At 39.3% G+C, this 130,871-nt stretch overlaps 1 protein-coding gene across 11 annotated transcripts; it reads left to right on the forward strand.

The window, feature by feature from the left end:
* The first annotated feature begins 1,141 nt into the window (after window positions 1-1,141).
* On the forward strand, window positions 1,142-121,108 carry elavl2 (ELAV like neuron-specific RNA binding protein 2). 11 transcript variants are annotated; one of them, XM_061912567.1, is made up of 9 exons: window positions 1,142-1,677; window positions 33,503-33,651; window positions 55,094-55,184; window positions 56,722-56,965; window positions 77,883-77,986; window positions 93,322-93,475; window positions 110,804-111,026; window positions 111,206-111,244; window positions 119,497-121,108. In XM_061912567.1, the coding sequence occupies exons 3-9, from the start codon at window positions 55,113-55,115 to the stop codon at window positions 119,825-119,827; spliced, it is 1,167 nt and encodes a 388-aa protein (XP_061768551.1). In that variant the 5' UTR covers window positions 1,142-1,677; window positions 33,503-33,651; window positions 55,094-55,112; the 3' UTR covers window positions 119,828-121,108. The 11 variants fall into 11 exon arrangements, with proteins under 11 accessions (XP_061768551.1, XP_061768557.1, XP_061768550.1 ...); XM_061912573.1 differs by having other exon boundaries at window positions 56,725-56,965; XM_061912568.1 differs by lacking the exon at window positions 1,142-1,677 and adding an exon at window positions 1,724-2,336.
* Window positions 121,109-130,871: the final 9,763 nt, after the last annotated feature.

Below are 130,871 nucleotides of genomic sequence, written 5' to 3' on the forward strand. Positions count from 1 at the left end.
CGGACTATTAGAAAAAAAAAAGTAAAAAAAAAAAAACGTGATTGCATTGGGACGGATTCCGATGTTTTTAGACACATTTACTAAGAATAATTCTGGGAAATCCCTTATCTTTCTATTGTGTTGCTAGTGTTTTATTGAGTTTAATAGTACCTGATGGTCGGAAGGGTGTCTCCATAGGTGTCTTGACGCATAGTGTCTCAGGGGAGTCGATGGCAGCTATGGACGGCACAAGCTCAGGTTTTCTCCGGTAAGAACTGACTTTTCTAACCACAATTTTCTCACCGAAACCTGCTGGTTGACATGAGAACCAGCAGGTTCTCATGTCAACCAGCATGAGAACCTTTCCTATGGATCAGACCGCGCTCTGATCCATAGGAAAGTTTCACCTCCAGGAATTTTAAACAAGGAATCACCGTGTGTTTGTGTGGCTAAAGGCTAAAGCTTCCCAACTCCATCTTTATACTATGACTTCTCCAATATTAATTGAACAAATTGCAAAAGATTCAGCAATACAGATGTCCAAAAAACTGTAAAATGATGCCGCTAAAGCAGACGACATTTAGCTGTGTGTGTGCGCAGCGCTCATACTTCCTAAAAACCCGTGACGTCTTGCGTACACGTCATCATTACATGATGTTTCGAAGACGAAACTCCCGGGAAATTTAAAATTGTGATTTAGTAAACTAAAAAGGCCTTATTGGCATGTGTTGCAATGTTAATATTTCATCATTGATATATAAACTATCAGACTGCGTGGTGGGTAGTAGTGGGTTTCAGTAGGCCTTTAATAATATGATTTAGGTCAATCATAGTGTCAGTCAATCCAATAGGTATGTCTCAAATTGAAGAAAAAGGCATCGTTAAACGTATTAGGATTTTTTTTTTTAAATAGGTGCTGCAAGAACAAAAAACAAAAACAGAAAAAGGAGCACCTTTGCTGAAGTATCTGTCAGCATTACTGAAATCTTTTGTGGCAGCACTCCTTTTTATGACTGAATCCCCTCTCTTTTCATTTTTGTCACAACACACTGCTCTTCTGAAAAATGTTTTTAAAAAAATACTTACAAAAAAAATCCCCGGTTGTAAAAAAAAAAGAGGCGTTTCCAAACACATGGGCGGGACTTAATTCTTGCTTGAAGGACCGTGGCGTGAGGAGTCGTCTTCTGGAGCGCCTTTGTTGTATACATCCGCGTTATGGCTGGAAGGGGACTGAAAGAGGCTGTGATTCGGCTCCGTTTATATTCGCCGGCTGGAACTATATTCCTTTTTAAAAACCAAGGCTCCTTCAGTGCGTCGCTTTTCTTTTCCGCTTTGCACTCAGTGATGTCGCCTGTTTTTGTGGCCCGCCTGTAAAGCGCGAGACAGGCAACAACCGAGGGCGTCTTCCTTTTTTTTTTTTTAATTATACATTATTTGGTTCCTTTTTTTATTTTTTTTTTTAAATATATTTCTTCTGTTGTCCCCACCTTGTACCCTTATCTCCCCTTTACTCCTAGCCATTTCTCCTTCTTTTGTTCCATACTGAAAGGAAGTGTGTGTTGTTTGATTTAATAAATATTTCAGTTCCTTCTCATTTTCTATCGTTTTGCGTTTTATGTTGACCAAAAAAAAAAAAAAAAAGCAGATCTTTTGACTTATTTTCATTGCAAGATCTAAGGAGTTGAATTAAAAAGAACGGTAAGATGTTTTTTTGTTTTGTTCGTTTTTAAACATTTGTCACATTGTCGCTAGTGAAGTTGATGATGGTGCATGTAATGAGGCGTTCACGTTCCCTCCGACGTGATTGTTTTGCTGCAAGTTGAGTGGACCCTTTTCCAAATTATTTGCATGGTTTGTGTAGTTTGCAAGCGTTTTGAGTAATGCCACTAAATTTGAGAGAATATTATCAGGATATAATGCTTTGCTTTTAATATATTCCAGTGAAATGTTAGGTTTCGTATTATCTTCTAGTGTTGCGTTTTTTGTGTCTTCTTGTGATGCCCTCTGTCGCTTTTACCCAAGTGTATGATTTTGTACATTGCCCTGCCTGTTTAATTTCAATGACACATTCATATGCAGCAACTTGGCGCATTGCATTCTAGAAAAATAGTGTTGTATGGTGGCTTCATGTCGCCATGTTGAGCCCATTGCGTTCATGGACGACACCTGCAGCCAATCGGATAATTAATTCATTTCCTGGATTAGCCGCAGCGCGCTCTCTGATTGGCAGAGACCTCTGATTAGTTTACATGAGCTCGCCTGCGACCACGCCGACGCCCCCCTAAACCACCCCCTTTCATTTACGAAGAAGTTTGACGTGAGCAGACTCTAAACCACCTGCTTAAACACCTCAAAAGGTAAGACGCCATTAAGTGTAATGTCCAATTGTTTTTTTTTCAAAGGATAAAACACGGCGGAGTGAGGCTACACCCAAAAGTTCGCCTCACTTCCACATGCCGCTTGCTAGCTTGGAAATGTGCGCTGCAATTTCCGTAACCACTGTCTTAATTAATCCACTAAATATTTATTCCACCCAACATATGTTTGGCGTGCATGTAATACATGAGCCCGCCACGTCTTCGTGGAGGTTTGAAACACAACTCTGCTTACGATCATTTTGGCTAGTGTCCCCAACAGCGCATGCGCAAGGAGCACACACGAGGCTGTAAATGGTGGTAGTTTGCAAATACCGTATTTCCCTGAATTGCCGCCCGGGCGCTAATTAATTTAAAACCTCTTCTCACTCCTGCGCTTACCAAAGGCTTGCGGTAAAAGTAAGCATGTGCTAATTATTTTAAAACCTCTTCTCACTCCGGCACTTAACAAAGGTATGCAGTAAAAAATTGAGTTTAATGTAAGCTTGGACCTTAAATCCTACTGAATAGCTCTTAATCTTCTTCCCTTTGTGATTTCAAATTACCGGTATTGAAATCAGCCTCCTCCATTTTGAAAATGATTACAGGGGATTGATTGATTGATACTTGTATTAGTAGATTGCACAGTTCAGTACATATTCCGTACAGTTGACCACTAAATGGTAACACCAGAATAAGTTTTTGAACTTGTTTAAGTCCGGGTCCACGTTAATCAATTCATAAGTGTCACGAGTGACGTCACGAGTTTGACCAGGCGGGAATGCTAAGCATGCACTAATTATTTTGGGAAGCGAGTTTGACCCAGCAGTAATTCAAGGCAGGCACATACTATATGCCCTGCGGCAATTCAAAGAAACACGGTAAATGCTTTGATTTGTTTAAGTTACTGTGTTCATGCATACTTCTGTACGACACTGATGTTGCTCGTTGGTTAATTCACTGGAATCACCCTTTGAAGTTGTTTTCAAAGCATTACTCTTTTTAACAAACTGTGTTGAATGTGTATATCTGGTCTTAGTATTACCTTTATATATTACACCTGCTCAGTGGCCTTGTGGAGCGGTAGGTCGTGAGTTCAAACCCCGGCTGAGTCATACCAAAAACTATAAAAACGGGACCCATTACCTCCCTCGAGGGTTGGAATTTGGGGGGTTAAATCAGCAAAATGATTACTGGGCGCGGCCACCGCTGTTGCTCACTGCTCCCCTCACCTCCCTTGGGTTGGCCAAGGGGATGGGGCAAATGCAGGGGTTCATTTCACCGCACTTAGTGTGTGTGTGTGTGTGTGTGTGTGTGTGTGTGTGTGAGAGTCATTGGTACTCTAACTTTAAATTGTTGGCTAGCTTTTGTTAATGTTGTAAGCACAATACCAATGGCTCGCAAAATGCGCAACCGCATTTTGCAAATTTAATGTCAAATCAAATCAAATCAAATGTTTATTGGATTCATCACTATACAGTGTACATCCACGACTAAACTACTGACTAAACTACTACCAAGTGTGGTTTCAGGCCGGGTGGCCTATTTCAAGTTCCAGGTAACCTTACATTATTATATTTTATAAATACAGTAGTAAACCAAGTTGTGGTAGTATAGTCAGTAGTTCTGTCGTGGATGTACACTGTAGAGTGATGAATCCAATAAACATTTGATTTGCTTTGATTTGAAATTAAATTAGCAAAATGCGATTGCGCATTTTGCAAATTGCGCACCATTGGAATTGTGCTTACAACATTAATACACAATTGTAATGAAATATGTTGTGCACAACGTATTGGCATTTAGAAAGTGTGGGGCACTCTGTGGCTTGACAATTTAATATTTTAGTTTTTTTGCAGTATTATTTTAAATACCTTTTGGGTGAAAAATAAATCACTTGCAATGTGCCAGAATCATATTCAATTCCCCTAAACAACGCTTAGGTTTGCAAATAAAAGTTCTGCTGTGTATAAAGATGTTTGCTCTTTCAATGCATTTTTGTCACTGATTGCTTGTTTGGTGTGAAACAGATGTTGCTCATTAAGCTAACGACAGTCCCCACATTCGTTCTATTGATGTTCAGTATTGCTGTCTGTAAACACACCATAAATATTACGATCGAATGTTTGTTTGTTTTATGTAGACGTTTTTTGTGTGTGATTTTTTTCCTACATGGTTTTGCAAGTTGACCCACTAGGCATTTATGTATGTTAATATTCATATTTATGTGCGCAAGTTAGGTGTATTTAAAGAGTGGTGTGTACATTATGGCTTATTTGTAGAAATGTAATGTTCTCACTAATTTAGAATTGTTTTTATTTTGTTTAATATAATTAATTCACTTCAGATGCACAAGTGTTTTTAAACTAAATTAGTTTCACAAAATTGTCCTAGTGTTTTAAAATAAACATGGAGTTGATTGTGTTTTTGCTGTATTTTCTTGTCACAAATGCAGATGTTTCTGTTTAGTCAAGCGAACCGATTGATTTGGAATTTGAGTTTAAAGTGGATTATATTCATTACTGCCTATAAAGAAGGAATGGTTATTCTGTTTTGTTTTTTAATTTTAGCAGCCTTTTCCAGTATTGTAGTGTTGGGTAGAAATTTGAGTTGAATTGATGCAGAGTTGTACATACTCTCAAAGCTACCAATAGCACTACAGTTATCCCCCTTGGGTAAAAGTAGGGCTGTAAACCTTGTCTATTGGTTACCTGTTTAATGTGACCACTTACTTAACGTCCCAGAATTTGTTTTAATTTTTTTTTTTTTTTTTACTACGTAGTGTGGCCGCTTATCAAAATTTGCTGCAATGATGAGTTGGTAGATGTAGTCAAACTTGCCATTTGTTTACTCTTTTTAGGATAAACTTTCTATATGAAGTGTTATCTATTTATGAATTGCTTTCTTCCATAGTATTAAAGTTTAACCATTCTGAATACCAGCAATTATCGATTACACTCTTGAAGTCTATGTAAACTTATTACGGATGTTCACATATAGTGTGGGCATTGGCCAACATATTACACTTAGGTTGGCGTGTATATTTATATCGTACTGCACCAACGAGCACTCTCCCTTGCTGTCTCAACCACGCATCGCCATTAAGAACATCTCATCCCTTGTGCTTCCTGTTGGATTAAGTTGCTCCTATCCTTTATATAGTGGGCACTTTAGCAGTTTCCTTTGAGTGGTCACTATACAGGGTTTGGCTGTGCAGTAGTATATATTTCATTGATGGGGCGGCGATTATGGTAAATATCAAAATCATGATTAATTTAACCATCTACCTCGATTTCAGTTACTCCATCATAGGAATGTAACAATATAAAAATGTCATATCACAGTTATCGTGACCCTTATATTAATCTTCATTATAGCAGTGTTGTTGAATGTGCTAAAGTACTTATACACACAAATCTTTTGACAGTCTTTTTTTTTTTTTTTTTTAAACAATAACTAAAATAGACGCACTGTAGATAAACACACCATTTTCTGTTGTTTCTTATGCTTTACTTGATAATGTTTTAGGGTAAGTATTATCTTTTGTTATAACAAACTTTATTTTAAATATTGGTTAACATTTATTTAAATAAAAAGTGCGTAACAAATAAAATCTATCTGGCAGCTGTTGTGTCCTACTCGTTTCAGCGGTCCTTGAAAGCATCGTAAAAATACCTCCGTTGAAGACTCAAACACCGTTCGTAGGTTCAATTTGCACAATTGAATAACTTAGTTGTTCAGAAAGTACTGTATATTTTTTTTAATACAAGTTTGGATTGGGGAATGTTGTTTCTTAATGGATAATGATTTATTTTATTCTCGTGTTAGCAGTTATGTTAGCGAGTTGGTGCCTGTCAATCTGTTTGTTTTTCAAAGTTCAGTTTATCATCATGGTTTTACCATTATTTGCATTTAAAACAGTAATACTAATTGTCGCTATTTATACCGCATTTATTACCGTTTATCGTTACATTTCTATTCATTATTTTTTTTATTTTTATCATTAAAGCAAACAACAAAGTAAATCATGAATTGGAAAGGAGCAGCAAGTATAATTTTAACATCTGCCCCCTACTCACACGACTTAAGTTTTTTTTTCAATTTAAAAGGCTACACTTCACGATATGCAACAAAATAAAATTGTCCTCAAAATCATCTTTTCATCATGATTTTCACATTTATTTAAATACAGACTGTTTCACATTTTGTTTCCACAGTTAAGTTTGTTCCTTTTGAAATGCATAGTTTAGTTTAAAACTACATCTCAGTTTCTCTTAGACTATAATTACTTTATTTTTACAAATCATTTTTAAATGTTACGTAGAAATGTTCGACAGTATGTGCTTTATATGTGATTTTTAGGATATTGTACTCGACTATCTCTACTCCTAAATCCCTAATGCATGATTATCCCATTCTTTATTTTTCTGGCAGCAGTTACGTGATGCCACAACTCTCTTCCTGTCATGTACCTGTAACTATGTATTAGTCGAGAAATAACGGACACCGCATTGTCACGTCGGTTATACGCTCTAAATGTCGGGATTACATTTTTTTTCCCTAATTGATTTACCAGCCCTATCTATTAGTTGGGACGGTGTGGCTCGGTTGGTGAAGTGGCCATGCCAGCGACCTGAGGTTTCCTGGCTTGTTCCCTGGCTTTCACCATCCTAGTCATGTCTGTTGTGTCCTTGAGCAGGACACTTCTCCCTTGCTCCTGACAGGTCATGGTTAGGGCCTTGCATGGCAGCTCCCACCGTCAATGTGTGTGGGAATGGGGCCAAAGTGCTTTAAGTACCTTGAAGGTAGAAAAGCGCTACACAAGTATAACCTATATACCATTAGTGTTAAAGTTTGCTATTGTTTTTGTGCTTAATTTTGTGACAGTTAAGGTGAAGTTAGCATTTTGTGGCTTGGATATTTATTAAGCAGTTACTCTAGGTTAACAATACATGAATGTTAGCCTCGCCCAGGGCAGCTGTGGCTACACATTTAGCTTACCACCACCAAGTGTAAATGTGGACTGAATGAATTATAGGTTCTCAGTGTCACGTGCTATGAGTCACCGGAAATAACCCCATATACATTTAATCCATTATTATTTTTTTTAAAGGCCTACTGAAATGAGATTTTCTTATTTAAACGGGGGTAAGAAGGTCCATTCTATGTGTCATACTTGATCATTTCGCGATATTGCCATATTTTTGCTAAAAGGATTTAGTAGAGAACATCGACGATAACGTTTGCAACTTTTGGTCGCTAATAAAAAAGCCTAGCCTGTACCGGAAGTAGCAGACGATGTGCACGGGACGTCACGGGTTGTAGGGCTCCTCACATCCTCACATTGTTTATAATCATAGCCACCAGCAGCAAGAGCAATTCGGACCGAGAAAGCGACGATTTCCCCATTAATTTGAGCAAGGATGAAAGATTCGTGGATGAGGAAAGTTAGAGTGAAGCACAAAAAAAACCGGCGAATGCTCCAGGCGGCGGCAGTCGGAGCGATTCAGATGTTGTTAGACACATTTACTAGGATAATTCTGGAAAATCCCTTATCTGCTTATTGTGTTAATAGTGTTTTAGTGAGATTACAAAGTCATACCTGAAAGTCGGAGGGCTGCAGTAAACGCCAGTGTCTCTGACAGAAGTCAATGGAGGAGCCAAGATCACAGCTGCCTTTTTGACAGCTGCAGGAGGAGGTCGCATAATCCACTCAAGTCTCCGGTAAGAGCCGACTTAATATCACAATTGGTTGACATGTGGTAGAGAAACCTGTTCGCTTGACCGCTCTCTGTTAAAGCTTCACAACAAACAAAGACACACCGGCTGTGTTTCGGTTGCTAAAGGCAGCTGCAATCCACCGCTTTCAACTAAGAGCATTTTTCTTTATAGTCTCCATTATTAATTGAACAAATTGCAAAACATTCAGCAACACAGATGTCTAAAATACTGTGTAATTATGCGATGAAAAGACGACTTTTAGCCGTGAGTGGTGCTGGGCTGAAATGTCCACTCCAACCAATAATGTCACAAGAACACGTCAACGTAAGCGTCAACATAAGCGTCATCATTCTGCGACGTTTTCAACAGGATACCTCGCGGGAAATTTAAAATTGCAATTTAGTAAACTAAAAAGGCCGTATTGGCATATGTTGCAATGTTAATATTTCATCATTGATAAATAAACTATCAGACTGCATGGTGGGTAGTAGTGGGTTTCAGTAGGCCTTTAATGGTAACAATTTTGTGAGTCAATTTATTCACATTCAATGTGCCAGTAGGAATGGGCAATATGTTCTCAAATCTATATCGCAATATACAGTATGTTGCAGCCTTCAGTGTACCACAGTAAATCACAATATCCATCCATCCAAATTTCTACCGCTTGTCCCTTTTGGGGTTGCAGGGGGTCGCTTGAGCCTATCTCAGCTGCATTCGGGCGGCCGGCGGGGTACACCCTGGCCAAGTCGCCACCTCATCGCAGATAATCACAATATATTATTTGTAAATAAATTGTGCCATTCCAAAACGGGTTTCATATATGATCACAATATAATGTTTGTATATAAATAGAACTATTTCAAAATGGGTTACAAAGGCAAAAATGTACTTCCGGGTAAATTTGTTATAAGCTCCACTCACAGGCGCCCGCCCCTCACGCTAAAACACTGCCATTATTTTCATACCGTAAAAAAAATAAACTGAATATACTGTCTAAAATACATTGGAAAGTTGGCGCCCTCTCGACATCTGTGGAAATGTAGCCCCTTTAATTTAAGTGAAGTGATTTATATTTATATAGCGCTTTTTCTCTAGTGACTCAAAGCGCTTTACATAGTGAAACCCAATATCTAAGTTACATTTAAGTTACTGGGAGCAGGTGGGTAAAGTGTCTTGCCCAAGGACACAACGGCAGTGACTAAGATGGCTGAAGCGGGGATCGAACCTGCAACCCTCACGTTGCTGGCACAGCCACTCAATCAACCGAGATATACCACCCCAATTTAAAGTCATTTTTATTTTTCAACATGTTAAACATTTTTACATTATTTGAATGTTTTCCATGGTTATTACCTGTTTGCTTTGATAGCAAAGGGCATTATAATCAGAAGGGTACATTTTAAATGTTTACATTGAGTATATTTTTCTCTTAGTCTTATTTGTGATACTTGTTTTGTTGGCCAATTTTGCTCTTCAAAGCTAAGAGTGTTTGTCTTTACAGTATATATTATTGAGCCCACACTCTTCTAAATAAAGCCTGCCGACAAATGCAGGACAGTGACTGAATGCACCAAGGCCACTTAGTGCGGCAAAGTGTGTCCCCGAGAGGCTTCTGATTTTTTTGTTGTTGTCCTCCTTGCCCTGATGCGGTCATTAGATCATTGCTGTCTTTCAATTATCTGTAGTGTACAGGAGGAGGTTGGTCATGTGTGAGTCATTACCAGAATGCGACAATGTAGCTTTCCTTGAACTCTCAGTATAGCTTCTCCTCTTCTCGTGTTATGTAGCATTAGCTCTTGTACACATGTCAATAGAGGAGTGTAGTATGCTTTATTGTATCTCAATATTATCTGTAGCTTTACAGTTGACTGACAAGTAAGGATGAGAATTGATCAGATTTTTCCGATTTTGTTTTATTTTGCTTAACGATTGATTTTTAAAAAAAACTATTTTCATTTGAAAAAAAGGTTAAGGGTCGATTATCATCAACTTTGTGTAGTTAAGCAGTGCAAACAGTACAAACCCAACTACGAGGGCACAGCCCATGGTTGCATGATCCTACATTAGTTGCAAGTGGGTTCCCAGAAAATAAAAAAATGTGTGCTAATAAAAAGTGTGTTGTCAAAATGAAGTAAAATGTATCCATTCATCCATCCATCATCTTCCGCTTATCCGAGGTCGGGTCGCGGGGGCAGCAGCCTAAGCAGGGAAGCCTATACTTCCCTCTCCTCAGCCACTTCGTCTAGCTTTTCCCGGGGAATCCCTAGGCGTTCCCAGGCCAGCCGGGAGACATAGTCTTCCCAACGTGTCCTGGGTCTTCCCCGTGGCCTCCTACCGGTTGGACGTGCCCTAAACACCTCCCTAAGGAGGCGTTCGGGTGGCATCCTGACCAGATGCCCGAGCAACCTCATCTGGCTCCTCTCAATGTGGAGGAGCAGGGGCTTTACTTTGAGTTCCTCCCGGATGGCAGAGCTTCTCACCCTATCTCTAAGGGAGAGCCCCGGCAGAGGAAACTCATTTCGGCCGCTTGTACCCGTGATCTTATCCTTTTGGTCATGACCCAAAGCTCATGACCATAGGTGAGGATGGGAACGTAGATCCACCAGTAAATTGAGAGCTTTGCCTTCCGGCTCAGCTCCTTCTTCCCCACAACGGATCGATACAACGTCCGCATTACTGAAGACGCCGCACCAATCCGCCTGTTGATCTCACGATCCACTCTTCCCCCACTTGTGAACAAGACTCCTAGGTACTTGAACTCCTCCACTTGAGGCAGGGTCTCCTCCTTAACCCGGAAATGGCACTCCTCCCTTTTCCGGGCGAGAACCATGGACTCGGACTTGGAGGTGCTGATTCTCATTCCGGTCGCTTCACACTCGGCTGCAAACCGATCCTGTGAGAGCCGAAGTTTCCGGCCAGATGAAGCCATCAGGACCACATCATCTGCAAAAGCAGAGACCTAATCCCGTGGCCACCAAACCGGAACCCCTCAACGCCTTGACTGCGCCTAGAAATTCTGTCCATAAAAGTTATGAACAGAATCGGTTACTAAGGACAGCCTTGGTAATCTAAAATGTATGTCACATTCAAATAGCTTGTGTGTAATAACTACAATACAAACACCTTGTAGGGCTCAACATATGACAAAACTGCCACATTCAACTTAATGCTAATGTACCGAGTCATACCAAAAAACTATAAATATGGGACTCATCACCTACCTGCTTGACACTCAGCATCAAGGGTCGGATTTGGGAGTTAAATCACCAAAAATGTTTCCCGGGGGTTGAACGAGGGAATGGGTCAAATGCAGAGGACACATTTCACAACACCTAGTGTGTGTGAGACAATCATCGGTACTTTAACTTAACACAATTATCAGCTCAGTGTTAAATGTTAAACTAAATAAATACATCTACATTTATTACCAGATGGGCGCACACAAAAGTACCGAAAACCTGTACCTTTTGAGTATCTGTATCGATTCCGAGGCATCTGGAAATGTTACTGTATCGGTTCAAATGTGAAAGTCACACATCCCTAGACACATTTGCTATGGCAAATAGCTGTCACCCTTGTGGGGTGGGTACTACACAGAACGATACCAGACAAAGAGCCACAAAGTGCACCCCAGTGTCCATTAGCGGGCTGTGGCTCAACTGTCACACTAAAGAAACAAAATTTAAACCAAAAAACAGAGCATCCATCCATCCATTTTCTACAACTTGTCCCTTTTGGGGTTGCGGGGGTTGCTGGAGCATATCTCAGCTGCATTTGGCCGGAAGGCGGGGTACACCCTGGGCAAGTCGACACCTCATCACAGGGCCAATACCCATTAATAACACAAAACTTTGTCGTGAATAGGTATCACCTTTTAAACCTATCTACAAAATTAAAGAAAATGTACAAGTATATAAAATCAGTAAGGGTGTAAAGATTAATTTTAACAATTTAATTGAAATCATAAGTTGTGGTTGCCGGTACGATTCAATTACTTTTTTAAGAACGACACACTCTGTAACAATTCTTTAAGTTGAAATCGATTCAGTAACCTTTTAGCAAAAAGATTCAACGACTGCGAATGTCAAAAATTACTACTGGATATTTGACACTGCAGGTGAAGTTTCCTATATTCCTTCTGTAAGGGATTTAGGTATAAATGAATGATTGATACAAACAAGTAAGAAAACAAAATTTAAAAGCCAATGCATTCACATCTTATTTTCACAAGAGGAAATGTTTTCTGCCCTCATTTCAAACATTCAAGAAATGTTCAATAAAAGTACAGTAACCAATATTTTAACAGATGTACCTGTGACCTTTTGCTGTTGCTTTTCAACATAAAAATAATTCAATAATTAAAAAAAAAGTGCAACAAACGTCTCTTTAGGTTGAATTAACAGTAGGTTTACCTGAGAAATTAAGTGAAACCAAATCTTTTCAGGCTAAATGAGCAGTGGTTTGATTTTCTACTACTTTTCTAATAAACAGCTGCGGAGGCCGATAAGTCACATCAAATGCAAACGCCACACCCACATAAAGTCGCAACACAGCTTTCAGCTATAGCATGATAGAAAAAGCCACAACAAATGCAAACATCTCAAATAGGGATGTCACGGTATGAACATTTCTTATCATGGTTATTGTGACCAAAATTATCGCCGTTATTATTGAGGTATTTTTAAATGTGCACACATTTCTTAGAAAGTACTTATTTGAATCTTTTAACAAAGTTGTGTTAAAAAAAACATGTTCAAAATTATTTGTTTTGTAGAAGAAACATTGTAAACAAGAACGCTGTGTTTCACTTACCTCCAAGAATAAATTGAATGTGCAAATGAAAACTACAAGCATAAACAAAGTAATATGGTAGACACAAAATAACAAATATAAACATTGTGCAATATGGAACCTTATGTACATAAGAAATTAGGGTTGTCTAGATACCAATATTTTGGTACCGGTAACAAAATGTACTTTGATACTTTTTGATACTTTTCTAAACAAATCTTAGAATACATTAAACATCCGTTTCTTATTGCAATCGAAAAACAATTGCCTCCTTATTTAAAATAGTGAACATACGAGACAACTTGTCTATTAGTAGTGAGTAAACAAACTAAGGCACCTAATTTGTTTGCTGATATGCAGTAACAGATTGTGTCATAACCCATTCTATTATTTTGTCAAAATTATGAGGGACAAGCTGTAAAAAAATATTATTAATCTACTTGTTCATTTACTGTTAATATCTGGTTATTTTCTGTTTAAATATGTTCTATCTACACTTCTATTAAAATGTAATAAACACTTTCTTCCGTTGTTTGGATACTTTACCTTCGTTTTAGATGATACCACAAATTTAGGTATCAATCTGATACCAAGTAGTTACAGGGTCATACATTGGTCATCATTTTAGTTCTCATGTCCCCAGGGACATATTTCCTGAGTTTGTGAATATAATATGAATTTAAAAACAAAATATTTTGTGACGATAAATATTGATGTAATCATAGTGGTATCAACTAGATACGCTCTTGTATTTGGTATGATTACAGTGGATTTCAGGTGTAGACCTCCCCTCCCCCCTACCATTTGTTTAGATTTAGGAGCACTATCTTTTGTTAGCGGTGACGCCTATGAGCTATCGTATCCTCCTACAGTGTGTAGTGAAGCATGTTTAGCTATTCCTCGTCCTGCAGGGATGATACTTGTAAGAAACTCACTCTATTCGTCACCATGAAGGCAAGGATTAGTGATTTAGAAGTAGCTAAAACACTGTCGATTGCGGATGGGCATTAGCCGCTATCTAGCTAGCCATGTTATAAAGCACCTCTTCCTGTGGGCGTTTCAGTGTTATAGCTTCACCTTTATTGTTACTTTTTAAGCCAAAATGTGTCCATTCTCCCCTTTCTGTCAACACACCGTCTGCTTGTTAGTACTCTGTGATTGTGTGCTGCTGAACATGCTCCTCTGCTTGTAAAACAGCAATGTCGTGACAACGCACCGTCGTGCCTGTAAAAAAAAAAAAAAAAGGGCAAACCATTTGTTTTCAGAGTATAGTACCTTAATTGATTCATTAGTACCGCGATACTATACTAGTACTGGTATACCATACAACCCTATGAGAATTAAATAAATAAAAAATGTAGGAATTTTGCAAGATGGCACCTGATGGCCATAAGACATAAAATGTTCATATATGAGACCTAGTTTTACACATATAAATGCACTATTATGGCCAAAATAATCACAATTAGGTATTATACACAATATTGAAAACACGGTTATTCATTATGTTGGGTCAAACAAGTCTTGGCGTAGGGTGTGAATGCGATGCTATCATGCAATTATCATGTCAAATAAAAAGGCTATAGTTAAACGTCATCCATATATTTAAAGACAAATATTTTTTGTTCATTAATAGTACCATCGTGTCAGCATTTTCTCATCACATGATGCATTTATCTCTATTTTTACATTTTTAATAGATAAGTCTTTTTTTAAGTTATGTATACTTTGTGTACAATGACATGTACTAAATATATGTACATTTACATGCTGCATCGGGACAGATCCAATAAGAGTTGGAGCAGAAAAATGTCTTATAGGATTTAACTATACACCATTAAACATTAACAAAATGCTATCTCACATGAATGGTTTTTAAAGTTTTAACTTTGTGAAATGAAAACAAAATCCATAAGTAATATAAAAAACATGGATTTTACATTTTGATATCAATATAAAACACACAACTGTTTGGCAGACAAAGATAAAGTTCAATCATCAAGCTTTGTTTGTCTTCAACAACACCATGTGGTTTAGTACAACAGTTTGGCTACAAAAATGCACAGGAATGATACCTCTCACACCTAATACACAATCTTCACACCTCACCGACAACTTAGCATGTTGACACTTCACAACTTCTGTTCAATTATGACAATTATTGGAACACTGAAAAAGTTAGTAGTTAAATAAAGGACAAGTGGCCATCCCATTAAACAAACGGCAAGACTTTATAAGCAAATGTGCTGCATGTTAATTTTCAGTCACAGCAACTAAATGAAGGACCCTGTGAAACAGCAAAATAAAATGTTTTTCTCCTCAGCTGTATACTTTGTGTGTCGGACAAATGTGTTCGTCTCCAAAATTGTCCTCACCTGTCGTCATCTAATAACAGCATTGCACTCTTAAATGCATGCCAAGACTCCACGAAAGTGAAAGCGAGTGAAATTAAGTAAAACGAAGCGATTGGCTCTGTTTACTCAGAGGGAAAATCAATGGAGCAAGGTCGTATAGTTGCCGCCATGTTTTTCTAAAGCGCTAGTGCTGCTGCGAGTCAGTTTCCAGGAGGGGTGTTTCCTACAATCCATTAATAAATGACTTTTTTTTGGTAATTAAAAATTTAAAGGCCTGTCTGGTATTTTTCTGCCGTTTAGGATTTTATCATAAAAAGCCAAACACAACAAAACAAAACCAAAGGCGTAACGAAAATGACAGCGGACAAGTTGGTGAACGACCAAGTGGCTGAGGCGGGAGGTTGAAAACGGTGTAATGAACAAAGTGGCAAAAGTTAAGTGTGATGACTTTTTCAGTCATAAATGCTTATTTTTATTTTTTGTTTTACTTTTGTGTTCATGTTTCTTCAGTGTTTCCACTCTTTGGCCGTTGGCAAAATTTGGTTCGCTGTCAGTTTTGTTTCGTGTCTTTCACATTCTTTGTAGCTTCAAGTTGTGTTGTGGCCTTTTTATTCGCTGTGACTTTTGCAATCAGGCTTTAGCTAAAAGTTGTGTTGTGGTTTTCTTATTGTCTTGTGGCGTTGCATTTGTTTTGATCTTGTTGGACCACTGTAAGTATCCGCCATTTTATGTCTTAAAGGTGCGTGGCAAAGAGACGTTTAACTACAGCTGTACGCTTGGCTTTTTCACGAGGAGCACAGGTGCTATTATATGAAAAAATGTAGTAGCACAGAAAAATTTTAGGAACAAACAAAAAACATCAATAATTATGAGATGTTCTAAATAACAATATTTTTTTTTACCAAAACTCCAAAAATGTGCATAGTAACAAATGTGCACAGTAACACGCGCATTCAAACATAGTGTGTCAACACGGTGCTATCATAAGGCTTAATGCAACCCTCAAACGATGCATGGTCTATTTTTAGTTGCAATTGCGACTGAATTTGTCGCACCGTACATACAGCCCTGGTTTAACATTCTCATCATTGAAGGGGAACTCCACTTTTTTGGGAATTTTGCTTATCGTTCACAATCATTATTAACCGTAATGTGGTGTTGAGTTTTAAGTAATCACATTGCATGTTTAGTTTAAAATACGGTTTCATACCGTATATTGCCATTCGGCCTAAAAATACCAGAATATCAGTTTTGGTCTATATTGCCCAGCCCTAATGTGTGCGTCTGGTTGCGCGCGAATGATGATGTTTGACTATCGATTTTAAAGTACAGTCAAAACCTGTGATAACAGCGACCTGCTCATAGCAGCCACAAACATTTCCCCCTTAAAGAAAAGTAATGTGAAACTAAGGATGGGACGATTTATAAAAAAACAATATGAAATGTTGGGTTAACCTGATGATATATTTCTCAATATTTTGCATTAGCCTTGAATGAACACTTGATGCATATAATCACAGCAGTATAATGATTCTATGTAGCTACATTAAAACGTTCTTGTTCATTCTGCATTAATATATGCTCATTTGAAACTTTAATGCAGAGAAGGAAATCGCAACTAACTCAATTGACCAAAACTGTATTTATTAAACAGTTGTTAAGCAGCAGCACAAACATCGTGTCATTTCAAAACAGAAAATGCAAGATGGTCAGAAACATTTTAAAACTAGCTATGAGTGCACTTTTGTGCATTATGTCAGTAAGATGACATATCAAAACAACACTAAATTAAAGTGCACCTTTTGTACAGAACACCACTACAATAGTTTAAAACAAATAAAGTGCACTTTTGTGCATGATGTCACACAAGACATTTCAATAACTGTCAGATAAAAATTAGCTGCATAATAGGGATTAAAATAGTGTATGTCCTTCGCTATGTGTTAGGTTCCTGCGGATGTTATCTCCTTCTGTTATTTCTTTCATAAAGTGTTGATGTGGAAATGGTTGCCTCGGCATTTTGTTGGTGTGGCACCGAAAGGAGATGTTTACATGCGGAGTTTCAAGCACTCTTCATTCTCTAGCGGGTGACTTTTCAAATGATGCTACATATTAGTAGTCATGCTACTTTTTGTAGCAACGCTTTTGCCCCACACTTGACCAATTACGGTTGTCTGTTCGACATATTCCCACTTGAAGCCAAACCACCGCCAGACAATGGACCCCCTGCATTTTTTCTTGGGAATTAATTCTTCCTTCATTTGTTACCAAATTCGCACCTTCTTTCTCTCGTACTACCACTCGCACCACAGGTAACGTTACCATGCCGCTGCATTACATACGTATGTGATGTATGTAATAAGGTGCGCTTGTTTATGTCTCTGTGAGAAGGAGAGACGACAAAGAGTGAGAAGAGCCTGTAGCGTAATGCCCGCAGCTAAAAGCAACTGCGTGAGAACGAATACTCGAATATCACGACAGTCATTTTTTATATTACAGAGACAAACCCGCGATATATTGATGTATTGCCCAGCCCTACTGTGCAGGATCGCCATTAATGTCGCAATTTTTTTGTCAAACACTTTTTTCATACCATTCATATATTATCCATCTAGAGTTCTCACATCCATACTTTTTAACATATGACTCCATCTGCCGAGCCTGCCACTACGGCACCTTTTGTGTCTTCTTCTGAGACTTCCGCCCAATTTCCTGTCATATACTGTATCGGTGTCATTGATTTTGCTGCTGTTTTTGTTTTATGAGTGTGCGGCAGTGGTATGAGAGCATCTTTAGCTCTGCTAGCATGCTTTTGCATCTGACTTGGCTTTGGATGTCCCATCTGTCATCCACACTCTTTTTGTGGGTATTTTGAACTCGTGGGCTTTTATTTTTTCAAGGACACGTCACGGAGCTTCCTTCGCTCGACGGCTTGTCACGCACACCCGCGTGGCGGATTGAATCCTCGGAGGAGTCAGCATAGTAAGGATTCGTGCCTCCTCGCTTTAAAGGGCTCAGTCACATCAGTGCACGCTGATCTTGCCATTGCCTTGAGGTGCGGCTGTGCTAGTTAGTCACCAAACAGTTTCACGCTCCAGTGTAGTGTGATGCTCGTATGTTTTCAAACACTACATATAAAATTTAACCTACTTTAAAGGTATGACAGTCTTCTATTAAGATGTTTTTTCAATCCTTCCTGTTTGAAGAATTACATGCTGTAATTAATCCTCTGATGGGCCGAATATGACCCCTGGGCTGAAGCAGGGGTGTCCAAACTTTAACTCGGGGGGCCACATTGGCCTTAAAAAAATGTTTCCGAATGCCGACTGCATGTAAAGCCGCGATACATAGACATACACACACATATATAGCCTATACATATACTGTAAATGTGTACATGTGTCAATATATACATATGTGATATATTCATTTGTGTCCGCGTGTGTGCTTGCGCGTACTAGGGTTGTCTGTACCAAATACATTGTGATACTTTCCCATGATTTTTAAAATAAAGGGGACCACAAAAAATGTCAATTGTTGGCTTAATTTTACTAAAAAATCTCACAATACACTAAACTAATGGTTCTTATTGCACTCAAACAACCATTTTAGAAGACTAAAGTTAAAATTAAGACATAACACATTATGCTTTTCTTGTTGCACTCAAAGAACAATTTACAATTTTATATATTACACGTCGCCTACCATAATCTAGAATGGAAAGCTTTGTCATGTATTAAATGATTATTGTTGTCTAAGACAAATACAATTATTTGTAAATACAAAAATATATACTATAGCTAAAAGTACAGAGGACATGTAACATGTCAAACACACATTGTTAAAGAAAACCCAAATTATAGCAATGTTACAAAATTTCATAATTTCACTTGCATTAGTTTGCGCTACTTGGGCGATTTGGACGCCACTAATATTTGGCATCAAGCCAACCAGCTGATTGCGCGTCTACCTATCTATGTGCCCAGCAGGAGAGGGAGGTAACTACATGAGCTTTGTGCAGGGCCTGGGTTATTGTTATTTCAATGTTTACCTAAGTTTGAAGCGCAGGTGGTCTTGCCACCTTTTGTCGAGGCATGGTTTAAAGCACTGCTTGCAGCGTGGCGCTTCCGTGTTTAAGGCGTCAACTTGATTGATAGTTTTGTAGCCCAAATACCTCAATGTTGAACTTCAAGTACCCATTATACTAACCATCCATCCATTTCCTACCGCTTATTCCCTTTTGGGGTCGCGGGGGACGCTGGCGCCTATCTCAGCTACAATCGGGCGGAAGGGGGGGTACACCCTGGACAAGTCGCCACCTCATCGCAGGGCCAACACAGATAGACAGACAACATTCACATTCACACACTAGGGCTAATTTAGTGTGAATTCAAGATGTTCCTTGGCTTAGCTTAGTCATTGCAATGCGACATCAAGCATAATTTTAAAAAAGTACCTGTATTTTTCAAAGGCAGTACAGTACCATTTTCAATTAATTGGTACTGCGGTACTTTATTCGTACTGATATACCATACACCGCTAATATGTATTGTATATGTACTCTGTGTATGTGTATTAGAGCTGGACAATACAGCCTTTTATTAATATCTCGATATTTTTAGGCCATGTCACGATACACGGTATATCTATATTTTGCCTTAGCTTTGAATTAACACTTAATGTGTATAATCACACTAGTATGATGATTGTATGAGTCTACATTAAAACATTTGTGTTCATCCTGCATTATATGCTAATTTTTAACTTTCATGCTGAGAGGAAAATAAGTCAATTTACCAAAACTGTATTTATTAAACAGTTATTAAGCAGTGGCACTGATATTTCTAAAACAAAAAGTGCAAGATTGTCAGACATTTTTTAAAACAAGCTATTAGTGCACTTTTGTGAATGATGTCACCAGGATGACATATAAAAAACACTAAATTAAAGTGTATTTTTGTACAGAACGCCACTACAATAGTTAAAAACAAATAAAGTGCACTTTTGTGCATGATGTCACAAGATATTTCAATAACTGTCAAAGAAAAATGAGCTGCATTATAGCTTCTTGCGGACATTATCTCCTTCTGTTGTTGACTTTTGTTTCCATACAGTGTTGATCTGGAAATAGTTGCTTCGGCATTTTGTTGGTGTGGCACCGGCCGGAGGTGTTGACATGCAGAGTTTCAAGCACTCCTCATTCTCTAGCGGGTTACTATTCAAATGATGCTACATTAGCAGTGCTTGTAGCAACGCTATAGCCGCATAGATGTTGGAACATATTTCCGCTTGAAGCCAAACCACCCCCGGACAATAAATCCTGTGATGTTTTTCTTTGTAATAACTCTTCCTCCATTTTTTACCAGATTCGCACCTTCTCTCTCTCGTATTACCACTCTTACCTCACCGCTAGCATCACAGCTAACGTTACCATGTCACTACCTCTCTGCTCCGCGGGAGCGTGTGACATTTTCAAACAAGCTATGAGTGCACTTCTGTGCATGTCACTAAAATGACATATCAAAACAACACTAGATAAAGTGCACTTTTTTTTACAGAATCCACTACAATATTTTAAAACCAATAGTGCACTTTTGTGCATGATGTCACACAAGATATTTCAAAAACTGAAGAAAAAAATGAGCTGCATAATAATAGGAAATCAAATTGTGTATGTCCTTCGCTATGTGGTAGGTTTTAGGGCTGCAAATAACGATTAATTTGATAATCGATTAATCTGTCGATTACTTCGATGAATCGATTCATAATCGGATACAAAAGACGAACTACATTTGTATCGTTTCCAATACTTTATTTTAAAAAACCGCATACTGGCACCATGTCCTTTCGACTTGCCAAACATAACAATAACAAGGCAAGTGTTAGAAAAATGTTGTTTTTTATAAAGTGCACCATTGTCATGCACATAAGCAATAATTTTGCTTAGGGGAATTTCAAACTTGCCTTCTACCTATTCTAACCATTCTGCAGTGTTGGATGCTGAAATATCTTTTCGCTAGTAGTATGGTCGTAAGGCAGATTGACTTCATGTTTCATTCGTCTCCAATGTAGTGGCATGTATTGCCAAGCTGGCTACACTTGTCCACACATCAGTGGTCAGAACATTTTTGCTCTGGGTGGCTTTAGTGTTGCTTGAAATGTCTGCTCATACTTCTTCTCCATCAGTTTGGTAAAATGGGTCCTCGAGGGAAGAGTGTAACCAGGACATAAATCATTTTTCTGAAACCGTCATCCTCCACCATTGGTAGTGGCCTCATGTCAGTTACCAACATATTTAGGACACTATCACCTTCCTTTGTACCAAGTCTCTAATGCTGGCTTGTTTCTTTCTAAAATGAGAGAAACCATATCATGAACGTACATAGTAGCAACACTTACATGTAACTCAATACATACTTAGTTGATTTATTTAATAAATTCTGATGTAAAAGGCACATTTTTTTCAAATCATGGTCACTGCTGCCTGGTTTTTCTTGTTATATTGTTATTTTTACTGTTATTTTTATTCTTATGTTGCTTTTTTATTTTTATTCTTACTGTAATATTTAATATTTTCTTCTTTTTTTTTTTTCCGTTCAAACCCCCGTTATTTACTTTTTAAATTTGATCTCAATTCTGTACACTGCTGCTGGAATTTAAATGTTCCTCAGGAAACTCCCTAAAGGAATCAATAAAAGTTTATCTATCTATCTATCTATCTATCTATCTATCCATCCATCCATCCATCTATATATCTATCTATCTATCTATCTATCTATCTATCTATCTATCTATCTATCTATCTATCTATCTATCTATCTATCTATCTATCTATCTATCTATCTATCTATCTATCTATCTATCTATCTATCTATCTATCTATCTATCTACACCACCACATTAAAAAAAAGCTAAATGAAATAAATGGACATTGGGGATGCAGCATGCAACAATAATAACACAGACGTAACTCATCAGATCAGAACTGAATCAGATATTGTACACGTTTCTGTTGTGAATAATAAAGGATTCATTTTAGGCTGCCTGTGAATAATAGCATGAAATATTCCAGCACCTTCATAACGTTTAGTTATACTAAAGCGTCACTCAAATATTATATAGCTTAATTGTGTCCGGCTACATTGATCCATTATGAAACCAACCTGAGATATTTCTGTCCGTTTATTGCCTTAAAAAAAATCGCCTCGTTAACAACATATTAAAAACACACAAAGACGGACAACGGCTCAATGTACTCGGACTATGGACTTAAAAAGTTACGTACCGAGAGTTTTTTTTCTTCATCCATGGATCCAACATGCTTCCACTTAAGGTGCTCCCGAAGCGATATGTGCCACGCAAGGTCGATGCTGCACGTTTTGGAGGAAACGGTCTTCTTTGCAGTGTTAAGGGTGAAGAATTCCCACACTTTTGATGACTTAGGTCTTAGACTTTTCTCCATTGCACTTACACTATCGCTCCTGCTTTCCTCCGCCATTTTTCAAATGTTTCCAGACAAAGAATACAGCTTGGTCACGTGAGCTGCACATGACACATCATTGGCTGGCTTACTGCCACCGCCCTGGCGCTGTTTTGTACTTATTTGCACTTATTTGCACTGATTATTGTTTCTCAGCTTTTTGTAAATGTTGCAGTTCCTAAATAAAGGTTTAGGAAAGAACGAAAGGAAAAAAAAAAAGAGCCTCAGCGCATGTGCACTGCATACATCCAACAAATCGATGACTAAATTAATCGCCAACTATTTTTATAATTGATTTTAATTTATTTAATCTATTAGTTGTTGCAGCCCTAGTAAGTTTCATACAGTGTTCATCTGGAAATGGAAGACGCCAGCCTCAATTGGGTCATTGCTGCTTGCTTCGGAGATGTTGACATGCGTAGTTTTAAACACTCCTTATTCTCTAGCGGGTGACTTTTCAAATGATGCTACAAGTTAGTAGTGCTGCTACTTTTTGTAGCAACGCTTTTCCCCGCATACTTAACATATTACGGTTGTCTGTTCGACATCTTCCCGCTTGAAGCCAATCCTCCGCCAGACGATGGACCCCCTGCTGTTTTTCTTGGGAATGAATTATTCCTCCATTTGTTACAAGATTGGCATCTTCTCTCTCTCTCTCTCTCTCTCTCTCTCTCTCTCTCTCTCTCTCTCTCTCTGTCTGTCTGTCTGTCCCTCTTGTATTACCACTCCACAAGCATCACAGCTACGTTACCATTCCGCTACTTCTCTGCTCCGCGAGGGCGTATGACGTATGTTAGAAGGTGCGCTTGTTTTAACTCTGTGAGAAGGAGAGACAAGAAAGAGTGATAAAAGCCTGTAGTGTAATGCCCGCAGCTAAAATCAACTGCGTGTCAACGTATACTCGAATATCACGATATAGTCATTTTCTATATCGCACAGAGACAAACCCGCGATATATCAAGTATATTTGATATATTGCCCAGCCCTAGTGTGTATGTGTGTGTGTGTGTGTGTGTGTGTGTGTGTGTGTATATGTATATAATTAGGGGCGCAACAATACACATATTCGTCTTGAACCGTTCGATACAATGGTCTTGGTTCGGTTTATCAACTTCTGACTGTGCAGTCCGCGCTGAAACATCAGTGGATCTGCAGCGGCGGCGATGACCAAGAAGAACGCGGAGTTGGAATATAATTACAACTCTTTATGTACATATTTATTTACAGATTATAACAATTAGTTATTCACTGAAATGTTATTAATTGCTACTGATCACAGTTGAAATCTTGAAATGAAGGGCTTTTAATGACTAAAACATTAACCTGGACAACATTTTAACAGCTGGTTGGCTCAGATTTTATTATTTTCATTGCATTCACATGCTGCAGTGGACAGTGCACAATTTATCTTTCGGTATTAATGCAGTATCTGAAGCACCGTCTCTGGTCGATGTGCAAATATTGACATTAAATAAATGCTTAATCCAACAAAATGTGCAAAGTATTGTAATTAAGAAATTAGTAGTGTACAACTCAGGTTTTAAAGCCATATTAGTAACAATACATGCAAATAAATTACAGTCACATTAAGCAAGCAGAAACAAACATGTCTTACAGAATATTGTAAACATCGGAATAAACTTGCGTCTGGACATCTGTGACAAAACAAACCTGTTACCCTCTTCAGTCATTTATGGAAAAATCTAACCAACTTCAGCATATAAAAAAAAATAACTCAAGCAACTACTCAACCATTGCTTCACTGGCTGCAACAACTCAAACACTGCTTCACTGCAAGTTACTCAAAGTGCTTTCGGCCAGGTAGAACATAACGGGGGTCAAGCACGTGTATGAGATTCTTGTACCCAGATTTCTCAACTATGCTGAGCGGTAGCATGTCCTTCGCTAATTGATACACCACTGCATCCGTTATTTCTTTATAACGTTTTGAATTTTTGTCGTATGGCACTGCTGCCGAGTACCTCTCGATGGTGGTCTGTTGTTGCCGCTTCGTTGCTGTTCCACTTGCACCGGCTGATGTAGATGGTTGTGGCTGTTTGATACTGCTGTACTCCAGCGGGTGAGAGCGGCTCAGGTGGTAAAATAAGTTTGTCGTGTTCCCAGACTTGGTCGGGACGACGACCTTGCAAAGTTTGCAGACAGTATTACTCTGATTCGTATCGGACTTAAAAAATCCAAAATACTGCCAAACTAGTGACGTGACGTGTCCTTTTTTGTTTACAATTTCCTCCCGCGCTGCCGCACTCATATTCCCGTTTCGTTTCACTCCTCGTCGACAGCTAGCTGTTGTTGCTTTTTTTTTTCTTCCTCCTGTTAGCATTTTCCAGAATGCCTTGGGGTTCAGACTCAGCCATGATAGGTCGAGAAGCCAAAGCCCTTACTCTGCCTACACCCCCCAGAATGCCGTGCGGTTCCGCCTCGGCCTTAAGTGTAATTGGCGGAATTACAATGCATAGTAGGCTACCGCCACCTACTGCACCGGAGTTGTAACTACAAGCTCCATTCACAAACAGAGTCCCATTGCTTTTATGAGCGGTCGAGCGAGTCAAAAGCCGAAAAATCTATTTGTGGCTGCCGTAATTCTTTCGTGGCGTGCCGCCACAAATAAATTAATGTGTGGGAAACCCTGGAAGGTCACATTCATTCAATGTTGTTTTTCTCCAGATTCTCGGAACCTTGTGATGATATTACGGACCGCAGATAGAGAAAACCCAAATTTTTTTGCAATGGCTCGTTGAGAAATTTTTTTCTTAAACTATTGGACAATTTTCTCATGCATTTGTTCACAAAGTGGTGACACTCGCAATATCCTTGTTTGTGAATGACTGAGCATTTCATGGAAGCTGCTTTTATACCCAATCATGGCACCCACATGTTCCCAAATAACCTGTTTACCTGTGGGATGTTCCACATAAGTTTTGGATGAGCATTCCTCAACTTTCTCAGTCTTTTTTGCCACTTGCGCCAGCTTTTTTGAAACATGTTGCAGGCATCCAATTCCTTTTGAGCTAATATTTGCAAAAAATAACAGTTTACCAGTTCGAACGTTAAGTATCTTTTCTTTGCGGTCTATTCAATTGAACATATGTTGAAAAGGATGAGCCAATCATTGTAGTGGGTTTTTATTCATGATTTACACAATGTGCCAACTTTACTGGTTTTGTAATGTTTAACAAAAATGCTGTAAAACTATTTAGACGAAAATTTTAGTTTTTATTCGTTAATAGGATCAGTGTATCAGATTTTTATAATATGATGCCTTTATCCCTATTTGTACATGTTCATAGATGTATTAACTTATGTACACTTACATGTGCTAATTTGTGTACATGCTGTATCTGGACAGATCCATGGAGAGTTTGAGCTGCAATATGTCATGTAGGTTTAATTTGTACACCATAAAACATTAACAAAATGCTATGTCACCTGAATGGTTATTGAAGTAATTACTTTGGGAATGAAAAAAACACAAGTAGTGTAAAAAACATATTTTACACTACTTGGCGTAGTGGGTAAAGCGGCCGTGCCAGAAATCTGAGGGGTGCAGGTTCGCTTCCCACCTATTGACATCCAAATCGCTGCCGTTGTGTCCTTGGGCAGGACACTTTACGCTTGCCCCCGGTGCCGCTCACACTGGTGAATGAATGATGAATGAATGATAGGTGGTGGTCAGAGGGGCCGTAGGCGCAAACTGGCAGCCACGCTTCCGTCAGTGTACCCCAGGGCAGCTGTGGCTACTGATGTAGCTTACCACCACCAGGTGTGAATGAATGATGGGTTCCCACTTCACTGTGAGCGCTTTGAGTATCTAACAATAGAAAATCGCGATATAAATCTAATCCATTATTATTATTATTATTATTATTATTATTACTTGTAAAAAAATAGATATATAATCGAATCGTGACCTCAAGAATCGATATTGAATCGCAGCCCTAATACATACATACATATATACTAGGGGTGTAACAGTACACAAAAAATTCTGTTCGGTACATACCTCGGTTTGGAGGTCACGGTTCGGTTCTCTTTTGGTACAGTAAGAAAACAAAATATAAATTTTTTTGGTTATTTATTTACCAAATTTGTAAACAATGGCTTCATCCTTTTAACATTGGGAACACTAGAATAATTCTGCACACATTAATTAACATTAAACTGCGTCAACTTGTTGCTCAGATTAAATTAAATGACAAAACTTTTCTTCCACATATAAAAAGTGCAACATTAAACGGTTTTAAGTCAACTCATCATGCTTAATTTATTACAGCATTTGGGAAGCCTGTAGTTGATTTTTATTATGTAAATGCTATATTTTTATCAACATGTGATAGCAGGGACCCTGCCCTTCAAACTAGGCTGCTACATTACTAATGATTAATGTAACTATATCTGAAAAAAATAGTACAACAGCAATCTGAGAGACTATTCATCCCTGAACACCATGGAGTTCATGGAGGCTTTATGATGCACTTACAATATTATATCACTAGCATACGCACGCACGCATGCACACACACACCACACGATGAGCTTATATATATATATATATATATATATATATATATATATATATATATATATATATATATATGTGTATATATATATATATATATATGTGTATATGTATATGTACTGGGGCAAAAAAAGTATTTAGTCAGCTCACTACAACTATACTTGGTTTACTGCAGAATGTTTGTGAGAACAAAATAACTGAGGGAAAAAAAGTAGTTCTATTTACCCCCATAAATTTTATTGAAAAAGCAAAACCGTGGCCCTAAAAACAGGTACAGACCATAGCGTGGGTTACCTGTACTGTTGCACCTCGAGTAAGCACAATTATAAATATGGACAAAATGTTGCCATTCAAACTGTGTTCATTCATAGTTTTGATGCCTTCAGTGACAATCTATAATGTAAAAGTCATGAAAATATAAAGAAAACTCATTGAATGAGGTTTGTTATATATATATATATATATATATATATATATATATATATATATATATATATATATATACACAAACACACACACACACACAGTGGGGCAAAAAAGTATTCAGTCAGCCACCGATTGTGCAAGTTCTCCCACTTAAAATGATGACAGAGGTTATGGTGGAAAATAAGTATTTGGTCATTCAAACAAGGAAGATCTCTGGTTCTCACAGAGCTGTAACTTCTTCTTTAAGAAGCTCTTCTGTCCTTCACTTGTTACCTGTATTAATGGCACTTGTTTAAACTCGTTATCTGTATAAAAGACACCTGTTCTCAGCTTCAGTCAGACTCCAAACTCCACTATGGCCAAGACCAAAAAGCTGTCGAAGGACACCAGGAAAATAATTGTAGACCCGCACCAGACTGGGAAGAGTGAATCTACTATAGGCAAGCAGCTTGGTGTAAAAAAAATCAACTGTGGGAGCAATTATCAGAAAATGGAAGACATACAAGACCACTGATAATTTCCCTCGATCTGGGGCTTCACGAAAGATCCCATCCCGTGGGGTTAAAATGATCATGAGAACGGTGAGCAAAAATCCCAGAACCACACGGGAAGACCTGGTTAATGACCTGCAGAGAGCTGGGACCAAAGTAACAAAGGTTACCATCAGTAAAACACTACGCTGACAGGGAATCAAATCCTGCAGTGCCAGACGTGTCCTCCTGCTTAATTCAGTGCATGTCCAGGCCAGGCTGACGTTTGCCAGAGAGCACATGGATGATACAGGAGAGGATAGGGAGGAAAAAGAATACTGAGTTGCATCCCATTAACACCATACCTAGTGTGAAGCATGGGGGTGGAAACATCTATGCTTTGGGGTTGTTTTTCTGCTAAGGGGACAGGACGACTGATCCGTGTTAAGGAAAGAATGAATGGGGCCATGTATCGTGAGATTTTGAGCCAAAACCTCCTTCCATCAGTGAGAGCTTTGAAGATGAAACGTGGCTTGGTCTTCCAGCATGACAATGATCCCAAACACACCGCCCGGGCAACAAAGGAGTAGCTCCGTAAGAAGCATTTGAAAGTCCTGGAGTGGCCTAGCCAGTCTCCAGACCTTAACCTCATAGAAAATCTCTGGAGGGAGTTGAAAGTCTGTGTTGCTCGGTGACAGCCCCAAAACATCACTGCTCTCGAAAAGATCTGCATAGAGGAATGGGCCAAAATACCAGCTACTGTGTGTGCAAACCTGGTAAAGACTTATAGTACTATTTTGACCTCTGTTATTGGCAACAAAGGTTATAATACAAAGTATTGAGTTGAATTTTTGTTATTGACCAAATACTTCTTTTCCACCATAATTTACAAATAAATTATTTGAAATTTCTACAATGTGAATTCCTGGATTTTTTTTTTTTCACATTCTGTGTCTCACACTTGAAGTGTACCTATGATGAAAATTACAGACCTCTGTCATCATTTTAAGTGGGAGAACTTGCAGAATCGGTGGCTGACTAAATACTTTTTTTGCCCCACTGTGTGTGTGTGTGTGTGTGTGTGTGTGTGTATGTATATATATATATATATATATATATATATATATATATATATATATATATATATATATATATATATATATATATATATATATATAACACACCTTCTCATTCAATGTGTTTTCTTTATATTTTCATGACTTTTACTTTATAGATTGTCCCTGAAGGCATCAAAACTATGAATGAACACAGTTTGAATGGCAACATTTTGTCCATATTTATAATTGTGCTTACTCGAGGTGCAACAGTACAGGTAACCCACGCTATGGTCTGTACCTGTTTTTAGGGCCACGGTTTTGCTTTTTCAATAACATTTATGGGGGTAAATAGAACTACTTTTATTCCCTCAGTTATTTTGTTCTTTTGCTTATCATCACAAACATTCTGCAGTAAACCAAGTATAGTTGTAGTGAATACTACAAGACTTATTTCGTTAACATTTATTAAACAGCATTTTCAAATGGCAAATTATTTGTATTCTTTAGTTACTTGTATACATCAGTGCTTCTCACCAGGGATTTAGCGAACAACAAGCAGTGACCCACACTGGAGCAATTTCTATTAGGGCTGCAACTAACGATTAATTTGATAATCGATTAATCTGTCAATTATTTTTTTCCATAAATCGATTAATAATCGGATAAAAGAGAAAAACTACATTTCTATCCTTTCCAATACTTTATTTAAAAAAAAAAAAAAACGCACACAGGCACCATGTCCTTTCGACTTGCCAAATAAAACAAGGCAAGTGTTACAAAAATGTTTTTTTTTATAACGTGCACCATTGTCATGCACAATAGCAATAATTTTGCTTAGGCGAATTTCAAACCTGGCTACTTACCTATTCCAACCATTTTGCAATGTTTGATGCTGAATGTATATCCTCTAGCGGCGTGGTCGTAAGGCAGGTTAACTTCATGTTCCATTTGTCTCCAATGTAGTGGCATGTATTGCGAAGGTATGCTACACTAAATTGTCCACACATCAGTAGTGAGAGCAAGTTTGCTCTGGGTGGCTTTTATGTCATTTTTCACTGCTTGAAATGTCTGTTCGTACTTCCTCTCCATCAGTTTGGTAAAATGGTTCCTCGAGGAAAGAGTGTAACCAGGGTTGAGGACATAAATCATTTTTCTGAAACAGTCATCCTCCACCATTGATAGTAGCCTCATGTCAGATACCAACATATTCAGGATAGCATCAGTCAATGCAGCCGCTTGCTGTGGTATGCACACCTTCCTTTGTACCAAGTCGCTAATGCTGGCTTGTTTCTTTCTGAAATGAGAGAAACCATATTATGAACTTACATCGTAGCAACATTTTCATGTAACTTAATACACACCTAGTTGATTTATTTAATAATTTCTGATGTAAAAGGCACAATTTTTTATATCTTGGTCACTGCTGCCTAGTTTTTCTTGTTATATGATTTTTACTGTTATATTTTTATTCTTATGTTGCTTTTTTATTTTTATTCTTATTGTAATATTTTCTTTTTCCATTTAAACCCCCATTATTTACTTTTTAAATGCGATCTCAATTCTGTACACTGCTGCTAGAATTTAAATGTTCCTGAGGAAACTCCCTGAGGGAATCAATAAAAGTTCAATCTATCCATGCCACCACATTAAAAAAAAAGCTAAATGAAATAAATGGACATAGGGGATGCAACATACACCAATAATAACAGACATGTAACTCCTCAGATCAGAACTGAATCAGATATTGTACACGTTTCTGTTGTGAATAATAAAGGATTCATTTTAGGCTGCCTCTGAATAATTGCACGAAATATTCCAGCACTTTCATACCGTTTAGTTATACTAAAGCGTCACTCAGATCTAAATATATTTATATAGCTTTATGGGGCCTGGCTACATTGATCCATATGAAACCAACCTGAGATATTTCTGTCCATTACGTTTATTTCCAAATTGGTTAAGCTGCGTTTTCTTTCTCAAAACGGAGTCAAATGTGCCGGAGAAACCTCATCAGCCCCGCATTGCAACAAAGGGATAATGTTAACGTTACTCACAAAAAAGCTGAACCTATGAATGCCTGTTGCCACTCATAACAACACAGAAAATGAAGACGTTGCATTCTCCAAAAAGTTCCTAACACTCTGAAAGTTAATACACAACAGTTGCTGCTGCGCTTCCTGAAAAAAATCTCCTCGTTAACAAAATATTAAAATGACACTGACGGACACAACAGATTAATGTACTCTGACTATGGACTGAAAAAGTTACGTACCGTGAGTTCTTCCCTTCATCCATGGCTCCCACGTGCTTCCTGTTCAGGTGCTCCCGAAGCGATGTAGTACTTCCGTGGCACGCAGGAAACAGTCTTCTTTGCAGTGTTTAAAGTGAAGTATTCCCACACTTTTGACGACTGACGTCGTACACTTTTCTCCATTGCAACATTAACCTCTGGATGTTTCTGCGCCGAACTATCGGTACTGTTAACCGCCATTTTCCCAATGTTTCCAAACAAACGAGACTACGTGGTCATGTGAGCTGCACATGACACATCATTGGCTGGCTTACTTCCACCTCATGAGGCATAGCCTCAGCGCCGCCCTGGCGCTGTTTTGTGCTGTATTTGTACCTTTTTTGATTATTGTTTCTCAGCTGTTTGTAAATGTTGCAGTTTATAAATAAAGGTTTAGGAAAGAAAGGGAAAAAAAAAAAAACCTCAGCGCATGCGCATTGCATACATCCAACGAATCCATGACTAAAATAATCGCCAACTATTTTGATAATCGATTTTAATCGATTAGTTGATGCAGCCCTAATTTCTATATCTTATTTTGAATGCAAATACATTAAAGTACAGTGAGTTTGAGGTGCTGTAAAATAATGTGTACCAACACATAAACCAAGTTTAAAGGCCTACTGAAACCCACTACTATCCACCATGCAGTCTGATAGTTTATATATCAACGATGAAATATTAACATTGCAACACATGCCAATACGGGCTTTTTAGTTTACTAAATTACAATTTTAAATTTCCCGGGAGTTTCATCTTCAAAACGTCGTGTAATGATGACGTGTACCCAAGACGTCACAGGTTTTTAGAAAGTATGAGCGCTACACACACACACAGCTAAATGTTGTGTGCTTTAACGGCATAATTACACAGTATTTTGGACATCTGTGTAGCTGAATCTTTGGCAATTTGTTCAATTAATATTCGAGAAGTCAAAGTAGCATGATTGAGTTGGGAAGCTTTAGCCTTTAGCCACACAAACACACGGTGATTCCTTGTTTAAAATTCCCGGAGGTGAAAATTTACTATGGATCAGAGCGCGGTCAAGAGAACATGAAACACGACGGAATGTCAACCAGCAGGTTTCGGTGAGAAAATTGTGGTTAAAAAGTCAGTTCTTACCGGAGAAAAGCTGAGCTTGTGCCGTCCATAGCTGCCTTCGACTCCCCTGAGACAAAGCGCGTCAAGACACCCGTGGAGACACACTTCCGACTATCAGGTACTATTTAACTCACTAAAACACTAGCAACACAATAGAAAGATAAGGGATTTCCCAGAATTATCCTACTAAGTATGTCTAAAAACATCCCAATGCAATCGCGTGTTTTTTTTTTTTTTATTTATTTTTTTTTTTTTTTTAAGTCCGTTGCTATCAATATCCTCAAACACGAATCTTTCATCCTCGCTCAAATTAATGGGGAAATTGTCGTTTTCTCGGTCCGAATAGCACTTTTTGTGGGAGGCTCCCATTAAAAACAATGTGAATATGTGAGGAGCCCCCACACTTGCGACGTCATCGTCTGCGACTTCCGGTTGAGGCAGGGCTTTTGTCTTACCACCGAAAGTTGCGAACTTTATCGTGGATGTTCTCTACTAAATCCTTTCAGCAAAAATATGGCAATATTGCGAAATGATCAAGTATGACACATAGAATGGACCTGCTATCCCCGTTTAAATAAGAAAATCTCATTTCAGTAGGCCTTTAATGATTGTCAGGAACCAAAATGTTTTATCCACTAAAAAAGAACACAGCGTCTGCAGAGTTTTTTAGAAGAGCAATCTTGCAGACACAAACAGTCTGAATGAATAAATATTCATACATAAAAAGGCTTTTTATGATTGAATTAGTGGGTGTGTTGATTATCCCATTTGGGACCAATACAAATGTTCTCTGAGTGCCTGCAAGTCCGCATTCAGGGCAGGATTACTGGTGAGCTGCAGCAGATAGTAAAACTAAAGTTGCTGTTCCTTTCAAATGTTTTAACTTTTATGCTAGTGTTAGTCACATTTATTTATTTTGCTTTTTTTGGTTGCACTTCCAGCTGTGTAAGGGGAAGAGTCGCAACGCAATTGAACATTGATTACGTCGTGAGGAGACTGACTTTCGCGACAGTGGAACGAGATGGTCGTGCACATGGACACACTTTCACACAAACCCACGCAAATGTACACAAACGGTGTACGTTTGCAGGTGAGAGGCATGATTTATGATCTACAGTGAACTTGCAGGGAGCAAGGAAGCAGCAAACCACTCCATGATGTAAACATAGGCACACAAGCTTAGTTTATTGAATATTTAGAATGCATAAAAAAAAAAAAAATCCAGCCGTCATCTTTGTGAATGATAGGGAAAATTCCAAAAAAGTGCAGTTCCCCTTATTATAGTATATACACACAAAGACTTTAGCCAGAGGCACCAACCTGCCAACTGCTGCATGATGCTGTGTTCTGAAAATTACTTTTAAAAAGTATTTTATTGTAGTTACTCGTTACTTTACCAAAAAAGTTTAGAAATTACTGACTGACTGACTTACTCTTTAGTACATGTAATTAATTACTAGAGAAATTAATTACTTTGTTACTTAAAAAAATACACCTCAAATATCTGGCATAATGCAGTTACGTAGGTTTCAGTGTGTGCATGATCCTTTTAAAAGGGGGTGCCTGTTGTTTAGTGATGTGACGTCTGCTAGTCCACTCTGTAGTCTTGAGACGAGACAAGAACAAACCTGTATTTTTCTTTTGAGGATTTTAAAGATGATAAACGCTCGGAAGATGCAGCTAATGGGAGTTGTTGTAGCCGAAAACAACTTTTTAACCCTCCAATGTTTTAAATAAACGCTGCAAGTTTATATATAAAAAGGCAATAGACATTCATAACAATATGCAGGCAGTTTTAACTTTTTAAGGTCAAGGCAAGTGCTGCCTTTAAAGGAGGGCTCATATTTTAGGGCACCAGGGCAAGTTGGAAGGTCACCAAGGCAAACATTATTTTCTTTCGAGGCAGAGGCTCTAAAGCGTGTGCGTGCGTGCGTGCGTGCGTGCGTGCGTGCGTGCGTGCGTGTGTGTGTGTGTTTTTGTGTATATTAGGGCTGCGAATCTTTGGGTGTCCCACGATTCGATTCAATATCGATTCTTGGGGTCGCGATTCGATTATAAATCGATTTTTTTTTTCGATTCAACCAGATTCTCGATTCAAAAACGATATTTTCCCGATCCAAAACGATTCTGTATTCATTCAGTACATAGGATTTCAGCAGGATCTACCCCAGTCTGGTGACATGCTAGCAATGTAGTAGATTTTTTTTTAAAAGCTTTTATAATTGTAAAGAACAATGTTTTATCAACTGATTGCAATAATGTAAACTTGTTTTAACTATTAAACTAACCAAAAATATGACTTATTTTATCTTTGTAAAAACATTGGACACAGTGTGTTGTCAAGCTTATGAGATGCGATGCAAGTGTAAGCCACTGTGACACTATTGTTGTTTTTTTTTTATTTTTATAAATGTCTAATGATAATGTCAATGGGGGATTTTTAATCACTGCTATGCTGAAATTATAACTAATATTGATACTGTTTTGAATAATAATTTTTGTTTCACTACTTTTGGTTTGTTTTGTGTCGTGTTTGTGTCTCCTCAATTGCTCTGATTATTGCAGTTTTGAGTGTTGCTGGGTCAGGTTTGGTTTTGGAATTGGATTGCATTGTTATGGTATTGCTGTGTATTGTTGGATTGATTAAAAAAAAGAAAGCGATTTAAAAAAAAAAAAAAAAGAGAGAATCTATTCTGAATCGCACAACGTGAGAATCGCGATTCAAATTCGAATCAATTTTTCCCCACACCCCTAATATAGATATCACACACACACACACACACACACACACACACACACACACACACACACACACACACACACACACACGATATACAAATAATCAAATGTCAATCAATTTAAATAGGTCATACACGATATGATACAGTCGAACTTGTTATAAACTAAGTTGTGTATAAACGACTATATAAAATGCCATGTAACTTTCGTTCCATTGTTTAAATCAGCGACTTATGTTCAAAGTTTACAAAAAGTTCTTATACTAAAATCTTTTAACTAAGTTTTATTTTTTTAAAAATTCAAAATGGTATACTTTGTAAAAGAAACATTATTGTAGATAACTGTTACATGTGCCTCAAGTAGAAATTAAATGTGCATATGAAAGTAACTAAAGCATTAATAACAATGTAATATGGCAGAAACTAAATAGCATAAATAAAAAAAATACAGGTAAAAGATGTGAATGATGGCCATAACATTTAACTGCACTTTTTGTATTAGTATATACAACAATACTGTTGATATGAGAGGTCTAGTCTTACACATATCAGAGAACACCTCAACTACAGTACGTACTATATACTGTAACTGTGGCATCCAACTTTCCCACTGCACGCCCACTCTGTATATAAAACAAATGTATTATTTTTATTAGAAGCTGATTATTATAATCCTCTGACAGAAATAGTGACACACACTCTAATGTTACAGTTATAAAAACAAAACACGTTGAAGTGTTTTTGCTAGGATTTGTTTTTAACACTAAGTTTTAAAAGTAAGGTAAAGTAGCAGCGCAAAACACAAACAGAAGTACATTTCGCGTTTGTGCACACACTCCTCGCGCTCACCGATAATGCCCAATAACAAGTAACACTTTATATTATGCATTCAGCTACAAGTTGACGTACCTTTCACTTAACGTGGAATTGTGACTGCTGGTTACAGAGTTGGCTCAACATGTTGAAGTGTTGCCTCCCTTCGCGGGGACTTTCATACCAAAGACTATAAAAATGGGACCCATTACCTCCCTGCTTGGAACTCAGCATTAAGGGTTGGAATTGGGGGTTCAATCACCAAAAATAATTCCCGGGCGCGGCACCGCTGCTTCCCACTGCTCCCCTTACCTCCCAGGGCGTGATCAAGGGTGATGGGTCAAATGCAGAGAGTAATTTCACCACATCTAGTGTGTGTGAGACAATCATTGATACTTTAACTTTAACTTTCCTGCATTTTCTGGTGATGGGCTAACTGTCCTCAATTATTTTACCTACAGCATCCTTTACCAATCCAAAATATGTCCAGACTTCACACGTTGTCCATTTAGTTGGAGGGCACGAGCAAAGTCTGTGTGTTTTCCGCCATTAAAAACAGTGCTGGTGCACGTGCGCTATCATCAGAGGCTTCGGCTGCTGGTGCGTGTCCGGGAAGTCGCTTAGAATGCATTAATAAATTATGTTTTTTCGATAATCAAAGTATTAAACTGTATTACTAACCGTTAGGAATTTTACTGCCCTTTATCATTATATTGTTTACAGTTACATTCTAAGTAACTGTAATTACTTAGGATGTACTTTTTGTCTTGTTTTTTACATTGCCTCTTAGAGTGGTCTTAGGCCATACTGTATATTGCATATTGTGTATATTGTGTTGTCTCTGTATATTGTGTGGTTTCTTTTCTTTTTTTTTTTTTTTTTAATGCAAAGCACCTCAGGGAAGCTATCTAAATTTTGTTGGACCTGTACCTGTACGTGCACAATGACAGTAAAGATCATTCATTCATTCATTGAAGTTCATTAACAAGTAAAAAGTCAAGGGCTGTCACGGCATGTTCTTGCCGTAAATGCTGGTCATTTTTTAGGGCATTACGGCAAATGACAGTGCCGGTCGCGGTAGTTGCTGCGGTTGCCGTGGTTAAATTTGGGCCCTGCAATATGAACTAAATATGTATTTGGTCATTTTAATAATTTACTGGACTAAGTTCTTTCACGCATTGATTTTTTTTTTCCTTAGCGGCACACTTCCGACTTTTGGCAACAACTGTGTGTTCATACTTCCGGAAACAAACGCGAGTGTGTTTCGTAGGGGTGTAACGGTACACAAAACTTTCGGTTCGGTACGTACTTCGGTTCAGAGGTCACGGTTCGGTTAATTTTCGGTACAGTAAGAAAATAACAAAATATAAATGTTTTGTTTATTTAACAAATTTGCTAAATCTTCCACCAAAAATATTTTTCTTAGTGGAATATTTGATGTGAAGTAATCGGAAACTTGGATCGGTCAAAAATTCATAAAACATTGATTTTGATTCTATATTATGTTTTGAGTAATGACCGTTTGAAAGAAAAAAAAACTGCTTTGTTTTTTTCGTCAATGTTGCAACTTTTTCTAAATTACATTTAGCCTTCTAACTTTTTATTTTACTTTTTGTTTTTGTTTTTGTTTATTTTAATAGTATTTTTAGAATGTGCCGTGGGCCTTTTAAAACAGCTGTAGGCCGCAAATGGCCTCCGGGGCACACTTTTGACACTCCTGCTATAGATAATAAAAAATACAATCTGATAAATCTATGGGTAAAAAGCAGAGCCTGGCAGCGCATGCGCGTTTATCATAACTCTCTTGCGCTCTCTGTCTCTGCCCCTCCCTCACGAATGTTGCTGCGCACACAAATTTTTTATTTTTTTGACCCCTTCTTCTTAACCGTGAATGTACATTGAAAATACATGCAACCCTAACTCAAAATGCCGGACATTTGAGGCATTTAAGAAAATGCACTTGGTCAGCTCCACACAAAGAGGACATATCCGGTGAAAAGACAAGGTATGGTCAGTCTATCCTAGCCGGGTAGCTGCTAGCATGCCGTGTGTTGTTTTTTTTTTGACCGTTCAAAACTTTTATTAGTAGATTCCACAGTACAGTACATATTCTGTACAATTGACCACTAAATGGTAATACCCGAATACGTTTTTTAACTTGTTTAAGTTGGGGTCTACGTAAATCAAGTCATGGTGCCTCGGTGTGCTTTGTTTACACAACGTGCGGTGTGCTACTTAATATGTCCGTGTGGAATTCGTTCGGTACACCTCCGAATCGAACCAAAACCCCTGCACCGAAACTGTTCATTACAAATACGCACGGAGAGTGGCCGTGCGCAACCCGAGGGTCCCTGGTTCAATCCCCACCTAGTACCAACCTCGTCACGTCCGTTGTGTCCTGAGCAAGACACTTCACCCTTGCTCCTGATGGGTGCTGGTTAGCGCCTTGCATGTCAGCTCCCTCCATCAGTGTGTGAATGTGTGTGTGAATGGGTAAATGTGGAAGTAGTGTCAAAGCGCTTTGAGTACCTTGAAAAGCGCTATACAAGTACAACCCAATCATCATTTATTTATTTAATAATGGCAGACTTGGTAACAGACAACATAGACGACTCTTTTTGGACAAATGAGCATTCCCAACCTTATCTTTTTAGAGCTAAATATACAGAGGATGAATTGCTGCTGGTAGAAGCCAGGAAGGGTGAGACAGAGCAGGCGAAAGCCGAGAGAGTGAGGTAGGCGTGACTCGCAGCGGCAAAATGCGGAACTTGAAGCCTAGCTTTTTCGACATAAATACTCTAAACGGGAAAAATCGCTGGACGAAACGCACAACTGTAGAACTTTAATATTAATCCTGCTACACCCAGCTTGTGGGTTATTACAACTACTGTGTTTATGCTGTTTGGCTAGTTGTGTACAAACAAAGCATGAAATGTGGGCTAATACTTTACAGATACTGTAATATGATCATGTTTTTAAGTCATTAAGATTCGTGACTTATCGCATGTGTTGTGCATTACAACACAATGTGTGCTGACGCAGAAGCTAGCTTTTACGTCTAATACCGACGCATTTCAATGTGTTACTACGCTGGAAAGAGTTCCACCTTGTTCTCTCTTAGAATAACAATGTCGCTACAGCTTGGTTACCATAAAGGTTTACGGAACATAAATGAAGTATTGACGCTTTTTGGATGCATTTTTAAAGTGATTTCTCAGTACAATTGATTGCTCTAATTAGCTGAATTGCTCGCCACCAAGAAAAATGTGATTTTTACAAGTTAGAATGCAAAGAAATAACATTTTGTCTCCTTGTTTCATGATTGTGAAAGATAGGCAAGATTACAAAAAAGTGCTGTTCCCTTTTAACTAATTTATGCTCCTACAGTCTTGCCATACTGAGCTGCTGTATTGCCTCTGAGCTGGTGAAATTTAATTCTAAATTATTAATCATCTCGCTCCTGTATCGTAGAAGGTTGTAGCCACAAACTGAAGTTGATCAACTTTGACATGCAACATATACCCAGAGATGTTTAGAACGACACTGTTTGCAGCACCTTATTTTAACCTGCATGAGCTTTATGATTAATTAATCAATCTATGATTAATTCTTCATCTAAACAGGAATATGTGAGCATCCCATCAGTTGCCATCACAGAGTAGACACTGTACAGTAATTAGGGATGCGAATTGATAAGATATTTCTTGTTCCGATTCCACTTCCGCTTCTGCTTAACAATTCTGTTAGCAATTCTTATTTGGAAATAAAAAAAATTGGCATCAATTTAGTTTTATAGCGCTAACATGACCTTACTTAGCCAACAGTGAGGTCTTCAGAGGCACACAGCATAGAAAAAAACCTTTTGAAAATAGATTTTTTTTTAAATAAATATGTCCGTGGAATTTAACAAAATAAAGTGTGAAAAATTACCGAAGAATGTATGTTTTAAATTTAAGATTTTTTCATCTACCTACAAAATATAGCATGCAATATATATAATGCAAAGATTTATTTAGATTTACAAGGTGAAAGGCCATGAGATTTTGAACCTTCTTTAGATATGTTTATTGCTTAAAACCTTTGAAAACCTTAAATTCAAAATCTCAAATGTTTTTTTTTTAAGACTTTAAGCCATGATCATCAAAGTTGTATTAATTCCAGATTTGACAAATGTCACTTTGCATGTAATGAGTTAATTTCACATTTGAAGTTGAATTGCTGACATGAATGAAATTATACACAGTATTGTAATTTTCAGAGCCCCATTAGTATGTGTCTGAAAAATGTGGTTGGAGGAAATAATGCAACTTTTTTTTGTTTTACTTAATTTGAACATTCACCTACCGAAGGACCATCTATCTGGCAAATTGTTGTAAGCTTTTGACCACAAACGTATTCATTGCTCGGTGACATTTGTCATTCCTGGCCGAGTAGTACTCTACCCTGCTGCATTGAAAACTTGTGGCAGACGTGATGTGGAGCCATTAGTGCCCGTTGTAGATTAACTACGATCAAGTATTGGACAGGACGTCAAAATGTGTAAATAAAGTTGTACTATATATAAGGAAAAAATGGGGATACAAACTGTACAAAACGATCCTTATATCTTATCTGTCATTCATTCATCACCCGTAGGCTCGTAACGCTCAATCTCATCAACCGCAATGCACCTGCTCCCTCTCCTTTTTTTTTTACATCCGGTTTGCTGCAATGCATTGTGGAACATGCAGTATTTTAGTAAACCCTTTGTTAGGCTATACAATAGAAAATAAATCAATCCATTGTCAGTGTTTCTCAAATAATATGAAATACATGTATAAATCCAATCAATTCACTTTTAACTCTTTAGCTGTAAATAATAATAGATCAATTTATCAGCAATTAAATCTAGCATGCAAATTATGAATGATCATCACACATGAACTATACAACCCATAAGTTACAACACCTGTCTCCAAACTAGTTAGAATGTCTCCTCATGCTTATCTAAATGAGAATGCATTTAATTCGATTTACAGGTAATAGCAATGACATTATCGGCAGTATTAGTACCTGTTTTTTTTCCCGTCAGATGACTGCATCAGCCTGGTATATCGGTGCGGTTCAAAAAAGGGTGCATTCATTCTATGCTCTATGCGCAAATGTTTCACCATATTGCTTGTATGTCCTCCTCTTGAGGAAATATCAACCTTGAATTTATTAGAAGTAGCACTGTTGTGGCTTTTTTTGAGTACAAACCCCGTTTCCATATGAGTTGGGAAATTGTGTTAGATGGAAATATAAACAGAATACAATGATTTGCAAATCATTTTCAACCCATATGCTACAAAGACAACATTAGATGTTCAAACTGATAAACCTTTATTTTTTTGCAAATCATTAACTTTAGAATTTGATGCCAGCAACACGTGACAGAGAAGTTGGGAAAGGTGGCGATAAATACTGATAAAGTTGAGGAATGCTCATCAAACATTTATTTGGAACATCCCACAGGTGTGCAGGCTAATTGCAAACAGGTGGGTGCCATGATTGGGTATAAAAAAAGCTTCCAAAAAAATGCTCAGTGTTTCACAAGAAAGGATGGGGCGAGGTACACCCCTTTGTCCACAACTGCGTGAGCAAATAGTCAAACAGTTTAAGAATGTTTCTCAAAGTGCAATTGCAAAAAATTTAGAGATTTCAACATCTATGGTCCATTATATCATCAAAAGGTTCAGAGAATCTGGAGAAATCACTCCACGTAAGCGGCATGGCCGGAAACCAACATTGAATGACCGTGACCTTCGACACCTCAGACGGCACTGTATCAAAAACCGACATCAATCTCTAAAGGATATCACCACATGGGCTGAAGACCACTTCAGAAAACCTCTGTCACTAAATACAGTTTGTCGCTACATCTGTAAGTGCAAGTTAAATGTTAAATGGGTTATACTTGTATAGCGCTTTTCTACCTTCAAGGTACTCAAAGCGCTTTGACACTATTTCCACATTCACCCATTCACACACACATTCACACACTGATGGCGGGAGCTGCCATGCAAGGCCCTAACCACGAACCATCAGGGGCAAGGGTGAAGTGTCTTGCTCAAGGACACAACAGACGTGATGAGGTTGGTAGAAGGTGGGGATTGAACCAGGAACCCTCAGGTTGCTGCCACGGCCACTCTCCCAACTGCGCCACGCCGTAAAAGTTAAAGCTCTACTATGCAAAGTGAAAGCCGTTTATCAACAACATTCAGAAATGCCACCGGCTTCTCCGGGCCTGAGATCATCTAAGATAGACTGTTGCAAAGTGGAAAAGTGTTCTGTTTTCTGACAAGTCCACATTTCAAATTGTTGTTGGAAATATTCCACATCGTGCCATCCGGACCAAAGGGGAATCGAACCATCCAGACAGTTATTGACACAAAGTTCAAAAGCCAGCATATGTGATTGTATGAGGGTGCATTAGTGCCCAAGGCATGGGTAACTTACACATCTGTGAAGGCACTATTAATGCTGAAAAGTACAGTACATACATGTTTTGGAACAACATATGCTGCCATCTAAGCGCCTTCATCTAAGATAGACTGTTGCAAAGTGGAAAAGTGTTCTGTTTTCTGACAAGTCCACATTTCAAATTGTTGTTGGAAATATTCCACATCGTGTCATCCGGACCAAAGGGGAATCGAACCATCCAGACAGTTATTGACACAAAGTTCAAAAGCCAGCATATGTGATTGTATGAGGGTGCATTAGTGGCCAAGGCATGGGTAACTTACACATCTGTGAAGGCACTATTAATGCTGAAAAGTACAGTACATACATGTTTTGGAACAACATATGCTGCCATCTAAGCGCCTTCATCTAAGATAGACTGTTGCAAAGTGGAAAAGTGTTCTGTTTTCTGACAAGTCCACATTTCAAATTGTTGTTGGAAATATTCCACATCGTGTCATCCGGACCAAAGGGGAATCGAACCATCCAGACAGTTATTGACACAAAGTTCAAAAGCCAGCATCTGTGATTGTATGAGGGTGCATTAGTGCCCAAGGCATGGGTAACTTACACATCTGTGAAGGCACTATTAATGCTGAAAAGTACAGTACATACAGGTTTTGGAACAACATTGGCAACACTAAATTGGCCCTAGTGTGTGAATGTGAGTGTGAATGTTGTCTGTCTATCTGTGTTGGCCCTGCAATGAGGTGGCGACTTGTCCAGGGTGTACCCCGCCTTCCGCCCAATTGTAGCTGAGATAGGCGCCAGCGCCCCCCGTGACCCCGAAAGGGAATAAGCGGTAGAAAATGGATGGATGGATGGATATGCTGCCATCTAAGCGCCTTCTTTTTCATGGACGCCCCTGCTTATTTCAGCAAGGCAATGCTAAGTCACATTAAGCACGTTTTACAACAGCGTGGCTTTGTAAAAAAAGAGTGCGGGTACTTTCCTGGCCCGTCTGCAGTCCAGACCTGTCTCCCATCAAAAATGTGTGGCGCATTATGCAGCGTAAAATACAACAGCGGAGACCCCGGACTGTTGAACGACTGAAGCTCTACTTAAAACAAGAATGGGAAAGAATTCCACTTTCAAAGCTTCAACAATTAATTTCCTCAGTTCCCAAACGTTTATTGAGTGTTGTTAAAAGAAAATGTGATGTAACACAGTGGTGAACATGCCCTTTCCCAACTACTTTGGCACGTGTTGCAGCCATGAAATTGTAAGTTATTTTTTGCAAAAAAAACATAAAGTTTATGAGTTTGAACATCAACTATCTTGTCTTTGTAGTGCATACAGTTGAATATGGGTTGAAAAGGATTTGCAAATCATTGTATTCAGTTTATATATACCTCTAACACAATTTCCCAACTCATATGGAAATGGGGTTTGTAAAATGTCAGCAAACTTAAGTGCGCTTTTTCCGTCCGGGAACACGCCATGTTGCTGAGTGCACATTGCGTATTAAAGTCACCCCCATCGGAAGAACCATTAAGAGAACTGCTGGACGCAGTAGAAAGTGATTCCAAGGGTTTGATACACTGAAAACCGGTTCTAAAAAAGAACCGTTTTTTCGATTCCCATCCTTAACAGTAATTTAATTTTTTTTTGTTCATAGTTTGAATAACTTGTTTAGCAATTAGAAATACTGCTGCATGATGCTTAGTGTTTCATTAGAGTTGGATTTGTTAAGCACTCTGCTTCTAAAACTTGTAGATCATTCTCTGTACATTCAGGCTCAGAAATAGAAGCTTCCGGATCATCATTTATCCCAAAGTAGTAGTCGTCGGCTCTCATGCAGTTTGCCATAAGTAGGATTGTTGTTGTTCAAGGGAAAAACAATTGTGATGCATCTGTACAACAAATAAGCCGCTGTATGCTTAAAATCTGGGTTTCTAATAGTGACTGAGCTGTGACAAACAATTCATTAGTATATTACCATGCCTGCAAGTCTGCGTTCAGGGCAGGATTACTGGAGCACTGCAGCAGATCTTTTAAATGTGGTTTCAACTTCTACGCTAATGTTAGTCATTTATTTTTGTTCTCCTGGGCTGCACTTCCAGCTGTGTAAGGGGAGGAGGCACAATGTGATTGAATATTAATTACGTTGTGAGGAGACCGACTTCTGCGACAGAACGAGATGGTCGCGCACACCGACACACTTTCACACAAACCCACTCAAACGTACACCAATACACATAACTTTCACAGACACAAAGGATCATGAGCAGTAAAGGTGGATTGTGCCGTGCAAGATTTTACCAAGTAGGGCTGGGCGATATGGCCTTTTTTTAATATCTCAATATTTTTAGGCCATATCACGATACACAATATATATCTCAATATTTTGCCTTGGCCTTAAATGAACACTTGATACTAGGGGTGTAACGGTACACAAAAATTTCGGTTTGGTACGTACCTCGGTTTAGAGGTCACGGTTCGGTTCATTTTCAGTACAGTAAGAAAACAAAATTTTTTGGGGTTATTTATTTACCAAATTTGTAAACAATGGCTTTATCCTTTTGACATTGGGAACACTATAATATTTTTGCCCACGTTAATCCACATTAAACTGCCTCAAATTGTTGCTTTGATTAAATAAAATGACAAATCCTTTCTTCAACATATAAAAAGTGCAACATTAAACAGTTTCAAGTCAACTCATCATGCTTAATTTATTACAGCATTTGGGAAACCTGTAGTTGACTTTTATTATGTAAATGTTATATTTTTTTCAACATGTGATAGCAGAGCCCCTGCTTTTCAAATCTAGGCTGCTACATTACTAATGATTAATATAACTATAGCTGAAAAAATAGTACAATAGCAATAGGAGAGACTATTCATCCCTGAACAACATGGAGTTCAATGAAATAACAGACAGACAGGGCTTTGCTGCCCCTAACTTGCTTGCTTGCTTGCTTATGGTTGTCCATCGATTCGATGATGAACATCTTTTTATTTGTGAGTCTGCTGATGTTTGAACAGTCCGATCCTGGATCCACAGATGCGGTTACAGACCGGGCATGTGAAGGAGGTGCTGGGGGGAGCAGGGGTGGCTCGGCGAGCATGCCTCTTCGCACGCTTTGCTGCACGGTGTTGTGTGCGCTGTTCCTCTATATAATCCACTCCCTGTGAGGAGTGGGAGCGCCAGAGGTCTCGGCAGGAAGCAAGTTCCTCCAGTGAAGAGGGGTTGATCTGGCATCTCTTCAGTGTGGTCTTCATTTGGTCTTTGAACCGCTTCTTCTGCCCACCAGCACTGCGTTGGCCTAGGTGTAACTGACCATAGAGGATTTTGCGTGGAAATCTATGGCTGGGCATTCGGATGACATGCCCCAACCACCTGAGTTGATGTCGGGTCATGATGGACTCCACACTGCAGCTGCCTGCCCTCTCCAGCACTTCTGTGTGCGGCACTCTGTCCTTCCATGTGATGCCAAGGATCTTCTGCAGACATCTTACATGGAAAGTCTCCAGGCTTCTCAGATGGCGGCTGTAGATAGTCCATGCCTCACATCCGTACAGTAATGCAGTGATGCATACTGCTCTGTAGACCAGCTCTTTGGTGTGGAGTTTGAGGTTGCTGTTTTGAAAAACCCTTCTCCTTAGACGACCAAAAGATGCTGATGCTTGCTTGAGGCGGTTCTGGATCTCGTCATCCATTGAGCAGGTGTCAGACATTATGCTCCCCAGGTATTTAAAGGTGGGCACCGTGAGCAGCTGTTGCCCTGCTGCTGTGAGGGTTATTGTGGGGTTTTGTGGGAGGTCAGCACTAGACTGACAGAGTACCTCTGTCTTCTGGGTGTTGATCGTCAGTCCCATTCTGGTATATGCAGTTACAACTGCCGAGAGGATGTTTTGCAGAGCCTGTGGTGTATGGGCAACCAGGGCATAGTCATCGGCGTATTGCAGCTCAATGATGGTCTCTGAGGTCAGCTTGGTAGTTGCCTGTAGCCTCCTGATGTTAAACAGGTTACCATCAATCCTGAAGTCTATGGTAACTCCAGCCTGCTCCTCCATCCCCCTACGTAGCAGTGTTGTGACACAGACGAGGAAGATATTGAAGAGAACTGGAGCCAGCACACAGCCCTGCCTCACTCCAGTTTTCACACCAAAGGGATCTGAGCTGTGTCTTCCCACTACCACTCGGGCCACCATCCCAGAATGGAACTGTGCAAGGATGGTGAGAAACTTGGGTGGACACCCAAATCTCTTCAGGACTTCCCACAGTAGGTTCCTGTATACTGTGTCAAATGCCTTTGAAAGGTCGACAAAGGCAATGAACAAGTCCTTGTGCTGCTCCCTGCATTTCTCTTGGAGCTGACGTGTCACAAAGATCATGTCAACTGTCCCCCTGTCTTTCCGAAAACCACACTGCGACTCTGGGGTGACCCGTTCTGATATTGCGGGGATTAGTCTGCGGAGCATGACCTTGGCAAGGACCTTTCCAGCAATGGCCAACAGAGAGATACCCCTACTATTGGAGCAGATGGATTTGTCTCCTTTGTTCTTGTAGATGGTCACAATGTTGGCATCTTTCCACTGTTGCGGGACACACTCTCGTCTCCACACCTCTGAAATGTAGAGATGCAGTGTCCGTGTACAGAGGTAGCCTCCTTCCTTGAGAAGTTCAGCCGGGATGCTGTCAGGTCCAGGGGATTTATTGTTTTTCAGGGTTTTGACTGCATGCATGATTTCTTTGAAGGTTGGGGGGAGGTCGAGATCTGGCAAGCTAGGATGTTCAGGGAGCTCTGCAAGGACAGTTGGGTCCACTGGGGTGGGCTGGTTGAGCACGGTGTTAAAATGCTCAGCCCACCGCTCCACTATCATAGCCTGATCCTTGATTAAAGATGTTCCATCAGCAGATCTAACAGGTGCCAGGGAGCAGTTTCTGGGGCCGTAGACGGTTTTCACTGCATCATAGAAACTGTGGATATCATTTCTATCAGCGTGGGACTGGATTTCATTGGCCTTTGAGATCCACCAATCATCTTTCAGTTTTCTGAGAGTTGTTTGGGCCTCAGAACGAAGGGCTTGCCATTGCTTTTTATGGAATTGGGATTGTGGGTTGTTCAGGGTGGCTCTGTGTGCCTTGTGCATTCTGTACAGGAGGGTGGAGATCTCTCCAGCATTCTGGTCAAACCAGTCCTGGTGTTTCTTAGTTTTGAAACCAATGACTTGGGCTGCAGTGTCAAAGAGGATGGTGGATAGGGAGGTCCACTTCTCATCCATCCCAGACTCTGAGGCTATCAGCGGCTCAATGCCTGCCAGCTTCTCAGCTAGGGAGCGACGGAAGTTGTCACGGGTGTCGCTGCTGGAGAGTCTGGCACAGTTCAGTGTTTTCCTCTTAGGTGCTCCGTGACGTGTTAGGGGCCGAACATGCATTCTGACCTTTGTCAGAATAATGTGGTGGTCTGTCCAGCAGTCTGCCCCTCGCATAGCTCTTGTAATGAGCACGTCCTTGAAGTCAGCTCTCTTCACGATCGCAAAGTCGATCAGGTGCCAGTGTTTGGACCTGGGATGCATCCAGGATGCCTTATATTTGTTCTTTTGTTGGAAGATGGTGTTTGTGATGGTAAGATTGTGTTCCGCACAGAGACTAAGGAGTCTCATGCCATTGGGGTTGACTTTTCCAATGCCGTGGGCGCCTATCACACCATTCCAGTTTTGCGTGTTCTTTCCGACTCTTGCATTGAAATCACCAAGCAGCATGATTTCGTCACTCCTCGGGATGTGACTGAGGATGTCATCGAGTGTCTGGTAGAAGCAATCCTTCTCTTCAACATTGGATGGCAGAGTTGGTGCATAGGCACTTACCAAAGTGACATGTCTGCATTTTGCAAGGGGGATGCGAAGAGTCATGAGCCTTCACTGACACCCACTGGTGATTCTGTGAGCTTGAGCAGAAGGCTGTTCTTGATTGCAAAACCAACTCCGTGAAGGTGTGGTCCGCCCATGGGGCATCCTTTCCAAAAGAATGTATAACCCTCTCCTACTTCATTGAGTGAGCCTTCCTCGAGGAATCGGGTCTCACTGAGTGGTGCCACATCCACGTTGTAGCGCTTTAGCTCGCTGGCAACAAGTGCTGTTCTGCGCTGTGGTCTGTCCGGACTGGCATCCAGGAGTGTCCTTATGTTCCATGCTGCAATTCTAAATGGTATAATCTTTGTATTTCGACCGCGTAATGGAATGTCCCGACAGGTGCGTTTCCTCAATTGTGTTGAGTGGGCAATCTTTAGGCCACCTTTTCTAGGCCTTTCCCCAATTGGGGTGAGTAGTGCGGTCCCTAGATAGGGGCTGCTCAGACGCACAGGAGTCTGCCGGAAACAGCTGCCACTCAATCCCAGCTGCTAACGACCGTTGTCCTGTGCCGCTAACGTGCAGAGTTCCAGCTAAGAGCTTCCAGCTCATTCAAACCTGCCCCCGTTACTGGACGCTCCATCGCCGTCAGACTTTTGAGGTCGGAGACTCCGGTAAAGAAGATACCTGCGCAATGATGGTTTTTAGAGTGGCATGAGGGGTGCGCTTTTCCCAACGCCACTACTTTGATTGTAAGAAGATCATTCCAGTGGCAAGGGAGACCCTAGACGACCGGCATCTTCTTACAGCTGCAGGAAGCTGCCGGAATCCAGGTTTTTGGGAAACCGCCTCAAAGCTTGCCGCCACCAGCTTGCTTTTCTGTCGGAGTGTGCTCCCTTAGCCTTCATCCACTTTTACAGCCATTGTGGTGCTTCTCACTGCTACCATCTTCTGCCTGCTCCACCGTTGAGGTCTTCGGGATCACTCTTAGTCTGGCCTCTACCCTTCGACCTGTTCGGCTTGGGTAACCCTGCCAGGAGTACAAGACTCCAGCCGACATAGCTCTAGGGGTCATGGAGACACACAAAGTGCCCCACCATGATAAGGTGGTGATTCCGTCGGGGCACCCCTAACACACACACACACACACACACACACACACACACACACACACACACACACACACAGCAAAATAGAAAAATTAGCTAACGTTACGCTAAAAGCTAATTAGCCTTCACCTCAAGCCAGAACTGCGAGCGATCTGAGCTGCAGTTTAAGTTTCTAGAAGGTCAACGGGCTCATAGTGATGTTAGTAGTAGTTGACTTGAAAGTGTTTACTATAATTTGGGGAGAATCCGCTGCTCACCTGCTAAACACCTACCTGCTCGACGCTGAAGCGCTGACTAAATGCGCTCTAAATACGCACTGCTGATTGGCTGTTACCGCTATGGTTGTAACTAATCAGATGGTTGTGTGGGTGGGACAATGCTGGGTGCTGTGTTGGAGACGGAGGCAGAAAGCAGAGCAGCTTATTAAGACTTTAGCATTGGCGGCTACTTCATATGTTTGTGTGGAAACTTGTTTGGTATTCCTCCGCACCGAACCAAAACCCCCGTACCGAAACAGTTCAATACAAATACACGTACAGTTACACTCCTAGTAATAACTTATACTCAAATATCACGATATACTAATTTACTATATCGCACAGAAACAAACCCGCGATATATCGTGTATATCGATATATTGCCCAGCCTTAATACCAAGCATTGTTGCTTCCCTACTGTTTACTACTGGGGTGACTTCTAACAAAAAATTTTCACCATAATTGATCAAGGTAATTTGCTAACAGCTGATCACCGTTATTAAACTCAAATTAATCGCGATCAATGATTACGATCAAATAATCGCCCAGCCCTAGTCCAATTCGTCCATCCTCCGCTGAGGAAGAACTGAAGAGGAAAAACAAGACAATGGCGGGGAAACTATTAGGGAAGGAAGAACGTATGTATTTGTAAACGCTCTGAAGTGGGAAAAGGGTAGGATTAAATAAGCTTTGCGTCTTCCTACTCTTTTTCGTACAAGACGTAAAGAGAAATGATATGAAGTTCTGTGATGTATTATACTATAAGTGTGTTCAAGTTTGAAATAAACTAAAAAAAAAAAGAAAGAAAGAAGGTGAATAACAGAACCTAATGTGTCTGTTAATACATTACATATATACTTGTATGAAAAACTATGCTGGACGGTTTTGGGTGTTTTTCAGAGCGCTTTATAGGCGGAAGAGAGCGAATACCATTAGCCCATTTGTTAGCTGGCTTCTGCTAACGTTCATTTTCAAGTTAAAATACATTAAAGAAAAATGTGTTTTTGTGTTAAGGATTCTGAATGATAGGCAAAACAAAATCAAGGTCAGTTCCCCTTTACGTCTTTCTCTATTTAAAACAAATGACATTCCCCAGTCTAAACGTATATGAACACATTACTGTCTGAGCAACTAGTTAATTCCAGTTTATTTAAAACATGCATAAAATACAATTAGAATGTAATGTATTACATATTTCCAGTTTTTTAATTACAGCACATCCGAAATTAAGTTGGAAGAAGCAGAGCTTATTTATTCCTACTCCTTTTCATATCATAGCAGTTGTTTCCCATTTATTTGTTCCCTGTAACAGAACAGTAAATAATTTAATGAGATATACCATAAGTAAACTGGTATTAAATAGATATTAGACATACTAAGTTTTAATTGTGCACATTAAACCTACAGGCTGTGCTTTTAGATCCATATGTGAGACAATATGACAACAGGAAGTGATTTTGTGTGCTACACATAAACCAGACGTGATGCACCTAACCAATTTTTTTCTTTGTTAAATTGCAAATTTTTCAAATGAAACGCGCGTTTAAACACTCAAATAAAAATAATTCGGCTTTTAAGTAGCCAGAACAATATTATAACCTATTTTTTTCTGCCAAGAAAGTATATTCTAAGACCTTTTATTTATTGTATTACATTGTTTAAATAAAACTTGGTTGTAACTGTGTGAGTACTTTTTGAGCACATTCAAATATACTGTGATAATAACCATGATACATTTGATGGCAAACGTGATATGAAATGTTATCGTTAAATCCCTCGTCATAATCACTGTTCACTCTGTGTGCACCTGCACAATTGTACACTGCTCCCATGTTCTCCACGCATGTTAAATATATGCAGCACATAAAATGAAATCCAACTTAAACTCCAAACAAAATAAACACGTATTAATTAATTCTGTGCCATTTTTCTTAGTGACATGCGGTAACGGATGAAACAATGACTAACACTTTTTGACGATTTTATATGATTATACAGTAAATAACTTATTGAGGAGAGAGTTGATCCGTCAACTAGGGCTGGGCGAGATATCGATATATATGATATATCGCGGGTTTGTCTCTGTGCGATATAGAAAATGACTATATCGTAATATTCGGGTATACATTCTCACAAAGTTGCTTTTATTTGGGGGCTTACACTTCAGGCTCTTCTCACTTTTTCCTGTCTTTCTTTCTCACAGAAAGCAGGCGCGCATTCTTACATACGTCACATACTGTCACGTCATACGTCACATATGTATACGCTCTCACAGAGCAGAGAGGTAGCGGACTGGGCTACGTTAGCTGCTAACGTAGCGTACGAGAGAAAGAAGGTGCGGATCTGGTAACAAATGAAGGAAGACTTAATTCCCAATAAAAACAGCAGGGTTTCCATCGTCTGGCAGTAGTTTGGCTTCAAGTGGGAATATGTCGTACAGACAACTGTAATTTGTCAAGTGTGGGACAAAAGCGTTGCTATAAAAAGAAGCATTACTGCTAATATGTAGCATCATTTGAAAAGTCACTCACTGGAGAATGAAGAGAATTTCATAACCTTAGTAACATACCACATAGTGAAGGACGAATACTATTTTATTTCCTATTATGCAGCTCATTTTTATTTTACACTTAAAATGTCTGACAATTTGCACTTTATGTTTTGGAAATGACTTGAATGTTTGTGCCATTGCTTAATAACTTTAATAAATACACTTTTGGTCAATTGACTTAGTTGTGATTTCCCTCTATGCATGAAAGTTTAGAAGTAGCATATATGAATGCAGTATGAAGAAGAATGTTTTAATGTAGACACATAGAATCATCATACTGCTGTGATTATATGCATCAAGTGTTCATTCAAGGCCAGGTCAAAATATCGGATATCGCGATATGGCCTAAAAATATTGCGATATTAAAAAAAGGCAGTATCGCCCAGCCCTACCGTCAAAAATCCCTTTTTATTGAGCAAAGCGGATTACTGTCGGTTGTAACCCCACCAAAACAAAAAATAGTTTTTTACTTTTTCCCTGCAGTGGGGTTTCGGGGATCAACTGGGGGATTTTTTTGTTGCCGCTAACACAGGTTTGACTGTACAAATTCTACGAGACTACTTTTGAATCTGTAGTTGAATAAGTTTGGAATTTATCAGTCATTCGACAGAAAATTACATTTAAGTCATAGAAAGAAATCATAGTGTAATAAAATATTAAAGTTTGAGTCATTGTAGGTAAAGCATTTTTTAGAATAAGTAGTTCCACATGTATATTATTTACTTATTGTTTCCAAAGTCACAAAAGAAAAATAATTTTGTGAGAAGTAAGTTTATCATTTTCGAGAGAAAAGTATTTTCTTCGGGTTGGGAGGGAGACCCTGCCCCAAGTGGAGGAGTTAAAGTACCTAGGAGTCTTGTTCACGAGTGGGGGAAGAGTGGATCGTGAGATCGACAGGCAGATCGGTGCGGCGTCTTCAGTAATGCGGACGTTGTACCGATCCGTTTTGGTGAAGGAGCAAAGCTCTCAATTTACCGGTCGATCTATGTTCCCATCCTCACCTATGGTCATGAGCTTTGGGTCATGACCAAAAGCATAAGCCCCCAGGTACAAGCGGCCGAAATGCGTTTCCTCCGCCGTGTGGCGGGGCTCTCCCTTAGAGATTGGATGAGAAGCCCTGTCATCCGGGAGGAACTCAAAGTAAAGCCGCTGCTCCTCCACATCGAGAGGAGCCAGATGAGGTGGCTCGGGCATCTGGACAGGATGCCATCCGAACGCCTCCCTAGGGAGGTGTTAAGGGCACGTCCAACCGGTAAGAGGCCACATTTAAGTGCAGTCAAGGAACATATGCATTATACAGTCTGATGGCTGTCTGTATGAAGGACCTCCTGTGTCGTTCCGTGTTACATTTTGGGAGTCTGATTCTTCCACTAAACGTGCTCATTCTCTCCGCAAGGTCCGAGTGTAGCGGGTGGGAGGTGTTGTCCATAATGGCTAGGAGTTTTGCTAGACTTCTCCTCTCTGACACCACCGCCAGAGAGTCCAGCTCCACTCCCATCACGTTACTGGCCTTCTCTACCAACTTGTCCAGTCTGTTTGTGTTCCTCACTCTGAGCCCGCTGCCCCAGCAAGCCACTGCGTACAAGAAGGCCCCTGCCACCACCGACTCGTAGAACATCTACAATATCTTTGTACAGACGTTGAAGGATCCTAATCTCCTGAGGAAGTAGAGTGTAGCACATAATAATATGTCGTAGTTGGTGTGGGTGTTGTAGAGAATGAAAGAAAAAATGAATGTGTAATAATACTACTTTCAGGGTTTTCCCCCATATTGTCAATATACTTGTTGCGTTGGGGCCGTGGCTAGGGAGCGTTGTCAAATTTCGTCATAATTTACATAGTCTGTGATAATGCATATATTTTCTTTAAAATCCTAAAAAAGTTATACATACATTTAAAAACAAATCTGTTATTAGTAATAACATACTTTGCCATATTATTTTGTTATCCTCTATTTTAAATTGTTGCTGCTTACTGTATAATGAACTTTGAGAATGTTTTAAGTTTGTAGAGACTTCACCAACACTTACTGATTTGTTTTGTATAAAAAAAACATCCGGCAACAAATCTAGGATATTTTCCTGGTCTTATTGGACACTGTACTCTTGTCTAAAGACTCCTTACCTCTGTCGCTTGAGGAAAACCGCAAGAGCTGTAGCAAGCCTGACGTTACACTTGTGTCGTGCTGCTGCTCCAACTTTTCTTCCCCTTAAAAGTGTTGAGCTGTTTAAAAAAATCTTATTTAAAAAAAACAACATTTCATTAACGCAAACTAATAGTCGAGTCATGGTATTAAACACTTAAATGATCTGTCTAAGGTACACTTATTAATGACGAAAAAAGATATCTATCGGCGATTAATCATGTTTAATTTTGAGTTAACTATGAACAAACTGGTTAACGCAATGAAATATTTGTCGTTTGAAAGCCTTAATATATTTTTATACATTATGTAACTTTTATTTGTTTTTATGTAAAGAAAAAAAAAAAAAAAAAAGTGTTGCAGCTTTTGTTTTGTCGTGGTGGGCCGCCACGATCAAGTACACATTGTGTTATTTCTCTTAAAGGTATTTGTTAGAAATGCATAGATCCAGTAGGCTTGCGGTTTGTCAAGTTTGTGTGCCGCAGGTTGCCCATCACTCAGAGGAAGCGCTGCCTTCTCGACTTTGATGCACTAGCAGCAGACAAGCTGTCTTCCACCTCTTCCCCCTTCCGCCTTTGCATGAAAGGTGTTGCTTCTTGCTGTTTTGATCTAACATGACGTGCTTTGTGTCCACATTTTCAGACGCCATCTCCAAGTTAACATGGCAGTCAGACTGTGCGATGTGGCTTCTCTGCTTAGAAGTGGTTCGTGGGCGCCTGAGCCTTGGACTGGGGTGTGTGCCATTACCTTTTTCCTCTTCTTCTGTCTTGCTTTACCATGGGAACGGGTCGTATCATCTATGCTTGACATTCTTTTCTTTCTTCCCACTTGTCACTTTGAAACCATTTGGGAAAGTTGGTGACCATCACTATTATGTCATAGTTGGTGTGGGTGTTGCTCCTGCACGTGGCAAGTTTGTTTAATAAAGGATGACTCTTGTTTGATTTTACATGTATCCCTCAAGAGAGCCGGGGGATGTTTATTGTATTTCCATGCCATTTTTTTCATGCTGTGTTGAATGAATATTGGATACATTTGTCAGAGGATATTCATCTTTTGAACAGTTCAGAATATCTAGTCTGCACGACAAATATCGGAAGATTCAGACCAATAATTAATAGGCCGATAAAAGTAAGTACAATTTAACACCGTTAAATCTGATATTGGGGAAAAAAAAGTCCAAATAAGTTTTAAAAGTGCAAAGTATACGTCAACTCCACCTTTGAGTCTTTAGGGTTTAACCCTAACCCTGTGCACAAATTACATCAACAAATGACTTGAAACAATATAAATATTGTGCATCCCTAAGAATTTGTCCCTTATATTACAAATGTGTTCCTTCAAACTAAAATTAGGAAAAATGCCTTTGTGAGACCAAATTTTTCTTAACTCTCTGGAAACATTAAATTATTATTTTTCTTTGCCTAAATTTCTCAAAATTCAGTCCTAAACAAAATATAATGTTATAGTTTTTAACCTTTTTAAGATTTTTTAACAAATAATATTGATTGAAAATGCCTTTTAAAGGGTTAAAATAAGGGGGAGGAGAAATGGTTTGGGGTATTTTTGTTTAGGGCTTAAGTTGATTGAGATTTTTGAGCAAAAAGAAGTACATCAAAATAAATATACATCCAAAATGTTTTTGCGGCCTTCAAAAACATAAGGACTAGTTTTTCCGTTTTGGCTTTGTGGAATTGTCGAATAACTGAGTATATGGATTACCTGTGAAATAATTTACCTTTAAACCTTTTTAATTTAACTGATATCCTCCTTGGATGAATCATGTTTAATGGTGTTACACAACACAAATCGTATATAGCTAAAGTTAAAAAATAATATTTTAACGATTTCAGGTAAAATTAGTTTTAAGTGTCTTGTTTAAGTTGGCAAAAAATACAGTAAAGTACACCTTGTACTGAGGGTTCGGTTTTTGCTTCATCCATCACTTGTAACTTGAGTAAAAAACATGGAGAATGCACTACCGACCTGATAAGTCTGAAAGAGATGATATAGCATTATCTGCTCACAAATGCTACCTGGTGGTTGTTTGAGCACACTAAAGCTAGTCATGGATAGTCACACTCCATAATGCTTCAGTCACACGCAGGATTCTAACAAGAATGTGGCAAAAAGACAACCTTACCGACCGTACTTCTATAATATTGACTTGTTAAAACAGGGAAAAATATAAATACAGATTTTTTTTTTAAGATCAAAACCACTTGCATGCTGTTTTTATTGATGACCCTTTGTGTCTTTTGTCTCTTTAGCAGGTAATTGCAGCCATGGAATCGCAACTGTCCAACGGGCCGTCGTGCAACAACACAAGCAACGGCCCATCGACCATGTCCAACAACTGCTCCTCGCCTGTTGAATCGAGCAGCATGGAGGAGAGTAAAACTAACTTGATCGTCAACTACTTGCCTCAGAACATGACCCAGGAGGAGCTGAAGAGCTTGTTTGCCAGCATCGGCGAGATCGAGTCCTGTAAGCTTGTCCGGGACAAAATAGCAGGTAATGTCAGGTTTTCTAAGTTACAATTGCAATTATACGTGGACTAAATGTTTCCTATAAAAACATATTCCACAACATTACATAATTTCCATCAAAATAGGCATTTCTCATGAGCATTTTTTTTCATATTACTACTGTCTGTAAAAAGTCACCTTTAAGTATGGTTGGGCGATATGGCAAAAAAAAACCTGATTACATTTTTTCATATCATCAGATCTTAATATTACAATGTTTTTGTTTTTTTGATGAAAGGAGATTGTCCCCACGCAGGATTATACCTAGTACTGCACGCTTACTCTTTACTACTGCAGTATCTTGTAAAAGACATTTCCCCAATGTTTGATTGTGGCAATATATGCTAACAACCGTCATTTTGTTCGAATGTATTCTTGTGTTTACTAGAGGTGCAGCGGTACAGTAACCTACGCTACGGGCGGTACATGGTTTTAGGACCACGGTTTTGGTTGTTTCTCAGTACATTTTTTGGGGGTAAAGAAAACAACTATTTTCTTCTGTTTTGTTTTTTTGCTTGTCATCACAAACATTCTGCAGGGAACAATGTATAATTGGTGTAATGAATACTATGAGACTTTTATTTCAAGTTAACATTTACTAAACACTTTTAAATGGTTTATTATTTGTATTCTTTAATTACTTGTATACAGTACATCAGTGCTTCTCATCAGTGCTTTGGGAACAGCATGCGGTGATTGACATGGGAGTTTTTACTGCAGCTTATATTTAATAAGAGTATGATAAAATTCAGTTTGAATTCAAGGTACTTTAAATAATGTGGACCAACACATAAAATAAGTGTAATGATTATGTCAGGAACAAAATGTGTTGTTTTTTTATCCACAAACAAGAAGAACACAGTGTCTGTCTCTGCAGAGTTTTTTTTTTGTATACCGGTAGTTTTGTGCTTGTTACTGCAACAGCAGGGACAAGTTTTTTATTTATTTTTTTTAGTACCGATACATGTTCTATCAGATGTGTTGATTTATAAACAGTCACATAGACAACGTCTATGTGACTGTATTGGAAGTCCGCATTCGGGGTAGGATTAGTTGTGAGCTGCAGCAGATAGTGAATCTATAGTCACTGCTCCTTTTAAATGTTGTTTCAATTTATATGCTAGTGTTCATCACATTTTTCAAAAAAAAATTTCTGGGCTGCACTTCCAGCTGTGTAAGGGGACGAGGCACAACGCTGATTGATCATTAATTACGTTGTGAGGAGACTGACTCTTGCGACAGTAGAACGAGATGGTCGTGCACACGGACACACTTTGACACAAGCACATGCAAACATACACAAACACATTCACAAACACACACAGGACAATGGTCAAAAAACGTGGATAGTTCCGTGCAGGATTATACCAAGCATTGTTCTTTCCCTAGTGTTTACTACGGCGGTAACTTCTAACAGACATTTTGGCCATGTTAATAAGAGCTGATCCCCGTGATCGAACTCAAAATGATCGCTATCAACAATCATGTAATTTACCCCATTTTTTGTAAAATTGTGGGAGTTTTTAGTGTCACATTACAACTTTATTGATGTAAAATTAAAAAGATTTTCTGCAGCATTGCAACTAACTTATTGACAGAACTGTTATTTGTAATTTCAAATACATTTATTTATTGGTTTTTGAATTTAAACTTTCACCTTAATTCTCTTGAAATTAAAACTTGTTCGTTTTATGGCATTCTTATAGTATTATAATCTGTGTAATGATACGACTTGATACTTTGGAAAATAACCCAATTGCTTAGCGTATGACGTATTCGCGTAAAATTGGAAATTCTGCCATCTACATCAGTGGTTGGCAACTTTTGTGAGGGGGCGTTCTGAACAGTTTAATGCTGCCGATTCAAAACCAAAAGATCATTTGATACCAATCACATGTATTAACTGTGAATGTTTCAATGCATCTATGGTGAGTGCTCTTGACTATATAAACTTAAAAAGAAACCATAATGTCACCTTAGGTTATATTAGAGTGGCCGCTTACAATATTTTGACTGTAGAGCGTCCTCTCAGTTGCCACAGGGTCTACGTTGGCTTTGCCTAATCACGGTTTCTGTTGAAAGCAAACTGGCACGCACCTTTGCTGCTTGTGTAATGTGTACACTTGCATATTATGCATATCATTAAATTATAATAGAAACATATCGAAACAGGTTCAAGGCTATACAATCTCCTTTCACATTGTAAAGCGCTTTATAAATATAATTGACTTCAATTCACTTTTGGCTCGTTACATACGTACACATACTGTTTTGCATCATTTACGGATTTTCAATTTTCATGATCACTGAATGGTTTTGCACTTTCAAATTTTAATCCCAATTATAATCTAAGAAAAATTAACAGTATTAGGGGCTGTCTTCGGTTTAGGATTCTGATTTGTTAAATTTTGCCTACAGTAATCAATCCAATATATGGCGTTCAAAAAAAAAGAAACGGATTGTGATGTAATCAACGTCACAGGGATGTAGATCTTGCCGCGGTACAGTTTATTTATAAAAATAAAAACTTCTAAAAGTAATCATTAAAGTGAGCAAAGCAGTATCAGGGTTTTCCCTTTTATTTACTACTATATTTGTGGCAGTAGTCGTCCGGATGGGGGTGTGGTTAATGTCATCATATAATTTCTTTGAAACACTTAATGTAATACCGACATTTAAAAACAAATCTGTTTAGTATTAACGAGGGCTGTCAAAGTTAACGCGATAACAGTAATAGCGTGCGACACTTCACATCCAGTTTAATTAACAAAACCACGAAAAATCATCTTACAAAACGATCATGTTCTTTTGTTACTGTTATTTCTACCTAAATAAATGTTTTCTGGCATAGTGAAATTAAGTGTATTTTAAGCAGCGGCAATATGACAGGGGAAGACTGTTTTTGAACAATCTCGTCTTGTTCTTTTCTACCACTGACATTTGATATAATACTGTTGGCATGCCTGCCACTGCCCTCTGCAGCTACAGTTCACTACACAATATTACCATTGCTATGGTATACAGGTGCTGGTCATATTATTAGAATATCATGAAAAAGTTGATGTATTTCATTAATTCCATTTAGAAATGCGGACGTTGTACCGATCCGTTGTGGTGAAGAAGGAGCTGAGCCGGAAGGCAAAGCTCTCAATTTACCGGTCGATCTACGTTCCCATCCTCACCTATGGTCATGAGCTTTGGGTCATGACCGAAAGGATAAGATCACGGGTACAAGCGGCCGAAATGAGTTTCCTCCGCCGTGTGGCGGGGCTCTCCCTTAGAGATAGGGTGAGAAGCTCTGCCATCCGGGAGGAACTCAAAGTAAAGCCGCTGCTCCTCCACATCGAGAGGAGCCAGATGAGGTGGTTCGGGCATCTGGTCAGGATGCCACCCGAACGCCTCCCTAGGGAGGTGTTTAGGGCACGTCCAACCGGTAGGAGGCCACGGGGAAGACCCAGGACACGTTGGGAAGACTATGTCTCCCGGCTGGCCTGGGAACGCCTCGGGATCCCCCGGGAAGAGCTAGACGAAGTGGCTGGGGAGAGGGAAGTCTGGGTTTCCCTGCTTAGGCTGTTGCCCCCGCGACCCGACCTCGGATAAGCGGAAGATGATGGATGGATGGATGGCATTTAGAAAGTCAAACTTGTAGAATGTATACATTCATTCCAAACAGACTGATATATTTCAAGTGTTTTTTGCCAAAAAGGAGATGATTATAGCTGACAACCAATGAAAACCCTAAATTCAACATCTCAGAAAATTAGAATATGGTGAAAAGGTCAGATATTGAAGACACCTGGTGCCACACTCTAATTAGCTAACTAACTCAAAACACCTGGAAAAACCTTTAAATGGTCTCTCGTTTTGATTCTGTATGACACACAATCATGGGGAAGACTGCTGACTTGACAACTGTCCAAAAGATGACCATTGATACTTTAAAGAAGGAGAGCAAGACACAAAAGGTCATTGCCAAAGAGGTTGGATGTTCCCAGAGCTCTGTGTCCAAGCACATTAATAGAGAGGCGAAGGGAAGACAAAGATGTGGTAGAAAAAAAGTGTACAAGCAAGAGGGATAACCGTGCCCTGGAGAGGATTGTCAAACAAAATCGATTCAATATGTGAGGGAGATCCACAAAGAGTGGACGGCAGCTGGAGTCAGTGCTTCAAGAACCACCACGCACCGACGTATGCGAGATATGGGCTTCAACTGTCGCATTCCTTGTGTAAAGCCACTCTTGAATAAGAGACAACGTCTAAAGCGTCTCGCCTGGGCTCAAGACAAAAAGGACTGGACTGCTGCTGATTGGTCCAAAGTTATGTTTTCAGATGAAAGTAAATTTTGTCTCTCCTTTGGAAATCATGATCCCAGAGTAGAGCGAGACAGGAGAGGCACAGAATCCACGTTGCCTGAAGTCCAGTGTCAAATTTCCACAATCGGTAATAGTCTGGGGTGCCACGTCATCTGCTGGTGTTGGTCCACTGTGTTTCCTGAGGTCTAGGGTCAATGCAGCAGTCTACCAGGAAGTTTTAGAACACTTTATGCTGCCTGCCGCGGACCAATTTTATGGAGGTGAAGATTTTATTTTCCAACATCACTTGGCACCTGCACACAGTGCCAAATCTACCAGTACCTGTTTTAAGGACCATGGTATCCCTGTTCTTGATTGGCCTGCAAACTCACCTGACCTTAACCCCATAGAAAACCTATGGGTTATTGTGAAGCGGAAGATGCGAGATGCCAGACCCAACAATGCTGAAGAGCTGAAGGCCACTATTAAAGCAACCTGGACTCTCATAACACCTGAGGAGTGCAACAGACTGCTTGACTCCATGCCACGCCGTATTGCTGCAGCAATTTAGGCAAAAGGAGCTGCAACTAAGTATTGATTGCCGTACATGCTGAAACTTCCCATGTTCATACTTTTCAGTTGGCCCACATTTCTAAAAAATATTTTTGGGTACTAGTCGTAACTAATATTCTAATTTTCTGAGATACTGAATTTGGGATTTTCAGTAATTGTCAGTACTAATCATCAACATTTTAAGAAATAAACATTTCAAATATATCACTGCGTGTAATGAATTGATAAAATATGTAAGTTTCACACTCTGAATATAATTACTGAAATAAATAAACTTTTTCATGATATTCTAATAATATGAACAGCACCTGTATACTTTTATAACTTGTTCTGATTGATAGTCCACAATTTCAAAATGTTTAACAGGCTGAATATTACATTTTATTAATTGGTAGGTAGAGAAGTTTAAAACATTGTTCTACAGAGATATGAATGCCATTAATTCGTACAACATTCAATTACATGCAGGAGTAACCCTTGATCCTATTTTGTGACTTTTTCAAACACAAAGGTTACACCACTTTGATAAACAATATGGAGACTTAAGTTCCTCAGCTCTGGTGAGCGCCAAGAATACATCAAACTTTACTAAATAGAGGAAGTAAAAGTGATAACAACGTGTCTGCCTGTGACCCTGTGGAAGGATAATTTCTGCTTGCCAGAGGAGAGCTACACCTGCATGGCTTTCAGTCCCCCCCGGTGCCAATGCAGGATATGTCAGCCTCAACGTGAACAGTGGTACGACAAGCCCCATGTACCCCATGGCGAAGCGTGCTCGCAACACTATTAATAAAATATTGTGTGCAGACAAATATTTTTTAGAATGTAACAAATTTGGAAGGCAAAAACACAGCCAGCTGTTTTAAAACACATAGGACTCCAGGAAGGAGCGACCGCATTGAGGAAGAAGGCTGAAGTGACAGCCCAAATTGTATTTAAAGGTAAGTGGTATAATGATTATTTGCGGTAAAATTCCAGATCTTTAGTGATAACGTTAACATTTTTAATTACCGAAAAAACATCATTTAATAATGCATTTAAGGCAGTACTTAAAGCTTGCTTCCTGGAAACAAAGTCGTCCGCAGCAGCGGCACATGTGCACTGGCGCTGTTAGGCTCGAGGAAAAAATGGCAGAAACTATACTCAAGAACTTTACTCTGAGAATTTTCCCTCCAAATAAACGGCGCTGATTGCTTTCTCTTCATTTCACTCACTTCTATTTTTGTGGATTTTCAGCATGCGTTTAAGAGCGCAATGACCGGTGTGTACAATATTAAAGAGACTCATTTGTCCCACACTAATAGCATACCTTGGAGTAGAAAAATATTTTGCTGCAGTTCAATTTTGAAAGTTAAACATCGCGTCCTTCCGTCAGCTGCTGGGACTGAGTTACAGCAGGTGATGTGTAGGAAACATTGCCACAACTTGATTATAAAGTTTTGCCGTTCATTTACTGGGATGGTCACTTGTCTATTATTTAACTGTTAAATTTGTTTGATACTTTAATAATGAAATATTTTCTTACTCAGTTGTCACTTTATTCGTTCACTGTGGTTACAGATCAGGTTCAAATAAATATATAGCAATTGGTATGAAACTAAAAGGGGTAGGTTTAAAAAAAACTATGCTGCTTTCTGCTCCTTTTCGGACATGCAATGAGAAACTGGGAACATTTGATGTACAGTGTTGGGTTAGTTACTGAAAACCAGTAACTAGTTAGTTACTACTTACTTTATTTCAAAAGTAATTATATTACTAACTTAGTTACTTACACCAAAAAGTAATGTTACTGTGAAAAGTAACTATTTAGTTCTTTTTTTCTTCTTTTTTTTTTAAGGCTCCTATTAATGCCCTTTTAACCTTCATTTCAGTATTGTTATTGCACTGGAGAATAATACAATATGTTGATTGACATGCATTTGCATTACTGAACCCTGCTAAGCAATGTGGTCTACATACGACACACAAAGACAAAGATATGTTTCAAAGGGCCAATTTATTTCAGGCCAGAAAAAATTGACAAAACTATTTTAAATAGCTACAACATAACATACATAAGTAACAGACAGCATAATAACATGTCACAACATAACTATAAACCTGGCTTCACCCAAGGAAGGCACACATGACATACACAAAGCCTAACCAGGCATGTTTTTCTCTCTCAAGGAATTCGGAAATAAAATCATGTCTTCATGGGATCAACATTGCCCGGAACAATCTAGGCATTTCCCCAATATTAGTTTAGAGAGAAGGAAAGATTGGCCTGGCCCACTAGGATCCCACTTTGTTTGTGAACTTTATAATCTACCGTATATTACCAAATAGTAGCCCGGGCGTTTATTTCACAAAATTATTTTTGGAGACGGGCGTTTAAAAGAAGCAGGCGGTTATTTGCACAAGGCTTTTATTTATTTTTGCACCAGGCCATTATTTGGTTACAATGGTTACTGTCCAGTATTTTTTTTCGTATAAAAAACTTTACATGTAAAAGCTATTGTAAACATACCAACAAAAAAAACAAGACTATCAAAAGACAAGAGATCAACAAGGCCTCAACTTGGCAGTAGTGCAACAATTGTCAAATAGAATACCAATACTGAAAATAAATAGTTTTTAAATAAAGCAGCCTACCGGGAAAAATAAAATGATGGTACCAAGTACTCAAGTATAAAACCCACCATCAAAACAGAACAATAATAGTGTCACTTAAATAAAATAAAGGCTACAGTATTCCAAGTTTTAAATAAAGCAGTATACAGGAAAAATACAATTATGGTACCAAGTACTCTATAAAACCATCAAAACAATAATACTGCAGCAAACGCAACCCCAAATGCAACTCAAACCCACTCATCCTCCTCCTCCTCCTCCTCCCCTTCTTCCTCCTCCCCTTCCTTACCCTCCTCTCCCTTACCCCCTCATCATCATCCTCCTATTCAATCACAAGTTCATTGAGGAACTGCTGTTCCGTATCACTCTCCTCCTCTTCCTGAACCACAGCAGCACCCTGCTGTCTGGCCCTCAACAGCATCTCTCTGCCTGCCTGACAAGGCTGTCCCTCCTTGAGGCAGTAAATGAGCTGGTCCTCACTCCCATCAGCTGCCGCAGTCAGCCCACACACCTTGTAGGATACCAGAAAGCAACAATCAGCTATGGCTACTGTTTGCAACACACACACACACACATATACAGTACACACAGCCAGCCAGCCTACCTTGAATGAGTTTATCAGAGTGTCCCGATCCAGAGCATCCCAGGCTCCCAGGACCCAGTCGACCAGGAGGCAGCGGGAAGGGGCTCTCAGGTTCCCTGACTTGGTGTAGGCCTATTCTTTATCACCAGTCATCTAGTAGTCATCATAGTAGTCACGGAACTGCGCTTTGAAAGGGCCATTCCACACAACATCGGGGGCCTGCAGGTACTTTGTGCAACCTCCAGATATAACAGCCATTGTAAGGTTGTAGCCCCTTATGAGCTCTGCCTTCGTGGCCTCGCTGATATGGCATCGGTACGAGTCCCATGCAAGTAGCCTCGGTCCGAAGTGAAATTTCCCCACTGCCCTATGGAGCCAATCCTTTGTCAGGTCATCATTAAACCAGCCATTCTTGGAGGAAGCTATGTTCACCCCGGGGATGCTCTGCTTAGCCTTTACACCACGGACAGTACTTTTAAACACAATGTAAGGCTTCAGCTTTGTCCCGTCTGCTTTGGCTGCAAAAGCCACCGTGATGCGTGCCTTCTCGTGGCCGGTGGTTTTGAGGCAGATGGAGCGGGCGCCCCTCTAATTGACCAAACTAAAACCAACCATGTCAAACCAGACGGCTGTTTCATCCATGGCGATGATATTCTTGGGCTGGATTTTCTTGGCCTCTACCTGTTTAGTAGAAAAAACGAGAAAGTTGACAATCTTTTCAACGGGAGCGTCCTTCTGTGCAACAGTTGTTCTCCTGGGGGTAAAGTTGTTCCGAAGCAGGAATCGATTAGGCCAGCCAGTCGTTGCACCAAACACCACCCTGGTGTCTCTCGTGTCACTCACGGTGGCATACAACTCCTTGGCCTTAATGTGGATTATTTTGCAGGACACATAGTGGTTCAGTCCATGAACATGATTTATCCACTGACACAAATTAGCATCAAGCTCGTCGCTCACTTTCTTCCTGCCTCCGCCAAATAAGCGAGCCCGTTTTCCATTGATTGCCGACTGAGATAGTAGTTCTCCCTTTTTTTGTTTCCATTCGCGCATACGTTTTGGGTCAACGTTAAACTGCCTGGCCGCTGCCAAACCAGAATTCTGCTCCGCATATTTCACAACCGCTAGCTTGAACTTTATTTTAAACTTTCTGTTCTTCTTCCCCCTTAAAGTATTCCCGTCCATCAGTTGTGGTGTACCGCTATACATGGGCTATTATTAGGAAGAGGCGCTTAATTCACAAAATGGGCTCAGACCCCGGGTGGCTATTAAAACATGGGCGGTTATTTGCCGAAGGGCGTTTACTTGGTAATATACGGTATACATTGTAGCTGAGATAGGCACCAGCGCCCCCTGCACCCCCAAAAGGGAATAAGCGGTAGAAAATGGATGGATGGATGGATGGACATTTAGTTATGTGATAAACAAACCCTCTAGAAGTCTAGAATCAGAATGAAAGAGTATTTAAGATAATTGACAGTGTGCGTACCTTCAGTGCTGAATGATGAGCAGAGGCAGAGTTTTGAGTGTTTTCTTTAGCTTGCTGTCCATGTTTTTGTGCTCACTGTCCACTGTCCAGCTTCCTGAAATCGGGTGTCTCCACTGTAGAAATAGCCTGCATGTCTTCTAGCACATACGCTGCAATGGCTCTATCAATGTTGTCCTGGCTAGCAGTCCCTCCGTTAAAATCCAGCCACTGTTGGAGGTGGAGGTGAAGTGTGTGTCTCTTTACTAGCTTCGTCAAAGCATATTGCTTTTGTAGCTGTTAGAGCATATTTGAATTGCTGTTTTTGGGAGTAAATAGGATCTTTGATCCAAGACACAACTTACATTTAACTAAGATGTTCTTCTCTTTCTGCTCGACAAAATAAAAGTAGTGAAAATATCTCCATGTTAAGAAACTCGACTTCTGGCTCCGCCATGTCTTGTTGGTAAACACAGACACCCCCCAAACCCCTCCCCCACCCACACAAAGCGCACCTCTTCTTTTCCTTGTGAAACACATTAGGACGACACCGCTGCGCTCCAATAAAACACACTCAGATGTTCTGTTTCTAGCTGATACTAAATTAAAAATAACGTATCATAACAGTAACGCATCATGTAGTAACGGTAACTTAGTTACTGAATATAAAAAAATAACGCGTTAGATTACTAGTTACCGCCGAAAATACTGGCGTTACAGTTAGTCCCAACACTGGTGATATGTTGATAATGTAATTATACTCTGTGGTGTGTTTGGTGTTCCTCTGTGGTTCTGGGTTGTGTTTCAAGGTAATGTGTTGGATGGAGAAGACCAAAAACCAGGGATTAATTGTGGTGCTGACAAAATACTTTTTTTATTCCTTCAAACTACAGAGGGAACAAATATTTTCGATACGAAAATATTCACAATGTGAAACTGATACTAACAATATATAAATGTGAGACATAAATAACTTGCTAGATAAATCAAGGATGCACCCTGCCTCATATTTACACTTTTATACACACATATACATGCACCTGGGGTTAGGTTGATTGGCAACACTAAATTGGCCTTAGTGTGTGAATGTGTGAATGTTGTCTGTCTATCTGTGTTGGCCCTGCGATGAGGTGGCAACTTGTCCAGGGTGTACCCTGCCTTCCGCCCGATTGTAGCTGAGATAGGCGCCAGCGCCCCCGAAAGGGAATACGCGGTAGAAAATGGATGGATGGATACATTTTATTCTTACTTGTTTAAGTGTATTATCTGTGTTATTAATATGCTTAAAATGTTTGTAGCGGCGAACAGCTGTCTCATCAGCTGATGCGCGAGCTCGCAATCGCGGAGACTTGGCAACCAGTCAAACCCCATTTAATAAAATTATATTTTATGGTAAAGCCCATCCGCACACCTATTCACCCCGGCAACTCCATGTAAACTATATAATCCGGCATTAGTTCAGCCAGTCTGTTTATATGATCACCTGATCTATTTACGTTCACGCACAGGTACAGTGCAGCGCGCTCCCGTCTTTACTGCTGGTGCGCGAGCCCGGTAATTAGACAGCTGCGTCAAATCAAGGAGTGCATAAGGCCACCGCAGCGCAGAGTGGAAAAAGGTTTACTATCCTCGAAGATAACCCAGAGTTGTGCCAAAAAAGTACCAAAACCAAAAGCTGAACGGACAGCCGGTTTTTCACCTGAAGACTAAAAGACTGCCTAAAATCTAAAAGACTTCCTAAAGACTTCAAAAAGACTGCTAAAAGCTCCTTAAAGACTAGAAGCTACTAAAGGCTCCTAAAACCTAAACGACTGCTAAAAGCTTCCTAAAGACCTAAAAGCTAAAAGACTGCTAAAAGCCACCAAAGGCTCCCTAGAAGCTACAAAAGGCTCCTAAAGGCTGCTCAAAAGGAAGAAGAAGCTGTTTCATTATTTGAAGAAATTGTTGCAAACTAAAGGAAAAAAAATAGCAACTTTCTTCAGATCTATCCCTTTTTCATTCAGCATTTCTGATATTGCTTTATCGATGTCTTCTCCCCTTGTTTGTCCACTGAGGTTTGCCAGGCCCAAAACATCTTCAATAAACTCCCCCTTTTCCTCATCATAATACCTCACAAACACCAACAACTGAGCATTTTCAGTGGTGTCGGTGGACTCATCCACTGCTAGGGCTATGCACTCCGCGTTTTTTATTCCATCACAAAGCTGCTTGGACAAATCACCAGCCAGTATTTCAGTACGTCTGGTAGCTGTGGCATCAGAGAGTGGGATTTGATTTATTTTAGCTGTCATTTCCTCCTTTTCTTTGCCTTCAAACATGGCACCCAACACTTCAGTCAAGCATTCTTTAATTATATCTGCATCAGAGAATGGCTTCTTGTGTTTACCCAAAATCCATGCCACTCTGAGTGAGCACTCTGTTGCTATTTGTTGTTGTGTCATAGATTTAACAAAAATCTTGCTTGATGTTTCATATGACTTTTTCAGCCTTGTGATTTCTTTTTTTCTCAGCTCTGAATCATGAGGAAATGTCTCTTCAAATTCGCGGTGCTCTTTTAGATAGTGACGTTTCAGATTTTCACTTTTCACCAGAGCAACAGTACTGTTGCATATTAGACACATTGTTCTGGTACTTGCAGTAGGTAGGATGAAAACATATTGCTCTGTCCATTCTTCCTTGAAACGTCGGTTTTCCCTGTCCACCTTTCTTTTACCAGCCTGAGCCAACTTGGAGCATGCCATTGTGATTTGATTCACATTCAGTGACTGACGAGTGAAAAGTTAGCGAAGTAGCGATACGAGGCAACTGTGTGGATGCAGCGAAAGGTTCCATGCGCCTGTGGCACGAACTCTGTATGACCCAGGTGGTAACAGCCTATCAGCGCATCGTTGTGATAGAGATGACAACCCATTCCTCGGAATCAGCCAATCAGAGTGGCGCTCTCGCTCTCACTGCGTCTCTCTCTCTAGAGAGAGAGACGTGCGAGTGAGACACGGAGAAGTGTAAACAAACGTGGAGATATTTGACTAAAACAACAAAGAACTTTGACTTGCACTAGCGATAACTCAAAGATAAATACAATTATCTTTTTTACAATAATTATAATTAAATTTTTTTTTTTTTTTTTTTTCTATAATTCTTGTTGGGTCCGAACGGACACGTCGCTGGGTCCGGACATGGACCGCGGTCCGCCTGTTGAGGATCCCTGATATACATGGTATTATATTGTGATGTTATGAGCCTGGGAAATAAAGAACTACCCTACCCAGCATGCAACAGGAGTGACGAGCATGCGCGGTAGCCCGGTATAGGTTGTGTGTCGCCATGACGGCATCTTGTATGTTGTGATATGCACGCTCTGAAAGCAAACGTTAAGAACTCAGCCAACACTCCTCGTCTGCATTATTCATAAATAGACAGACAACACATATACTCCGCTGCTTCACAGGCGGCTGGATGTAGCCGGTAAAGTATTCCCATGCTAGCTAGCTGGTCTAGCAAGCACGCGTCATTCAGTCCAAAACGGCCCGATCTATCCACATCCAGAATTGTCTGGCGGTCGTAAGTGATCCCGGGGTGACCACGCTGTGAGCCAGCCATGAAATTTGCAGAATTGTCCGGTATTTTTGTCAAATGTTACATCTTTACCAAGAGCTCCTCGATGCCGAAGCCCGTCCGGGCTACGCCATCTTGTTAAGAAAAGGCGTTAACAAAATAAAAGCATGTAAACAACATACGCAAATGCGCGTTAAAATAATTGTCGGCGTTAATAGATTGATGAATTAACTCGTAATTAACGCATTAATTTGCCCACCCCTACTTATAACACATACAAGCAATTATTTTGTTGCTACATAAACCCCAAAACTGTTGAATAAAATAGCCATAAATTCTATCTCTAGGAAGGCAGTTACAGGAACACAAATACAACGTGAAGTAAAGGAGGGTCTACAGTGACCCCTGTTGGAATAATTATGCGAGTGGCAACAAATGTTCGAAATAAACTAATCTCATAACCATTACCATAGCTAACGTTGCCAGCTGTAAAACTTTGCATGTTGTCACAAAATAAACTTTCATTGTGAACATGTCTCTTCAGCCGTTTCCTAGCCACAAAAGGGGGCTGAAGAACCTAATATAGGGCTCAGGCAGGACCAGACGGCATCATTCATTACGATTGGGAGTGGATCACTGCGCTTGCGGTGCAATGCAAAAATCGGAAATTAATGCTTGGCTGTTGAAACGCACAATACAGGACGATTTGTCGGGCCACTTCTGCAATTTGTCATCGGTGATGTTTAAAACCGCCTTCATGCTTCACTGGCATCATTTCTTTCTCTGACAATCACATGCTTTACCCTGTATGAAGTGTTTGCTTAAATTACGTAAATACGTTCCTATGTTCAGTGAAGAGGACGCCCAATATCCTTTTGCTGATTGGTCTGTCTTGAAGCCACGCCCCTCGGACCACTTACACGGAAAATGAGGGTCAAAAGTCTGAACCTAAAAAAAAAAAATTAATCTGAAAAATTAAGATATGAAACTTGGGAAAACAATTAAACTGTTCAAAAATACAAATTTAATCTGCAAAATTTGAAAGCTCAAATAAAATGCATGGATAAAAAAATTAAATGTGAATGAAAAATATATTCAACAAAAACAGTTTTCATTTCCTTTTAGTTTGCATACACAAATGTATTTTTCAACACCAGAGCATGAACTGCCAGTTTCAAAGTAAATTTTTTCAGGTACAAAACCTTTGATTTACCTCCATAAAATATTGGTCCGGCGTATTCTAAATGGAGGGCGTTGCATTGCGGGCCAGTCTTTTAACTAACTTTGGATGTGCAAATGGCTGTTTTCCTTCCAAAGAGGTAATCTAATGTTCCATGTTCCTATATTTTGTGTGGCAACTTGTTAGTATTTTTACAGATAGTTGTGCAATTACTATTCTGTCTTTTGTAAGCTGAAACATAGTTTGTGGTTTTTGCATTCAGATTTTTGTTAAATCTTTGTATAATATATGGCAATATTATAGCTTAGCAACATAACTGAGACAAAACACGAACTAGGGGATCTTTTGATGCAACTTCAGACTGTCAACAACCTATACGTGTGCACGTACAGCTCCCGTGCGCTATTTTGTGCAATTCCAATAAGGAAGAGACTGTAAAGAGACTATCAGCAAGATGCACACAGTGGGGGCGGAATTTACAGTTTGATTTCTGCCAGGTGACACAAATTAAAGTACCCCAGCTTTAAGTCTTACATTTGTTAGTAAATGTCCGCTCCAAATAAATAAATAGGAAATGCTGCATCCACTTCATCTTATAGGTGCGTGTGTGATGTAAGCATGTTGGACCACGTTAAAAGTTGACATGCCTTTTAGATTTACCATTAAGTAAAAGATTCCTTTAGGCAGGGAAGATTACATTATTTTTTTTGTAAGTAAGTAATACTTTAAGATTACCGCTAACGTACAGTGGTGGAGATGTCACGATGACTCACCTGCTGATGGCATCATAGCACAAAAAATTACATGTCTACAGTTTCTCCCAAGTGTACGCACAATATGATGTGCATCATGTTAAACCATACATTTCTCTTTTGACTGTGAGAAATCCAACTTCCTTATTTCACTAAGAAAATCATCTGATTGGCTCTCCACACCCCTATTTTCATATGTACACTGTGATTGAATATATTCTGAACTTCCCCACCTATCTACAAGACAAAATTAAATGACTGGATTTTGTTTGTCAACATTTTTGTCTTGTTTTTATTTGACTAAAATAATTCATGTCATTTTCGTCTTAGTCATCATACATTTATTTTGTTAGTGGAAAAATAGGTTGTTGACAATAACTAAGACAAAACTTAGTAGTCAATTACTAGTCATTTATTGTTATTCAAAGCCTCCAAGTCATTTCTAAAGGAACAAATTGCTCTTATTTTAGCGCTTCATAAAATGACGACGCTGCTGCTTTTGTCTGCACTCCCTCCCTTTCTTGCTTCCCCCCCAGGCGATGGATTTAAGCCAGCCTACTTCTTGTGCGCGCTACTGATAGATGAGACGCTAAGTAGTCATCAGAGAAATGCATCCGTCCTCTTTGCTTTTAAAACTTTCCCCCTCTGACGTGCTGCTTGTAGATATTGAATACAGCAAGTTAGTCAACTCATCTCACGGGTGCCGAATGGTCTTTTTTATCGCACAGGATCAATGTAATTCTGAACGTGAAGCTATATTTTATGTAGAGGTTCTTGTGTCTTAAGTCAATAAGGTGTTACAAGGTTAGATGTAGTTGACATACTGGATTGATCTCAACAGAAGGACTGTGGTGATTCATGCCAGTAAGTCCATAATACCTGTGTGAATAAACGTGCATATTAATGACTGCTTTGGATCTTGTCTTGCGCTTTCTAGTAACAGATTGGTCATTACGGTAATCATAAGGACTTCGTATCAGCAGCACCCTAAAGATGGAACTTTGACACAAAGCAGAGTGGGGGTCTCTTTAAGGAGCAGCGTGAGCAAGTGTGATTGAGCGGCACAGAGTTCTGCTAAAACATCTCTTATCAGATATTTTGGTGCGTTTTTTGTTGTTGCTTGAGGTTGAGGGGGTCGTCTGGGAGGTAAACAAGGAGGGATGTTCATTTTTCTGATATTCAGTTTTATTTTGTACATTTTTTAAGACCACCCGGAATTACATGTTTAAGAAACTTATAGAAATAAAGTACTGTAGCCCACGAGTCAAAGTTTTCCCACCCCAATAAGTATAATAGTTTGAAATTGCGTGTTCATTACAGAAATGTGACCAAAAAATAAGGGGGGCAAATGGATAAGGCTTACTTCATTTACCCTCTTTGTGAAACCTCTGTCACCCAATACAACTCAACTCACTCCGCACTAATGCCTTGAAAAAGCCAGTTTGAGGCCCCTCACACCAGAGCACAAAAACAAAATACATCAATCAACGGAATAATAAAAACACCATTTAGTCACAACCAGAATTTAGCAAATAGAAAAATTCATCACACTTACAGGAAGAACAAACTTATCCTTTGCAAGTAAACAGTTTAAAAATCAACAATAATTGGGAGGGGCACAGATTATGAGCGAGACAATTGCGAGCCAGCCATCTAAAGTAACATTGTTATAAAGGTATTATGCTTGTTAACAAAGCTGAATTGACTGAAATTGTTTGACATTTAGCTAGTGTTTATCAAACCGTATAACTCAACACTGTTTGGTTTTAAAAATAATTGTAAGGTTTTAAAGCTTCTTGCTGGTTTTTTTGCTTAATCCCACAATAATTGCGTATATTCTGTTAAACAAGCTGTTAGATAGGCAGCACCGCAGTTTGAATGGCTCAGTATACTCTGTCTGATTGGTCAGCTTTCATTCACATTTAGCTAACGTTTGATAACATTTAACAGCATCACTCAACACAACACAGTTTGATTTTAAAAATGAGTTTTTGCTTTTGGTCTTTTGGTGGCTGCTATTACCCAATATTTGCCTATTTTCTGTTTTAGCAAGTTGTTAGGGACGAGGCACCCCAGTTTGAATGGCCCAGTCTGCTCTGATTGGTCAGCTTCCATGCTCTTTTAACAGGCACTGTCCTCCATCTAGCCTGCTGCTCCAGTGCAGAGCGATGTTTGTGATTGTTGTAACCATGGAAGCTTGCAGCTACTTCAACTACGAGAATCCGCTGTCACTTGTAAAAGAGCTAAAGACAGAAAAACACATAGCCTTCAAGTTTTAGCCAATTTTCGGCCCGGACACCTGAGCGACCAGAGTCAGGGAAAAGCTTCACAGAGCTAATTAATACATTTTTAGGCGCAGTTTGTTGTTACTTTCGCAACAAAAATTTCAAAATCAGTCCACCAGGAATCGGACCAGTACTGTAAAATGTCAGTCATTTTTTCAGGTCATCCCATCAGTCACTACTGGAATGTTCAGTTTGTATTACAATATGTTTCACCTCTCATCTGAGCAGGCTTCATTAGTTCATACTAATAGACTTAGATAAGACTAGTTCTGCTCTAGATAGGCCTAGATATCTCCTATCTAAGACAGAGCTAGTCATCTACGATGAAGCCTGCTCAGATGAGGCCTCATGTCATCTGAGAAACTAAACAGTCGTTTTGCAATTGTTCTAATGTCCTGAGAATATAACCCCTAGCAAAAAAATGGAATCCCCAGTCTAGGAGGACATTCATTCAGTTATTTTTGTAGAAAAAAAAAAAGACATCACACAAAACTAAAATAATTTCAAATTTAACGTTATGGCATTAATAAACACTTAAGAAATCAAGAAAATAAATTGTGGTTGTGATTATCAGTTTCCTTTTTAAATAAAATAAATGATGTAATCTCTCAACTCTAAGGTTATGAAATTATGAAAATAAAAAAACACCATTATTACTTTGTTGCACCACCTCTGGCTTTTATAACGGGTTGCAATCTCTTAGGCATGGACTCTACAAGGTACTTTTTGTCAATCTTGATCCAACTCTCTAAATTGACGTTCTCAGATCAGCTTTGGCTGTTGCCAATTGGTTTAATTTGCAGCACGTATTGGATCGCTCTATCACTGGTAGTAGGGCTGGGCAATATGGACCAAAACTAATATCCCGGTATTTTCAGGCCGAATGGCGCTATGCAATATATATTGGTATTTTAAACAAAACGTGCAAAGTGTTTATTTTAAACTAAACACCCCATTACTGTTCCTACAACTGTTCTGAAAATTAAAAGTATTTATTGTTAAGAAGTACAAATAGTTTATTTAACCAAAAAAATATTTAATTACTAACTGAATTGCTCTTTTATGAATGTAATTTCTAAGGAACATAATTAATGATAAAAAAAACAAAAACATGTCAATTTAGTTTCATTAAGAGCAGTGTGTGTGTGCCTTTTTAAAAGGTGGTGTATGTTGCCAAGTGAACAAGTCTTTCAGCTTAGCTGAGCTGTTAGCTATAGCATTTAGCAGCAGCAGCTTGTCAGCTCTGACGGCTGTTATGTTGAATCTTTTCACCAGGTTGTTACCTTTGTTTAATAAAGAGGGGGAGGCGCCGAAGCTTGGCTGCAGGCACGTCGTTTGTGCGCAAAGGCGAGTATGGCGAGAGGTCTCTGTCAGCAATGCATGGTAGCCACTCTAGACGTGCGGCAGACCCTTAAAATTATTATTAAAACAAAGCATTGCGAAGGTCTGCGGAGGGTGTTGACGCAATGTGATTTTCAGTGAAGAGTGGGTAAAACTGTGGGAGTAACTATTAAAGGCAGCAATTAAAGATATTATATTGGTATGGGGTTATTGTCTTAAATGCATATTTCAGTATACCGCCTAGCCCTAACTGGTAGGGTGTGGAAAGGCTGCCCAGCTTTTTCTTAGTAGATCCAATGGGTCTTGAAATTTCAAGCCGTACATAGGCTCAAAGAGTGGTAATCCAGTAAATGTTTGAAGTTTTTCTTGGTAGGGGGAGAGGATAAACGAAAACAACAAGCTCAGTCCTTTCCAGTTACATCCAACTTTTTTACCCCCTATATGATGGGAATTTGTGTCATTTAGAACAAAATGCTCACTGCCAGATTAGTGTCATCTGAAAATGAAGCAATCTTTTCACAATCGTCGATAATTTAATAAATAAATGATAAATGGGTTGTACTTGTATAGCGCTTTTCTATCTTCAAGGTACTCAAAGCGCTTTGACACTACTTCCACATTTACCCATTCACACACACACATTCACACACTGATGGAGGGAGCTGCCATGCAAGGCGCTAACCAGCACCAAGGGTGAAGTGTCTTGCTCAGGACACAACGGACGTGACGAGGTTGGTACTAGGTGGGGATTGAACCAGGGACCCTCGGGTTGCGCACGGCCACTCTTCCACTGCGCCATGCAATAGATGTCCTCACAAATATTAATATGAATACAAATCATTAGTATGAAGTAAATTTAGTGTGCCTGCCTCAATCTTTTTTCCATCTATCCATCCATCCATTTTCTACGGCTTTTTATATCGTTGAAATCAAAAGTTGTAAAGACAAAGCCTGAGCAACCACCTGTACTTTATGTGTCGGCAAAGTATCCACAACTAGTAGAAATATGCGTACGTGAAGCATGACCCTGGTGTGAGGGACCCCACATTTCCACGTCAGGTTCACTCTTGACACATCTCATCTTTGCCGTGGAAAAGGGCGTGCGCCACATTTTTGCACATTAGCAAGCATTGTAACTGACGCCCATGGTTTTTCGTCTTGATGACAGGGAAAGTTGCTGACCAAGTCTGCTTTATCCTGGTAGGTATGACAATTCTAACAGTTACCGAGGAGCCTGGGAAAACCCTCAGACAGCACTCTTAAGTACAAAGTGCCACTCCAACAAACAAAAAGCGACTTGACAACTGAGCTTACAACGATTGACAAATCTGGTCTCTCAAGGAAGTTCAAAGCCTGGATATACCAGGACATGGTTCTACCAAAATTACTCTGAGCCCTGCAAGTCTACAAAGTAAAAGTGACAACAGCTTAGTTTATCAGCCAGTCTCAGGAGTTGTCTGCGGTTCCCACTCTCCTTGAAATAATGTGGCTGGGTCACAAAACAATGCAGGTGTACTTTGAAGTATTTTATAACTTTGCATGGATGACCCATGCATGAGCTTTTAACTTTTGAACGAACATGTTTCCTCAAATAAAAACAAAATAAACATTTATATACAGTTGAAAAACTATTTAAAATGTCTTTTTGAGAAGCCTTATGGGGTGTTTTTCATCGCCAATATCCCAGCTGTCAAGTGTTTTAGTGATTTGCTGTTTTGTCTGTTTGGGCTGCTATAGCAATCTAGTGTGCTTTTCCGTCAAGTCTTGGCATCCATGATTGACAGTTAATCAGCTAAAATTTAGCTGCTTCTCTCTAGACATGAGCACGTTGTGGTGTTTGAACTCCAATGAGGGGGTGCAGTCTCACATCTCCCACTCCACACGAGCCCCAAGCAGTGTAGTGGCATAGCAAGAGCGGAAACCTCACAGGCTAGCTCGGTTTACTACCTCTCTTTTTTTTTGCGCAAAGCACTTAATGTGTCATTCCAGCCCCTGGAGCACGGCCAGATGAATACGCTTCTGATTGTTTTGAAAAATAAATCTGACTGCATTCTGTTAATGAAATTGCTTTCTCTCATCACACCCCTAGTGCAAACCTTTTTGGTAATTAAATTTGCTTAAGATTTAAGTTTTCAAATTTACTGTTTTTATATGTATTTTTGCTTAGATAAAATATTCTACAGTGTGTACTTAATTAAAAAGTAATCTAGAGTACAATAAGAGTATTGTAGAATAAGAAAGTGTGATGTCTTTCAATGTGGTTGCAGGGCAAAGCCTAGGTTATGGCTTCGTCAACTACGTAGACCCCAAGGACGCAGAGAAAGCCATCAACACCTTAAACGGCTTGAGACTTCAAACAAAAACCATTAAGGTAAGAAGGGCCTTGTTGTCATTCTTGAACAGGGCGCCACACAAATTGGAGATATTTTAGTCGATGGCGTAATGAGAGCCTATTGTTAATCTGGACACACGCCCGAGCCCTCAAGTAGAGCGCAACTGTTACTATGGTTTCATTTGTGCATTTATTAAGAGGTGGTGGTCATTAGTATTCATCAGGTCGACAGTGTTTGCCTCATAAGGTGCAGGCATGTTGTGATATATTTCATCAGTTTTAATCAAACCTGCCACTGTTGTGCACACCCCAATATTGTAGTGCATTACACGTGCACTGGTTGCTTTATCAGAAGTGAATACCCCGCAAAGTAGGCTAATGTGTGAAGGTGAGACTGGGGAAGAAGAGAGCGGGATAAGCAAGAGCGACGTAGCCTTTAGGCTTCCTGGACAAATCCTCAAAGCTTCACAAAGGTCCCTAAAGTAACATGTTTGTCACGCTAATACAAACACTGGTCAGGTTTTATTTTTGGTTCAAATGACTTGCATTGCGGTATTTTTCTATACAAGTGATGTTTATTGCGGTTTGGTTCACCTCAGCTCTAATGTGGGTGCTTGACTATACATACCATCACAGTACTTTATAGTGCGAGCATTTTAGTCACGTTTGCGACAAAAAATAGCTTGTGTGAGTATGAAGAGAAAAAAGGAGCATTTTTCCCCTAAAATAAATCTGTTTAAATTTTATCAAACTACACTAAAATTTTTGCCCGTCCGTGTAGCATGTTTGAAATAAACTTAAACCATAACCAAATAAACAAGTGATTGACGCGGAAGTGTCACTGATCACTCCGTGTGTACTGAAAGCGTTGTGTCCCTCTTCCCCGATGCATAGAGGGGTGTGAGCCTGTAGCCCTGCTCGTCCTAGCCTGCACACTCTTAGTTGGAGGACCTCGTCAGTAAAATAAAATGTTTTCATCATCTTAAATCTTGACAAACTCCACTGCGCGCAAGTAACTGCGATGGTCGGAGAAAATTTGAACAACAAATCGATGATTGAAGTGACAAACTTGTCAAGTTTCCATCTAAGCAATACCCTGTTTGTTGACTAGAAATTACAGTTGTGGTAAAAAGTTTGCATACACTTGTGAAGGACATAATGTCATTGGTGTCTTGAGTTTCCGGAAATTTCTACAACTCTTATTTTTTTGTGATAGAGTGATTGGAACACGTTTGTCACAAAAAACATTCATGAAGTTTGGTTCTTTTATGAATTTATTATGGGTCTACTGCAAATGTAACCAAATCTGCTGGGTCACAAGTATACATACAGCAACATACATTATCAATGTTTGTAAAAAATGTACAATCAAACCAAATTAGCTTCATGGCATGGCCTCTTAACTTTCCTGTGATTGATTATGATTGATGACAACTGTTGATTTCTCTGAGCCCATCTAAATGGGGATCATGTGATGAGGTCGGTAGACTCAGTTACAAACGAGACGATGGGAAAGTCAAAGGAACTCAGCAAAGATCTGAAATAACAAATTATTGTACAAGTCAGGAAAGTCACTTGGAGCCATTTCAACGCAGCTTAAGGTCCCAAGAGCAACGGTGCAGACAATTGTTTGTATGTATAAAGTGCATGGCACAGTTTTGTCACTGCCACGATCAGGAAAGAAACTTAAGCCATCACCTGCTGCTGAGAGAAAATTCGTCAGGATGATCAATAGTCAACTGAGAATCTCCAAAAAGCAGGTCTGCAATGAATTGGAGCTGCTGGAACACAGGCGTCAGTGTCTACAGTAAAGCGTATTTTGCATCGCCATTGATTGAGATTCTACCATGCAAGAAAGAATCCCTTGCTCCAGAAGCGACACCTTAAGGCTCGTCTAAAGTTTGCTGCTGATCCCATGGTCAAAGATGTGACCTTCTGGAAGAAAGTTCTGTTGTCAGATGAAACAAAAATATAGCTATTTGGCCACATTATCCAGCAATATGTTTGGAGGAGAACATGTGAGGCCTTTAATCCCAGGAACACCATCCTACGTCAAGCATGGTAGTGGTAGTATTATGCTCTGGGCCTGTTTTGCTGTCAATGGAACTAGTGCTTTAAAGAGTAATTGGGACAATGAAATAGGATGATTACCTCCAAATTCTTCAGGACAACTTAAAATCATCAGCCCGGAGGTTGGGTCTTGGGCGCAGTTGGGTGTTTCAACAGTACAATCACCCCAAACACACGTCAAAAGTGGTAAAGAAATGGCTAAATCAGGCTAGAATTAAGGTTTTAGAATGGCCTTCCTAAAGTCCATGTCAGAAAACCAACAAATTTAGCTGAACTGCACCAATTATGTCAAGAGGAGTGGTCAAAAATTCAACCAAAAGCTTGTCGATGGCAACCAAAAGTGCTTTATTGCAGTGATACTTGCCAAGGGACATGTAACCAAATATTAACATTGCTGTATGTATACTTTTGACCCAGCAGATTTGGTCACATTTTCACCCATCCATCCATCCATCCATTTCCTACCGCTTATTCCCTCTAGGGTCGCGGGGGGTGCTGGTGCCGTAGACCCATAATAAATTCATCAATCAATAAACTATTATTTATATAGCCCTAAATCACAAGTGTTTCAAAGGGCTGCACAAACCACAACGACATCCTCTGTAGAACCCACATAAGGGCAAGGAAAAACTCATCCCAGTGGGACGTCGGTGACAGTGACAATGATGACTAGTTTAGTTGGGATTCTATTATAAAAACCAATTTTTCTTACTTGTTGGTAATTGTTTTTGTGTATTTGGGATCCCTATCAGTCCTGAAAATAAAAAATAAGGCATGGTGAAGATATTTGGTTAAGTCAACAGATATTTCCATTCGTGGGTCAGTTTTGTCTTAATTGAATGTACAAAAGGTATCATTAGCCATGTGTATATGGACATTAGGTTAATCTGATAATCATTTGGATTAGAATGTTACTGTGTACATGGACCCTGATTATGATGTGCATTTTCATGCATCACACCTTCAATCGCGATACTTTACTTTGACATGCGCAGAACCTAACGTAAACCGGAACATGTTATTGTTTGTGCTGTGGTGCCAATTTTTTTGGACGAGTTTGCTCACTGCACGTGCTGAAGTAGCAATAGACTTCCACTGTAAAACACAGATTTGTGCATTTCTGCTTGTCCAACGTTCTAACGGTATTTGTTATTTTTTCCTTCTGTTCACTGCTTTTGTTTTACCTCTTTTTTTAAATGTGGCTTTTATGTGCTTTTTATATTGTGATTATGTACAGGTTGCTACAAGTCTTCATGTTACCATGTTGTTCTCTGTATGTGTTTGAGGCAAACAGTTAGCACTTTAAGGAGGTGTCGGAGTTGAAAGTCATAAATAAAACAGCTCGTTAAGACAACTGGGTCCCTTCTTTGTTACTTCAGCACATGACACGCCAGACCATATTGTAGTTTTGGCTTGTCTCGTTTTAAAGCAACAAGCTCAACAGCATACAACGCTACTTCTGTATATTTTCAATTGGGGGAGACGGCAGCAAGACAATCACTTCATTGCTCTTATTAAATTTAGTCCCCTATCTACCACCAAAGTATAGATGACATCAAAGACATGTACAGTAAAATGGTAAATGGGTTATACTTGTATAGCGCTTTTCTACCTTCAAGGTATTTCCACAGTCACCCATTTACACACACATTCACACACTGATGGTGGGAGCGACCATGCTAGGCCTTAACCATGGCCTATCAGGAGCAAAGGCGAAGTGTCTTGCTCCAGGACACAACGAACGTGACTAGGATGACGGAACCCTCAGGTAGCTGGCACTGCCACTCTTATCAACCGAGCCACGCCGTCACCTACATGTAAGGATAATTCACACCCACAGTTTGGAAGATGTTTTGATGCGCAACAATTCGACTGACAATCTGTATAGACCACATCGGAATTAAAGTTTGGTCGAAACGTGTGTGATCGACTCAAAATATTCCAAATGGCGTGTTTACATGAAACATTTTATTCTGGTTAGGCTTTTAATCCGATTTAATGTGTCCATGCAGTGCTGTACGGTGCGACAAATTTAATCGCAAATGTTCCTAAAAATAGACCTGTGCGACTTAAACTGTCGCACGTGTGGGGAAAGGAATTTAAACCTTTTCATTGCATTTTGCTCCTAAAAGAAATCCATCCCGATTTGAGTACAAAATAGAGTACATTTTTCACCCATCCGTATAGCATGTTTGAAATAAATTTAAAGCATGATCATGTGGACTGTGATTGACACAGAAGTGTTGCTCACTCGCGCTGAGAGCTGTGTGGTCATCCCCTCCCAGCCCTCCCTCCTGTGCCATGCTCAAACACGTTTGAAACAAGATATTAGTTAAAGGAACTGGTCAGTAAAATAAAACATTTTTTTCCACCACCACTTGACACAGGAGGAGTTCAAGTACCTCGGAGTCTTGTTCAACAGTGAGGGAAGAGTGGATTGCTTCAAAGCAAATTTGTGAATTCTATTTTCGCAATTTTTCCCTTTTTTGAGTGGATTAATATTGGCCTGTGGATTAATGGATCACTAGGAAGGTGGTTGATAAAACGCGTTCGTGACTCGCAAGTAAAATGCATTCACTTCAAACTAGCACAGCGTGCATGTCTTTAAGGAACGTTTGAGGAGGAAATGTTGTTATTATAAACGTTTGTGTAGTGTTGGTTCTTTTGTCATTATTAAAACTGATTTCAATGTGTAGCAGTGGCCGCTTAGGTGAATGTGACAGCGTGTCATAATTACGTCGGTCAGCTGGAACAAAAAATACCGATAGCAGCATCGTTAATCCAGAATCTTCACAGTCCTCATGGGCCGACCTAATTAAAAACTGATGCCAAAAAAAAATGTTATTCTGTGTACATCCCTCGTCATCAACCTCACCAATGGCTTAAAATCGTTAGCTTATCCGATCCACTTACTTTTGGACACATCGAAGATTCAGCCGCAAACTTGGTCTCCCGGCTCTTAAACCACACGTGGTTGAATCTTGAGCAGGTTGTTGAGGTCAGATTGTACTTCACATGTTTGCTTGGTGTACACAGGGGATGTTTGTATACACACCTAGGAATTGGTTCATTGCAATGTTTGTCACAGGTGAAGTATTAATTTGTGATCAACCAAAGCCGGTGTGAAACTGTTAACAAAATCTAAGTTTTGCATCCTATCACAGTTTTGTGGTCACAGTTTTTGATTTGGTTCGTTGTACAGTTGAGTGTTTTTTATACCACTACAATTTATTCCAATAATTCAACATTATCAGTTTGTTGTCATCAATTGTCATGTATTGTTTTTTGCATAGCTGTAATCATTTGGTTTTTGCAATCCTGTAGATCTCCTTCTCTGCACTATTGTCCAAGCTTGATACTTAGCAACAATTTGATTCATGTTTCGGGTAAGGTTGTGTACTGTTGAGAATCATCTTAGATTGCAGGTGTTCATCTATGAGACGAACCAAACCCTCTACGCTGATTTTAAAGATAATATACAGAACGTGTCATTGACTATCTACTATATCACTGTATTGATGAACAGATTCAGTTGTTATGTCTCATGTCTGGGCTGATTTAGCATCAGTTTGTTGCTCGGGGGAAACAATCAACTTTTTCCAGGGGTGCTTTTTGCCATTTTCCATTATATATGTGTACGCACGGTGCAGTGGCTGAACTCTGAAAGGGAGCAGCCGTGTGTGTCCACCCATCCAAGCAGTTGAGAGGCACCACAAGCACGAAAAATGCAGAGGCTATCTCTGTTTGCTAGCTCTGGCTTTGTTGTTTGCGCAAAGCACTAAATGTGTGGTTTGAAGTGTTTGTGCAAAGCCAGACGGATATTTTTCTCATTATTTAAAAAATAAAAAAAACACTGAAAAACACTTGCTACATTCTGACCATGAGACAGTTTTAATCTCGCAAGAAACCTTTGAGCGCTCGCCACACTCTTAGCATTTACTAATTTGATTACAAAAACATTTATTTTGTTTTTTCTTGCTTCAATAATTTGTTTGAGTTTGATTTTTCATCAATTCTATTAATGGAATTTAGTTCATAGAAACCTTCCAGATCAAAATCAGAAGTTCTTTATTAATCCCCGAGGGGAAATTAAGACCTTATATAGTCCTATAGAAATATAGTCCTTTCTTAGAATCGATTCATGTCAGTCATCATTCGATTACTTTATTAGTCCTACAGGGGAAATTCAGATTAATAGCAATCATTTTGAAAGGGTCTTTAAACTATTCCAAAATTTTTTTGTTTTAATTATATTGTTGTAATTTTCATATAGGCTTCTACAGTTAGGATGAATAGTTAGTTGACCATTTGATTTTTGACTTAATGTTGGTAATTTACTGTTCGTTTTTATAGTATAGACCAGGGGTTTTCAACCCGTGGCTCTGGAACCACGTCGGGCTCTTCTTCCTCCTTGTTGTGGCTCCCTCAGATTTTTTTCCAACCCCAAAGTGAGAAAAGTTTGAATTTTTAGAAAGATTTTTAAAATCCCGACTGTATGAGGCCGTAAATGTGCACAGACAGAGTTCTGAGGCACAAAAAGGCAAGTAAAAGAGACTGGAAGCCTGTGTGTTCAGTTCAGTTCAGTGTGCAACCCCTTAGGTAAGCTAAGCATGAATATTTGCTAAAAAAGATATTCTTTTCACATGGACGGATTGATTTTTCTGTAAATAAAAAAATTAAAAAAGATGAAAATATTTTAAAGATTATAAGCGGTGTTACATGTTGCGGCTTTATACTAGTTTTCTTTCACTGAAGAAGCGGTGGCAATATAAATGTCTTGATAGTAAATGTTGCTGACCCCTGGTATAGACAATCATGCTTCGGGTGGGGAAAAATGTGTCTAGGTCTTTGTCAACCTGTAAATCCATACTTTTATGGTTGTTGAAGCTAGATGTTTCTAATTCATTGTCCATTTGAGTCCTGTCTACTTTGAGAACATCCTGACACTTACAGTATATACCATATACCGTATTTTCCGGCCCATAGGGTGCGCTGAATTATAAGGCGCATTGCCGATGAATGGTTTAGTTTTTGATCTTGTTTCATATATTAAAGGAGTCATAGTAGTATTACTTTTTCTAATAGTTTATTGTGGTCTACATAACATGTAATGGTAGTTCTTTGGTCAAAATGTTGCATAGATTATGTTTTACGGATTATCTTCAAGTTACTTTCTGACAGTAGTTTCTAGATTTGCCATTTTGTGGGCGGTCCTATTTACGTGGCTCACCTTCGACAGTGTCTTCTCCCTGTCATCGGAAATGTGTTCCGTGAAAAACCGTCCGGCCGGATCTCTTATAACTAAAGTTCCTTGGGTGAATAATGTAAACTCACTTCGACCTTATGTTTTAGCGCTGTCATGGCAAGTCTACTGACAGATATAAGTGAGTACTTTACACTACTTTATATTAGAAATGGCAACAGCGGAAGATAGAGAAAAATAAGTTTATCAACTACGCCATCGGCGCAGACGCGCAATTTTCCAGAACTTACGTAGATCCCAAAAACAGATCGGCAGGTACCAGAAAATAAGAGAAGTTGCTTTTGCATAATATTGCGAAACCAAACACCAGAGAATATCTTACCTTTTACAGACACCATAATAATACTTGCATGTTTAATGCGCCGATAATTCTTTAAGCGGTGCGGCTTCATAGCTTACCAAAGTCTTAGTAAAACATTTTGATAGAGTTTTGAGCGCTGTGTGTAATGTTCTATATTTTCAGTGGAACATTTAAAATGTTAGTGGTTTTGAGACATACTGCCATCATAGTGGCAATCTACAAAATGTATAAAATAGCTTTGGGGTGGGTAAGCTCAACCAAACTTATTCCTTACATTAGGCGCAAGGGATCATAAGGCGCCCTGTCGAGTTTTGAGAGAAAAAAAGGATTTTAAGTGCGCCTTACAGTCTGGAAAATACGGTACTTTAAAATATTGACTTGTTTCAGCCTGTGTATCTTTTATTTGTATGCTTGTCGGTCTAAAGGCTGGCAATGTTGAGCAGAGGCAAATAGCAGGTGTTAAGTCATCACCTTGTGTTGATGGTAGTTTCATGATTATGCGAGGGTTAGCGGGATAGAAACTACAGATTGTATCATTTGTCCAGAATCTTAAGGTTTGTTCGGTACTGAACCAATTAGAAACCAGTATTAAAAAAATACTAGGTCTCTGAATATGTCCCTAGTAGTGTTGTACAGTATACCTGTGCTAGTATAGTATTGTGGTACTAATTAATCAAAAAAGGTCCTATACTAAATAAAAGTACTGTTTTTTTACGAGCATGAAGGCGCGTCGTCACGTCATGACATTGCTGGTTTTACGAGCAGAAGAGCATGTTCGGCAGCGCACAGTCACAGAGTACTTACAAGCAGACAAGGGGCGTAGACAAAAAAGGGAGAACGGACGAATTTTGGCCTAAAAAGTAAAGATAAAGGTTGAAGTGTCCTTAGGAAGAATTGTTTCAAGACAGGCTAGCTAGCTAGCAGCTAACATCCATCCGCATTCGGCAGTGTTTTAGCTACATCTAAATCACTAATCCTCGCCCCCGTGGTTACAAATAAAGTACGTTTCTTACAAGTATCATCGCTGCAGGAAGAGGAATATCTAAACATGCTTCACTACACACCGTAGGAGGATACTATAGCTCACCACAGTCACTGCTAACAAAAAATAGTGCTCCTGAATGTAAAAAAAAAAAATGGCATGGTGGATTTAAACCTAACCTCCACTGTAATGATACAGAGTACAATAGCGTATCTAGTCAATAGTACTATGATTACATCGGTATTTTTAATCGTCACAAAATCTTTTGTAACGAGTTGGTTGCATGTTTATGCATAGGTCGTTCTACCAAGACGCAGACGGAAAACTCCAGACGAATCATGCAGGTAGGAAATTAATTTATTTCTCATAAATCATGCAGGAAAAACAAAAGGGTGCCGATAGCACGGGTGGCAGACCTAAGAAAGAGCCTAGCGTGGAAGCTAGCCTACAAACAGGAATCAAAACTATAGCCATCGTTAACCGTTGCGTGATGCAAACAAGGAAGCCAGACTGAATGTGGAAAGAAACAGGAATAAATAGCTTTCTGGTTAGTGTCCAGGAACAGGTAAGCGACCTGAACACTACCCAGAGTCAGGTGAAACTAATCTGCTGTCATGGCAACTGAAACACAAACCCAGGGGTGCAAAAAACAACTGAGGTAGTCAAAACTAAAAAAAACATCTTCCGGGCAACATTTATTTTCCTTTATTAAAATTCATATTATGTTTATAAACTCAGGCAATATGTCCCTGGACACATGAAGATTTTGAATATGACCAATGTATGACCCTGTAACTACTTGGTATCGGATTGATACCTAAATTTGTGGTATCATCCAAAACTAATGTAAAGCATCCAAACAGAAAAATAAGTGATTATTACATTTTAACAGAAGTGTAGCTGGAACATGTTGAAACGGAAAATAACCAGATATTACTATTACATGAAGAAGTGGATTAATAATCCATTTTTACAGCTTGTCCTTCATAATGTTGACAAAATAATAGAATGAGAAATGACAGAAAATGTTACTGCAAATGTCAGCAGACAAATTAGGAGCCTTTGTTTGCTTACTTACTATTAAAAGACAAGTTATTTAGTATATTCACTATTTTATTTAATGCCAAAATTGTTCTTCGATTGCAATAATAAACATGTGTTTAATTTACAGTAAGATTTTTTGTTAAAATAAAGCCAATAATGCTATTTTTCGTGATCCCCTTTATTTAAAAAGGTAAGAAATACATTTTGATACAGGTACCAAAATATTGGTATCGGGACAACCATAGTCTATAGGCTGAAGAACAGCATTTATAGTTTTCAACGCGTAGCCCGATTCCCCATCTCTACCGAACAATGATGGCACATTCCATTTGTACTTCTCCAGGAAGGCTACGTGTTCCCACACAGAAGACCTCAACAGAAGAGGCTTATCAAGTTTTGACTTTTCCATTACTACTGCCAGCCAGAGGCTGCACCAGGGGCGTCACTAGACCTAATACTGTACTGGGGCACACCTGTGGCACAAATAATTCATGTGAGTGTGCAAAGCGCGCAAGCAAAAAAATTTTTAGCACTTATTCATCATAAAAAATACATAAATAGGGCTTTAAATTATGAAATCATATCAGATTGTTGTATGGATCTTTGATTAACCACCTGAAATTAACTAATGCATTTGACCTACTTGTGCACTTTTTTACTCCAGACTAAACTGCTACTGGTAAAAGCAAAAAGGAAGAGCAATGAATCTTTTTGAAATATATATTGCAGTAATCATCTGCAAATTTAACATCTACAAAAGTAAAACAAAAAATAAAGCACCCCTACATCTCTGGGTTCTTTTATATTATTTAAATTCCATTTATGGCAATGTGGCTAATCGTATTTCAGATACACAAAACTATAAAATATACACAAAACAATAAAGCCACAGTAGTAAAATAAATGAACAACTGTTGTGTGTCTGTTCAGGGAATCATTTTCTGAGAAGTAAACTGTAACGTCTCGTTTTCATTTTTGCAAAGTGGTCAATCACTCTGGACAGACATGGAAATATTACAGTAACTGTTATACAGTTGACCAGTGGTTCCCAACTGCTGGGTCGTGACATAAAAGTGGATTGTGTGTCATGTTCAATGAGTCGCAGTCAGATGTGTGCATGAAAAAAAAAAAAGTTAAGGGAGAAAAAAATCAAATTGTGGCAACAAAACCAGATATTTTTAGCCATTTTTCTAGTGACTATTAGTGAGTATTTTAGCAAAAGGCAAACCGACTAACAAGTTGGAGGAGGACTCAGGACAGACATGGAAATATATTTTTTTTAAATCTAAATAGGGCAACAAAACCTGATATTTTCAGCCAGCTTTCTGAAAACAAATACAGAAATGTTACTATTTTTTCTGGAAACAAAACGAGATGCTTTAGCTGTAGCCATTTTTCTGGTGACAAAACAAGATTATTTTAGTCAAAGTCACACCGATTAACAAGACAAGTCTACCGTGCTATTTTTCTGTGAAATAAACTTGAATGATTTAAAAATTTGGCTCACGACTTGATATGGAAAAATATTTTTCTTCCTGAAGATAAACCATTTGAGAAGCACTCAACTCACACGTTTACTCCAAATCATCATTGATGCAGAGGTCCTGAGCAGAACCGGCAGACAATAACCAACATTATGTTTCATGTTCATTGGAAATTCCCCCGACAGCTCGTACAGCAAATTAATATGTTTGTCTTGATACAAGGAATAACGTTAGCTACCTTAGCATAAACTTAAGACAATGATGTTGCCTAGCTAGCTAGGACTTCACTTACATCTCTAATTCCTCGCTGCTTCTTCCCTTCTGCGGGCGAATAACTTTCTGATATCCATCTAGGAGTTACAGTTTTAGTCAAATCAAAATAATAAAATTAACAAATTGTTGTTGGCTAACGTTACCTACCTCAGCTGTGATTCGCATCCCCTCTCTCTCTCTCTCTCTCTCTCTCTCTCTCTCTCAACCTCAACTGAAGTCTCGATTCACACGTGAATAAATTACCATAATAATTAGCCATGTGCTCATTGTTACGTGGAGTGAATACAGTAGCAATCAATTACCATACTAAGTAGTATGTGCGCTGTTGTCTATGTTATGTAGACTTAAAACTCTGAAGCGTTTTTTTTTTATTGGTGAAATTTGTACTGTGGCACTGCAGATCAACACTGGGGCATGTGCACCAGTGAAATCTGTCTGGCGACGCCACTGGGCTGCACTGCACAATTTTTTTACCGAATAGATGTGTGAACAGTGTTTCGCAATAATTTAATTAAGTCTAGACTCACAAAGTTCACTTTTTCCTTCACCAATAACAACAGCACTACTTATACTACTACTATGTCTCCCGGCTAGCCTGGGGATCTTAAAGGACAATAAACACATTGGGCTTTTCTTGCTGCACTCAAAGAACAATTTACAATTTGCCATATTACATATTGTCTGCCATAATCAAGGATTAGATTAAAATATAATAAGCTTTATTGATATATTAAATGCTATTTATAGTTGCTACTCCTTGTCCGTGCTTTAAAAAAATACAATGATTTGTAAGTACTAAAAACAAAACTATGGATAAATGTACCCAGATAAGCCATGTACCAGGTAAAACACATATCTGTTAAAGATAAAACACAAATTGCAGCAATTTGTTACATTTCAGTAATTTTACTTGCACTAGTTGATATTACCGGTAGATTGGCCGTTTTAACCCCGCTAATATTTGGCATCCAGCCAAACAGCTGTGTGCGCGTCTACTTACAGTATCTACATGTGCACAACAGAGGAGTTAGTTAACTTATGAGTAGCGTACCATATGTGTGCTTGCGAAAATGCTAACATGTTGGCTGAGTGACGTCAGTGAGTGAGTGCAAAGAGAAAGAGAGAGAGAGAAAGGGAGCGTGTGCACTGCGCAGTAGAAACATTTGTGGGTCTGGTTGTGTCATACAAAACTAATAATAAAGCAACCACATTGCCTCAAATTCTGACCGGAAAGCTGAGCTTAGCAGACTCATTGCCAGATAAAGTGAAGGGTATTATCCCTGACGAAAACATCCACCCTGGAAGGAACGTCTGCCCTGTGCTCCTTGATTAGCTGAACAGCAGGACAGTTGTAACTACATTACCTGTCACTCTTTATAACTCTTTTTGCAGATCTGCATGCATATTATTTGTTTACTACCTATGTTTGAAGCAAAGGTGGTAATACTAATCGCCGCATTTGGCGAGGCGTGTTTTAAAGCCAAACTTGAAGCGCAGCGCTTCCTTGTTTGAAGTGCCACCTTTTGTTAGTTTTGAAGCCCAAATACCTCCATATTGCCGGTCACCACCCTCTTTACTAACCAGTAGAATTGTCTTTTTTTGCCATTCTTCCTCTCAAAGATGTTATTGCTCGTATGCCCTTGGTGTGTTTTGACACACTCAACATCATGCGCCTCGACTCTGTACTTTTCAAAGGCAGTATAGTACTGATTTCAATTAATTACTATCGCAGTACTTTATTAGTACCAGTATACCGTGCAACCCTACTATGAACATAGTAAAACAATCACTTGCTGTACACTGTCTGCTCTCACTGGAATGCTGAGTGGTTAATATCTTCCCGTTTAAAGAATTAATCATAGTACTCCTGCTGAAAATAAAATTGGCCGCAAGCTAGCATTTTTTTGTCTTTTTCACCATCTCCGAGTGTAAGTTGAATGTCAAAGTTGACCAACTTCTCAGTTTGCAGTATGTGCACATCCTCCTACTATCCTGGTGAGAAACATGATTTAAAATCTTGAAGTGACTTTCTCCTACTCAGAGGCAATTTAGTGACTCAGTCTGTCAAGGTTACCTCGCTGCCAAAATATTGTCCCTTAACGTTAGCGTCTATAATTATATAGCTACTACCTGGTGAATATTCAGGTCATGAGACGTAAATGGAGTATTTTTGGCAGTTTTTGGAAGTAGTTTTTTTGGGGGGAGGGGGGGGCATTATGGGCGCCTTTCACTACTTCCAATAGCTGCATTGTTAGCAGTCCTGTTTGCCATATTTTACAAATTAGACTGCATAAAAAAAGAACATATGTGTTCTTGTCTTACATAAGGTTTGTAAATGATAAAAAAAATTCCCAAAAAAGTGCAGTTTGTACTTTACCAGTAACTACTATATTATCACTACATACTTGTGTAATTGAATTTAAACAGTAAACATGTGGGTTTTATTAGTCAGTGATAAGTAAATAGCAATAAATAGCAGTAGACATGAAATGTTCTCTTCTTTTAACCAAAAGCAAATGTAATTTTGAAGACACATTAAAACATTACCAACAAGACATAGTTGTTGAAAGTAATAGTTATCATTTAGATCCGAGAGCATCTCTTAATGAGAGCTGGTAAGTAACACTAGCCCCAAAACTCTTGTCTGCATCTCAACACTAAAAAAACAGTCTGTATGTTTTTCTCTCTGCAGTCAGCGAATGGTGAACAACCATCTGTGCTAGTCAATGGAGAGAGATTAGATGTGGTAGAACAATTTAAATATATTGGTGTATTCTTTGATTCTAACTTAAATTTCAAGCAGAATGTTAAAAAAATGTGACATATAATTAAGTTTAATCTGTCCAATTTTAAACACATTAGACCTTCTTTCACTACAGAGTGTGAAAGAAGGCAAATATGCATGCCATGATATTCAGCCACATAATCTACTGCTATACAGTTTGGTCCCATACCTCAGAGAATATCCTGAAGCCCCTAAAGTCTGTCATCAAAAGAACACAAAAATTCTAGACAAAAGCCTCCAAAGTATCATTATTGTAACATTTTAAGTAAGTACTTTGGATTTAAATAATTATCAGATATTCATGGATGCTTGCCTCATCTTTATAGTTCGAAATAAACTTGCTCCCCGTCTCTTGATACATTTTATTAATAAAAAAAATAGTCAAGTAAACACCAGAGCAGTGACCAAAGGGGACTGCGACATACAAACGCGCAGGACAAAATTTGGCCAAATGATGGGGTGTATCAGAGGCATACAGTCATGGAACAGGCTGCCAGCACATGTCAGAAACTCTGACACCTATTTAACATTTAAAACTGCACTGAAACAGTGGTTGAAAACTAATTAGACATGCACGTACAATTAGATTATTCACTTGTTTTCTTTTATTTTTGTTTTATTTTTGTCTCAATGGTCTGTCCTTATGGTATGCGTGTAATGTGTAATGTCTTGTGATTTATTTATTCTTTTGTATCATGATCTGTTGAACCTTTACTATATTAACCTGCTTTAGGACAACGGATGAAAATGAGCTATTGTGATAACGCTGTCATATTTACATTGTTCTTCTGTTGATGACTATACATTGTCCTAATTCAAATAAATAAATAGTAGCTCCATGTAGCAGTCTTTTCTGTAACTCACAATCCCACATAGCTAAACGCGCTAACATGACCAAAATAAACCCCTCGCGTTCACAGTGTATGACTGACAGTAGAATTAGGGAGGGCATGTAAAATTAGACTTCATATACTGTACATGTGTGAAAATTGAAGAAACCTTTTTTTATGAAATCACTCATTTAGTGCATGGAAATGTACTGTGTGGCAACTCGGTACGCCGCTGTACCGTACAGTAACATCTGATTATGAATACATTTACTGTCTTATCATGCATATTTCAAATACATGTTTATTGTGATGAAAGTCAAATGCGCTGTTCTCTCTTCACAGGTTTCCTACGCGCGTCCAAGCTCTGCTTCCATCCGTGATGCTAATTTGTATGTCAGTGGCTTGCCAAAGACCATGACTCAAAAAGAACTGGAACAGCTTTTTGCTCAGTATGGCCGCATCATAACCTCACGCATCCTCGTGGACCAGGTGACCGGTGAGTCAGATCCTGCAACTGTGACTTTTTCTACCATTATTTTATAATATACAGTATACTATAAAAAGAAAGGAGGTGGGGAGAGTTGTGTTTGGCCCTTCAACAGAGAGATAAACAAATATGCATCGGGGTATTAGAGCACGATAGCAAAATGCAATTTTCCGCCCGAGGTGTTTACAAATATGCATGCGGGATGGATAGAATATAAAAAGAATAATGGAGAACTGGGGGGTGCTTCATGATGTCTGCAGCGAGTCTCCTTTTGCAGAAAGAAATGAAAAGTCTGGAAAGATTTCCCAGCTGTCGCGTGAAAAACTGAATATTTCGTCAAGGTCCCTACCCTACTCCCTGCTGACGAAAAAACAAAAATAAAAAATGATATAGCCAAAATATCACCTATTTTAAAAATAATTTCGGTCACGGATAAATCTCCTTCACAACAGCCGCATGCACGTTTGTATTAGTGTAATAGATGCCAGGAGACTGCCTGTGATTTTAGCACTGCTGTAGTACGCTGGTCTCTCATACAGGCTTCAAGGGTTCGAGCCACACTCGGAACAGTAGAAAAAAACAACAAAACCGAGAGAGAGAGAGAGTTCACTATTGCTAGACAAAGCAGAGCTGTTTGTGATTGACAGTTATAAACACCAATCATTGCATTCTCTCAAAATTTGGGGCTCCTAATAGAGTAGGGCCCCTTGGCTTAAGCACAGGTAAGCCCATGCATTAAGGTGGCCTTACTTCTCGCCTGTGGAAATAATTCAATAAGGATGTTGTTTCCTAAAGTAGTCCATCATGAAAGGGAAAAGGGTTGTTAAAACAAACAGGAAACCAGAGGTGGGGACTCGAATCACCTGATTTTGGACTCGACTTTACAATATAATTAAAGATCTGCAACTCAACTTGGACTTTGACATCACTTACTTGGGGCAAAATGCTTTAGAAGATGAAGCAAAAACTAATCTTACACATTACTATTACTGAATTGCTTGACAACACCAACAAACAATGATCAAACGGTATTCATTGATGTTCAACAAAGATATTTCCGACCGATACACAAGTTGTTGGTCCACTTCAAGGATGTTGAAGCCATCAAAGCGGAGTACTTAATTTATATTCTTTAACAAAAAAGAAAATCAGACTAGCATCATACAGTAATCATTTATGAAAAAATTGGATCTGTATACTGTCTGTGCCTTATAATATTTGAGTAAATCAATCAATCGAAGTTTACTCATATAGCCCTTAATCACAAATGTCTGAAAGAGCTGCACAAGCCACAACCACATCCCCTTAGATCCCACATAAGGGGAAAAAAAAATTCAAACCAATGGGAACAACAAGAAACTTTGGAAGGGACCGCAGATGTGGGGATACCCCCTGGGGGACCGGTGCAATGGATGCCGAGTGGATACGGTTAATAATGTTGGTTGCACAGCTGAAACTTAAAGGAATTGACGGAAGAATTGATAGCTCTTTAATAAATGGCAAATAAAACCCCGGAAGACAAAATTGTTTGTCTTCATGGTAGTCAAACCCTCCAGATCCAACCACAGGATTTAGAGAAAAGAAGGGTGAGCAGAGCCCACGTTGGATGATGCAATATATACTAAAGCACGTGCACGATATGAACTTGTTTTTAGTAAAGTATGTCTGCTGAACACCCACCTCGAAAGATCGCAATACCCGCATGTGCTGTTACTGCATATACTATTAAAAAAAACAGAGAGAAATCAGAGGAAGAAAAGAAATACACTATACGTCTTAAAAAAACAAAAAACAAGAGCAAACACTCGAATATTGAGTTGTTTATTCCAGACAATGCATTTAGATGAACAATCTTATTTACAGATTGTAGACCAGTCAGATTATAGCATAGTTGTTCATGTACATCTGTAGTCCCAAGACATAACGTAAACACGGGATGACAATAAAGCATTACAATGTCAAAAACAGAGACACAAACAATAAAAACTATGAAATCAGTCAAAGAGATGTTTATTCAAATTGTAAAAAGTGGGACACTCTAACATATTACTGGGAAGTCTGTTGCAGAAATGACTTCCTTGGACTGACAGAACTGTTTGTCCAAAGGTTGTTTTTCTGTAGGGGATGTTAAAGGCCTACTGGAATAAGATTTTCTTATTTAAACGGGGATACCAGGTCCATTCTGTGTGTCATACTTGATCATTTTGCGATATTGCCATATTTTTGCTGAAAGGATTTAGTAGAGAACAACCACGATAAAGTTCGCAACTTTCGGTGCTAAGAGAAATCCCCTGCCTCTACCGGAAGTCGCAGACGATGACGTCACCCGTTGATGGCTCCTCACATATTCACATTGTTTTTAATGGGAGCCTCCAACAAAAAGTGGTATTCGGACCGAGAAAACGACAATTTCCCCATTAATTTGAGCGAGGATGAAAGATTTGTGTTTGAGGATATTGATAGCGACGGACTAAAAAAAAAAAAAAAAAAAAAAAACGCGATTGCATTGGGACGGATTCCGATGTTTTTAGACACATTTACTAGGTTAATGCTGGGAAATCCCTCATCTTTCTATTGTGTTGCTAGTGTTTTAGTGAGTTTAATAGTACCTGATAGTCGGAAGGGTGTCTCCACGGGTGTCTTGACGCGCAGTGTCTCAGGGGAGTCGACGGCACAAGCTCAGCTTTTCTCCGGTAAGAACTGACTTTTTAACCACAATTTTCTCACCGAAACCTGCTGGTTGACAAGTGGTCCGGATCCATGCTCTCTTGACCGCGGTTTCACCTCCAGGAATTTTAAACAAGGAATCATCGTGTGTTTGTTCTGGTAAAGGCTAAAGCTTCACAACTCCATCCTTCTACTGTGACTTCTCCAATATTAATTGAACAAATTGCAAAAGATTCAGCAACACAGATGTCCAAAAAACTGTATAATTATGTCGTTAAAGCAGATGACATTTAGCTGTGTGTGTGCGCAGCGCTCATGCCCGTGACGTCTTGCGTACACGTTCGAAGACGAAACTCCCGGGAAATTTAAAATTGTAATTTAGTTAACTAAAAAGGCCGTATTGGCATGTGTTGCAATGTTAATATTTCATCATTGATGTATAAACTATCAGACTGCGTGGTGGGTAGTAGTGTGTTTCAGTAGGCCTTTAATGTCTCCTCTGGAGGAGGCTCTTCTGTCAACCTTTGTCATTTCTCAGTTTAATGTATGTGGAGAGTGGCGGTGGGGCGAGTACATGAAGAACTTTCTAAATTAACAGGTGTTTTTAAATTGAATCCAATTTTCTAAGCAAAACATTTTATAAGTTACCAAAATGTTGCACTAATAGAATGACAAGCTTTTGATCAAGTATTTACATAGATTTTTTTAAATAACATTTCTGTGGGTATCAATATTGTGTTTCTAGTAATATATGCGGGAAAATGTTAATGAGTGTAAATGTCTTCGCAACCCTGATTGTCATTGAAGGTCTGATTTGTTCAAAATGATGCATATCGCACTTATTCTATTAGCTGTGAGTTATATTTGGGGTCTTTTAAAAGAAAGTGTTCGGTCCAGTGTAGGGCTGGGCGATATATCGATATACGCGATATCGATATACGCGATATATATCGCGGGTTTGTCTCTGTGAGATATAGAAAATGACTGTATCGTGATATTTGAGTATACGTTCTCACGCAGTTGCTTTTAGCTGCGGGCATTACATTAAAGGCTCTTCCCACTCCTTCTTGTCTCCTTCTCACAGACAGTAAGCGCACCTTCTTACATACGTCACATACTGTTGGATTTACTATGTGTATTTGTTGTGTATGTGTATTTATGGCGGACTTGCATGGGAATTTTAAGATGGGCGGGGCTACCACTGACAGGCGACTACGTGGGTAGCTTTAAAAATGGCATCATTGTTCGTTTGGTAAAAAACAGCATGCTTCGTCACCAGCATACCCCACCGGTAAGCTCATTTTGTTGTGTCCGCTTTTCTTTGTTAGATCAGCTGAACTATTGTTTAAATTCCATGCTTGCCCGCTTCTTTGCTTTTCTGTTTGCTGTGTGTTCGCTATATCCGCGGCGCTTGTTGTGCGGCTGGCTGGCTGCTTGACAGCCAGGGCAAACACTCACTGTTTTAGCTTTTGAACGACGTTGGCAAAATTATTAAGTTAAAGCGTACAACCACTGTAATGTGCGGATTGAAATCTGTTGTATTAGAGTGTTGTCACGTTGCGTGTGTCCGGCTGAATTTGAGAGTTCGAATCATGGCCGGCTCTACGCAGGGGCAAGAGGGGGCAGAGCCCCCCTAAATAAATGTCTTGCCCCCTCAAATCAAAATTTGAGAAAGCAAATTTTAATAAACTCACAAAATTACTACATTACAAGTTGACAAAATTATCTGCACTAGCGGAAAAATCCGCCAAAGAAGGGACACACACGATATAGTAGTGTCTGCTTCCCTCTCATCCCTCCCTCTGCTGTGCGTGTATTCACCATTCCACAGGCTGCGCAGCAGACACACACCCGCACACACCCCTCAGCCCTCAGTAAACATCCAATCACTGTTGCAGTATGAAAGTAAAAGAAAAGGAATAGTTGTCTACATTTATCATATACTTATTAGGATGGGTGTATTTGTGTAGTCTTATCTGTCATAAACACGTTTATCGTCGCGGACTTTCGGTGCTACGGAGTTCCTTTTATTTTTTTTATTTTTTTTTTTTAACAACTTGACGAGAGCAGTGACAGCAGAGGCTCTGAGCAGCAGTGGTTTGGAAGGCAGAGAGCCTCCACTGTCCCTGTAACAAGCTACAAGTCATTTATGATGCTGTTAATGACGGTAAAAATGAAACATAAGGTATATATCCTGCTTAGCAGTCCTCCTCTGCTGTCCTCTGTTCAGAGCGGAGTCCCTAGCAACGGCCTGTTTTACTTAGCAACGGTCTGGCAATAGACTGCTGGAATTCTTTTTCTGTTGTTTTTCTTGTAATTCTACATAGTCAACCTTTAATGTTTCAATCTACATTTTGTAATAAACAATTTATAAGTTTCATTTGATATGACCAAGACACCTAAAAACAAAAACACAGCCGTTGTCATCAATTTACAAGCAAGTGGGCAACACACATACATTGGAGTGAATGAGTTTTGTGCCCAGATGAGTGCCCACGTCCACTGTATGTGACAAACTGAAGACAAGTGACCTGTGTCTGACAGACCCCTACGTAAAGCCCCGCCCCAGGCTGTAGTCCTGTACTGTTGTTGTTTTTCTTCATGTAATCACAGCAGGTTTTTTCTGTTGTTGTTCAAGCTTACTTATTTTCTGCTCCAGCTTCCAGCAGCTCACAAAGAGAAAGTTAATGCTCTGTAATGCATCCATTTTTCAGAGCATTTAAAAAGTCTAATCCTGCTCCTGCACGTAGTAGTAGCAATGATGCTACTGCTAGTCCATCAGGGACAGCAGCTAGCAATAATGCACCTTTAGCACCAGCAAGCACTGTTTCTCCTGCTCCAGCTCCCTCCGTCCCCCCAACAAGCGCTCCCCCAAAGCAGCCTGCTCAGCTACCCAGTGACTTAAATGGCAACGCACCGTCTCAGCCAATATTGGGTGGCTACCCAAAGCGTGCATTTGGTATAACATTCAATCCTGCCTGGTACCGCACACGACCATGGCTAGAGTATTCTGTGGTGCGAGACGCCTGCTTCTGTTTCCCCTGTCAGAAATAATAGTAGCGCTGTTAATGTTTCCCCCCCTGAGGGATTGCCACCTTATTGTGGTCAGGGGGTTTGCGTGCCTCAGTGACCGTAAGAGCTATACCAGCAGGAGCTTAGTCTTCAGGTGGGACACCCAAGTTGGACAGGTCTGAAGGTAGAGGCCTGACAAAGTGCAATCCACTACTCCAGGTTGGGGTTGGACACATAGCTAAAGACCCATTTCAATGAAGAAAGCATCGTTACTATAAGCACAGAAAAAAAAGTGCTGGAGCATGATGTGTACACATGATGCCCCCTTCACATTTCTGACTGCCCCCTCATATAAGCATGCCTAGAACCGCCCCTGGTTCAAAGGTTTATTCTTCGGTACGGTTTGAGTTTAAAAATACCGGCACTTTACTTCCTGGTTTGGCTGATGGGATTTGTAGTTCTTTTATGTAGTTCTACTCATGTGTAATGTGTGCCTCAAACAGAGCGCCAGTGTTTTATGTCGTTTTAGTATGCTTGTCCGTGAACCATGGTGACATTATAAATAATTCTCATCACATTTAAAACATTTTAAGACATAAATTAATGGTGATGATAAAATGTAATGCTAAAATTAATAAGTTAGGATAAAATCACAGTGATTGATAATGTCATATCATGGTTGACAACAATATGGTTCAGTTGATTAATTCATGTCTATTATTTACATTATGATGATTCAAGATAGATATGTGTTATGTTCATGTTTACTTTTAGGTTATTACCTGCTGCTACTGCTTCTGCTGCTGATTTTTCTGCTATAGTATTAAAACAAGCAAAGAGTGCACAGCGAGTAATTACTTTTATGCTGAGTGACGAACCCTATTCAGAGGGCCAATATGGAAAAAACTGAACACATACTGTCACATCACACGTCACATACGTATACGCCCTCGCGGAGCAGAGAGGTAGCAGCATGGGCAACGTTGGCTTTGATGCTGGCGAAGCGGTGCGAGTGGTAATACGAGAGAAAGAAGGTGCGAATCTGGTAACAAATAAAGGAAGAATTAATTCCCAAGAAAAACAGCCGGGGGGTCCATCGTCTGATGGTGGTTCGGCTTCAAGCGGGAATACGTGGAATAGACAACTTTAATTTGTCAAGTGTAGAGCACAAGCGTTGCTACCAAAAGTAGCATTACTGCTAATATGTAGCATCATTTAAAAAGTCACCTCCTAGAGAATGAAGAGTGCTTGGAACTCCGCGTGTCAACATCTCCGTTCGGTACCACACGCCCACACCATCAAAATGCAGAGGCAAACATTTCCAGATCAACACCGTATAAAAAAAACAGTCAACAACAAAAGGAGATAATGTCCGCAGTAACCTACCACTTAGCAAAGGACATACACTATTTGATTTCCTATTATGCAGCTTATTTTTCTTTGACACTTATTGAAATATCTTGTGACATCATGCACAAAAGTGCACTTTGTTTTCAACCATTGGAGTAGAGTTCTGTACAAAAAGTGCACTTTATTTTAGTGTTGTTTTGATATGGCATCTAAGTGACATCATGCACAAAAGTCCACTAATAGCTTGTTTTAAAATGTCTCTGACAATCTTGCACTTTCAGTTTTGGAAATGACATGTTTGTGCCACTGCTTAATAACTGTGTAATAAATATAGTTTTAGTCAATTGACTTAGTTGTGATTTCCTTCTCTCGTGAAAGTTTAAAAGTAGCATATATTAATGCAGTATGAACAAGAATGTTTCAATGTAGCTACATAGAATCCTCATACTGCTGTGATTATATGTATCAAGTGATAATTCAGGGCTAAGGCAAAATATCGAGATATATATCGTGTATCGCGATATGGCCTAAAAATATCGAGATATTAAAAAAGGCCATATCGCCCAGCCCTAGTCCAGTGTGACCCCAAGGTACTTGAACTCCTCCACAAGCTCAAGCTCAACATCCCCCAGGAACACAAAGGACCACTCTAAATTTATGGGGGATTTTTTGTGAACATCATTGAAACAGTTTTGTTTTTGTTTAACACCGAACATGATTTAAGAAGCCAATTCTGAATACTCATTACTTAGAGCTGGCGAGATGATGGATGATGCAGGTGTAAAGATAACAGTGTCATCAGCATATGTTTAAATGTTTACATTTATGGAAGAATTTGGCAGGTCATATATATATAAAATTAAATTCAAAATTGTGGAATTCACTTCACAACGAGATAAAAAACTGTAAAAATATATTCCAATTGAAAAAAATATATAAAGATAGAACAATAAGATCATATGGACAGCCATAAGTGTTTACATTTTGTTTTTTATTTATTATTTAACTTATTTTTTGTCTGGTTTTGTATTTGCTCTGTATCATTCCGTGAGGTGTATATTATATTATTACTATTATTTTCTTGGTTTGGTTTATACTTTATGAAGTTTTGCACTTGTTGTGTTTTTCTTGTGTTTTTTGTTTTTAATTGTTTCATTACATTTGGATATATGTGTCGGCTTAAATTATATTCATGAAGTAAGATAATGTATTATGTAAAAGGGGGCAGGAAATTATAAGATTTTCTTCATCCTGCTCTTTCTCAGGAATTGTGTGAATTTAAATTGTATAATTGAGATATAATTATTTATCGTTCTAAATGCACATCAATGAATGGGATAAATAAAAATGAAATGAAATATATATATATATATATATATATATATATATATACACACACACACACACACACAACAAAACTAACTTGCACAATTCTGAGTTTTTTGGCATTATTTGCCAAGAAGGTGGAGATGTGGCACTTTTTAAACGACTAATAATCTACATACAGGTGAGAATAATCAATTCAGTTTGTCATATGCATGTATGCCCTGGCAAACGATAATCATAATTTCATGACGGAAGCAAAAAACGTTTTACACTTTAATACTGAAATAAATTCGCCTACAGTTTGAATTAAAATATAGAAAAAAATGCCGGCAGCGGTAAAGTTTAGATCCATGAAGGAAAGAAGAAAGTGAATGAATGTCTAAAACTGAAAACACTTACATATGCATAAAAATGTTTTTTCTTTTCTTTTGTATAATTTTTTTTACATGATTTAACGTTTATGACAACCTTTTGAATGTGAGATATAACAGGATGATACATACATGTATCATTTGTTTTCAAAACGCTAACAAAAAAGTGGGACCCCAGAAATGTGCTCTGGGACCTCATTTTTATGACTTGATGGGGGTCCCTGGGACCCCATTTTGAAAATTCCTAGCACCAACACTTTGTTTATATATATATACATATACAGTGTGGCAAAAAAGTATCTAGTCACCCACCGATTGTGCAAGTTCTCCCACTTAAAATGATGACTGGGGTCTGTAATTTTCATCATTGGTACACTTCAACTGTGAGAGACAGAATGTGAAAAAAATCCAGGAATTCACATTGTAGGAATTTTAAGGAATGTATTTGTAAATTATGGTGGAAAATAGGTATTTGGTCAGCTATCCAAAGCTCTCACTGATGGAAGGAGGTTTGGGCTCAAAATCTCACGATACATGGCCCCTTTCATTCTTTCCTTAACACGGATCAATCGTCCTGTCCCCTTAGCAGAAAAACAGCCCCAATGCATGATGTTTCCACCTCCATGCTTCACAGTAGGTGTGGTGTTCTTGGGATGCAACTCAGTATTCTTCTTCCTCCAAACACGACGAGTTGAGTTTATACCAAAATGGATACATGGATGATACAGCAAAGGAGTGGGAGAATGTCATGTGGTCAGATGAAACCAAAATATAACTTTTTGGTATAAACTCAACTGCTAGGGGGGTGTATGAAATAATCAGGAAGTGTCATGGATGCAAAGTATTTGTTGTGTTGCGTTTGTTGTGTTACTGGGAGGATGTTCTCCCGAAATATGTTTGTCATTCTTGTTTGGTGTGGCTTCAAAGCGTGGCGCATATTACTAAAAGTGATAAAATTGTTTATATCACAACCATTAGTGTACTCTGTCACCCAGTATGCCTTGCAGTTGTGTCACACGCAACATGTTGCTGGACTGACAAGCAGATCGTACATGCTGTAGAAGGCGACAAAGCCAATGGCTTCATAGCACGCCCTAATACTTATTAACTGGGTGACTGCCGGCAGTCATTCTGGAGAATGTTTGCGTCCCCTATTGTCTTCGCTTTGTGACACGGGTCCTAAATGGCTCTTTGAATGGTAAAGGGTACCGACCCCAATTATTTCTGAATGGTTCAACCGCCACCTGCCCGAATCTAATTAAAATCTATTTTTTCGTCATGTCACCCGCCCGACCCGCGGTTTATCCACGGATGAGACCGCAAACCGCGCATCTCTAGTGTGTGTGTGTATGTATATATATATATATATATATATATATATATATATATATATATATATATGTATGTATGTATGTATGTATGTATGTATGTATGTATGTATGTATGTATGTATGTATGTATGTATGTGTATGTATGTGTGTGTATATATATGTATATATACATACATATATATGTATAATGTACCGTTACACCCCTAATATATATATATATATTAGGGGTGTAACGGTACATTACACCCCTAATATATATATACAGTATATTAGGGGTGTAACGGTACATTATACATATGTATGTATATATACATATGTGTGTATGTATATATTAGATAATTTAAATGAATGAGATGTCTTAAAGTCATTTGTGATCTACCACTATTGTTGTCTTTTGACTAACAAAACATTAACATTATTTTTACTCTAAATTAATTCCATTGTGTGTATAAAAAAGTTGGTTCATTGAATCGATTTCAACTCACTGAATTGTTATGGATCGTATCGTTCTAAAAATGTCGTCCCCGAATTGTATTGGCAACCACAAATATCGTTGTTAAAACAAATTGTTACACACCTGAGATATAGTGATCACTTTGAATGGTTTGTTAAATGTTTTCAAAAAATCATTTTTGTTATTTTCAAACAAGCTTCTGCTGTTGAAACGGATAATTAACAGGTTTTTGTCAGATGTGATGTTGCTGTGCACTTCAGCTTTTTCCCTGTTTCAGCAGTTTTTGGTGGTTTTCATGAGGATGAAAGCTGTTATTTATTCCATTCAGTGGAAGAGTCTTTTTTTTTTTTTTTGATTGCAGAAAGTTTACCACTTGCTGCTGTGTTGAGGCAACATCTATTTCATCGGATTTGCCTCTATTATCCACAGCTCCAGCGTAGGATCTGGGAATGATGCGCAGCCCTTTCACGATTTTATCATTCATTCATTTTTCCTAAAACATATATGTTTCAAAGTGATGTAATCCTGTTGCAGAACCTTAATTTCTTGATGCATTGCAATATTTTCCTCTCTTAGAACTATGTCTAGTCGCGTTTTAGTTTGCTCCTTTTGTAGATTCCATCACATTACTTTGAGATCATAAATCTCTCTTTTAAAGCTGTTATTCTGGGTTTGCAGGCTTTCTTTGTTGCCATATCTGCTTTCTGATTACTTCTTGTATCTGATCTTAGAATTGCTACATCTGCTTTTGTGGTTGATTTCAGGTTGTATTTTTTTTGTAAGACAAATGTGTTGTCCTGCCTTCTCTCGTATCCTGTTTGCAGAAACTCATTTGATGAGACCGAAAGTTTCCGTGCTTTGTAGTAGGTTACATAGCTTGGGTTTTGGGATCGTTGGTATAGCAGTCCGCTGACAGCTGTTGTTTCTTCAGCGCCGTACGGCACTTTCAACTAGTATATTTCGACAATTTTGTACATTGTGTCCGGGTACTCCGGCTTCTTCCCACCTCCAAAGACATGCACCTGGGGATAGGTTGATTGGCAACACTAAGTTGGCCCTAGTGTGTGAATGTGAGTTTGAATGTTGTTTGTCTATCTGTGTTGGCCTTGTGATGAAGTGGCGACTTGTCCAGGGTGAATTAGGCTCCAGCTCCCCCCAAGACCTCGAACAGGACAAGCGGTAGAAAAATGGATGGATGTGTGGTTGAACTGTGAATATTCTCTATCTGTGTTGGCCCTGCGATGAGGTGGGGACTTGTCCAGGGTGTACCCTGCACTGCCCGAATGCAGCTGGGATAGGCTCCAGCACCCTCGCGATCCGAGAGGGATAGGCGGTAGAAAATGGATGGTTGGATGGTTAGAGCTTAATTGGAGGTGTCAGCCCATCAACTGAGATCACTCTGTTTGATCAGAAACACTTAAAACTGTTCCACACTTCACCGGCTTGATCTTGATCAACTTGATTAGGCTTCAGGTTGCTAGGCAACCACTTTGAATTGCAATGGGGTGTCACAATTCCCTTTTTCATTTCCTTCTTTTTTTCTTTTTTTTTTTTTAGCAAAAGTTTCACCAGACTAACAGCAGTTTGAAGATGTTGGCAATAAGCTGGAAAGCACAAGGGACCTAAAAATATCTCACCGGAATTCTTGAAACACCATGGCACAAAATGCATCAACTGGCTGAGAATATTCTACTCTGCTTGTTTGGGCTACTAGTTGATCCCAAAGATCTGACAGAAAGCCATTGTGGTTGCCTTGCCAAAACCAAATAAGCCCACTGACGATCCCAGGAGCTAGCGTCCTATTTTGCTGCTTTGCCTACGATACTGTCGCACATGAAGGCCTGGCATTAAAGCTCAAACAGAAGATCCCCCACAAGCACAAAGTACATCTCCTCACTAACATATTGGCAAATTGAACCTTTGTGCTGGAGACTAACGACGGACAATGTAGCCCTCTCGGAAGTCTAAAAAGCGGAGTCCCACACATACTCTCCATCCATCCATCCATCCATTTTCTACCGCTTATTCCCTTTGGGGCGGCGGGGGGCGCTGGTGCCTATCTCAGCTACTCTCGCCTACGCTGTTTGACAGCAGCATTAGTCATTGCCCTAAAACCAAGTCCCACCAGTTGCTTATGTTGACGACCTTGTACTGCTCTACTCACACCATGAATTGATTTACGTGGACCCCGACTTAAAGAAGTTTAAAAACTTATTAGGGTGTTACCATTTAGTGGTCAATTGTACGGAATATGTACTGTACTGTGCAATCTACTAAAAAACATAAAAGCTGTCAAAGTGGAAGAAACACTCATGGCCGATATGGCCCTATTGGGAGAATACCTACAAAGGTGGCGAATCAAACTGAGTTTTGCCAAGACCACCGTCACACCTTTCCATTTGAACAACAGGGAAACTGGTCAATATCTGTCTGTCCACCTCAATGGGACCGTACCTTCGATCAATAAATTCCCCAAAGCTTGACCAACAGCTTATGTATAAACATCAGAACAATGCTTTTTAGGCCAAACTCTTAGCGCAAAACAACCTGTTCGAGAAGCTTAGCCGGATTGTCCTGGGGTGCTACCACTCAAACACTCGAAACAGGTGCCCTTGTGTACAGCACCACCACCAAATAGACAACACCAGTGTGGTGCCGCGTTGTACATGCCACTAAAGTCGATGTCTTCCTCAAAGTTACCAGAAGGATAACCACTGCGTCTCGGCGCCCCACTACCACTGACTTCCTACTTGTACAGTTAGGAATCACCCCATTATGTCTGTGCAGAGTATACATGTCCTCTATCGCCCTACCTAACAAACTGCACTAAATGAAAATTACCACCTAAACCAGCTGGTTGCTAAATCACAACCCCTGGGCGCCCCAGAGATTGAAATTACGTCAGCCTTTGTATCGCCATGTTCAGGCCTCTGCGACTTCTGGAATAACAACTGAGAAGAAACTACAAGACCATAAGAGTTCAAAGTTCCCCAAAAAAGAAAGCCCCACTCATGTTTGTATGCAACCTTGTTAAAATACTTTATGCTTCAGACCCAAACATCAGACTGCAGATGATTTAATCCAGGGGCGCTCACACTTTTTCTGCAGGTGAGCTACTTTTCAATTGACCAAGTCGAGGAGATCTACCTCATTCCTATTTATAATTTATATTTATTTATTTATGAAAGAGACATTTTTGTTAACAAGTTAATGGTGTTTAATGATAATACAAGCATGTTTAACACACATAGATTCCTTTCTTTCATGAAGACAAGAATATAAATTGGTGTATTTGATTCTGATGACTTGCAGTGATTGGAATTAGACAGTGGTGCTGATAACGTCCGCATTTTCAAATGGAGGAACAAAAAAGTCTTCCTTTCTGTCCAATACCACATGAAAGTGGTTGGATTTGGCATCTCATTTGTCCAACTTGCATACTCGTTTTTAAACACTTTATGAGAGTAGCATATGTGTGTGGCCCTTTTAATGTCTGGCAGCAGGTGAGTGACGTCAGTGAGTGTGCGGGTGGGCAAGCAAGTGAGAAAGCGGTCGCTGAGGGCAGGGGAGAAATACATTGGCATCAAACTCCGTAGCTTGCTAGCTTGTGCACACTAGCTTTCTGAGACTCTTATTTTGTTAGCACAGGCAGGATGAAACAGGTCTTTTATGGTGAAGACAGGAACTGTCCAGTCGGTCTTTAGAGTTTTGACAGTAGGTACGGAGTCTCTAGAAATAAAATGTGTTTCTCTGCGTCCGCCCTGTTAGTGATTTTTTTCTTAAATATGAGCTCGCAGCAGCCAGCGTCATCTCGCAAGATCCTCGGGTGCCGAGAATGTGCAACAACTGACGAAAGTGAAGTCTTGGTATGATTGATGATTGCTCATTTTTATGTATATTTTTTAATGCCTGGCTTGAGATCGACTGACACATCTTCCGAGATCGACTAATCGATCACGATCGACGTAATGCCCACCCCTGATTTAATCCATCACCGTTTCGTTCATTGACCTCAGAAGCTAAGTGTGGATCTCACAGCACTCGACGAGAAGTCTGATGGCTGAAGTGCCTACGTGTAACCTGACCTTGGCTGTCCAAAAAAAACCTTTCCTCTAGCTGTAATCACAATCAGTGGATAGGACAACTTATGTTATATATTTTTTTGTCTTAGATGTTTCACCCCTCATCCAAGTCGGCTTCATCAGTTCATGCTAATAGATTTAGGTTGGTCATCATGGTTCATCTTTGCCTAGACACACCCTTCTGGTATTGGAGTATAAACATTTGGAATTTTGGCGCCAGCCGATAGACGAGCACTGACCAATCTAAGTCTAAGATTAGATCTGACCAAACCAAGTCTATAAGCATGAACTGATGAAGCCTGCGTGGAGGAGAGGCAAAACATCTTCTAAGACAAACAGTCGAGTTACGATCGTTTCAATGCCCTGAGAATGCAATGACCTGGATGAATGAGAACATCCACAGACATGTTCAAATGTATTAAAAATCCCGGTAGCAAAAGCAGAGCTTTTTTTTATTGCATCCTTTTTCCATTGGCACGGAGTGAAGTAATCAACTGTCCTAATGATTTGTCAGCTCTTTGGATTTTAAAGTGTCAACCTATTTCGTGGTTCTAATTTAGCCATCAGCTTTTGAATTTAGCTGGAGATATTTTTAGGCGTGTGCTAACAATAAAGACGAAAAAGATGACTACTTCATTCCGAAAATATGTATTCATTAACTGTGCTGCTCATTAGGATGCAATTAAAATACCTATTACCTCTAAATTACACTGAGTGCTTTGTGTTGCGGCTGCGGAGATTATTAATTTCTATTCTTTATAGGCAATGTGTCAAATTACACCAGCGCCACAGCGTTGTTTACTGCGTCAGCTCTGATGCTCTGCAGCAAATACGCAAGGTTTCTTTATTTACCGAACACCACAGCAAAGCGCATCAATTTTGCACACGTGGGTAGTGCAAGAAAGGATATACGACATAAACACAATAGTTCCGGTTGATTTTCATAATAAACGCTCCATGTTAAATAATACTTTACTTATAAAGAACAGTAAAAATCGGGGGGGGAAAAGAGACAAATCCAAGCAAGTCCAACTCTATTTTCCTCCTCCAGTTGGATCTTCTGCCTGTTGGCTGTTGAATTTATTAAACATAACAACCGTCTTGCAAGAACGTATGGATGTATTCCTTCAAGAGAGTTACATAAATGATAATGTCGACATCATGTACTGTTTACGTGTTGAAGTACCCTTCAAAAAGCTGAAATCAAACCCAAACGACTTCTTAGTGATTCAAAATATGTTGATATTGAAACATAACCACTAAGGTAATTCTAGTAATGTACGCACAGATGAGATCTTTTGTCAAAATATTACATTGAATCCCTTTTTCAAACCAAGAAAACATGGGTCTAATGAATACATCCAAACACTTCAATATTTATTATGTGCATGAATAAAGAACAGTTGATATTGAATGTATCTTCTAAAGAAGACAAAGGTTTTAGAACATCAACTACGGATCCTCCCCAGTCCTTCACAATGATAACAAAGAAATGGCCAACTCGTTAATTTTTAGAACACGATACAGGCTTAAAGAATTTCATACCTATCTTATACCGAGGGTGGGCGTTCTTTTTTGATTGATGATGACCAATGATGAACAACGCGGTTCTACACGTCGATGGTTCTTCACTAAACATATAGTTACAACATAATGTTTTAGGCAAGCGTGTTTAAAGTGTTTGCCTGCCAACACAAGAACAGGCGCATTCATCTGTTTTGAACGTTATTTCAGCCCCACCATCTTTTGTTATTCCACCGCAACTCTAGTTCTACTCAGTCCAGGTAATTTATTTGTTTTGCAAATACCCTTAAAGGCACCCCTTGCAATATTTAAAATATTATGTTGCCAGCAATGTAAAGAGTGAATTTGAATGAGGACCTGATCTGTTTAAGTAAAGGTGTATGAATGTTACAATTTTATTTTAATAAAGAGGAAATTTGACATGCCGTATTTGTATTTTGCACCGACTGAACTTGGTGCCACCCCTGGGGGAAAAAAGGCTGGACACACCACTGGCATGGTGGCGTGTCCAGCCTTATTTTCCTCATTCATACTTCCTCCAAACAAGCCGTTTGGAGTTTTCCCCAATTGTGTCGATTTTCCAATTGGTGACGTCAGCGGATATCGCCATATATGGTAAATAGCTTTGTGCGAGTCCATCATTGTAGTCCGATGTGTTGTCAATAAGTTCCTTCTTTTTCTCTGTCAATTTTTTTTGTTTTGGGGCAGACTGGCTTGAACATGCACATGCATTCTCCACTGTTGCCATTTCTAAAACAAATTAGCATATACTGTAGTTCTAACTTTTATCTGTCAGAAGACTCTATCTGGAAGCGGCAAAAACTACAACATGGCCACCTGTGTTAAGACAAAGTTGAAGTAGGGGCACACAAAACAGCGCAACATAAAGAGACAGTCGGAGAGCGGCTTGAAGATGGTCTGTAAAACATAATCTGTGCAAATTTTTTAACAAAGAACCACCATTACATGTTACAGTATGTAGACCACAAGGAAATGTTTCAAATGTAGAAAGAAAATCATATGACATAGATCTTCTCGACGCTTCATGTCAAAATGTACATTACCAGTCACAAGTATCGATGCGTTTATCCAATTGAATGAGAGGAATTATCAAATTTTTCACTGGTACCCCAGTATAAGTTGTAAATGTATCATGTGAACTTTATTTGATGCAACCAATTTTGTGAACAAATGTGACTCGTCTACGCCCTTCTGCTCAGGACTTTCTAGAGGGGTTGGTTTTATCCGCTTTGACCGGCGAGTGGAGGCGGAGGAAGCTATCAAGGGCCTTAACTGCCAGAAACCGCCTGGCGCCACTGAGCCTATAACAGTGAAGTTCGCCAACAACCCCAGCCAGAAGACTAGCCAGGCGCTGCTGTCCCAGCTGTACCAGTCACCCAATCGAAGGTACCCAGGACCACTCGCACAGCAGGCACGCTTCAGGTAAAAGGCACGCAACCAAAATAAAATAAAAAATAACGATGATGGCACAGCGAAATCTGATTATCATTTTTACCCTACATATTGACGTTGTGTCTTTTTCTGGACTGATGCTTGCTGAACAACCTTTATTCCATTGTATTGACATTAAAATGCACTTATTTTTTGTCTGGTATCTTTAGGCTGGACAATCTGCTTAACATGGCTTATGGCGTTAAAAGGTATGTCCATTTTGCATATTTTTGTTTATAAATGTTTTATTTATTTTTTTGCTTAGGAGTAGAATTATACTTAAGATTTTTATTTTTTTATTTAACAAGAAGTATCTTTTCCACTAATAGTTATCCTTTCTCTAATCAATTTCAACATCACTGAATTTGGATGATTTTCCATTTTTTCCACTAAAATAAAATATGGAAATTGTTTGTGCACAACAAAAACACTTGTAATCTCAAACAAAAATACTAAAAGAAACGGCGCCTTCTATTAAATGAAAACCTTTCTTAGTCTATTGTTACACTAAGGAATAAAAATGTTTACAATTTCCAAAATTTTAATCATTAGTGTTTGTTTTTTTAATAAAATTTACTTTGCATTTGCTTAACTTAAATAAAATGATAAAATAAATAATAAAAATACAAATTAACTACAAAGGTTTTTCAAATATGCATTTTTTATATATATTGTTAAAGGAAATTTAAATCACTTTCAAATGTTTACACATTTAAAAAATATAAATTGAAACCTACTTAACAAAAATAAAAATGTAAAGAATACCATTTTACAAAAAGGAAATATATATATAAGATACATTTTAAAACTTCAGTTTACCTTATTAAATGTGTCCATCAAAAAGCACAATGGTTAACAATTATCTCAGAACAGGTCGCACAAAAGTAAAAAAAAAAGCTACTTCGCCTGCCAAACTTAACTGATCTTCCATTCTTCCAGCATAGAACTGCTTTATTGATTCCCCCCAATGTGCAATTATTATTTTAATTTTTTTTGTATATTTGTACAATATATGTACTGGCAAATGTCTTAAAGCTTAAACGTAATGTCACATGTCATGTGAGAGCTCTTTTTCACTTTCTTGGCCGATATTGCAGCATGTTGCATAATCAACGTATTTTCAATTTTTTTCACCTTGATCTATTATGGACATGCCCTGTCCTGTTTTGTGAGGAAAAATGCCTTGCATCAGACGTCTTTCAGAATCCGGCAGTATTTTTTTATTCATTTCTTCCTCCTCACCGAGTATATTTTTTCTCCAAATTCCTCCAGTGGAAGCTCACCAGGTGACAAACTTTATTTTTTCCTTTACCCCGCCTATCACAGTGGATGTTCTCTCAGAGGCTAACAAGAGCACATAATCTTGCATGAAACGTCCTGCAATAATAAGCCATTGCCCCGAATTCATACCTCACTAAGTAGTTGAACATTTTATGCTTCTGAAAGTTGTAAAAAAGGCACTCATCACTGGGTGGGATGCACTTTTATATGAAATATAATTAAGAATGAAAGTTGTGGTATGTACCGGTAATTCATTTTCCCTTCTAAGGGGCAATAAGTAATTTCAATGAAAATGTATGATGCATTTGTGTAGCAATTGTGAGTAGGTATGTAACAATATGAACATTACATATCATGGTTATTGTGACCAAAATTATCAGTTATCATCGCTGTTGTTGAATGTGCTCAAGAAGTTGGTATACACACACTGAAATAATTTAAAGGGGTCCTAACATGCAAAACCAACTTTTCTTACATGTTGGTAACTATTTTTGTGTATTTGGGATCCCCATAAGTCCCGAAATTCAAACTATGGAGGCATGGCTGAGATCTTTTTTAAAAGACAATCTTGCTTTCTTCCGAACTTGTTTCAAACAAGTTCTTTTGAATTTGACTCTTAAGTGAGGTATTGTGCTTTAGTTACATCAGCCAATATCTCAATATGTGGTAGACGTTTACCTGAAGAGCTTTGCGCTAGTCCAACATTTTTTATCCAAGGGTAGTACAAAGTTATAGTCAATTGGTTCATTTTCTTATATCCTTTTGTTGCGTAGCAGACTGCCTTTTACTTGCACATGCATGCTAAAATTCTAAAAAGTAGTGTATAGTTCTAACTTCATCTGGCAGTAGACTCTATGAAAGCACTAAAAACTACAGCATGGCTGAAGGGTTAGAGACGTGTTTTTTAAATGTCCATCTTCCTTCGTGTTATTTTGCCAAAGTTTCAGTGTTATTTAATGATTAAGACAACCAATTCTGGTTCATATGTCATGCCAGTTCTCTTCCTGTTGTCGACACCTCTGTCTGACTGATTTGTATTTTATCCAGGATAGATCAATTGCTCTAAAAGAGCACGGCCTGTAGGTTATTGAATTGCTTAGTTTCTCAGACAGCAATGTGTTGATACAAGTTTAGATTGGGGCAGGTCGTTTCTTAACGAGGACATATATTATTGTTTATTATTATTATTAGCCTTTAAGGGAGCTAGCACTAGCCAGTCAATTAATTAAAATAAGGATATCAATCAGTTTTTTAATAATTGACCATCCATCCATTTTCTACCGCTTATTCCTTTTGGGGTCACGGGGGGTGCTGGTGCCTGTCTCAGCTACAATCAGACGGAAGGCGGCGTACACTATGGACAATTTGCCACATCATCGCAGGGCCAAAGCAGATAGACATCCATCCATCCATCTTCCTCCACTTATCCGAGGTTGGGTCGCGGGGGCAGCGGCCTAAGCAGGGAACCCCAGACTTCTCTCTCCCCAGCCACTTCGTCTAGCTCCTCACGGGGATCCCGAGGCGTTCCCAGGCCAGCCGGGAGACAAAGTCTTCCCAACGTGTCCTGGGTCTTCCCCCTGGCCTCCTACCGGTTGAACGTGCCCTAAACACCTCCCTCGGGAGGCGTTCGGGTGGCATCCTGACCAGATGCCCGAACCACCTCATCTGGGGTCTCTCGATGTGGAGGAGCAGCGGCTTTACTTTGAGTTCCTCCCGGATGACAGAGCTTCTCACCCTATCTCTAAGGGAGAGCCCCGCCACCCGGCGGAGAAAACTCATTTCGGCCGCTTGTACCCTTGATCTTATCCTTTCGGTAATGGCCCAAAGCTCATGACCATAGGTGAGGATGAGAACGTATATCGACCGGTAAATTGAGAGCTTTGCCTTCCGGCTCAGCTCCTTCTTCACCACAACGGATCGGTACAACGTCCGCACTACTGAAGACGCCGCACCGATCCGCTTGTTGATCTCACGATCCACTCCTCCCCCACACGTGAACAAGACTCCTAGGTACTTGAACTCCTCCACTTGGGGCAGGGTCTCCACCCCAACCCGGAGATGGCACTCCGCCATTTTCCGGGAGAGAATCATGGACTCGGACTTGGAGGAGCTGATTCTCATTCCGGTCGCTTCACACTCTGCTGAGAACTGATCCAGTGAGAGCTGAAGATCCCGGCCAGATGAAGCCATCAGGACGATATCATCTGCAAAAAGCAGAGACCTGATCCCACGGCCATCAAACCGGAACCCGCCACAATAAGACAGTCCGATACCCCATACTCTCTGAGCACCCCCCACAGGACTTCTCAAGGGACACGGTGGAATGCCTTCTCCAAGTCCACAAAACACATGTAGACTGGTTGGGCAAACTCCCATGCAGCCTCAAGAACCCTGCCGAAAGTATAGAGCTGGTCCACAGTTCCACGACCAGGACGAAAACCACACTGTTCCTCCTGAATCCGAGGTTCGACTATCCGGCGTAGCCTCCTCTCCAGTACACCTGAATAAACTTTACCGGGAAGGCTGAGGAGTGTGATCTCACGATAGTGGGAACACACCCTACTGTCCCCCTTCTTAAAAAGAGGAACCACCACCCCGGTCTGCCAATCCAGAGGTACTGCCCCCGATGTCCACGCGATGCTGCAGAGTCTTGTCAACCAAGACAGCCCCACAGCATCCAGAGCCTTAAGGAACTCCGGGCGTATCTCATCCACCCCTGGGGCCTTGCCACCGAGGAGCTTTTTAACTACCTCGGCAACCTCAGCCCCAGAAATAGCAGTGCCCACCACAGATTCCCCAGGCACTGCTTCCTCATAGGAAGACGTGTTGGTGGGATTGAGGAGGTCTTCGAAGTATTCCTTCCACCTATCCACAACATCCGCAGTTGAGGTCAGCAGATCACCATCTGCACCGTACACGGTGTTGACAGTGTACTGCTTAACCTTCCTGAGACGGCGGATGGTGGTCCAGAATCGCTTCAAAGCCGTCTGGAAGTCGTTCTCCTTGGCTTCCCCGAACTCCTCCCGTGTCCGAGTTTTTGCCTCCGCGACCACTGAAGCTGCACACCGCTTGGCCCGTCGGTACCCGTTCACTGCCTCCGGAGTCTTTTGAGCCAAAAGAACCCGATAGGACTCCTTCAGTTTGACGGCATCCCTCACCGCTGGTGTCCTCAACGGGTTCTAGGATTACCGCCCCGACAGGCACCAACTACCTTGCGGCCACAGCTCCAGTCGGCCCCCCCGACAATAGAGGTGCGGAAAATGGTCCACTCGGACTCAATGTCCAGCACCTCCCTCGTGACATGTTGAAAGTTCTTCCGGAGGTGGGAATTGAAACTCTCTCTGACAGGAGACTCTGCCAGACGTTCCCAGCAGACCCACACAATGCGTTTGGGCCTCCCAGGTCTGTCCGGCATCCTCCCCCACCATCGCAGCCAACTCACCACCAGGTGGTGATCGGTAGAAAGCTCCGCCCCTTTCTTCACCTGAGTGTCCAAAACATGAGGCCGCAAATCCGATGACACAACTACAAAGTCGATCATGGAACCCCAGATAGACAGGGCCAATTTAGTGTTGCCAATCAACCTATCCCCAGGTGCATGTCTTTGGAGGTGGTAGGAAGACGGAGTACCCGTGTATTTGATTTAAAATGGTATTACTGCCCCTCAGGAGTTTTAAAGCGGTCTATCAAAAATACTGTTTATCGTTACATCCCTTATTGTGGGTTAAGTGTTTATTGGTATTTACACTCAGCTTTTTAAGTGCAACCACAATTAAATCCATTCTCGTCAGAGCAGAGAGGAGACGCACACCCACTCTGTGCAAAAATGCCACTGTTTTTGCCTTGATGGAGATGTAAATGTTTCATTACTGTCACAAATAAAAACAAACCTATCAATAATGTTAATGAACCAGTTAATAGACTGATATGAGCGTGAATATCTCAACCTTTTGATCAAATTTGATACTCAAACAATGCTTTGAAAAGTATATATATATATATGTATATATATATATACATATATATGGTTGTAAAGTGTTTTTTGTTTGTAAGAAGAAAAGCCCCATGTGTTTGTAACAAAATGGTAGTATCGGGACAACCCTAATGCTGATTAGACAGCTTAATTACGCTGGTTTGCCTTAGACTGGCCATAAAAACAAAATTTGCACTTTCATCACAAAACACAAAGGCAATGTGCAGCACTGTCCGCTAGTGCTGTTGCCTGTAAATAAAAATGTCACCTGTCTACCATAAGCAGTCTCCAAAGGCATTTCAACAAATATTACCGCATAGCTGTTTCCCAAACCCCAGACCATGCGTAACCACGCCAACCCACAACCTTTTTGGTCAACATTTTCACCTCCATTCTAAGTCGTAAATAAATACATAAACAGTCTGTATATGGGGCTCTCTATCCCACCCACAAAACCTTCTAAATAACCATCCAAAACCCGCCAACAATACTCTTTATACATATAGTGACCTGAAAATTCAATCAAATATTAGCAATGTTGTTGTTATAAGCGCTAACGCAGACAAACTATATTTTAGCAGCGGATTGAAGACACACAGCTCGGTAGTCCTCTGCTGCTTTACTGTGAGCTGATTACGATGTCCTCCTGCTCGTGCATAATTGCGTCTCGGCTTGTCAAAGTTATTCTAGATTGTAAATCATGGCTCTCATCTGGATATTAGGAGGATTTAGCCATAAATCTAGAAGTTGTTGTGTCACTTTCAAATCATATCCCAAAGATGGAGACACACACAACTGAGGGAGACTTCCTTGTTAACCCTGTGTTTGGATCAAAATTAATTCTCCATGTAAATGGGAACATATGGATATCCTACCACTCATTTAAGTAAAGGAAGACATTATACAGTAAGTTATAGTTATGTTTGTAGTTTGTTTCTTGTTTAGCATTTAGCAATACTGCTGCATGATGCTTAGTGTTCACTAAAGCTAGATCTTTTTAGCAGAGCTTTTAAAATTTGTAGGTCATTCTCCTGATATGCAGGTTCAACAATATAAGTGTCTGGATCATAATTTTTTCCAAAGTTATAATTGTTGCCTCTCACAAAGTCTGCATGATTTGCATTGTTGTTAGTGATGAAGGGATCTGCAGTTCCTACCTCCTAAGTGACGCCATGTTGTCTGACAAGATCGTTATCTCTCATAATGGCTCGGAAATCTCTGTGAGATTGTTACTATTTTGATCATATCTACTTACTTGCAAACTTTGTCTTTCGTTGTCATACATCAGATATATATAATAGCTTCAATGAAGAGATAATTTATTTTGCCACTTTACTGGTACTTTAAATGCCTAATTCCACCAGAGTTTTGCAGCGGCGCACAAACAAGTCCGCACGCTTTGAGCACATAAACATTTACGAGGCTTCCTTGGCTGCATAGTGTGCGCTTATTTTAGAAATAATGTACACTTCATGTAATATCGCGATTGTTGCTAATTAAACATTGTATAATTTTATGAGTGTTGGTGGGTTTCTGCAGCACAGACATGTATGTGTGCTTTAAGCGCTAAAATAGATTTATATAATTATAATCAGTGTAAGTGCAATATGGTTTTAAAGATAATGTACACATGTACATTATCTTTAAAACCAGTTTATCTAGTATATCAAAATACACAAAAGAGGTCTAATTTTACCAGGTCAGCTGTTGCTGCTTTTACCAGGCTTCTGATTGGAAAAAATGTGCAAACAGCAGGCGCATGTAGGCATAGACAGTTTTGAAACTACACTTTTGTGGTTTGAGTTTGTTTTAACTCCAGATATGTGTTTTTGAAACCCTCCGCATTGTTGGACATGCCCTGAGCAAGTAATAATTTGGCATACTACTGTTGACAAGCAGATATTTTGTCTCATGATTTTACTGTTGGCCCTGCGATGAGGTGGTGACTGGTCCGCCCGAATGCAGATGGGATAGGCTCCAGCCACCCCTGTGACCCGGAGAGGGACAAACAGTAGGAAATGGATGGATATTAATCATGATTTAAAATACTAAACCCAATAACTTGTACTGGCCAACGTTGCCTAAAAAGCACTATAAAATGTCATCATCATTCATTAAGATTACATGTAAGTAAAAGATTGTTATAATTGAACAAACACAAACTTTTAGCAGGTATCCTGAATGCAATCTGACATCCATGACTTTACTAAGTGAGTTGCTAGTTAAGCAAAATGTTTAAGTTTTTACAATTACAATATTTATCCAAATGATGTCATTATTCTTTAATTGATTTGAAACTTCAAATGTATCTTTCCATACATAAACACTAGCGCTTGGGCTATTGTCTTGAAATTGCATTTATACAGAATTTATTTGTAGGAAATGCCTTCCGAAGCTTCTTAACAATTGTAAAATCTCTTCAACCCCAAAAGGGCCCCCATGTGCCCCAGCTGATAGTTTGCAATTCCTCTATTTTTATTTTTATTTTTTTTACCTCACTGGGATCACTGATTATAAGATTTTCAATTCAAGGTTTTCATAAATTGTAAACCATAATCATCAAAAAAAGTCTTGAAATATTTGAGTTGCATGTTATGTCTGATAGTTTCACTTTTTAAATCTAATGCTAATATTTACTATTTTCTCGGGAGATGACAAAATATTAGGTTTTGACAATATTTGTAAATGTTACATTCTTGCAAATTTTCCACGTTTTATTTTATTAAATTATACAGAAGAATATTACATTTATTTTCTAAAGTCGTTTTTTATGCTATATGTGCCTCTTCAGAACTCACTGTTGGCTTTGTAAGGTCATGTCCCCTCTAAACTAAACTAAATTGATGCTAATCCATCTTTTTGTTCTTTTTTTTCCAAAAAAGAAATCAATAAGAAAACCGTTAGGGAACTGAATCGTTAGGCAGAATCGGACCTGGAAAAATCTTATCAATTGCCATCACTCGATGTAACAATATGAAAATGTGATATCACAGTTACTGTGACCAGATTTGTACCATTATTAATACAGCTTTGTTAAATGTGCTCGTGAAAATCTTTTTAACTGAGTTTCTTTTCCAAGTATGTAATGATACGGTGGGTACTACTGAATTTTTTTTAAATTGTCGCTATTAAAACCCCCCTAAAAGCACCACAGACAAGTTTGCCTTTTTGTTTTTTTAGCTTAATAAGCTGTGTTCCGGTTTACAGCAGGTTCTCCCCCATGGCCATCGATGGGGTGACCAGCCTGGCAGGCATAAACCTCCCGGGCCACCCTGGCAGCGGCTGGTGCATCTTCGTCTACAACCTGGCGCCGGACGCCGATGAAAGCATCTTGTGGCAAATGTTTGGGCCGTTTGGCGCTGTCACCAACGTCAAGGTCATACGTGACTTCAACACAAACAAGTGCAAGGGATTCGGCTTTGTTACTATGACAAACTACGATGAGGCGGCCGTAGCCATCGCCAGCTTGAATGGGTATCGCCTCGGGGACCGCATGCTACAGGTGTCGTTCAAAACCAACAAAACACATAAAGCCTGAAAAAAAAAAAACGTTAATTTTCTACATTAGTGAACAACTTTGTAAGATAGCCTCACAAAGAATATTCCTAGCGTTTTTGTTGTTTTTTTTTTTTTTTTTGCTTTGAATCTTTCGATACATAAAAGAACGAGTATATAGGTTTTGTCGATCTTTTGCGCCAAGTCTTGTGCGGTGTTGTGATTTTGTTTTTTTGTGTCCCGATTGTTTCTGTTGCCTTGAGCGTTTAACTTCCTTTAAACTCTTTTATCGGGTTTGTTGTATTATACTCATTCTCATCGTCACTCGGTGATCGGTCAGTCGACCGCATAATGTTGCTTACTGTAAAGTTGTAACGGAGAGAAAGACAAAAAATATATCTCGCCAAAGAGCTAAGAACCTCTTTGGGTTTAAGAAAAAAAGTCTATTTTTATAAAAAAAAAAAAAAATTGGAGTAAACTTTTTACTGAACCTGGAACAATAATACAAATTTAAAAAGTATTTTGACTTTGACAGATTTCTTCGTACGACAACCCTTGTGAGCGTAATGAAGAAAATTGCAGCCGGGAGACGTTTGTGATGTGAACAAAAAAAAAAGTTTGTATTCTCTTTGCTGATTTCTGTTGTATTTTTTCATTTGCTGTTTTGCTATTTGATTTTATGACAAAACTGGGACTCTAATCTTTCTTTTTGTTTGTTTCATGGAAGACCCTTAGTTAAGATGTGTTGCTTGCTTTTGGTATGTAGATAGTCTCACTTTGTCCGCAAAAACATGGTTTTGTTTATAATACACAAACATTATAGACCTCTATTTATGTGGCACATACAGAACCAGGGTTTTTTCTTGTTAAATATATAGAAATATTACTAATGCATATAAACGGTCTTTAAATGCTTCAAAGGTGTAATAAAAGTGACAATTAGGCAACACACTTCAAAACCTTTAAAGAGCAGCGCACTTTATGCATTATATATGAATATCGTTATCATTATCTGTTAAACTTTTATGCATTGTGATGCCCCCAATTAGCTATAATTAGTTTTTGTACTGTTTTATTTTTTGTCCAAGGAGTTCGGCCTGCAAATATGCTCCCTTCCTTCATGTGGCTTGAATGTAAAGAACGCTTCATTTAGCTGTTTTGTTGTTCGTTGTTGTTGTTGGAAAACAATAATTTAAGTATTTAAAGAAGAGATGTACTTGTTATTTATGTTGTTTTTTTTTTCAGTACTTAAAAGAAACTATTTGTTGACCCCAAAATACCCCCATTTGTTGAGTACATCAATAAATAAGTTTGAAGGGCAAAATATGACTTGAATTTTCTTTTGTTATATGAATCTACGTAATCTAATTCATGGGTCAGACACTTTCGGGGCCGGCGTGGTTCGGTTGGTAGAGCGGCGGGGCCAGCAACTTGCGGGCTCCAGGTTCGATCCCCACTTCCGCCACTCGAGTCACTGCCGTTGGTTTCTTGGGTAAGATAATTTACCCACCTGCTCTCAGTGCCACCCACACTGGTTTTAATGTAATATAGATCATGGGTATCGCTATGTAAAGCGCTTTGAGTCACTAGAGAAAAGCACTATATAAATATAATTCACTTCAATTCTCTTTCTGTCGTTCAGCTTCTTGTTAGAAAACAACAAGTTGTGCAAAAAAATAAGCTGAAACAATGAACAGTTGGACATGTATTTTCAAAAGTTTAGAAAAGGTTGAATTTAGTTGGTCTGTAATGGTAATAGTATTTTTTCGGTTTATCCTGAAATTTCAGCCGAATAGCCCTACCTTTTTGTGCATGGTGTGTTTATATATGTTTATACGTAGTGATGGGTAAATGACACCTTAGTGAGTCTAATGACTGTATTGAAAGAGTTGCACCTTCATAATGGCAACATATATTGGATTAAAAAAGTCATAGTTGACCCTGCAAATAAAGTTAATAGAGTTGTACATCTTTGTGATGGACAATTCGATAGGCGTCTAAATACATGGGTAATGATACACTTCAAAAACATATTTTAAAAGATTCAATACGGTGTAAGAATGATACAATTTTATGGTCGTTTGTTGGACACATTCTTATACACCACAAAAAAAAAAAAAACAGTCCTTTCTGTGCATACACTGCTCCCTCTGTTAGAGGATAAATAGTTAGGATCTTGGCACCAAGCACTCAGACTAGATCTGTCCACTCTAAGTCTGTTAGCATGAACTGACAAAACATACTCGGATGAGAGGCAAAACATCTAAGACAAACTGAACAGTTGAATGCCCTAAGAATAACATTAACCTGGATGAATGAGAACACCCATAGGCTTATTTTTATAAAAAGTGACATGCTTTTGTTGTTGTTGGAAAACAATAATTTAAGTATTTAAAGAAGAAATGTACTTATTTATGTAGGTTTTTTTCAGTGCTTAAATCCAGGTTCGATCCCCACTTCCGCCACTCGAGTCACTGCCGTTGGTTTCTTGGGGAAGATACTTTACCCACCTGCTCCCAGTGCCACCCACACTGGTTTTAATGTAATATAGATAATAGGTATCGCTATGTAAAGCGCTTTGAGTCACTAGAGAAAAGTGCCATCTAAATATAATTCACTTCACTTCACTTACAGTGTTTTACTTTTGTAAAATACCACATATATCCACAAAGAAGCTGTAAGGTACAGATAAAATAAAAAGACAAACACAATTCCATCCATACATCCATTTTCTACTGCTTATTCCCTTTTGGGGTCGAGGGGGGCGCTGGCGCCTATCTCAGCTACAATCGGGCGGAAGGCAGTGTACACCCTGGACAAGTCGCCACCTCATCGCAGGGCCAACACAGGTAGACAGACAACATTCACACTCACATTCATACACTAGGGCCAATTTAGTGTTGCCAATCAACCTATCCCCAGGTGCATGTCTTTGGAAGTGGGAGGAAGCCGGAGTACCCGGAGGGAACCCACGCATTCACGGGGAGAACCCGAGCCTGGATTTGAACCCAGGACTGCAGGAACTCCGTATTGTGAGGCAGACGCACTAACCCCTCTGTCACCGTGAAGCCCTAACAAACACAATTACATGCCAAATTTATTTTTAGAAAGAAACAAAATACATGGTGTATCGACATATTTTTGCTTGATGGGAGGTAATGAAAATGATAATATAAAAGGAAGAACAGACGTCTTGACCTTCAGTCCAATCAATAAGAAATAAATATCCAGTTTAATTCAAAGCTCTTCTGCATATTTTACAAATGATGTATGTGGCTTTTTTTTTTCTTAATGTTTTCCGTCATCCTCTTAAAATCAAAAAACTTTCCACACTTTTGCTTTTTGTTTTGCTCTTGTGTTGAATATCTTTTGTAATGACTTGCTAGCGCTGCAGCTATTTACACATCCATTCTGGTTTTCAATCACATAAGCCAACAGAGCAGGCACTTGAATCATTTCGCAGGAAACCCTGGCTCTAATCTTGTTTAAAAGATAAACCAACAACTGATAACTAGTCTGGCACGACTCCGTCCATGTATTTACATTAATTTTTGTCTTGGGTCACATAAACTGGTTCCCAAGGGTGTGAATCATTTCATGAGCAGCCGTGGCTTTCCTATTCTTTTAAAGACAAAAAACGGTTCATGATTTAGTTTCGCGTGATACCCAGTTTGTTGATGCACTCGATTAATTTAAAGATTCACAGCTGATTCATATTGATTGAGGTGACTGCTACCGACGCAGCCGAATCGCTCACTTGTCGAACCGAATATCCCGGTTTTATAGGTTTCTCTCACAACCATAGTAGCAAATATGTTTATTTAGTTTTGGCCAATTGGTTTTTTTTCCAAATGTATAGAAAGGATCATGAAATGTGCAACTCTGGTCAATGAACCAAATGGTAAACATTTTAAAATAAAAAAGTAATGGTGCTGCAAAATCAATTCCTGATAAACAGTTTGGCGTTTCAAAGTCAAATGTCACAGCAGCTGTATCGGTCACGTTTTTCTTAATATTACACATCGAGTAACACAGTATAACTCCTTGTTTCTTCTTGCATCATGCTTCAGTATCGTTTTACCCATCACTAGAAATATGTTAATACACTATATCAATGGTTATTTGACATTTTTCTCCATACATGCGAGACATACAGAGTAATAGAAATACTCAAGCTCAGAGAGTGGCAATTGTGTCTACGTGCATCACCAAACAATTTGTCATAATTTTAAAAAAACAGAAGTTGGCGTCCTCGTGTGGGTTTTTTGTAATTTTTTTAGTCAGTGTATTTATGTTTTTATACTTAAGTTGTCGCTTTTAGTCATCATTTTATGCTATGACTACGTTGGAAGTGAATCTCCACCAGCAGCAACAGTGGTACCGACGGGCTAATAACGCCACTTACTTTCTCGCCCAGCTGCGCTAACCTGAGTTTGGTGCAGCAGATTGGCAATTTGTTCAAAATCCATGGAGCCGCAGATGCAATCATATTTGGCAAAGATCAAGCTTGCACCGCAACCGGCGTTGAACGAGCTGACACCGTATACTGCTCAGCAACCGATGTTCCTCGGACTTACCGTACCGCCACAAACAACTCCACCACTACTGCTTCTTGCATTGCTGGAGTGGCAGACAATTGCTGGTTTCAGCTCAGGGCGAGACTGAAGGTTCCGGTCATGTCCACTCTGTCATCCGCCCTGGACCATTGTCAGGACCCACAGAGATGGGGGCATGCCTCGCAGGAGTCCTTATACTTCCTCTCATTCCAGCAACGGCTTGCCGGTGGAAAACATGTCCAGTGGACTAAATCCAGTGGAATTTCCACCTTTGACAGCTGGCACACGTCTTTCTGCGTTTTCACAGGGCCGTAAAGTTAGACCCATCGCGGACCTCTGCAAATCACGCCGGCTCCACAGAGCAAAAGACCCACGCAGCAACTACATGACCAGTCACTACTCCTGACCAACAGGCCTCACAATGTCTGGATAGGGAACCTGACATCCAGGCACACCGCATGGCTTTGTGCTCAGTCCAGCCCTCTTCACCCAGGACTGCGCCCCCATCCACTCCTCCAAAACCATAGTGACATTTGCAGACACTACATTGGTAGACCTCATTGCTGACAAAAATAAGACTTTTTACAGGCAGGAAGTCCAACACCTGGAGGAGTGGTGCACAGACAACTATCTGGTTCTTATTACCACCAAAACAAAGAGGTCATCATAGACTTCAGGAAATTCAGGAGAACAACTCAACCCCCACTCCACCGTAGGTTCATCTTGCTTGCTTCATTTTGTTTTTTAAGTGCCACCAAAATTTGACAATATAACATTTTTGAATAACAGCAAAGTTCCTCGACATCTTGAAGTCCTACCCACAAATCAACAGACTAATCATCCATGTAAGTCCAAACAACACTTTTAAACAACAATCTGAGCTGCTTAAGCAGGTTTTTATTCACGTTTGTTAATGTATTTTAGGTGATATAGTCTGCACTTCTTTTAAGGCGTATTCATCCGTCTGTGTTACAATGTAAATGTGACACTATACGCCCCTTTTCTTACAGTATGTCTTTACAGCACTTTGGTCAACTGGGGTTGTTTTTAAATGCGCTATATAAATAAACTGAGCTGAACACTGTCAATTACATGTGGATGTTTTATCTCTGGCCCCACCTGTACCTGTGGCAGAGATAAAGGTTGTTTTAGCAGATTATTGACTTTCAACACTTGGCTGTATCTCCCACAGAGTTGGTTTTATTGACAATTTTAACGTATTTTGGGGGCTGACGGCCTTCATCTTAACACCCGAGGCTGTCATATACTCTCTGATACCCTGTCTTACAGCGTACACCATTCCCACATCCAACCCTGTAAGTACCCAGTTCACTCACAATCTTTTGATCCGTCTGGCAGACACTGACATCCCCAGGTCCTAGCCCCGACATGTTCAGTTCCAACAAAGCTTCTCACCTTACTGGTCCTGGACCTACCTGTAATATAAAGTCATCAATTCCTGTGTTTATCAACAATGGAAAGAATCGGTCACATCATTTGATCAATAGCCTCAGACCTCCCAAAATACCAACAAATGTTAAAACTGCCCTTGTGACCATAAGTATGGCACTTTTAAATGTACGTTCTCTCTTTAACTAGTCTTATTAATGAGTTAATTAGATAATAAAGTGGACTGTTTATTTTTTACTGAAACATGGCTAGGTACAGATGCACCAGTTGTTTTCACTGGGGCCTATCCACTAAATGTTTTAATTTTCTATAAGAAGTGCTGGGATAAGTGGTGGCACTGCTTCAATTATTGCAAAGGTGTTCACCAGCAAAGTTGTTTTTTTTTATCAGTACCCTACCTTTGAATATCATGCCATTGTTCTCAGCAGCCCTTCATTTGTACATGTCATGGTGTATAGACCCCCTAAAAACGTGTTGCTTTTATACATTTTAGTATTTTTATCCATCCAGATTTCAGCCAGCAATTTTAACCTACATATCGATAATGATTCAGACCTTGTTTTGCAGTAATGTTTAAATATCTTGAAAATGATGGATTTTACTTGGTATGTCACAGAACAAGCTCACAACACTAGTGTCCTATGTTGTTGTCTTGGCTGTTTTTGAACATCACAGGTTATTATTCGGCTTGAGACCTGAGTGCGAACGGTGAAAAGGTGCTGTCTAATTTTTGAAGTGTCTGCAAATTTTATTACAGTTTTAGATAAATGTCCTTTTCTGGTTCAACCTGCACCCTGTTATTTTATTACTGAACATTTTAACAGCAAACCGTTCATTCTGTTGCTCCAGTAAAAACAAAGACAATATGCATTAAATCTGTTTCTCCACAAAGAAGCAGTAAAAGAAAGTGAAAGTGAAAAGAAAGTGCAGCGCAGCAGAAAGAAGATGGAGGATAAACAAAATAACGATCACTCCTGTTTTGTTTTTGTTGGCCAAACTGTTGTACTGAACCACTAAGAGGCGTTGGAGAAGAACAACACTTGTTTATTAGACTTCATCTTCATTAGCCAAACTTCTGTTTTTTTCATGTGACAAAGGTATTACCTCAAAAATCCTTCATGTGACATAGCATTTTTTTATGTTTTATTGTGTGTAGTTAATTCTAAACATATTTATGCTCAAATTTTTAATGGATCTGTCCCAATACATCGTCTATATGTACAAACATAACTTACAAATATATATTAAAAAAAATTTTTTTAAACTCCCTCTATCAAAATACCATATTTCCTTGAATTGCCGCCGGGCATAGAGTATGCGCCTGCCTTGAATTACTGTCGGGTCAAACTCTCTTTGCAAAATAATTAGCGCATGCTTAGTATTAAATTGGTGACGTCACGAGTGACACTTCCCCTGTCATCATTTTCAAAATGGAGGAACCTGATTTCAATAATTTGAAATCGCATAAAGGGAAGAAGATTAAGAGCTATTCAGTATGATTTAAGGTCCAAGCTATTGAATACTGGTATGCTAAAAAGAACAGTAAGCAGCTATGTTTTATTAATATACCTCTGGAGCCGACGGTCCGACAAACAGGCAGCGCACGCTAGCTGTAGCCCTGCCCAAGATAGCGGCTAGTGAACGGAGAGGAGGAGCGGAAAAGCGACCTGGACTGAGGTTTTATTGAAAAATAAACAAAGTCAAACTGCTCAAGCCATGTCCTTCCTTGGTGGTCCTGGGAACCCGCAAGACGACGGCTTGAGACCGTCACAATACCGTAGCTATGCTGTTAAATATGAGTCATTAAATGACTCCCGCCTCCTGGTGGTAGAGGGCGCTAGTGATCCTTGTGAAATGAGTGACGTAAATTGTGCTGGGACGGATATGACACGGCGGGTGCACGACGGATTTTTGCTGGCTATGTAAACAACCGGGCTGAAATAAAGCATGTTCCAGTCCTAAATACCCGGTGTATTATTTATACAATAACTTTCATGTTGGCAGCGATGGCATAAAGAGATCACCCACGGAGCAGAACGGGAGGGGGAGTTGTTCGAGGGTAATTCTGTCGTCGCCCACACCTGAGCTAACTGATAGCAGCGGTCTGATAGCAGTTTTCTAAACTGGATTTTCAATCATGGCAGGAAGTAATAAAGGAAGATCTCCATCGAGACAGAAAGTTTTAAAACTGAAGAAAGATAAGGAATACTTCTATAAACAAGTTATCGATGCTTTTGATCAAAGGAGCTGGCATGGATTTCATTTCTAAGTAAAGGTAAGACCATTTTTCATAATTTTTTTATTTAGCCTTTATTTAACCAGTTAAAATCGCATGGAGATCAAAGATCTCTTTTCCAAGGGAGACCTGGCCATGAGGGCAGCAGCAAGGTTACATTAAAAACAGTAAACAACAGATAAAACATCATATTTACAATTTTAAAACTTGCTCATATGACACATGTGCATACAGACAAGGTAGACTGCAATCCTTTCACAGAAGCTTTTAACTTATTTAATGTAACAAGGGTTTTAAGTTGAATATTCGATTGTAGGTTATTCCAAGCCTTCGCTGCTGAAAATAATAACCATAATAAAACGTTTTATTAAATGTGCTTTTCATGATGGTATCCTTACGTCACACTCAAATTTTTACTGCATGCCTTTGGTAAGTGCCAGAGTGAGAATAGGTTTTGAAATAAATTAGCGCATGCTTACTTTTACTGCATGCCTTTGGTAAGCGCAGGAGTGAGAAGAGGTTTTAATCTAATTAGCGCCCAGGCGGCAATTCAAGGAAATCAGTAACACCCAAACATTCAGCATGGCTAAGAGCAAAGAGCTGTCCAAAGACACCAGAGACAAAATTATACAACTCCACAAGGATGGAAAGGGCTGCGGAGAAATTGCCAAGCAGCTTGGTGAAAAAAGGTCCACTGTTGGAGCAATCATTAGAAAATGGAAGAAGCTAAATACAGGTGCTGGTCATATTATTAGAATATCATGAAAAAGTTGATTTATTTCATTAATTCCATTTAGAAAGTCAAACTTGTAGAATGTATACATTCATTCCAAACAGACTGATATTTTTCAAGTGTTTTTTGCCAAAAAGGAGATGATTATAGCTGACAACCAATGAAAACCCTAAATTCAACATCTCAGAAAATTAGAATATGGTGAAAAGGTCAGATATTGAAGACACCTGGTGCCACACTCTAATTAGCTAACTAACTCAAAACACCTGGAAAAGCCTTTAAATTGTCTCTCGTTTTGATTCTGTATGACACACAATCATAGGGAAGACTGCTGACTTGACAACTGTCCAAAAGATGACCATTGATACTTTAAAGAAGGAGCGCAAGACACAAAAGGTCATTGCCAAAGAGGTTGGATGTTCCCAGAGCTCTGTGTCCAAGTACATTAATAGAGAGGCGAAGGGAAGACAAAGATGTGGTAGAAAAAAGTGTACAAGCAAGAGGGATAACCGCGCCCTGGAGAAGATTGTCAAACAAAACCGATTCAAAAATGTGGGGGAGATCCACAAAGAGTGGACTGCAGCTGGAGTCAGTGCTTCAAGAACCACCACGCACCGACGTATGCAAGATATTGGCTTCAGCCGTCGCATTCCTTGTGTAAAGCCACTCTTGAATAAGAGACAACGTCAAAAGCGTCTCACCTGGGCTCAAGACAAAAAGGACTGGACTGCTGCTGAGTGGTCCAAAGTTATGTTTTCAGATGAAAGTAAATTGTGTCTCTCCTTTGGAAGACAGGAGAGGCACAGAATCCACGTTGCCTGAAGTCCAGTGTCAAATTTCCACAATCGGTAATGGTCTGGGGTGCCATGTCATCTGCTGGTGTTGGTCCACTGTGTTTCCTGAGGTCTAGGGTCAATGCAGCAGTCTACCAGGAAGTTTTAGAACACTTTATGCTGCCTGCCGCGGACCAATTTTATGGAGGTGAAGATTTCATTTTCCAACATGACTTGGCACCTGCACACAGTGCCAAATCTACCAGTACCTGTTTTAAGGACCATGGTATCCCTGTTCTTGATTGGCCTGCAAACTCACCTGACCTTAACCCCATAGAAAACCTATGGGGTATTGTGAAGCGGAAGATGCGAGATGCCAGACCCAACAATGCTGAAGAGCTGAAGGCCACTATTAAAGCAACCTGGACTCTCATAACACCTGAGGAGTGCAACAGACTGGTGGACTCCATGCCACGCCATATTGCTGCAGCAATTCAGGCAAAAGGAGCTGCAACTAAGTATTGATTGCCGTACATGCTGAAACTTTCCATGTTCATACTTTTCAGTTGGCCCACATTTCTAAAAAATGTTTTTTGGTACTAGTCGTAACTAATATTCTAATTTTCTGAGATACTGAATTTGGGATTTTCAGTATTTGTCAGTACTAATCATCCAAATTTAAAGAAATAAACATTTCAAATATATCACTGCGTGTAATGAATTGATATATGTAAGTTTCACACTCTGAATATAATTACTGAAATAAATCAACTTTTTCATGATATTGTAATAATATGAACAGCACCTGTATGTATGTGTATATATATATATATATATATATATATATATATATATATATATATATATATATATATATATATATATATATATATATATATATATATTTATATATTGAGGTTGTCCGGGCATCTGGTCAGGATTCCACCTGAGCGCCTCTCTAGGGAGGTGTTTTCGGCACGTCCGACCGGTAGGAGGCCACGGGTAAGACCCAGGACACGTTGGGAAGACCTACCTCTCCCGGCTGGCCTGGGAACACCTCAGGATCCCACGCGCGAAGCTGGACGAAGTGGCTGGGGAGAGGGAAGTCTGGGCTTCCCTGCTTAGGCTGCTGCCTCCGCAACCCGACCTCGGATAAGCGGAAGAAGATGGATATATGTATATATATATATATATATATATATATATATATATATATATATATTTATATACACATATATATATATATATATATGTATATATATATATATGTATATGTATATATGTATATATATATATATATACACATATATATATATATATGTATATATATATATATGTATATGTATATATATATATATATATATATATATATACACATA

This window comes from Nerophis ophidion, linkage group LG10 (genome assembly GCF_033978795.1).
Source record: "Nerophis ophidion isolate RoL-2023_Sa linkage group LG10, RoL_Noph_v1.0, whole genome shotgun sequence".
NCBI lineage: Eukaryota > Metazoa > Chordata > Actinopteri > Syngnathiformes > Syngnathidae > Nerophis > Nerophis ophidion.

Bases quoted from the DNA above. Each gene is read 5' to 3' on its own strand.
- elavl2 (XM_061912567.1), top strand. From the start codon at position 55,113: ATGGCAGTCAGACTGTGCGATGTGGCTTCTCTGCTTAGAAGTGGTTCG. The intron at 111,027-111,205 runs GTAAAAGGCACG...TGGTATCTTTAG, and splicing joins GCACAGCAGGCACGCTTCAG to GCTGGACAATCTGCTTAACA. The intron at 111,245-119,496 runs GTATGTCCATTT...TCCGGTTTACAG, and splicing joins ATGGCTTATGGCGTTAAAAG to CAGGTTCTCCCCCATGGCCA.